At 36.8% G+C, this 144,179-nt stretch overlaps 3 protein-coding genes across 3 annotated transcripts; 1 reads left to right on the forward strand and 2 right to left on the reverse strand.

Moving 5' to 3' along the window:
• Positions 1-15,495: 15,495 nt before the first annotated feature.
• Positions 15,496-20,265, reverse strand: LOC121258244 (glycosyl hydrolase 5 family protein-like). The gene is made up of 4 exons (XM_041159675.1): positions 19,791-20,265; positions 16,969-17,216; positions 16,314-16,834; positions 15,496-16,224 (listed from the first exon to the last, which is right to left on the reverse strand). The coding sequence occupies exons 1-4, from the start codon at positions 20,205-20,207 to the stop codon at positions 15,782-15,784; spliced, it is 1,629 nt and encodes a 542-aa protein (XP_041015609.1). The 5' UTR covers positions 20,208-20,265; the 3' UTR covers positions 15,496-15,781.
• A 5,314-nt stretch (positions 20,266-25,579) lies between these two features.
• Positions 25,580-57,019, forward strand: LOC121258712 (protein GLE1-like). Its single transcript, XM_041160255.1, is given in 16 exon segments — positions 25,580-25,647; positions 29,690-29,749; positions 29,751-29,855; positions 30,000-30,152; positions 30,341-30,455; positions 31,251-31,399; positions 31,971-32,142; positions 33,010-33,229; positions 33,332-33,441; positions 34,575-34,645; positions 35,521-35,602; positions 36,249-36,323; positions 37,031-37,114; positions 56,234-56,365; positions 56,470-56,583; positions 56,653-57,019. Coding segments are annotated over 16 exon segments (1,986 nt in total). The 3' UTR covers positions 56,929-57,019.
• A 70,740-nt stretch (positions 57,020-127,759) lies between these two features.
• On the reverse strand, positions 127,760-130,416 carry LOC121256945 (cytochrome P450 71B9-like). The gene is made up of 2 exons (XM_041157753.1): positions 129,450-130,416; positions 127,760-128,499 (listed from the first exon to the last, which is right to left on the reverse strand). Exons 1-2 carry the CDS (start codon positions 130,356-130,358, stop codon positions 127,888-127,890), a joined length of 1,521 nt encoding a protein of 506 aa, XP_041013687.1. The 5' UTR covers positions 130,359-130,416; the 3' UTR covers positions 127,760-127,887.
• Positions 130,417-144,179: the final 13,763 nt, after the last annotated feature.

Here is a 144,179-nt window from a genome sequence, read left to right on the forward strand (position 1 = left end):
TTTCAATTACCCATTGTCATTGCAAACATGCCAACCAGTAATGTGTATGTGGCCAGGAATAAAATGCCCCCTTTTGCCATTGCTTGCACCCTTTTTTTTTTTCTCTGAAAGACTTGTAAGGCAATCTCTTTTTTTTTTTTTTTTTTAATCAAGCTTGATATATATTAGAGTAAAGGATACAAGATGTTCAAGGCGGATCAAACAAAAAATATCTAAAAGAGCTATGTAAGGGTATACTTCCAAATATCAAATTGGTAGCTATTCATTGCGCCACAGAATGCGCACATCAATTTGCAAATCGATAAATCTTGGTTAATTTCCATTGCCTATGTAAAGCGAAAAGGTCTTGTATGTCTTCAATGATGGGAAAATATGTCAGTTTGGTGCAGATAAAGAGTCTTCCACAGCGGAGATAACTAATTGAGAGTCTCCTTCAAAAATAGCCCGAGAATGCTGAGCGGAGGCAGCCATCTTAGTAGCTAGGAGAGTTGCCCTTGCTTCCGCCACTAGCAGGTTTTGAGAAGAAATTTTTTCAGTCTAAATCTCTAAGATGTTACCAAAGTGGTTCCTATATATTATAGAAATAACAGAGAAATTTTCCCTAACTTCAACATCAAAAGAGTAATTTATAAAGTCAAGAGGCGTAGGTTTCCATTTTTCAATCTTGTTTTTTTGCTTTCCCTTCCAGGCTTCTTTATAATGGTGATAGATACAACTCAGTTGTGCTTTGGCTTCATTCATGGAGAAAATGAGTTGATTGTGCACCATGTCATTCCTTTGCTTCCAGATAAAATCAATAATTATAACTGCAAAGAGCTGAAATGGATGAATCTCTGTGTCTTGAAGACCCAATTCTTCCTTTGGAGAAATAATCATTTTAATCCAATCTAATATTGAATGGATCGGCAAGTTTCCTAAATTCAGAGGCCATGAGCTTTGATTCCACAATATCTTCACTACTGGGCATTTAATAAATAGATGAAGTGAGGATTCTTCAACTTGATTGCGAAGCAGGCATTCTTCTAATGTTGAATTTGAGATGACTTCATTCACTCTTGTTTTTGTAGGGAGAATATTCCAGAGCAGCTTCCATAGTAGCAATTTGTGTCTATCATGAATTTTCAGCTTCCATATTGACTTAAAAAAATTTTGGGTTGCGTTCTGTTGAACTATTTCCTGGCCATTGACTACAACTTGGTAAGCCGATTTTACCGTGAATTCTCCATTATGAGATTGGACCCAAATTATTTTGTCTTGTTCTTGAGAGAAAATAGATAGAGGAATTTTCTGAATTTCATTGATACTCTCTTGCTCAAACAGATTTTACATTTTCCCTATATCCCAAGATCTTGGGCTGCTTGGGATGATGTCCGAGACCTTTAATTCTGGATGAGTCTGATCCATTCTTTGCAATGGTTTTGGTTTGAAATTTTCCTCCATAGGTATCCATGGTGTTGCCCAGATATTTGCCATGAGGCCATTATTGATCCGAAGGCATCTCCCTTTTCTAAGAATTTCTCTTGTGCTTAGAATTCATTTCCAGAAATATGAGTCTGATCCTCTGAGATATATTCCAGAAATCCAAATTTCTAAGATATTTCGCTGCCAGTATGTTGTGCGAAAGTCCATTCTGACTTTCACTCATTTCCCATCCCCTTTTTGCAAGTAGTGCTTGGTTAATGTTTGTCATTTGCCTTATTCCAAGACCCCTTGACATTTTTGGTAGGTATATGGATTTTCATGACTTGAGAGTCAAATTGTGAGTCTTATCCTTTGGGAAACCCGACCAAAAATTTTTAAAACTTGTATCTAAAATCTTGCACACAGTTTTGGGAAGCTAGAATGTTGACATAATATATGTTGGGATAGTACTGGCTACTATCTAATCGGCATTGTTCGGCCCGCTTGTGAAAGTAATTTTAATTTCCAACTTTCTAATTTTTCCTCCACTCTGTTTAGAAGTTCTTGGAAATTTTCTTTTTTGTTTCTACCAAAAGAAGTTGGAAAGCCCATATATTTCATCTTTTTTTAGGAGACTTTATATGGGAGCCATTGATGTATTGCTGACATTGTTACAGTATTGACATTTCTTGTAATAAAGATGGAAGACTTATGCAGGTTGATTTTCTGTCCTGACCACTCTTGGTATTTTGCTAGACTTTCAGAGATTACTTGGGCAATATTTGTGTTTGCTTTTGCAAAGATGATCGTGTCATCTACGAACAACAGATGTGAGACCAGTGGACTATGTCTACTTAGCTTTATTCCTTCCATCTTTCCTCTTTCTTCCTCTTTCAACAAAATTCTTGATAATGCCTCAGTCACTAAAATAAATAGGAATGGAGAGATTGGATCTCCTTGTCTTATTTCCCTTTGAGCATTGAAGAAACCTCGTGGTGATCCATTGATGAGAATAGAAAAAGTTGCAGTGGTGATGCATTCTTTGATCAAATTTATCCAACCTGGACTATATCCCAATAACTTCATTACCATGAATAAGAATTCCCATTCAACCAAATCGAATGCTTTTTCCATGTCCAGCTCCATCAGACCTTTTTTTTCCAATTTTCCTCTTAAGATGATGAAAGAGTTCATGTGCAATTATAGTGTTCTCCTTTATATTGCGTCTTGGGACAAAGGCAGTTTGCAATGGGGATATGATGGTATCTAGTGTTACTTTAAAGCGGTTGGCCATGATTTTGGTAATGATTTTATAAATGACATTTGTAAGGCCAATTGGGCAGTAGTGGCTCGGAGTGTTCGGAGTTTTTGGGATCAGAGCTATGTTGGTATGATTGATTTGCATTAACAATTTACCACTCCTGAAGAAATTTTGTAATGCTTCCATCACCTCCTTTTTTATAATACTCCAATAATGCCGATAGGAAAGTGTTGTCATACCATATGGGCCTGGTGCTTTATGGTTCGGAATTTGTTTTAAAGCACCGTAAATTTCTTCCTCATTGGGCACTGCTTGGAGTTTCTCATTTTCTTGGTCTGTAATTTGCTTCTCAAATAAATACTCCAAATCTTCTGGAAAGCATGGACTTGTTGAAGTGTATATGGATCGAAAGTGATTAATAAAAGTAGATTCAATAAGGATAGGATCCATAGACCAATTACCTGGGCCCAACTTTATGGTGTCGATTGAGTTTCTCCTTCTTTTGATCGTTGTTGGTAAATGAAAGAATTTGGTGTTGAGATCTGTTGAAGTGAGCCATGCTACCCTTGACTTTTGGCGCCACTATGATTCTTCATATTCTCTTTGCTTGTGAAGGCTGTGTTGTAGGTGTTTTTCTCTTTACTGGTTGAATTCACCCATTGGCCTACTCTGAACCTCTAGCAGCCCTGCTTCCAGGTTTTGGATATTGTTTTGAATGCGCCAAAAGTGATTTTTGTTCCACAGCTTAAGAGCTTTTTTTGTTTCTTGAAATTTCCGACAGAGTATATAAGCAGGATTGCCTTGAAAATATTTGCTCAATGCTTCTCGGATGATATTCTGACTAAGTGGTTCATGAATCCAAAACTCTTCAAATTTGAAAGATGAAACAGGTTTCTGGTTGTTGGTCGTGTGTAGCATGAGTGGATGATGATTCGAGACTGACGACGCCAAATGTTGTAATGAGGCATCGGGAAAAAGTAATCTCCAGTCTTGATTTGCTATCACTCTGTGTATTGTGGACCAGAATAACCAATATCTATGAGACCATGTCTATTCATTAGAGCTTTGAGTCCTCGGTTGTGATTATTAAGAATTGGACGCCCCACCATGCTTCTCTTTTTGGCTCAACACATCATTGAAATCTCCCATACATATCCAAGGACCTTGAAAAGCTGGGTGTATTGAGTCCAGATGACTCCAAAAGTTTTCTTTGAGACTTTGTTGTGCTGTTGCATAGACATAAGTAATTAACCATGGATGATGAGAAGGATCTGAATACACCAAAACAAAAATTGCATTCATATTAATATGAACCGGTTCCATATCTATACCCGGTCTCCACATTAGTAGTAGTCCCCCTTTTTTACAGACTGTTGGATAACTTACAAAATGGTGGAAACCTATTCTATTTACAATAGTTACGGTGTGTTCATCCGACACCATGGTTTCCGATAATGATTTCTAATATTAACCCTTATATTTTTGATTGCTTTGGGGTGGGCTATACCCCTGCAATTCCAAGCCATTGTCCTCATTTGAATGAGGGAGGCATCTTGAAGCTTGCCTCTTCAGCTTGTTTGAACTTCCCGGGAGGGGGGGGTGGGGGTGTTGGCCTGCTGTAAGGAGTCTTGCGTGCTTTGCTTTTATTTTTGAACTTTCCCACTTTGCCAGATTGCATTTCCAAGAGAGTAGTAACCATCGAAGATTCATCCACAGTTAATTCAGCAATTTTTTCATCTTCTTTTTCCATCATTTCAATTTTAACTGTAACTGCCTGATTCTTTTTCTTAGGGGGCTGAGAGTATTCCTCAATGGTCAGATCACAACACCTCTTTTTTGAGCAATTTTCTCTCCCAGTTTGAATCAAGGATTTACTGATGCCCATCTGACTATCAGTCTGATTTTCAGGTAGTGGAAGTATTTTCAGTTTTGGATGACTAGTTTCTGACTCAACTGATTCAGCTTGGGAAATGGTAGGAGAGATAGCTTGCAGGATTTGAGTTGAAGTTGTGGTGAAATACTTGGGAGAATTTTCTTGCATGGTTACGGTAAAGCCAGTAGATGGTTCGTGTAAGGTAGAGATGAGTTCACTCTATGGCAAGGTTTGAATTGAAATTTGTGAGGATGAGGATCCTATTGGATGGCTTCTCTGGACTGGATTAGTGAATGAGTCATTTTCTTCATGAAGGAAGAGACCGGTTGTTGTGACTTTGTATTGGTCTGGAAGATTTGAGAATGGGTTTGGGCTAATTACGTGAGGGATGGGATTTGGGGGAGGGGCCCAATTACTTGTAAATCCATGAGAGAAAGGCTGCTGAGATATTAAAGGGGAAAAATTAGAATTGGGCTCACCTAGTTGGGCCACCGAAATTCTGCTGGATTCAGTTATGGTTGAGGGCCCATGTTTGCTGCTTTGGTTCTTAAATCCTTGCATAGCAGTATAGATTTGTCTCCATTGTGCTTTCCATAGAGTGTACTGGCGTGCTACTTGTGAACTAGATGATCTATAGCTTGGAACTGACTATCTGATACTTGCCGGCTGATCAGAGATTTTATTCTCAGATCCAAAAGATGTGAATTTGGAGTTATTGTTGTCGGCTTGTTGTGACACTTCTGATATGGAGGTTGGTTGTACAATGTTTGCATTTAAACGAGTTGGTGTCGAGTGCCATAACTCCTTGGAACTGTAGCTGAACAGTGATGAGGATCAGACCCGCTGAGTTTCTGAAGATTGGCTCACCTGAGTTGGTTTCGATGGTGGAAAAAACTGGTGGAGAGAGGGTGTATTTGCTTCACTGTCATCACTTCCCTTGCAGGTGAAATCACTTGGGTTTGAAAATTTGACTTTGTAGTTTTCCTGTTGAGTGTCGTCGTAGATCATCAGCTCTTTTCCTTTTGAATTTTGCTTTGTGGGTACTGAATTTGTGTTGGGATCTACTCCTTGTTTTCTTACATGTTCATGTTGACCAGCTGTTTGGCTAAAGTTCTGAAAGGGATCCAGGCCAATGTATTCATCCCTTAACCATGGTCCAAAAACTAACTTAGTTGGGGGATAAACTTGAAAGCTATAAAAAATATGGGAATGTCCCAATCTCCCACATGCATAACAGAAGTCAGATAATCGTTCATATTTCAGGGCAATCCAAGTCTCAGTGTTACCCCATCTAGACATCATGAAGCCTTGTTTTAATGGGTATGTAATATCGATTTCTACCATTAATTTGATGAATTTAAGCCAAGCTACCCTAAACATAGGATCTTCTTCTACATGTATCAATTTACCGAGTGCATTTCCTACATTGGTGGCATTTTTAACAGTCATATGATCTAGTGGAAGACCATGAATTTGCACATTGAAAGTGGAATACTTTAAGCTAACTTCTTGTAGTGTAGACCCAAGAGACCATGTTTTGAGAATAAAAAGATAACCTCTAAAATTCCAAGGAGTTTGATGCATAACTCTGAGCTTGACTTGTGGAGTTTGGAATGTGAAGAAGAACGTGTTAACCTTAATATCTTCGATGATGAAAGTTTTAACAAAACTCCATGCTGATTTAATGTTTACGTGAAAGGCCAGCTTGATTAACGGTCTGTCTGCAACCAGTTTTCCTACAAGTACTGTTTCCGAAACTTTCTTGACTGTTTCTGGCTCAGATTTTGTATCCAAGTCTTCCTAGTTTAATGTTTATGTTTGCTTGATTAGAGTTTCCATGTCCATTCTTTTGCTTGAGAATCAGCAAACTTTCTTGGACTTGGCTTGAAGATGAAGCTAGAGATGGTTGATGATGAAGGATGGAGGTTAGAAATGCAGTATGAGACGGAGAGACACTATATCACGTGGAGAGTTTCCAGAACGCAGACTTGTAAGGCAATCCACATAGCATTATTATTACTTTGTCATCGGTTTAATTCTACGTTTGGATATACTTCAAATATTTTATAAATAATAATAAAAAAGTAATAATAGAATATTAAATAATAGTGAATAGTAATAAAAAATAGGTAAAAATTAATAACAAAATAGTGAATAGTTATGAGATATTCTGAGAGTACCTAAAATACTCTCAGTACCCAAACCTAAATAAACTTACTACTCAGATGATCCTCTTGACATGGTGGTAGTGCCACATGGTTTATTAAAAAAATAAAAAAATAATATTCAAAAAGATTAAAATCTTAGGTTCCATCTACCACTTTTGTGTTTGTATTTTTTTTTTATTTTTTTAATAAACCATGTGATACTACATGGTGGTGGCACATCAGATGACTATTTGAACGATAAATTTCAGATGGTCAATAACATTATCCTTATGTCTTATTTCTTCATTCATTTTGTTGATTCCTTTATGGATTATTATAATTTTAAAATGCACTTTATTCGAAAAATTTTATAAATGTGAATGTTGGATGAATAGTATTTTTGTCTAACATTTTCATTTCAAATTTTGCCCTTACTTGTATTCCAAAAGAATAGTGCTACAGAGCAGTCACTGTAGCTATGCACACATTGCACATATGCACACATTGCATACACTACGTGGTTGCTTCTTATCTTTTTTTTTTTTTTGTGCAAAACACACCAAACGACTCTCTCTCTCATCGTCCTCGACTCTCTCTCATCCCTCATCAACTCTCTCTCTCATGATCTCTCTCTCGTCGTCACTCTCTCTCTCATCGTCTCTCTATCACTTTCTCTCTCATCTCATTCTCTCTCTCATCTCCGCTCTCTCTCATTGCCTCTTATCATCTCTCTAATTTCGAATTTAAGAGATGTATAATTTAGATAATATCACAAGAAGTGTGCAAAAATAATAATTACTCCCAACAATAACTGCTTCCAATATTTTTCCATTTCAAAATTACATTCTATTTCCTTTTATTTTTCTTTTGCCGACTACTAGTCTTTTACATTTCTAAACTTTCCGTCTTTTTTACTGATTTGTTTCCAATTTTATCCCCATTTTATAAACCAATTCAACCATTTTTCATTTATGATCTTATCTCTTCCTTCTGACAGACTGAAACCAAGTCAAGAATTTAAATATTTTCCTTCCACTCTGCTCTGCTTTATTCTCACTTTCTTGGTAGAAAAATTTTGGTGTGTTTCAAATTGATCCTCCTCCTGAATCTCGGCATTCCTGGTTATGCTTCTTATTCTTTGTTCTGTAAGTGAATCGTGTGTGAATTTCTTACACTATGCACACATAAGAAGAATTTCTTACACCACATATATATTTATCCAAAAAAATATAAGAAGAATCCAATATAGAAAAAGAGAAATTGGAAAAAAACTATCACTTAGATCTGAAAGTATGCTTTCAGATTTGTAGCAACTTGAAAAAAAAAAACATCTAAGAAAGAATGAAATAAAAGAAGATGCATGTCAAAGCAAACAAAAAATAAGCACAACCCAATATACAACAAGAAGAAACAAAAAACCCAGATTTGAAAAGAAATTTGTTCAGATCTTCCTTTCGAAACTCACGACTTCCACAACTTCTCAAATGACAACCAAAAAAACATGCCTCATCCCGTACAAAGAAAACCGTAGATGAGGATGTATATCCAACAAAAAAAAAAAAAAAAAAAAAACATAACAACCCAGTATACAACAAGTGGAATAACACCAATAAAAATGCAAATCTGGAAAATAAAGATGCTCATTGCAGAAAAATCACCAAAACGAATAGCACAGAACTCGCCAACAAAATATCAGAACCTCACACTGATGGATCCTCAGGTATTAATCATTTTGTATTTGTTATATTTTATACATTTCGTTCTATAAATATTTTATTCTATTGTATTTACTATTGATACATTAATATTTAATTATTTAAATTTAAATGATTAGCTCTTTTGTTTCTTTTCTTTCAGGAAAATTGATTGCATGCAGTAATATTTGATAGAGATATTGATATACGCGATGATAAATTGCATGTTTATCAATCTTATTATATAGGAAATACATATGTGAAAACAATAGATCCAAGACATAAGATAGAAGCACATCAATATCAATGGATAATTAATTTGAGGACAATTATTGAAAATCTTGAAGATGATGAACCATCGCTAAAACCTCCAGAATACAATATCATCTTTTTCAATGAGCTTGATGCTTATAAAAATACTAATTCTAAAATAGGTCCTGTGCAAATTGTAATAAAGCAACTGGATATGATTATAATGAAAAATTCATGTGCTATAATTGCAAAAATATGAGCATCGCACAACCACGGTAAGCATTTTATTTTATCATTTTAAATGATCATTTTTTACATGATAAATATAACACAATAATTGTCAAAATTGGGCAATAATAATATTCTCATTAATTATAGTTGTCGAGTCTATCTGGAAGTAGATGACGATACTGGATGCATAGTAGTTGTTATCTTTGGATTGATGACAGAAGAAATACTAAATTCTACGACTGTTGAACTCTTCAAACACAGAGGCGAGGTAAAATACATATTTATAAATTTATTCAAAAAACGTTATTGCATTATGTTTTTATATTTTTTCATTATTACAGGAGCACCTATCATATTTAGCAAACACTGTAAGTACAATTTTAAAAAATGAATGGATTATACACTTGTGCACAGAAATGAATCAACGTCCAACTCAAACCCAGACAACATAACACTTCACATAACACGTCCAACTGCATAGCTTATCCAACACGTCACACTAATACAACCATATCACACTGCACCACATCCCATCACTTCACACAATTCACAACCTCTTTCCAAACTGCACAGTGATCTCATCACTTCACATGGCATCTGACCACTTCACAACTACACAATCACTCCATCCTTCACATAACACAACTTCACATTTTATCACGTCACTTCATAACATATCGCCACATCACAACTGCACAACAACCCATCACTTCACACTACCCAAAACCACAACACAAACTGCACAATAATGTCCATCACTTCAACTACACAGCCACATAAAACTACTCCATTCACAATCCATAGTTCACAATTCACAATCATTAATAACATGGCACATTTCACAACACCATTCCAATTTATAAACATAATATTTCGCTAGATAAAAAGATAGAGATTTATATCATATATTGAGGGGTTGAGTTGAGCAGTGGTGCAACTAGCTGGGGGCGACAATAATGAGCTTGTGCAGCTTGCTCATTGCTGCCTGCTAGTCCATGATAGTTTAATTTTGGTTGCAGGTGATGCTCTACTCTGTTTGCAGAAATAGAAGGTGTATTTGGGCTGGGTGGAGCCTTACAGTGATGGTGGGGCTACAGTGGAAGTTGGTTATGGACAGTGGTAAAGGATGGTGGCTAATGGTGCAATGGGGCTACGGGTTTGTGGTTGTAGGAAGTGCGTTAGTTTTGGTCTCACAATGCTGGTTGATGGCTGGTGAGTGATGGCTAGGCTTGCCGTGCATGATGGAAAGAGGCAGTGACATAGAGGGTTTCGGTCTAGGCACTGAGGAGTTGGGTTGTGGTCTAGTAGAGGGCTAGGTTGCTCATGGTGGGGTGAATGGAAAGGCGGAGCTAGGTTGAGCTCTAGGCGGAACTGCGGCGACGAGTGGCAGATGGTGCCAGAATAAAGGATTGAGTGAGATCTGAGGGGGAGAGAGATAGGCCGATGGTGAGAGAGTGAAGGGCCGAGGAAGAGGGGGTGGTCGCAGCGAGGCTTGACGGTGTGCTCATGGGGCTACTCACCGTGGTGGTGTGGTACGTTTACTCTCTGTGTGTGAGAGAGAGAGAGAGAGAGAGAGAGAGAGAGAGAGAGAGATCTGCGGGATGAGGGCGAGGCCGCTTGGGAGGAGGGACTAGTCCCTAGCAATGTGTGACGGAGGAGGCGGTGCAGTTGACAGCAGTGTGGCTAGATTGTTGTGGGGGCATTCTGAGGAGTTTCGGCTGGGGGGGGGTGACGGCACCTAAAGGGAGGGGAGAGAGAGAAGAGAGGGAATTAGGATTCTGTGACAAATGTAGGCCTTACATCTTGGTGTCCCTAATTTAAATCCATGGGTGGAAATAAAAAACTTAAAAGAAAGAGAGAAAGACAGAGAAAATGAAAGGAAAGGAAAAAAGACTAAATGTAAAAACATATCTTTGTTGTATAGATCCAAAAATAATACTTTTCATCATAAAATAAAATGATGAGTTTTCATCAATATTTCTTAACAGAAATAAAAGCATCTAAATAAATATAGTATTTGACATACAATAAAATAATGATTTTCTACATAGAGTATTTGACATACAATAGACTAAATGTAAAATGATTTCTAAAATTATATTATTTTCGGGATTCCAAAATATAAAGAGGCTTACTTAAAAATTAGGTTTGGTTCAATAATACTAAAAATATACGATCTAAAATAATTTTTGACTTTTAAACTATTTTGAGGATTTGAAAATACTTGGCGTGCTTTAAAAATCATATGCTAAATTTAAAATAAAAATTCAAGATTTAAAACGTAAAGGCGAGACTCATGACTAATCGAGAGGAAAATGAGTTGTTGGTCACAATCACTCATCTTGGATTTTTTTCTATAGTGTGCCTCCATGTCGTACATCTATTTCAATATGAATCTAGGGTACAATCTTATTTTTCATACTTACAGTTTGTTAGTTTTTACTTCTTGGTGATGATTTTGATATTAGCTAAAATATGACTTTGCCTTTTGCTAGTCTAATGACGATGCTTTAATGAGATTTTCATGTGATCATTATACAAACACAAACAAACATAAATGTAACTTTTTACAAGCTCAAAAGAACTTCTTAAAAAATTAAATTCACATACCTATTTTTCATAAAGTCCAATACAAAGCTTATTTTTTTAAAAAAGATATTTATTCAATTTTTTAAATGAGGAAAAGAAGAAGAGGAAAAGAGAAAAAGAAAGGAAAGAAGAAAAAGAGAAATGGAAAATAGGAGAAAAAGAAAAAAAGGAAAAAGAAAAAGTGAGGAAAATAAATGAGGTCTAGTCCTCACAACTGTCACAAAATTGATCCAACGAAAATAATTTCAAAACGGCGAGTTAAATAAAATAATTTGAATGTAGTGACTAAATAAAAATAAAATAATAAAATAAAATAATAAACTAATTTAAAATAAAGAGCAATTTAAATAATGAACAATAATTAATAATAAGAAAACACATCAAATTAACAGTTAAAAATCTTAAAATAATACCATGTAAATCATCTAAAATTTAAAACAAGAAAGTCAATAATCTTAATTAATTAAATAATTTACTTAATTAAATTACACGTAAATATGGGGTATCACAATCGAAGTGCTTGAACAACTTCAAATTTTGCAGTCAAAATTTGATTCTTTTGTGGATAAGTGGGAAGAAAAAATGGGAAAAATGGATCAAATGCTAGCAGACCAACAGGACAAGTCAGAGAAGGTGAATGATAGGCTGCAGCAAGTTGTTCTGGATGTGGATCAGATTTGGAAGACAGTAAATCCACCTTAAGAAGAAGAAAAATCAGATTCTGACTGATGCTGATAACACATAGGGGGAGATGGGATGAATCTGTCAGTAAAGGAAATAGCAGGGCAGTGCAACTAGAATGTAGACACCACCTCCACCAATTTTTAAAATCTTTTTATTGAAAAGTTTTTTTCAGTTTGGTTTGCATATTGAACAATGATTTGCTTTTCTTATTTTGCTTTCACTTGCTGCATTAAACTAATATGTGTATGGTTACGTTAAGACTCATTGTGATACTTCAAACATTTTGCCTATGATAAATTTTTTGATATGAAGTATAACTTTCTATATGAGATTTTTGTTGGTGGGTTAGTTTTTTTGTAGGTTTAACTCACATTCATTCAATATATGTTTTTGTCATCAATCAGCCAAAATGAGAGATTGTAAATGTAATTTATGTTTGGCTAGGATTAGGTGAGTCTGTATTTAAATTTGAATTATGGATGAATGTAATTTCAAATAGAACTCTAGGATTGCATCCGATAAGGATGAGTATTTGAATAGTAGTTATCTGATAAGGATAAGTGTTTGAATTGTAACTCTTATCAAATCTTGTTTATATTATAAGATAAAAGTCTACAAGAGTCCTATGTATGTTTCGAGTCTAAAATCAGTTGAAGAGATAAAGACGAAAGCTTTATTGAAGAAATTGAAGCTTATTTGAACTCGATACAATTCAGAAGAAGTGATCTAGTACGAGATGTTCGCAAATTGTTAATAACGTATCTGACTGAGATTCTGGATAAACCTGTCAACAGAATTCTTCTCTAAATCAATCACATCATTGACTATTTATAGAGGAGTCGGCTGAGGGTTTTAACTAAAACTTGAACAACACATATTCACAAACATTGAGAGTTTGAAGATCCGGGTAGAACTTCAAGAGATCGTGTAAGAGAAAATTCTTGAGAGAAGAATTTTCAAAAAGCTCAGTCTGTGGGATTGAGTGAGAGCATACTCCAAGGGGGAGTTGCCATATTCAACTTCAACAACTAGAGGGTTCTAGTAGGAAAGACAAAGATTGGAAAGCGTAAGAGGTTCTGACTACTTACTACGGTAGAAGACAAGCGGGTCGCGTGTCTTGGGTAAACATGTTTAGTTACAAAGGTTTTGTAAATATTTTACTTGTAATACTATCAATCAATAAAATTAGTCTTCCTGGGTTTGGTTACCCCGTAAGGTTACCTTTGAGTAGTTCTTCAAAGGGTTTCCTTTCGTAACCAAATCATTGTATTAATACTCTTAATATTTTATATTAGTTACTAATATGTGCTAATAGCTTTTATCCAGCATTAACGTACATAATTAGGAGTACTTGGGTAATTTCACTTTGCTTCTTGTCCCCTTAGTTGCTTTTCTCAGGCTGACAGGCCCACTGAGACAGAGGGGGGAAAAACCCGTTACAGGTTTAATTTCGTTTCCACCTCTTCTTTTGTAAAATAGAAGATAGTTGAATGAGATGCCCCAATACTTTGCAACTATTTTCTTTCTTTGCTTTAGCAATGAAGGAAACACGATATCAATCCATGGTTCCCGTTGTCAACTAGGCCTTTTCAGTTTTCAAAAGGTTATACTTTTTTACACAATACTTTGAAATGTCTGAAATTTATATATATATAAATCGATTTCTATCATTATTCTGAAGTTGTTAACGTGTAAGAAAAATTCCAAAAGTTTTAATTTTAATATTTTTTCAAGAGTAATGCTAGATACAGTCATAGATTGTGCAAGTGTTGTACACTCCTTTAAAAAAAAGTAAGATCTACCATTAATTTTTTTTTCATGTAAGTCTCATATTTACTCACTTTTAAAAATGAGTGTTATTACTGCAAATACCATTTCTTTTTTTAAATTTGATGTTTTAGTTGAATAGAGAGCGTATCACTTGCAAATACAATTTTTCTTACTACTATATACAGATATGGATGAGAATGGTTTGTGACCATGGCAACTGTACCCAATTACTTTAATGATCCACAATTTGTTCCCTAATTCTCTTTACATGGTTTTCATTCCATTTGAAAAATCAGTTTTCTTGTATTTCAAGGCTTGCAGAGATTCTATTGTCAAGGATCACGCCATTGACAAAAAGGGTGGAAGTGATTGAAGGAGATGTAATGAAAGAATGAGATCTATGATGCAGCTCCATTTAACAATTCGATGCAGTTTCTTTTTCTTAAAAACCCATGATTGGAATTCCAAAGGATTGATCCAAGTGGTGAAGGTTTTGATTTTGAGATATCAGTTTCTTTTTCTTAAAAACCCATAATTGGAATCCCAAGGGATTGGCCCAAGTGATGAAGGTTTTGGTTTTGGGATATCACTCCCTTCAAGGTCAAAGATTCAATATCTTATGAGTGCAAACAATCCTTTGGGACCACGCCCTCTGGTAAAAAGTCGACGATTAAATCAGTTTCTTGTAGAAAAATTTTTAAAAGTACAATACACAAGACTATTTTACACTACAAGAGTGGGTCGAAAGAGCCCCTGCCGTGGAGGGTTCCCCAACATCAATTACTTCAGAAGCTCGTTGCGTAGTTTTAAACAAGTGATTTGGGTGAACAGTTCTGAGCTTAATAGTCAATTTCAAACTCTTGTTCTAATATCTTTAGCTGATATGAGCTGGAGAGCAATGAATAGGAGGATACACCGACATTACAAAATTTTATTTGCCAGAGAATTTAATTTAGAATTTTTCTTCCAAATTAAACCCTGCTATGGTAGTGGTGTGGAGAGTTTCCTCTATCTTGACTTGCAAGTAGAGCTCAATCTAGGAATAATATTGTGGACATGCCTCACATGGTATTATTTTTCTCCGCAAAATGCTTCAAATTATTGAGAACAATATTTTAACTTTCAAAAAAAAAAACTTGGAAGGTATGATTATATGAAGATGAAATACTCTTTTGTTTTTCTCTCCTTTTTTTTCTTAGCTTTTAGGGTACTCCGTTATTAACATGGAATGAACTGTCTCGGTTTAGCATAGAAGATCTTAGGAGTTGTGGCATCTTCTAGATTTTGTATTAACAACCAAAGTCAGTTCAGTAGTCAAATTCTAGAAACTTAACATCATTCCCTACTAGGAAAATAAATGTACAACAAAATAAAATTAAATTAAAACTTGATGCACAGGTAATGTAACGATCCGGCAGCCCAATAAATGTACGAATTTTGAAAAATTTTAATAAATGATTCCGTGCACTCATTTATAATCTCAATATTTTATTAAAGAATGATTTTATTTATTATATAAAATCTTTGTATCTGACGTTTCATTAAGAAGACATTTTTTAAGTCACAGTCAATAGTAACACTCCCTCTTGAGAATTTTTAAAAATGACTTTATTATTAACTATGGGGAGCAGGGTGTTATAGATAATCAGCTCAAGTACACTGATCTTTGCTTCTTAAACTAGATTCTAACCGTTTGGGTTTTTTCCTCCTTTTTTTTGTTGTATTGGGACTAATATATATGGGCATATGGAGGAGCTTCACAATTTACATGAGGTATGGTTATCTTTACAGTTGCGAATGGCTTGTCTGGTTACTCTATTGCTGATCATAAAAGCATCCATATAGAATCCTTACCAGGCAAAGCCAAGATTGAGCTTTATCAGAATGATTCTGTAGAGCTTGAACTTCTTGTACTGTCAACAAGCTTGAACCACTGGCTTCCTGGGTCACACACATCATCTCTGCTTATGCATTTGCAAGTATTTGTGACTATGGTATCAGTGGAGTCTACATCTAGGCAAACGGTAGCACCACTGTCAAGCTTGGTTGAGAGATGCATCTTTGAATCCGAGGTGGTTTCCCATTTTGAACCAGAACTGCTGCAGACTATGCCAAGTCTAGCTGGCTTTCCCAAATCTTGTGCTTGTAGGCAGAAATATGTTCCCTTTACGGTTAAAGTTTTCTGTGGTGTGTAGTTCCAGCCATCGGAGTCTGTGCAGGGACCCAACCTTAATGGCTCCTGCAGTCTTTTTCTTAGAACACACAGACCAGTTGATGGATGGAAGATTAATTTGTGTAGTTTAGTTTGCAATAGACCAGGCCCTGCAAGTCACATGAGCACAATCCTGAAATGTCGAAAGGATGATAGCAGTTAAAATGAAGATGAAAGGCATTTATCATCATTAATATACCTCGAAAAGGAGATTGCAGAGCAGAGATCCTTTGCAAGAAGAATGCATTTCGTGTATCACACCAATTCCAATCAAGCACACCAAAGTTCTCATTTGATCCAGTAACTCCCTCTTTCATATAATAACTCCCAGCCAGTGTCCAGAGGGCCCAATCCAGGTCAAGTTCAGCTGCCACACCCGAGAAGCAATTCATATACCTGTTGTCATTCACACTGGTACCTCTTAGGTCTATCCCAAACTCACTCAAGAACAACGGCCATCCTTGTTCCAACAAAAATCCTGACAATCTCATCATGTTATCTACCACTCTCCCGCACACTTGATTCGGGTTGCCAGATTCCCATGCCATCCCATCTGAAAAACCGTACCAGTGCGTCTCATACACTAGCTTTCCCGTGAATGTGAGGTCCACTGGTTGATTGTGGAGGAATGACAAGTCTTTGCCGTAGTTGAGGCCAGAGAGAATGACCAGAACATCTGGGTTTGCTGCATGCACTGCTTCTGCTCCCTTCTGCATGTACCTAGTTTGTTTGAAAACTGAAAATTAGAACTAACACAAAAGAATTGAACACAAAGAACCATTGACATGAATCTATTTGTGGAGAAGCTGAGCATTGTGCACAAGATTAGGCCAGCCCGTTTATGTATGATGTACCTGTACCAATCATACACGTTTTGTCTGGGGCCTCGAAGCTCATTCCTCAAGCTCATGCCGACAACATTGTCCACGCCATTGAAGATGGTTGCCATCTGAGTTAGCCCCTCAATCCAGAGGTCCGGGTTGAAATACTGGTCGCCAAAGAACCCATTCCGATCAGAGTTGCTGCAACACCATCCGGGCTTGCTTATATGATTGTCCAATATCACCATCAAGTTGTTAGCCCCCAAGCTAGACACTACCGCCTTAATTAGACATAAAATTTTGTCAAATACGATACAAGTGATATAAACAATATCTCCATCCAAGTATTAGAGATTAAATGTGTAATTTTCGAATATGGAGTTTTGCTGACACGTCTTATTGGTTTTCTTAGAAAAGTTGAAATTATTAAACCAAAAATAATTTATCTAATTTAGTTAGTAATTTTTATTACTAATTAGTATATTTGTCTTTTAGTTTTCTGAATTCATGCATCTTTTTTTTTTTTTTTGTCACCGATAGATTCATAAAGGTTATTAACTTTAATCTTGTGGCCGTATATATTTTACTTTGATAGGTTGCGTTTGGGTTGTCGGGTGATCTCAGATATTTTGTGAATAATAATGAAAAAGTAATTGATAAAAGATTAAATAATAATGAATAATAGTGAAAAGTAGATTAAAAATAACAATAAATAATAAATAATAGTGGAGTATAGTTCTTAGCCCCTATCTCTGTTACAACAAAGTTTGTAAGATTTCTCGCCTGTCACTGACATGAGAAAGAATAAGGAGAGAGAAGGTTAAGAAATTTAAGATGTTCAACTAAAATTGGAACATCAAAGTACTAACATTGATAGTTTTTTTAAGTTTAAATTTAATATAATAATTAAAAGAATAAAATAAAATATTGTTAAAATATTATTTTTTAATATTATTATTATTTTAAAATTTGAAAAGGTTGAATTGTTTATTGTATTTTATGTAAAAATTTGTGAAAATTGTAATGATGAGATGAAATGAGATAAGATGAATTGAGAGTGTTCCTCAATCTAAACTAAGCCTAAACATCACTCAACTCAAAACCTCTTTACATGTGGGACCCATAACTTTTTTTAACCCAACACTTCTTTACATGCGAGACCCACAACCTTTTTCAACTTTTCATAAATATATAGGGCACTGTTTGGATTCAGAAAGTGTTTCATCTCATCTCATCTTATAATTACAACTTTTTCAAATTCACACACAAAATATAATAAACAATTTAACTTTTTCAAATCTCAATTTAACATTTTCAAATCCCAAAACAATAATAGAATTAAAAAATAATATTTTAACAATAACTTTTTTAACTTCCATCTAAAACCATCTCATCTCATCTCAGAATCTAAATCAGCGCTAAGTTCATCTTAACATCCAAATATATCTAAACTCATTTTATGTAAGTCCCACAACTCACTTCAATATCTCAATTCATTATTATTTATAAAAAACTCAACCCAACATCTAAACGATGCCTAAATAAATAGTTCTTAGCCCCTATCTCCGATGAAACAAAGTTTGTAAGATTTCTCGTCCATCACTAACATGAGAAAGCATAAGGAGAGAGAAGGTTAAGAAATTTAAGATACTTATCAAAAAAAAAAAAAAAGGTTAAGAAATTTAAGATGTTCAACAAAAATAGGAACATCAAAGTACTAACATTGATAGTTTTTTTTTAAGTTTAAATTTAATATAATAATTAAAAAAATCTTAACTAATTATTCATATATAATATTTTTTATTAGATAAATTTAAATATTCATATGATCTATAGCAGTATACTACTAATATTATACTGAGAGAGAAGTGTTGGGAAAATCAAAAGATATTTATTCTTTTTACACAAGTTAAAAAAATATACATTATGAAGAAAATGATTATAAGATTAGAATATACTATTGCTGAGAGAGAGAGAGAGAGAGAGAGATTAACATGATATCATTGTCGTGGCAATCACCATCAGCCTCATTTGCATTGTTATCATACTTATTCGAGTCATTATCGTCCATATTATATATAGCCTATATTCACGCTTAAATATAAAATAAATAGAATATATATTGCATTACCAATATCGTAGTAAATATTGAAAAAGCAGCAGACATAAAATTAAACAACTGTAAGGGGCTCGTTTATTTAAATTCTCGTTAAATCTAATTATTACAATTTTTTTTTTAATTTTTACATAAAATAAAATAAATAATTTAAATTTTTTAAATTTTAAAATAAAAATAATATTAAAAAAATATATTTTAATAATATTTTATTTTATTTTTAATTTTAAATTACATTTAAACATTAAACTGAATTAAGATAATAAAATATTATTAAAATATTATTTTTAATATTATTATTATTTTAAAATTTAAAAAAATTAAATTATTTATTATATTTTATATTAAAATTTAAAAACATTATAACAATAAATTGAAAAAGATGTACCCATCTCAATTCACCTCCCAATTAATTCTACGAATAAGCTAAGACAAAACCGAACTCATGAAGATGAGGATGTCCTCCCCTGACCTTTATAATATAATATAATATATATTTCCTCTCTCTCTATCTCTCTGAATGTTTATGGGTTAACTTAAGCGTCATTTAAAACATAAATTATTCTCAACTCATCTCAATTTATTATTATAATTTTTTTAAATTTTAAAATAATAATAATATTAAAAAATAATATTTTAATAATATTTTATTATCTCAACTCAACTCACTTCAACATTTAAATTCACCATTAACAAGGAAATTTGAGAATTAAGAAGAAGATGGCTATTTTGTTGTTACCTGGAATGCTTGTAAGAGGGGAAGATCAACGATGGAGGGGTTGTTGGCCTGGATTCCGACAACGGATTCAGACAGCCCAAGACTCTGAAAGGACTGTCGGACAGTGAGAGAAGCGAGAGAGTCGTTGGTGGCCAAAAAAAGTGGCCAAGTGAGCCTAACACAATTGAATCCCATGGATTTGATCATCTTGGAGATGGCGTCCATGGGCTGTTTGCTCAGTCCCTCCGCCACCACAGCTTCCATGTGCGACGCCCAGTTCACGCATGCCAGCTTTACCCTTTGCCCTTCATCGTCCACAATCCACCGTGAATCGGTGTACAGCGGTAAAGCTGAGTCAGGCTTGCTTTGGAGTACGATGCTCGGAATCCACAGAATCCAGAGGAAGAAGACGACAAAGAAGAAAAAGCACCTCCCCATATTGACTTTGTTTTGATTTTAGGAGGCCGAGGCGTTTGGGAAATTGGAGAGTTTGTTACCGCTATTTATCGTAGATGATGGGCATACAGAATCACTTTGTTGCTTATTTTAGACGATAATTCAAAGTATTAAATTTAATTGATGATTAAAACATTAAATTATTACCTTCTAGGATATTTGGTGTTTTAATAAAATATAGCCTTTAATTAATTTATTTATTTTTTAATATTTCACTAAATTTCAATCAAATATTTTACATTTTGAACTTACTTACTAATAGAGGAGAAATTCTATTTACTGTTCTCAAACAGGAACTGTATGAGCAGATCTTTTATTAAATAAAAAAACTATCATTATTAAAATAAATAGAGAATATTCTCTACAAGTAATGGAAAATACTAAACTTAAATTAAATACTAAATTTAAAAGGAAAGTTATTCATTATTTTAATTCTTTGAGGTCATTTATACTTTAATGTGAAAATTAATTTTCTAGACCTTATTACCGAACCACCATTCTCCACTTTTTTGAATCAAAACCATCATTCTCCTGATCTTGGAACTAAAATATTTATTTAAAAACATTTTGGATGACATAATAATTAAAAGATAAGAAGGGTGATTTGGGTTCTTTTTTACTTGTTTAAGATTCCGTTGAATCGCATCAACTTAATTTAATCGTCAAATGTTAAAATAGACATGTGGCCAATGAAATTCAAGGAATCATTGACTTATTACCAATGAGAATTTCAATTACCCCATTGTCATTGCAAACACGCCAAGTAATGTGTATGTGGCCAGGAATAAAATGCCCCCCTTTTGCCATTGCTTGCACCCTTTTTTTTTTTTCCCTTTGGAAGACTTGTAAGGCAATCCACATAGCATTATTATTGCTTTTGTCATCGGTTTATTATAGTCTTCTACCTTTGAGTATTGAGAGTATTTTATAAATAATAATAAAATATTAAATAGTAATAAATGGTAATAGAAAATATATAAAAAATAATAATAAAATAATAAATAGTAATGAAATATTTTGAGAGTACTTAAAATACTCTTAGTACTCAAACCTAAATTAAACTTACTACTCAGATGATCTTCTTAACGTGGTGGTGGTGCCACATGATTTAGTAAAAAAATTAAAAAAAAATATTCAAAAAATCTACCACTTTTGTGTTTGTGGTTTTTTTTTTTTAAATAATCCATACGATACTACATGGTGGCGGCACGTCAATGACTATTTGAACGATAAATTTCATATGGTCAATAACATTATCCTTATGTCTTATTTCTTCATTCATTTTGTTGATTCCTTTATGGATTATTATAATTTTAAAATGCAATTCATTCGAAAAGTTATATATATAAGTTAATATGAAGGATATTTTGTTGATAAATTAAATTTTATCAAATAAATAATATAATAAATAATGCCTCGTCCTTCTCATAAACGGTCACTTCACGCTCCATCTTCGCATTTTTCAAACTCTTTCTAGGCTTCTCAGATATGGGGTTGTAATAGCATGAAGGATACATCATAAGTGACGAAATTGATATAATAAAGTCTAATAACTTGAAAAACGGATGTAGTAAAGCAGGCCTACAGATAAAAGAGAACCATTAGGACGATCCCCACCTCAAGTTCAATCTAGAATGAGATGATATAGAGATTCTCTTAGAGCATCTTCACTGGGCATTTATTATTTTTGTATATTATTAAATTAAAAAATTTACCAAATATTACATTAAAACACTTGCATTGAAATAGGTAAGTCCAAATAAAATTGGCTTTGAGTTAAGAGTGTTTCGCATCCTCGATCATACTTGACGTGTCACTGTAGCTCAATCATATCATATTTTATTATTTTATTTTACATTACCAATGGTTAGACCATCTCTCTTCCTTTCAATTTCTTTCTTTTTTCTTTCCTTCCCTCTCGAGCCTTATACTTCTTGCCAATTTCTCTCCGTTTCTCTCTTCCATTTCCTGGTTTTGCCCTCAGTCCCCCTCGCGTGGAGTTTGTGTGAATTCCTCTTTGTTTTTTCTTGGCTCAAGAACATTCGACAGCTTCTTTTTCTCTCTCGATTTCGGTTTCCTTTATAGGGTCAAATACCATCCGACACTTACCTTTTGGGGGAGAGAATTGACACCAATGATCTCTAGATCAACACAGCACCATTGTAACGCTCATTCTTGTTGTGAGACTTTAAAAAATAATTTTAAAAAATAAGACGAGAATTCCTGAACTTTTTAAAACTTTTTTTTCATTTCCTTTTCAAGATATAAAAGATTCTATGTTTAAAATTAAAACCTGCTTATAAATTAAAAGAGAGTTTATAGCGAAAATCATTAAATTAAATTAAAAAGTCATTTTACGGAAATTTACTCTTTCATACATTACATAAACATTGCCTAGGCTTTTGTTACCCTTGTCTTGGGCCATGTATGTCTTGACTCTTTGTCCTTATTTTGTTCCTGGAAGGGAGAGAGACATACATAAAAATAAAATGAGTCAAATACTCAGTAGACATTACTTTATACTGTAAAAATATACTAACATAGGTTTTCATCTATCATTCATCTACATAGTTTACATAAAATATTCACTTCCTTTGAAAACATTAGAATGTGAAGTTTTTCTTTAAAGGGTTTTCATTTCTCGTAAAATATTTATTATGCATTGTATATTCATTTATAAAGAAACTAAATCATTCATGCATTTAATTACTGTTTTTACTTTCCCTCTGACCGGTATACAATGTTACCCCTGTGTGTTGGGGTTAGCGATTTTTTGGACCTAGATTCTGCCTGTAGCCACATGTTAGAAATCTCTTTCAGTCAGAGGCATCACTAGGTGCTCTACCAGTACTACTTACCTAGCATTGCAATCTACCTAGTCCATTGGTACCATCATTCATTCATTTAATCATGGCTGTTACGTAGGTTCACACATTAAAACATTCATTTATTTATTTTTTCCATTCATTCATTCATTTCTTTCAGTTATTTCATTTTCATTTCTTTCATTCATTATTCCATTTCATTTCATAAAGATCATTTTAAAGCATAAGCATAAACATCATCAGTAAACATCACTTCATAGCATCCTTTTATAACATCATTTAAACTTCATTTCGTAGCCTTATTTTGACATCATTTTCTAGCGTCATTTAAATATCATTTCATAGTCTCATTTAAATAATCTTTCATCATATCATTTGAACATCATTTCTTAACTTCAAGCATAGATCTCAGGCAATAAGTACTACATATAATATCTATTCATATGCATACAACTATTATTTAAGGTGCATAAATAGGGACTACCAAAGAAGACCATTACATACATTTACCTTAAAACATTATTACTTAGCATACTTACATGAACATCATTTTATTACCTTAAAAAGAATATTTCTCTTTAAAGCTTTTCATTTTCATATCGTTTATACAACTCTAGAAGAGTGTGAACATAATACTTACTTGGACTCTATACTATTTTTATTTCATATAGTCCATCTATGTACGTGTCAGATGGCAATCTACATACATATATAACTTTAACATTGTTCCCTTTTCAAGTGTATTTGCAACTTAAAATTAGAAATGCATAAAACTACCCTACACTTATACTTCATTCACTTAGAACTATTCAAGTCACATCCAACACTTGACATTCAACTTTATGTCCTTATACCTTAGAGCACTCTCATTAGATTAGCCAAAGTTAAAGGACATTTTTTATGAATGTAAGAGAAATTTAACTTTTGACTATTCCATTCACATAAATCTCTACATTGGAATAGCTATTTTTTCATTATATAACAATAAAATAATATAAGATGAATTTGATTTTGGTTATTTACATCAAATCTCCACATTGGATTATATATTTATTCATTATATAATAATGAATAACTAATAATTTCAAAAATATTTAATTTTTTTAATTATTAATTTTTTTAATTTTATCATATTTTACTATTTTACCTATTATATAGTAATTAATAATCATATTCTTATTAAATTAATATATCACTAACTCAAATTAATATACCAATTGTGATCAAATATGTGATAGAAAGAAAGAGAGAGATAAATAATTAATAAAATATATATTTGATGTATGTATAGTAACATTCAAATTTGAAAAACTTTTAGAATTTAGTTAATCCATTGTGAACATATTTTGCTCTCTAACAGCTAAATACTCAATGGATTTAGCTTTTAGCTAATCCAATGAGATTAAAAAGTGAGTTTCCATAGTTCACTTTAAAGGTTAAGGCACAATCTCATCAACTTCGTCACTTCTTTCCTTCATTCATGTATAATCTAACCGACACTTGATTATAACCCAAACTAAGCATAATATACAATTTTAAGCCAATCTTGAGACGTAATCATTGTATACTCATACTTAGACAGACTATCCATTATATATGATGAATATGTCCGGCACATGTGTCCAACCAATTTACACATGTACCTTACCCTTTTATCACCTAAGATCAATTTATATTTCACTAAAACATCCGCTTGTGTATACAAGTTTCATACACATCGACACTAACATTCAACTAAAATTATATATATCATACTCTTTCATCACCTAAGATCAACATATGGTTCACTAAAATGTTCACTTGTGTATACAAGCTTCATACGCATTGACACTAACATTCAGCTCAAACCCAACCAACATAACGCGTAACATAACTACAACCATATCACACTGCACCACATCCCATCACTTCACACAATTCACAACCTCTTTCCAAACTGTACAGTGATCCCATCACTTCACATGGCATCCGACCACTTCACAACTTTACAATCATCCCATCCTTCACACAACGCAACTTCACATTTAATCCTGTCACTTCATAATATATTGCCACATCACAACTGCACAACCACCCCTCACTTCATACTACCCAAAACCACAACACAAACTGCACAATAATGTAACTTCAACTACACAAATACATAAAACTACTCTATTCACAATCCACAGTTCACAATTCATAGTCATTAATAAGAGGGCATATTTCACAACACCATTTCAATTTATAAACATAATATTTTTATAGATAAAAAGATAGAGATTTATACCATACATTGAGGGGTTAAGCTAAGTAGCAATGCAACCAGCAGGGGCAGTAGTGATGAGCTTGGGCAGCTTACTCATTACTGCCTGCTAGTCCACGACAATTCAATTTTGGTTGCAGGTGGTGCTCTACACTGTTTGCAGAAATAGAAGGTGTATTTGGGCTAGGTGGAGCCCTACAATGATGGTGGTGCAAGGCAGTGATGGTGGGGCTACAGTGGAGGTTGGTTATGGACGGTGATGAAGGACGGTGGCTAATGGTGCAATGGGGCTACGGGTTTGTGGTTGCAAGAAGTGCGTTGGTTTTGGTCTCACAATGGTGGTTGATGGCTGGTGAGTGGCGGCTGAGCTTACTATGCATGATGGAAAGACCTAGTGACATAAAGGGTTTTGGTCTAGGCACTGAGGAGTTGGGTTCTCGGCTAGTAGAGGGTTGGTTACTCATGGTGGGGTGAATGGAAAGGCGGAGCTAGGTTGAGCTCTAGGCGGAGCTGCGGCGTCAGATGGTGCCAGAATAAAGGATTGAGTGAGATATGAGGGAGAGAGAGATAGGCCGATGGTGAGAGAGTGAAAGGCCGAGGAAGAGGGGGTGGTCGCAGCGAGGCTCGATGGTGTGCTCATGGGGTTACTCATGGTGGCGGTGTGCGAGGTTTACTCTGTGTGTGTGTGTGAGAGAGAGAGAGAGAGAGAGAGATTTGCGGGATGAGGGCGAGGCCACTTGGGAGGTGGGGCTAGTCACTGGCAATGTGTGATGGAGGAGGTAGTGTGGTTGACAACAGTGTGGCTAGGTTGTTGTGGGGGCGTTATGGGGAGTTTCGACTGGGGGGAGGGGTTGACGGCGCCTAGAGGGAGGGGAGAGAGAGAAGAGAGGGAATTAGGGAAATTAGGATTCTGGGGCAAATCTAGGTCTTACATCTTGGTGTCCCTAATTTAAATCCAATGATGGAAATAAAATACTTAGAAATAGGAGAAAAAGGAAGAGAAAATAGAAAGGAAAGGAAAATAGACTAAATGTAAAAATACATTTTTGTTGTATAGATCCAAAAATAATACTTTTCATCATAAAATAAAATGATGAGTTTTCATAAATATTTCTTAACAGAAATAAAAACATCTAAATAAATAGAGTATTTGACATACAATAGACTAAATGTAAAATGATTTTTTAAAATTATATTATTTTCGGGGTTCCAAAATATAAAGAGGCTTACTTAAAAATTAGGTTTGGTTCAATAATACTAAAAATATCCCATCTAAAATAATTTTTGACTTTTAAAATATTTTGAAGATTTGAAAATACTTGGTCTGCTTTAAAAATCACATGCTAAATTTAAAATAAAAATTCAAAATTTAAAATGTAAAGACGAGACTCATGACCAATCGAGAGGAAAATGAGTTGTTAGTCACAACCATTCATCTTGGATTTTTTCTATAGTGTGCCTCTATGTCGCACATCTATTTCAATATGAAGCTAGGGTAAAATGGGTCCAATCTTATTTTTCATATTTACACTGTTCTAGTTTTTATTGTTGGTGATGATTTTGATATTAGCTAAAGTTTGGCTTTGTCTTTTGCTAGTCTAATGATGCTCTAATGTATTCAGATTTTCATGTGATCATCATATAAAGACAAATATAAATGTAACTTTTTACAAACTCAAACAAACTTCTTAAAAAATTAAACTCTACATACCTATTTTTCATTAACTCGAATACAAAACTTATTTTTTTTTAAAAAGAAGCTTATTTAATTTTTTACCTCTCATTTTCCAAACCTAATAAACAATATATTTAAAAAACTATTCTTAAATATTTTCAAGACTTTTAATAACTAAACAAACTCTTAGGCCCGATTTGGATATAAGAAATATTTCATCTCATATCATCTCATCATTATAATTTTCTCAAATTTTTATACAAAATATAATAAACAATTTTACTTTTTCAAAATCTCAAAACGATCATAATATTACAAAATAATATTTTAACATTATTTTATTTAACTCTCATATCAATTTATCTCATCTCAACTTATTATTCAAACAACATCTCAGTGTTATACATTAGATTTTCTTTATAATAAAAATATCTTTACAATATGATAAACCACGGAAAACAACAACATTTGTAAATTCTTCTAAAAATTTGTGTGTAAACTAAATATTTTTTTAGAGAAATACAATAACTATAAAGAGATTTTATAAAAGTAAATTAAAAAATTGACTTAGTTTTAAATGGTATATTAAATCTATTATATATTAAAAATAATTTTATAATCTGACTTGTTATATTAAATTATGTCAATTTGTAAGTTTAATTTTATAAGATTTATTTATAGTTATTTTTTTTATATTTTAGAATGCCTCTTCGTCCCTTTGAAAAGGAAAATCGCATACGAGGTTGAAATCTGACCCTTGAATTGTAAGATGCAAACGTGGTTTATCTATCGTAAACTTTGTGTGTAAATTCTTCTAATTTATTTGAAAAGGAAAATTTGTACCACATCAATTCTTCTAAAAACCTGTATATTAAAAGAAAAAAAAATTCTATTAGTTATTTTTACATTAAAAACTGCAAATAAAATTTTATTTATTTATTTATTTTTCTGCAAGGTAAGAATAATAAATTGAAGAATTTAATTAATTTAATAATAAAATAAAAAAATATAATGTGTGCAATGATATACAGTAAAATTATTAAAAAAAAAAAGGTTTTCTTCATGGGCACGTAACTTAAAAAAAAAAAAGAAATAAAAAAGGAGAAAATGCAACGGTCTCTTCGTTCAAAAGGAAAAGCATAATAAAAAACGCACCAGAAGAGAAAAGCATAATCAGAAAGCTTGAAGCCCTTAATTATCAGCTTTTCTCCTAGACGACCCATATCGCTCTTCCGTATCCGAAGCATTCACAGCGAAAGGCTCCTTGGAGTTTTAGACAATGTGAGCTAACCATCTTTTTCCTTCGATCTATTTGATTGTTTAGAATTCTAGCAACGTTGAATGTGTAGAATTTGGCAGCAGAAACTAGTCCAACTCAGTTAGAGATTATGATTTAGATGATTCTCTATGTTCAAATTTCCTAAATCAAAGCAGCAGAAAACATGAAACATTGCTCCTTTTCTTGTTCGAGTTCTGCTACACAGTATCCAGATATTTTAACATAACCGCACATCTGTGGTGGTCGTGAGTGCTTTAAAAAGTAAAAGGGAGACGAACTTGTTTTAAACATTATGGTGGGTTTGGATAGAGAGTTCAGATGAGATGAGATGTTTCGTTAAGTTGAATAAAATATTGTTAAATATAATTTTTTAGTATTATTTTTATTTTGGTATTTGAAAAAATTGAATTATTTATTATATTTTTGTATGAGAATTTAAAAAAATTGTAATGATGAGATGAGATGAGATGAGATGATATATGTTTATGTATCCAATCCCATAGCTTCCGCATACCCTGGTTTTTCTTTACAAAAATTCTCTCTTAGGGATGTTTGGAAACAATTTCCGTCTCATCCTATCTCTCTCTTCTTATCTCATTTCATTTTCTTCTCCAATATCATACAAATACAAATACTTTCAAATTAACCATTATAACTTTTTCAAACTAATCATTACAACTTTTCTAAACTTTCAAATAAAAAACAATTTAAACTTTTTCAAATTTTAAAACAAAAATAATATCAAAAAATTATATTTTAACAATTTTTTAATTTTATAATATTTTTTATTCAACTTTTCTTCATTCCTTTTCCAAAACTCAATAAATATTAAACTCAAACTATCTCATTACTATTCACAAACCATCTTACTGCTATTAACAAAATTTTCATCTCATCCCATTCTCCAAGTATCTCTTAATATTTACATCTTCTAAATTTATGTCCTTACCTGCAATAGGGGGGTTTTGATGCAAGAAACCATGGTTGGGGAAATATTCGTTTTTATCCTGGTTAATTGTTATGGATGAAGACTATTACAACTAAAATTTTCCTGTATTTATATCATGAAAGAAAAATTAGCATTTTAGACTTCTATTGGGAGATTTCGGATTGAAATCTAACCTTATTACTTATGCTTGCTGGAAACGCCACCGCCCTTGAGACCCAAAGTGGCGTTGAACCGAAGGAGAAAAATTATTGAAACCCCAATTGGTGCTTTCTACTGAAGGAGAAAAGGGGGTCAGCAAGGGAGACTTTGAAACCACAAAAGCATCTGTTTGAAACCATATGGGCAAAAACATGAGAATTTGCTCATTGCCAATGTGGAGGGTGTGTGGGTGGGGGCTTCTGTGTAGAATTATTGTTTCTGTTCTTTGTTTCAAATTTGTTACTTGTTTGTTCTGTACGCTCTTTCAATTGATGGTGATTCTTTGTATATAGGGGAGCTGTAAAGTTGGAACTTCATTGTCCCCAAAGTGTTGATGGAATCACCTCGGACCCAGCCGGATTGGAACTTTGATGCTTTATTAGCAGAGCTTAATTCTTTGGAAATGAAGCTCAATACCTCTGCAAAGGTTCCTGCATGTTTCGCCAAATCAAGACCGCGGTATCAGGTTTTTCGTCTATGCCATTTCGTCAATGCTCTCAATGGGGCAGTTTTTTCATTTTTATTTTTATTTTTTTATTTTTATATATAACTAATGACCATTATTGCTAGTCTGAGCCTTTTTCCATCCGCAACTTTGTTTAGAGACTTCTCAAATGAGGAGAGTGATGATAAATGTCCTAGACCTTTTGTAATGCGTGTGTTTGAGGATGAAATGAAGGATTCTGAAAGTGATGGTGAGGACAATCGAAGATCAGTGCCTGCGAAATGGTTCAACTGTGACAAACATTATTTGAGGTGCCAACTTCTCTTCTGTTCATGTGGGCAACTTTATTTGAAAATGGAAAATGTTCTTGTGGGGCTTTACTTGTTTTGCAATCATGCTTTAATTGCCCATGTCCAGGCATTGTAATGTAGGATATCTATGTTTTGTTGCAAGATATTCAATGATGGCGTTTGCACTTACTTTTATGTTTCAATAACAGTGATGATTCTGATGATGAGTTGGCTCTTGAGTTCCAGTCCTCCTTGATGGATGAAGTGGGATTAGTAGAAAGTGCTTTACGTGAACTAACATATGAACATCAAGTTGATACTAAGGTATTTAGTATTGTAGATCTCAATGTAGTTTGCTACATTTTCCACTTGTTGTACTCTTTCTAGTACTAGTAAATTAGATTTAGACAACAAACTTTTTTTTAGATATATTTTTTTATCAGTAAATAAGAGCTTTATTGAAAAATAGGCATAACCAAGTACACGGGACATATACAAGAGCAACACCCATGCAACATTTTTATAGATATATAACCTGATGGTAGTAATCTTTCTGTCCTGTACGTGAATTGCACCTTTTGGGCTTATTAATAAAGTTCTGATACTCATCCAAAAAAGAAATCTTTTTGTCTCTACTAATGTATGATTATGTTGAAAATCTACACCTACTACTGCCATTTCTGCTCCTCATATAGGGGTTTATTTTTGTGTAGAATTATCTGTTAAACCTGGACGCTGAAAATTGTCGTCTTTTTGTCTCTTTGTTCGTATCATAATGCTTAAAATCTACTTCTACTACTGCCATTGCTGCTCTTACTTACTACTGCCATTGCTGCTCTTACTATTATTACCACTTTATGGAGGTAAGGTATATAGGTTTTTCCTTTTATTTATTCATTCATTCATTCATTTTTTTTCCATAGAATTATCTATTAAACCTGGATGCATAAAAATTACCAGTTTATCTCGTGCTCTCCTTGACCTCTTGTCTTGTGCTCTTCCTTGACTTCTTGGTTGTTGTATGTAGTAGAGAGACCCATTCTTTGATTGGTCTTGTTGTATATGTCTCAGTAATCTTTCGTGCTTGGTGCATAAACTAGTGATTGGATCAACTAACAGGAGAAGATTAGGAACAAAATTTCTGCACTAGAGACAGATTCGATGAGTGAAACTGAAAAGTCTGCTGCTGCACTCACTCGAGTTGAGAAATATAGAGAAGCAAGATGGGAAATCGATAGGAAACTTGATACTCAATATCAGTGCAAGATGTAAGACCATTTGTTTTTTGTTACAATGATTTTAATTTTTTCTGGCCGAAGAGATGGTTGAATTTTTGGAATATCCTAGTATCTGTTGTCACAACTTTTTGCTACCTTTGCCTGTTATGCCTAAATTCCTACTATTATTTTCTATAGACCTATAAAGTGAACTTTAAGACATAATAAAATATTTTTAGTTGCTGTTGATTCACCCCATTATTTAGATTTTTTTTCTTATCGATTTAATATATATATTTTTTTTCTCTACCAACAAAAATTACAATTGCATATTCAAGAAAGATATTTGAAAAATTAATGTCATGTAGGTCGATAAGATCTGCAATAAGTGTTGAATATTGAACAAAGTCATTTGTTTTGCTGTTGTCAAACTATGACATTTAAGCCTGTAAACTTTGTTTTGGCATCTGTTGCTGCTTCTCGCTGGAGCATGATATAATATTTTTTACTGTCTAGTCTTAGAAGTCTAAATTGCATTTTGCATTTTCCTTTTATACTCTTCCTTTTTTTGGGGTCTTATATGGATCATATCAATTATTGTATTTTCTTGCACTCATTGTAGAGCAGAAGCACTTGATAATCATTTGACTGCTGTTCAGCAGGACCATGAATTGAGATCACAAATAGAAGAAAGAAAAATAAGAAATGATGCAGCTTATGAAGAGGCCAAAAGAAAGGAAAACGCTCTCCAAGAAGGAAAAATACGCCAAGAAAAAGCTAGAGCAGAATCTGAGGTTTGTTGTGCTTCTGTAGATATCTTTTGGTACCATGTTATCTTGTCAGTTCTTGGAATATGCGCAAACGGGAACTCCATTAGATTACTTAACACTTTTTTTTGGGAGGGGAGGGTGGAGGGTTTCATTTTTATTTTTATTCCAACACTATTCTGTTTAACTGATACAATATCATCAACTTCTCCAACTTAACGTGCATGCCTTTCTAGTTTTTTTTTTGTGTCATCAGGACATTGTCTTAATGGCAAGTTTGGATAATGAGATAAGATGAGAATTCTGTGAATAGTAGGGAAATGGTTTGTGAATGGTAGTAAAGTGGTTTGAGTTAAGATGTAAGATGTTTTATTGGGTTTTGAGAAATGAGAGAGAAAAAAATTGAATAAAAATATTATATAGTTAAAAAAAATTTTGAATATAATTTTTGTTTTGAAATTTGAAAAAATTGTATTGTTTTTTTTATTTTTATTTTGTTTAGAAGTTTGAGAAATTTGTAATGATTATATGAAAAAGTTGAAGATCTGAAGTTGAAAAGTGTTTGTGTTTGAGTGATGTTTGGGAAGGAAATTATGAGAAGTTTTGAGATGAGAATCTTCTCAACTCATCTCACTTCCCAAACATGGCTATATATATTTCTGCATGGAAAACGTTCCTCACTTTTGGTTGTAATTTGTTCTTTATTTGAAATGAATATCCATTTCTTTATCAGATGCATTCCCTTTTTTTGCTACCTTCAACTGGCTTTCTGGTCACATACTTCCCTTTTTCTGGTAAATCTGAAAGTGTCAAATTACTTCTGATATACCTACTAGAGTTGCAGGGAATGCATAAAAATACTTAATTAGTGATAAAAGCATTTTGTAAATGCAGGCAAGACTTAGAGCTGAGGAAGCAAAAAGAGTTGCTTTAGAAGTTGAGAGAAGAGAGGCAAAAGAAGCTGCTGAAAGGGAAGCTAATGAAATAGCAGCAAAGATTGCTGCTGGGGTGGCACAAGAAGCAGCTGCAGGACTCCAACTGGATGCCAATTCAGGAATTTCAAATGAATCCAAAGGATTTCCATCTGATGAATCAAAACACCCACAATCAGAGGGTATTCCTTATTTTTAACATGCTTTGTGTGTTATGTTTATTGACTTGTTTCAGTTAAGGTTTTTCCCTCATCCGAGGTATTTATTAGCATATGTGATGGCAGGTAACGTTCTCAGGGCTGCTGAAAGTGCTCTTCTTTTAGAGCAGGGGAGACTGCAAAAACTTAAGCAGATAGAGGAAAGTAACCAGGCTTTGAGGTTAACTCACAATAAGGTATTGCTAGATCTACAGAAATAAGAGTGGGTTTGGATAGACAGTTCAGATGAGATGAGATAAGATGTTTTGAATAGTAGTGAGATTTTTTGAGTTGAGATGAGATAGTTTGTAAAAGTGTTTGTTTGGATAGTGAGATGAGATGAGATAGTTTTGACTTTTTGGGATTTGATAAAGGGGTGGGTCCCACTGTTTTATAGAGTACCCAAATTGTGCACTGTTCATGTACTGTTCACACACTTGTTCACGTCATTTTTCACTTTTCATATAATGTTCACAAACTGTTCATGTCAATTTTGACACTGTTCACGCCAGTTTTTACTGTTTATTTACTGTTTATTTAAGTGAATGTTTTCAAAACTTAAGAGATGAAATATTGTGTTTAGATAGCCAAACTACTGTACGATATAACTTTAGATGAGATGTTTTCAAATGAACTAACTATCCAAACCCACCCTTAGATTTGAAATATTAGAATGAGTTTTCTTAATTTTCTTTAGACCATTATACTTAAAAAAAATTTTATTTGGACCTTTTATGGAGAACGATAAAGTAACTACTTATAAAAAAATGAGAAAAAGATAAGGTAATTATTCATGCTTGGATACTGTTGGTCATAGATTAGGCCATATCTGGCTTCTCCATTTTTGAGAAAATTGAGAGAATTCTTGAGAAATTTTTGAGATGTAGTGTTTATTGGGTTTTGTGCAAGGTTGAGAAAATTTTGAATAATCTTTTTTGGTGTGTTTTGTATTGGGGTTTGTGAAAGTGGATGGTAGAGTTGAAAAGTTTTATAAATATAATTTTTAAAGAGTAGTTTTTGTTTCTGTTTTTGTAAAAGTTCTTTTGATTTTTGTGTTTGGATGATGATTGGGTAATGATTGGATGAAGATTTGAAAGTGTATTTTTTTGTAAGATTTAAGGATGTTTGGTTTAATTTTAAATTTTGTTGAGAAATTTTTTAAAATGGCCTAACAAAACAAGGTCTTAGAGTTTGCATCACGTTTCTGTTGTCATGGCCGTAGGCTATTGAATTCTGAGCATGCAATATATAGGATCTCGTTACTTTTTTTTAGATATGTTGATTTGCATCCTTTATATCATTGAGTGACATGGTCTCATTTTTTTGTTAGGATTTCAGCAGCTATGAAAGACATATTGCTAGGTTGATAAGACAAATAAGTGGGACAAAAGAGATCGTCAGGTGAGGTGATTTTAGTTTCATTGTAATCTACCCTAATATTTTGTTATTAGACTTTTTGTCAACCTTTATTATCTATACTCTTGTACATAAATATTTTTTATTTTATTTTATTTATTTACTTTTCTTGTGTTTGTGTTCATTAACCCAACTCACCCTGCATCCCATTTTTTTGCCCTTCACACCAGCCAATCAGACTTGTGTGGTGGATCACCCTGACAGTGATATGGACTTCTTTTTTGTTTGTCTTAAGAGTGGATTTTTGCCCTGGACTGTATTGGATAAGACTGCCTGGTTGGCCTGTTTGGTTTTTTAACTGTATCGTTCAAAGCAGTGAACTAATAGAATCATGGTGACTGATCAAGCTGGTTGAGGTTGTGATGCGTCATCCATTCATGGAATATGGAGGTTGTACATCACCTCCATACTCCACTTGTGCCATGTAGCAACCGTGGGCATTAGCACATCTCTTAGCAATAAAGCTTTAACTACCATCCAGTGAAGTAGCATAAAATTCCTTTTTCTGCCTGTCAAGCAGTCCTCCAATGTTTTAGTGAACCAGTCCACCGTGTACACCCCCATGATTATCTCTTTCATTAGCTTCCAACTCCTCTCCGTTGTATGGATGGAACTGCCTTCCGCCCAAATGCAAAAACTTTAGATTCAATCAGTAGTTGTTTTGAGACTCCCATGATTAGTTCAAGACTAATCATGGACCATATATGCAGAATTCAGACAATTGTGAGAAAAAAACAAGCCAATTATTAAAGAACTCAAATTCTAGTTTCCTTCATGTCTTCATTTTGGACAGAATTGTTTAGCAATAACACAATAAACATTTTTTGGCTTTTTTGTTTTTATTAACTTACAACTTGCAGAGAAAAGTCACGTGAAATTGTAAATATTTTCAATGATCCTCTTTGCCCTCAGCCCATCAGCATTGCAGCATTTGCAAAGAAGGTAATTTCAAGTATTTGGTCACAGACATGCATTTTTTCCCATCTTGATTCATTTTTTGCTTGGTTCGTTCAGAGAATGTAGAGGATAGAGGGAAAATTTGGGATCATGCATGTTGAACATGCTTTAAGTTGGAAAATAAGGGATTTCTGCTATTATATGGAAACTGCATTAAAAAACAGCATCAATCTTACATCACTACATAGCAAAACAATGGAGGATGTAGAACTTTGAAATTAGATTTAACCATCGTAGTGTAAAAGTTCAGACACAGAATCAAAATCTAATGACTTCCTTACTTTATCAATAAAAGCAAATCTGGTGTATGTGTATACAACAAACTGCAAGTGCAACTGCCCCTTATATTAACATGTAATGCAAAAAAATGAGATTTTCTGACTATAGGATTTCAATATTCACTTCCTCTTATTGTAAGAAATTAATTACTGATAACAAAATACTGATAAAAAAAATTAAAAGAAAGTAATTGATAGCAGTCTTGCGAAGCTCTTCAGCTCAAAATCATTTGCCATCATATGATCTTAGAATTTATACTTAAGGATATTGAGAATAAAAGTTCTTTTGTTTTGTGTTTTTATATTTAAATAGCGAGCTTAAGAATACAGCATTATTTCCAATTTGGATGCAGGTAGTCTCTCGTTGTGAAAGCCCAGATAATGATGCTTTTGCATGTGGCTATGTCATTGTTCTTGTTATTTCACAGGTATGATGTGTTCAACTGATTTGGCAAGGATGTACGTTGATTAAAGAGGTCCTTCGTGGGCTAATTACTGTTTCCTATGTTTTAGTTTCTTCTACACATTAGGATGCTACTCAAAGGTTGGAATAATTAAAGGATTCATTTTTGAACTTCAAAATATGGCAACATTAAGGACTGCCTTGACTTGTTTTGCATGTGAAAAAAAAAATTGTATGCTCATATGTTGAGTTGGTGCAGATGGTAGCAGGTAATTTGGTTATAATTAAGTTTTCATGTGAAAATCTAGGGATATCTTAATGAAACAACTTCTACAGATCTTCCGTGGAATGCTTTATTTCTTCATGAAATTGGAAGAAAGGTTTTAGAGTTCGTGAATTTGGAAATACACAGATACGTACATGACTAGTATAGTGCACAAGCCCTCACATGATACATTATTGTCACAGCACTACTAATCTCAAGGAAAGCTGCATACATTTCTTCATCTATATGTATATGCATATTCTGTGCAGCTATGATTGTAGGAGGTTATTGCATGATACTTTCCTTGAATTAGTATTTATTTAAGAATAGACTTCCACCAATTTGGTCGCCGAACTGAAGCCATTTCTGGGTCAGGAGACAGTCAGGTGGGAAGAGGACTTAATCAAATCTGCAGCGATTGTACATATTATATTTAGTTGCTTATATTTGGATGATATGTGAATCAGGTTCCCCATGCAATGGATCTCCTTCTAGCCGAGTTACACAGAGCCTGCACTTACACTGTTCCAAAGCACATAATTTACTCGAAGGTGATGTTTATCAACTTGAACTTTGTTTACCATCAATCTATGATTATTTTGTGTTTGGCTTTGACGATTAATCCATCATTGTTTGAGGACAATTTCTCATGTCATGTTAGTAAAGTTGTATTGAGAAGATGAAGCTCAAGATCTATTAGTTATATGTGTACATTTCCAATTAAAAAATCATTTTTTCTTTCCCCAAAGGAACTTGTTTCCCCAATACTCTCATCCTTTTGTCTTGGCCTTCTGCACTCATCACCTAGTGTTCATAGGTTAACCGGTTATCCTTGCCTTTCTCCCCATCCCACATGTAAACATCACCTGTTGCTGCAACTGTAGCAGACCGGTACTTTCCTACAAACTGCAGTCACAAAATCAGAACAAATGAAAGCACATGCATTTGATAATTAATATAAATTTGGAAATCATGTGTCTCCATATATTCTGATATTGTAAATATAAATAAATATCCAAAGTGAAGCGTTTTCTCTCCATACATGGTTCTTTCCTTTCGTTTTCAATGGAGGTTATGGGCACTTGAAGGCGTTCTTTCTGGCAATATTGGAAGGAAAATATCTTCCACAAAACGTGTTATTATCGAATCTAAGTTGTTTGAGGTGATTAGGGATGGACGTTATGTGCACTTAATCGAGAAAGGATGGAAAGTTGTAAAAAATATGAGCTTGGAGCTAGAAACAGTTTGTTGGTTTTCTAAAGCCTTGGAGGAGAGTTTGAAGGTTGCGAGAAAGGGTTTTTACATTGCTCATGGGGATGGGGACGGGTTATTATTTCACAACGTTGCTCCAATTCTAGGTGTGTCTACATGGCTCTGGCGGAGTATGGTGGGGGGGGGGGGGTTGGAGCTTCATCTTCATACCAGGGACAGGGACAGAGTGGGTTGGAGGAAAATAGTGGTGGCATTGAAGGAAGTTGGAAGAGATGGAGGTTTTGAGCAGTTGTTACCACCAGTGACGATGTCGCAAACTTCAAATCTTAAGCTGTTCATTCTCGGCGCTTCTGAGTACGTGTTTGGCCTTTCGTGTGATTCTTGGTGCCGACAGTGTTGTTCTTGGCCTCTCGTGTGACTATCGGTGCTGTCTGAGTTGACGTATGGAGTTCTTTGTGGCTTTCGGCGTCATCTGAGTGTTTCTTGTGGACTATCGGTGCAGTTTGTGTGAGTTTCTTTGGACTGTTGTGGATTTTGGCATTCTTGATGTGAATTTCTTGGGTTACTTCTGGATTTCGGTGCCCACTGCTTTGTTCTTGGTTTGACTTAATTGTTTTCGACACTCTCTATTAGTTTTATTTGGTTTTCGACACTTTCTGTTCTAGTGCATTCTGTTTTGCTGCACAAACTTTTGAGGGATATTTTATGTTTGGTTCCATAATGTCATCAGATAAGTTAAACTCGTTCCCTATTTGTTCTACTAGAAAAAATTATTATGTTTGGGAGTTTCAATTTCAATTATTTGTCTAAGGGCGAGAATTGTGGGGTCATATTGATGGGAGTGATCCCGCACCTAGAGATTGTAACACCCCGCATTTTAGTGTATTTTTACTAAAGGATTATTTTTATTTATTTAAATTTTATTCTCGTATTTTAAAATTGGTTGAATTTTTAATGAGTTTATTTCTATGATTTTAATTGGTGAAAATTAATTTTTATGTGCTTTCTTAATATTTATTTATTATTGTGCATTTAAATTGTTTTTCATATTTAATTAATTACTGTGGGATTTAATTATTTCAATTTGAATTTACCATTACGTTTAAATTATTTTATTTAACTTGTGGTTTTAAAATCGTTTCCGTTGGATAATTTCCGTGACCCAAGTTATGAGGATTGGACCTCATTTCTTTTCCCTCTATTTTTCTTTTCCTTTTCTTTTTCTTTTTTTCTTTTCTTTTTTTTTTTCTTTTCTTTTTCTCCTCCTGGTTTTCCTTCTCGCGCGCGAGTTCTTCTCTCTCTCTCTCTCTCTCGCCGTGCGTTGGTCTCTTCCCCAGCCCGCCGCCGTGCGCCGGCGGTGGTCGACATCGCCCGGCTCCTTCGCTCCCCCTGCCGCCGGCGACCAACCCCATCAATTCCAGCTTCCCTCGAGCCGCTGTGAGCCTCTACGCACGGCTGGAAGCCGCGGCACTCTTTCCGCCGCTGCGCTGCCGTCGCACCACCATTGGCCACCATCTTCCTACCACATCATCCTCGATCTCTTAGCAACCCATTGGACCCAACCCCACCTCCGATATGTCACCGGTGAAACACATCCAACTCCATTTCCGTTTTGGGCTTTTTGGTCTTCTACCGCTGCCCATGCCGCCACCCACGGCCAACCTTCACCACCACTAGCTTCACCGACCTCCCTAGGCCTTACCCTATCAATTTTGGGTCTTCGTTTGCCTCCGTTTGAAAGTTGGTATTGTGACCCACGGCCAGAGTGTATTTTACACTGTGATGTTGCTCAAACGTCGCCTTTTTCAACTTCGTGATCATTCGGAAATTGTTATATTGCACTGTAAGTATTTCTCCAAAGAACTTCCGTAATTTAAATGTATTTTTGCACTAACCCATTTCACTGTATTTTTGGCATGCCGGACTGAGTCCGAGGAGTTCGGGGGTCGGATGGATTTGTGATTGGAGTTGTTTGGTTGGATTTGATTGGATTGGTAATTGTTGGTTTGGATATTGTGTTGGTACATGTGCATTTCATTATTTCATGCATGATCATGTTTGTAAAAGAAAACTGAGTTTTCGTGTATTGCATTCATGTTCATGTGTTTATGAAAACTGGATTTTCATGTGAATGGATTTTTGGTGCGTGTGTATCACGACCCCAAGCCGAGATGGGGTATTAACTCGGTGGAGCTCCTCTGGTTACTCGGGAGCGGAATATACTGAGTAACGTCCCCTGGATTGTCGCCGGGCGACAATGGGATCGGACGAGATGGTCTCGTGCCGACTCCGTGGTCCTTCTGCTGGCGGGGACTAGAGGATGTCTGGCCACGTACGCGCTGGGCGCGGAACTGGGCATCGCTCGTTGCGTAGTGTGGGTGCTTGGCCATGTACGCGCTGGGCGCGGAACTGAGCACCGCTACGAAGCCAGGACGTGCGGATGGTCCATAGGGGAGGCCATGGTGCATATGGAAGTAATGCATGGTGCATTTGGAATTAATGCACTATTTTCTGGGAAAATAGTGCGAGTTGGTTTTTAGGTAAATCATTTTCTGGGAAAATGTTTTACGGATATTTTGGGCCAAAATGGGATTTTGGCGTGTGTTGGAAAATTATCATTTTCGGAGAAAATGATGTTTTGTGGAAAAATGCATATTTCATCATGTGCATGCATGTTAGTTGCATTTAATACATTTTATATTACGTTGTTATTTGAGGTCATACTTACCTGCGATATCATTTTGTGGTAACGCAGATTTTGATGTAGATGAGGAGGAGGAGGGCGAGCCTGAGGAGACGGATCCGCCTGAGGAGTGATCTGGGATCACTCGTTTGTTTATTTCAAAACTATTGTAAAATTATTTTATGGATGACTGTATAATTGCTATTTAAATTTTTATTGATGTTTGATTGTAAATAAATTCTGGTACTTAGTTGACTATCTGCTGCGTTATTTTATTTGTACACTGTTGCATGTACACACACTGGCACTTCGTTGGGATGTGTGACCGTGTTGTCACCATCCTGGCGTCTCGATCCTTGTGTATTTATATAAAAGGGATTAGTGGCGCCACAGGTGGTATCAGAGCAGTTCGGCTCTGGTTAAAACCACATGTCCCTTAGGATAGTACCAGAAAATTATTTTTATTATTTTAAAATAATAAAATTTTTGTTTAAGTGGTGTAAGTTAAGTTATTTATTTTATATTATGAGTTTATTACTATTTTATTTTATGTTAATTGATGTTATTTGATTTATTTGATTTTATTGTTTTAATTAGTGTTTACCTTTGGTTGAGTATGGTTTTATTGGCTTTATTTATTTTATTGTATAATAATTCTGTTGTTTATTTATTTTAATGTATAATAATTTTGGTGTTTATTTATTTTATTGTATAATAATTTTGTTGTTTATTTATTTATTTGTATGTCATTTTAATTTAATTGTTTTATTTTATGGCGGATTATTTTATTGTTATATTTATTTTATGGTGAACTACTTCATTGGTTTTATGCATTTTGTCGTATGTTATTTTATTTATGGAATTTTATTTTATTTTGTTTTGTTCGAAATTGAAAGGCGGGTTAAGGGTTATGTTATGACAGGAAGATGGTACGACTGAGAAGGCCATTGTTAGGCTTAAACATTGGTATAGTAGGCCTGAACTCTTGGTGATTGGTTGTTTTAATATCAAGGCTTGAACATCAGGGTCTGGGTGAACTCTTTGGATTAGGTACTCAAGTTGCTGCTAAGGAGGGGAATAGTTTTTAATTGCTTAGGATAATTGAGGATTTAGGTTCCGTAGAATTTAGGTAATGAGTCTTTGGGGTAGGAGGTTGTAAGTTCAACGAATGTCAATGTTAGATTTATGAGAAGTTCATCTAAGGTTTGTGGCCCCATAGTTTTTTAGAAAATAAGTTAATGGGATTTAAGCTGGTAGGTTCAACAAGCAATTAAGAGATTACTTAGACTAGAAGTTTTTGATTTTGCCAACCTCGATAAGCAATTTGATAATATTTGGGGTTTTAGAATTTACAAGTTTTATAAGGAGAATGTTTTAGATTTGAGTTCATCGATCTTGAGGATTTCAGGAAATGATTTATATCTGGGTTAAGGTTTTAGAATTGCAGAGTTGAATGGCTGAATTAAAATAGGATTGATCTGAGTTAAGTTACTGATATGAGAATTTTTAGGGGAGAATTTCTTTGGAGATGGAAGATATTGATCTAGTTCGGTTAATAATTGTTTTTAGCATGAGGTTACAGTGTCAGGTTGAGGATTTAATTTATATCAATTTTAAGGATAATAGATGGTGACGATTTAAGAAATGATTCTTATTGATTTCGAGGATATAGGTTTAGTGATGGAAATGGTAATGATGATCACTTGCACATTTGGAGCATTTTTGGTTTTGGCTAAGGGTGCATGTGATCGATGCATGGTAGTGGTGAGTATTTATGCATATTATTGTATGGATCTATTGATCATTGGAATTTATTGGATGTTGTATTAAGGTTCTCGAGGAAATGAGATTTTTGGATAGCAGTCACTCTAGGAATACTGGTCGTGATGTGTCATTGGGGGACTAAAACGAGTATATTGGATATTGCCATGTTCATTGAGAAATGTACCACGTGCCGTCTAGTTAAGGTTGAGCATCAAAGTAGACTTCAACCTCTCCCTATTCCAGAGTGGAAGTGGGATGATATTTCTATGGATTTTGTGGTAGGGTTGCCGAGGACTCCTAGTGGGAAGAACTCAATTTGGGTGATTGTGGATCGGCTGACCAAGAATGCCCATTTATTGCCTGTTAATAATACTGACTCTTTGGGTAAGTTGACTCGAATATATGTCAAGGAGATAGTGCGTTTGCCTGGAGTACCCAAGAGTATCGTGTCAGATCAGGACCTGCGGTTCACCTCCCATTTTGGAAGAGCTTGCAAGCAGCTTTAGGCACTAAGTTGAAGTTTAGTACTACATATCACCCTCAAACAGATGGTCAATCAGAGCGTACTATTCAGACTCTGGAGGATATGTTGCGGTCTTGTATTATGGAATTTCAAGGAAGTTGGGAGAATCATCTGCCTCTTATCGAGTTCTCTTATAATAACAATTTTTATTCCTCCATTCAGATGGCCCTGTATGAAGTTTTGTATGGAAGGAAGTGCAGATTGCCTTTATGTTGGGATGAAGTTGGTGAGAACAAATTGCTTGGGCCTGAGATAATTTAAGAAATGAAGGATCAAATTCAGTTATCAGGAAGAAAATGGCTGAAGCGCAAAGTCGCCAGAAAAGTTACGCAGATACAAGAAGAAGAGACTTATCCTTTGAAGAAGGAGATTGGGTTTATCTTAAAGTCTCTCCTATGAAAGGCGTTAAGCGCTTTGGTAAGAAAGGAAAGCTTAGTCCAAGATATGTTGGCCATTTTCAGATCGTAGAGAAGGTTGGGCTTGTTGCTTATAGAGTGGCCTTGCCGGACTATTTTGGCGGTATATTCTTAGTCTGCTCTTAGTTGAATCTTATTCCTGTCTTAGTTTTAATGTTGACCTTGCCAATTTCGAGGACGAAATTTTATTTAAGGGGGGGAGGATGTAACACCCCGCATTTTAGTGTATTTTTACTAAAGGATTATTTTTATTTATTTAAATTTTATTCTCGTATTTTAAAATTGGTTGGATTTTTAATGAGTTTATTTCTATGATTTTAATTGGTGAAAATTAATTTTTATGTGCTTTCTTAATATTTATTTATTATTGTGCATTTAAATTGTTTTTCATATTTAATTAATTACTGTGAGATTTAATTATTTCAATTTGAATTTACCATTACGTTTAAATTATTTTATTTAACTTGTGGTTTTAAAATCGTTTCCGTTGGATCATTTCCGTGACCCAAGTTATGAGGATTGGACCTCATTTCTTTTCCCTCTATTTTTCTTTTCCTTTTCTTTTTCTTTTCTTCTTTTCTTTTTTTTCTTTTCTTTTCTTTTTCTCCTCCTTGTTTTCCTTATCGCGCGCGAGTTCTTCTCTCTCTCTCTCTCGCCGTGCGTTGGTCTCTTCCCCAGCCCGCCGCCGTGAACCGGCGGTGGTCGACACCGCCCGGCTCCTTCGCTCCCCCTGCCGCCGGCGACCAACCCCCATCAATTCCAGCTTCCCTCGAGCCGCCGTGAGCCTCTACGCACGGCTGGAAGTCGCGGCACTCTTTCCGCCGCTGCGCCGCCGTCACACCACCATTGGCCACCATCTTCCTACCACATCATCCTCGACCTCTTAGCAACCCATTGGACCGAACCCCACCTCCGATCTGTCACCGGTGAAGCACATCCAACTCCATTTCCCTTTTGGGCTTTTTGGTCTTCTACCGCCGCCCATGCCGCCACCCACGGCCAACCTTCACCACCACTAGCTTCACCGACCTCCCTAGGCCTTACCCTATCAATCTTGGGTCTTCGTTTGCCTCTGTTTGAAAGTTGGTATTGTGACCCACGGCCACAGTGTATTTTATACTGTGGTGTTGCTCAAACGTCGCCTTTTTCAACTTCGTGATCCTTCGAAAATTGTTATATTGCACTGTAAGTATTTCTCCAAAGAACTTTCGTAATTTAAATGTATTTTTGTACTAACCCATTTCACTGTATTTTTGGCATGTCGGACTGAGTCCGAGGAGTTCGGGGGTCGGATGGATTTGTGATTGGAGTTGTTTGGTTGGATTTGATTGGATTGGTAATTGTTGGTTTGGATATTGTGTTGGTACATATGCATTTCATTATTTCATGCATGATCATGTTTGTAAAAGAAAACTGAGTTTTCGTGTATTGCATTCATGTTCATGTGTTTATGAAAACTGGATTTTCATGTGAGAATGGATTTTTGGTGCGTGTGTATCCCGACCCCAAGCCGAGATGAGGTATTAACTCGGTGGAGCTCATCTGGTTACTCGGGAGCGGAATATACTGAGTAACGTCCCCTGGATTGTCACTGGGCGACAATGGGATCGGACGAGATGGTCTCGTGCCGACTTCGTGGTCCTTCTGATGGCGGGGACTAGAGGATGTCTGGGCACGTACGCGCTGGGCGCGGAACTGGGCATCGCTCGTTGCGTAGTGTGGGTGCTTGGCCATGTACGCGCTGGGCGCGGAACTGAGCACCGTTACGAAGCCAGGACGTGCGGATGGTCCATAGGGGAGGCCATGGTGCATATGGAAGTAATGCATGGTGCATTTGGAATTAATGCATTATTTTCTGGGAAAATAGTGCGAGTTGGTTTTTAGGTAAATCATTTTCTGGGAAAATGTTTTACAGATATTTTGGGCCAAAATAGGATTTTGGCGTGTGTTGAAAAATTATCATTTTCGGGAAAAATGATATTTTGTGGAAAAATGCATATTTCATCATGTGCATGCATGTTAGTTGCATTTAATACATTTTATATTACATTGTTATTTGAAGTCATACTTACCTGCGATACCATTTTGTGGTAACGCAGATTTTGATGTAGATGAGGAGGAGGAGGGCGAGCCTGAGGAGACGGCTCCGCCTGAGGAGTGATCTGGGATCACTCGTTTGTTTATTTCAAAACTATTGTAAAATTATTTTATGGATGACTGTATAACTGCTATTTAAATTTTTATTGATGTTTGATTGTAAATAAATTCTGGTACTTAGTTGACTATCCACTGCGTTATTTTATTTGTACTTTGTTGCATGTACACACACTGGCACTTCGTTGGGATGTGTGACCGTGTTGTCACCATCCTGGCGTCTCGATCCCTGTGTATTTATATAAGGGGGATTGGGGCCGCCACAGAGATGTCGAGGCTTTGTCTAAATGGACTATCAAGGATGCTCAGGTTATGACATGGATCCTTAGTTCAGTTGAGCCTCACCTTGTTCTTAATTTGATGCCTTATAAAATTGCCGCTGACATGTGGAATTATCTAAACAAGGTTTACAATCAAGACAACATGGCTCGGCGTTTTCAATTGGAGTATGAGATGGCTAATTTAACACGGGAAAGTCTCTCAATTGAGGAATATTTTTCTGGTTTTCAAAATTTGTGGGCTGATTATTCAGGCATTGTTTATGCTAATGTTCCTGCTGCAGCTCTCTCTACTATTCCAGCAGTGTATGAAACAAGCAAGAGAGATCAATTCTTGATGAAGTTCCGTTCCGACTTTGAAATTGCACATTCTAATACGATGAATTGTCATCATGTGCCATCTCTAGATGCTTGTTTGAGTGAACTTCTTCATGAGGAGCAGCGTATAGTAACTCATGCTGTCATGGAACATCAGGCTAATGTTAGTGCACCTGTTACTGTGGCTTATGCAGCACAGGGGAGGAATAAGGGTAGAGACATGCGTGCTGTCCAGCGTTTTAGTTGTAAAGCCTTTGGTCATATTACTCGGGATTGCCCCAAGAAATTCTGTAACTACTACAAGAAACAGGGCCATATAATCTCTGCTTGTCCCATTTGACCTGAAAGGAAGCAGGGTATTGCTTATCATGCCTCCGCTGGTGTCTCTAGTTCTACTGCATTGCCTGCTGTCTCGTCGGATGTTCCTATTACTGCTTCTACAGCCTTAGCAAATCCGATCACACTCACTCCTGAAATGGTACAATATATGATCATTTTTATTTTTGTTTTTGCTTTTGGGCTATCAAGTAATAATAAGGTTTTTTCTGAGCCATGATATTTTGACTCCGGAGCCTCTAACTATATGACCAATACTGTTGTTCCTCTTTCCAACGTCAGAAATTATGATGAACATTTAAAAATTAATACCGCGGATGGCATTTCTCTTCCTATCAGTGTTGTTGGTGATCTTTCCTCTTAGCTGATGTCTTTGTGTCTCCTGACCTCTCTACAAATCTTATTTATGTTGGTTTAGTGGTTGATAATAATTGTAATATTCATTTCTCTCATTCTAGTTGTGTTGTGCAGAATCAAGTGTCAGGAAAGATGATCGCGAAGGGGCCTAAAGTGGGATGACTCTTTCCTATGTTCTCTTTCCACCATTATTATCAGTTTTGCTTTCCTTTCCTTTGCACGTAATGTTGTTGGTTCTGGAAATAAGATGTGGCATAGACGTCTAGGTCATCCAAACTCTGATGTACTTCGTACTTTGTTTAATTTTGATTTATTGGAAAATAAAGCAGGTTTTTATCTTGATCTTTCTTTTGATTGTACATCATGCAAACTTGGCAAAAGTAAAGTTCTACTTTTTTCTCATCATGCATCTTGTGCCTTACAATATTTTGATATTATTCATAATGATGTTTGGTGCGCCTGTTGTTTCTTTTGTGCATTACAAGTACTTTGTTACTTTCATTGATGACTTTAGTCACTTTACTTTGGTTTACTTCCTACGGGCTAAAGCCGAAGTTTTTTCAATATTTAAGGGCTTTCTTGCACTTCTTGAGACTCAATTCTCTATCAACATCAAGGTCTTGTACTCTGATTTTGGCGGAGAAGACCTTGATGCTGACAAAGAATACATGTTTAATGAGTTTCAAGACTTTTTTTAAACTAAATGAATCATATCTCAGCGTTCTTGTCTTTCGACACCGCAACAAAATGGTATTGTTGAGAGGAAAAATTGTCATCTTTTTGATGTGATAATAACTCTTTTACTTGAATCATCTGTCCCTCCTCGTTTTTGGTGTGAAGCGTTGTCTATTTCAGTTCATTTGATCAATCGCTTATCCTCTCCTATGTTACATCACGTTTCTTATTTTTTTAAGTTGTTTGACTATTTTCCTTCATATTCTGATCTTCGGGCATTTGGTAGTGTTTGTTTTGTGCATCTCCCTGCTCATGAACGACATAAACTTACTGCTCAATTTGTTAAGTGTGCTTTTCTTGGTTATGCTATACCTCAAAAGTGTTATGTTTGTTATGATTCCCATGCTCGTCGTATACGGGTTTCTAGGAATGTGGTTTTCTTTGAAAATTAATATTTCTTTCCATCTCATGTTGAGTTGTCATTTTCATCTTTATTTCTTATGCCTTGCTTCTCTGATTCTTTAATGATTGTGAAAATGTTCAAATCTAGTTTTGTGTATGAAAGACACAGTTGACATGAGTTTGGTTCTACTTCCTCTGTGCCCCCTCACGATCTTGACCCTGCGCCTGATCCTGTCTCCACCACTTTTCGCCGGTCCACTTGCCCTTCTAGACCTTCTAATTAGTATGGTTTCTCCTCCCGTGTCTCTCTTGTGGCTACCTTATTCTCTATTTCCATTTCCTCTTGTTACAAACAGGTCATGGAACATGAGTGTTGGTATAATGCAATGAAAATAGAACTTCAAGCACTTGAGGAGAATCACACTTGGGATATTGTTCCTTGTCCCCTACAGTCAAGCCTATTGGGAGTAAATGAGTTTTCTTTGTAAAATTTTGTTCTGATGACTCTTTGGACCAGTACAAAGCTCGATTACTAGCTCTGAGTAACAAACAGGAATATGAGGTTGATTATGAGGAGACATTTGCTCATGTTGCCAAAATGACTACGGTTTGAACCATCTTAGCTGTTGCCGCTTCACAGTCGTGGCATCTGCATCAGATGGATGTGAAGAACGCATTTCTTCATGGCGATCTCTAAGAAGAGATCTACATGAAGCTTCCCTCTGGTATAACTACTTTTTCTCATGATGTTTGTAAGCTAAAGCGTTCTCTGTATGGGCTCAAGTAGGTTCCCCCGGCTTGGTTTGAGAAGTTTCGCAGTACACTTCTTACCTTCAGTTTTACACAGAGTCAGTATGATTCTTCTCTCTTCTTCCACAAGTCTGCATTGGCTATAGTCCTTCTCTTGGTTTATGTGGATGATATTATCATTACTGGCACTGACTGTGATTTGATTACTAAGATTCAGCCGCTGTTGTATGCAACTTTTCATATGAAAGATCTTGGTCAGCTCACATACTTTTTAGGACTAGAAGTACATCATCGGGCTAATGGTATTTTCTTGAACCAGCATAAGTATATTCAAGATCTTATTACCTTAGCTGGTTTGGAGGACACTTCTTCTGTTGATACTCTTATGGAGGTAAATGTCAAATACAGAAAAAATGAAGGGGATCTTCTGAATGATCATACTCTCTATCGGCCCCTGGTTGGGAGTCTTATCTACTTGACCACTAGCCTCGATATCTCTTATGCCATTCATCAGGTCAGTCAGGTTATGTCTTCTCCTTGGCATTTCCATCTTGCTGCAGTTCACTGCATCATCCGTTATCTTCGAGGTTCGCCTACTCGTGGGTTATTCTTTCCTAGAGGCTTATCTCTTCAATTGGTTGCCTATAGTGATGCTGATTAGCTTGAATGTCCGGATACACATCGCGCTACTACGGGTTGGTGTATGTTTTTAGGTGATATCTTAATTTCTTGGAGATGTAAGAAATCAGATCGTATTTCTAAATCCTCTACTGCTTGTTTTGAAATTGTATGGCTACGTGGTCTTCTTGAGGAGTTTGGGTTTCCTCAGACTACTTCTACCCCCTCTTCATGCTAATAACACTAGTACTATTTAGATTGCAACCAATCCCATATTCCATGAACGCACTAAGCACATTGAAGTTGATTGTCATTCTATTAGAGATACCTTGGAGAGTCGAGTGATCTCCAAGGTATCTCTGATCTCCAACCAATCCTGTCTTCCTTACATTTCTTTTGATCTCCAAGTAGTCGATGTCTTCACCAAAACAATGACTCGACAACGACATCAATTTATTGTTGGCAAATTGTTGCCGGTTGACTTACCAACATCACTTTGAGGGGGATGTTATTGTATATAATAAATGCTAATTCTTACCATGTATATTTATCTTTTTATACTAGTTGTACAAGTAATATTCTTACCATGTATAGATGCTAATTCTTAGGGAATTTTACATTAGAATTTCCTATGTATGGTAATCCTTTCTTTCTTTGTAAAGCATGGGCTGATGGCCTACTAAATGAGAATTATGCAGCACAAAGCAGACAAGTTTTCCAAAATAATCTCTTTGTATACCTTAGTTCTCTTGATTTTGACATGACGGTGGTTGCCTGCGCATCCATGACGACGACATAGTGGATTAGATCATTGGGGAATGAAGTTTCAGTAGGGGAGGTTACAAATCCACTTATTGGGTCTATTTCCTCGTGTGGGCAGCTTCAAGATGCAGTATCGGTGGCTACACAGACCTCTTCGCTGGCAGTTGGCGACTCCCCTGACATGACTCAGGTAATGGTTCTGACGTCGGAGGTGGTAGAGGGGAATTTGGAGGCTTGGGAGGCTGAAAATGAGGTGTTTTTTCAGAAGGATTTAGAGGAAAGGGAGCTGGAAAAGATTCTAGCAGGGGGTATATCTTAATCAGGAAACGATCTTGAATCGTTTGTATAAAAGAGACATTATGATAGAAATTTCTCTATTGTTAAGTGAGCTGACTTTGCCAGAAGAGGGAATGTGGCTGCTGAAAATGGTTTGGGAGGGGGGGGGGTGTTGATGGAGGTATAGGAGTATCAAAGGAGGTATTGAAGGGCGCTGAGCAGATTGATTGTTATTCAGAGATTGGGGTTAGCAAGGTAGAGGGTGACAAGGAAGGGGTGGGCAGTCCTATCCTGTTATGTACTATCTCTCCAAAGCCAGCTTATAGATTAACGTCGGATTGGGTACTAAAAAAAGTGGAGGAAGTACAAGAGTATGTGGGGGATATCTTGTGTTGGGTTTGAAGAGTAGTTTAAGGCTCTTCTAATTGCAATTGAAGCAGAAAGATCCATGAACCTGAAATCAGCAGTAAAACGGGATAGCGAGTTGAAACGTTTACAAAGTTCTATTAATTAAGATAACGAGGAAAATGTGGGGAAGGATAGGTTGAAGGGGGGGGGGGGTGGTCATCTAATGAAGCCTAAAATAATTTCTCGGAATGTAAGGGGGATCAATAACGTTAACAAATGTCTTCGCATTAGATCCATTCTTCGCAGTTGGAAAATTGACATTGTGTGCTTTCAAAAGACTAAGGCCTCGCTTGTTTTCACATATGAGATGAAATGAGTTGAGATTAATGTTAAAAATAAATAAAATATTATTAGAATATATATTTTTAATATTATTTTTATTTTAGGATTTGAAAAATTTGAAAAATTTATTTTATTGTGTGAAAATTTGAAAAAATTATAATGATTAGATGAAATGAGTTGGAAGGAGTTATAAAAACAAACAAGGCCTAAGTTGAGTTGTATTGATAGAAATATTATTTGTAGTTTGTGTGGTTGCTCTTTTGTAGGGTGGTGTCATCTAGCTTCGTTGGGCGCTTCAGGAGGTGTGTTGTTGATGTGAGATAAGAGAGTGGTGGAGTTGGTATAGGATTGTATTGGGTATTATTCAATGACTGTATCTCTCAAGAACATTGATGATGGGTGGAGGTAGGCTTTTGCGGGTATGTATAGACCTAATGTGGACAGAGATTGAAGTTTTCTGTTTGAGAAATTGTCGGGTTTGTATTCCTTATGGGATTTACCTTGGTGTTTATATGGAGATTTTAATATTGTTCGGTTCTCTAGTGAGAGGGCAGAGACATCTACGTCGATAGGGGCTATGGAAGATTTCTCGGAGCTGATTTTTCATTTGAATCTTGTGGACCTCCCTTTGGTAGCAGGGGCTTATACTTGGTCCAACAGTAGATGGTGGTCAAGATTGAATAGATTTCTAATCTCTTCTTCTTAGGAGACACACTTCCCGGTTTTATGTCAAAAGAGGTTGCCACCCGTATGTTCTGATCACTTCCCAATTTTGCTTGATTGTGGTGGTATTCATGGGGGTTGGCGTTATTTCAAATTTGAGAGTACGTGGCTTTATGCTGAAGGATTTGTAGAGAAGGTAAGGACTTGGTAGGCTAATTATTGTTTTGATGGTACCCTTAACTTTATTGTGGTGGGTAAACTTAAAGACCTTAAGACCGATTTAAAGAAGTGGAATGATGAAGTTTTTAGACATAAGAAAGAGCAGAAAAATCTTCTTTGGGACGAGTTGCATGCATTGGAGGAGGGGGAGGATAATGAGGTGTCTTTGTTAAGAAAGAATGTGGTTGTGGCTGAAATTGAGAAGGTTTTGTTGATGGAAGAAATATTTTGGAGGCAAAAATACATGGCACTTTGGTTGAAGGAGTGACAAATGTACTAATTCTTTTCACAAGGTGGCTAATTCTCATAGGGCCAATAATGCTATTGAGGTTCTCCACTCTGGCTCAAATGTGATTCATTCTCCCGAAGAGATTCAAGATCATATAGTGCAGTACTACGAAGAACTCTTTGTTGAAACAACAGTATGGCATCCCAAACTTGATGATTTGAATTTTGACCAGCTAGATTCGGGTGTAGCAAGCTGGTTGGAGAGACCGTTTGATGAAGAGGAGGTGCATCTAGTGATGAGAGGTATATGCAAAGATAAAACCTCGGGCCTGAATGGTTTTTCTATGGCTTTCTTTCAAGAGTATTGGGATATAGTGAAGGAAGAAGTGATGCAAGTTTTCCATGATTTCCATGCTTTTCATGAATTTGAGAAGTCACTAAATGCTAATTTCATTGTTTTTATCCTAAAGATAGCCGATGCCTATGAATTTAAAGACTTTAGTCCTATTAGTTTGATAGGTGGGATCTATAAAATCTTGTCAAACGTGTTAGCTAACCATATGAGTATGGTGACAGATAAACTCATTTCTAAACCTCAAAATACTTTTGTTCGGGGCCGGCAAATCTTGGATTTAGTTATGATTTCTAATGAGTGTTTGGACAGCCGGATAAAGAAGGCATCTCGGGAGTTCTTTGTAAGCTGGACATGGAAAATGCTTACGACCATGTGTGTTGGGATTCTTTTTTTTATATGCTCAGAAGATGCGGCTTTGGGGATATGTGGTGTGAATGGATTAAATATTGTGTTTTGACTACTTGTTTTACTTTTTAGTCAATGGAAAATCATGTGGATTTTTTCTGACTTTGAGGAGTTTGAGATAAGGAGATCCGTTATCCCATTTTCTTTTTGTCATTATTATGGAGACATTGAGTCGCATGGTGGAGGCTATAGTAAGGGGGGCTTTATTGCCGATTTTCAGTGGGCAACAATTGTAATAGTGTTAGTTCCATTTCTCACTTATTATTCGTGGACTATATTCTTATTTCTTGTGATACAGATAATGGTTAGATTCAAGCTTTAAAGGTTGTTTTCTTGTGTTTTGAAGCAATTTCGGGACTTAAGGTGAATTTGGGAAAGTTGAAATTGGTACTAGTAGGGGACATGAGGAATATCAACTTGCTTGCAGGCTTGTTAGGTTGTAAAGTTGTCTCTCTTCCTATGAAATATCTTGGATTTCCCTTAGGAGCGTCTTTCAAAGCAAATAGTATTTGGGACGGTGTGGTAGAGAAGATTGAGAAAAGATTGTCGGGTTGGTAGCAATTATATCTATCAAAAGGAGGGAGATTAACACTTATCAAAAGCACCATCTCCAATTTTCTTACTTACTATATTTCTTTATTTCCATTATTGGTAGGAGTGACAAACTGGATTTAAAAATTGTTTAGAGCTTTTTTATGGGGAGGCATGGACGAGGAGAACAAATTTCATCTTTTAAGTTGGCAAATGATGAGCTGTTCGCTTGTGAATGGTGGTTTGGGGTGTGAAATTTGAGTATTTTTAATAAGACATTATTAGGAAAGTGGTCATAGAGGTATCAAATGGAAGGAAATTCGTTGTGAAGAGAGGTTATTGATTGGCAGTATGTAAGTGAGTGGGAGGGGATGGTGCTCTAAGGAGGGTAGGGGGCCGTATGGTGTTAGCCTATGGAAATTTATTAGAAATGGGTGGAACATTTTTAAAAAATATCTCAAGTTTGAGGTGGGCGATAGAGCAAGAACCTGTTTTTGGTTTGATGAATTGTATGGCGAGAGACCTTTTAACAATGTTTTTTCGATCGTCTTCAACTTGGATGGAAACCAGCAGGTTGCAGTTTCAGAGGTGTTGTCTCATGCAAATGGGACTGCACTTTGGAATGTTACCTTCACTAGCAATGCTCAGGATTGAGAACTTAATGAGCTTGCAGGTTTTTTCAGCTACTTGTATTTAGTGAAGACAGGAGGTAATAAGAGTGATCGAATGCTGTGGAAACATACGGGGAGCAAGAAGTTTACTATTAAATCGTTTTACAAGGTTTTGACAGTCCAACAATCTAACCTTTTTCTGTGGAAGAATATTTGGAGGGTTTTTGTGCCATCCAAAGTTGTCTTTTTTACATGGACAGCTGCGCTTGAGAAGATTTTGAAAGTTGATAATCTTAGGAAACGTGGTATGGTTGTTTTGGTGTGATGCTTCATGTGTAAGAAGAATGGAGAGTCGATTGATCATCTGTTTTTACATTGTGACGTGATTAGGAAGTTATGGGCTGTTATTCTTAGTAGAGTTGGGCTAAGTTGAGTTATGCTTAAAAGTGTGATGAATCTATTAGCATGTTGGAATATGCATCATAATAACTTTCAACTGGTAGCAGTCTGACGGATGATATATTTGTGCTTAATGTTGTGGTTATGGACGAAATGAATGATAGGTGTTTTAACAATAAGGAGCATGTAGTGGAGGAAATTTGAATTTTATTTATATTCTCTCTTTTACAATAATTTTCTACTATTGTACAAAATGATGAGAATGTTCACGAAATTTTGTCTATTTTCTAACTTTCTAGAATATAATTGAGTATCTTATTTCATATTATTTCTGTGCACGTCAATTTTACGTAGTTTCATCCTATTCAATAAAGTTTCTTACAAAAATAAAATATATATTCCGATGTTGTAAAACCAGTACGTGACTACCACTATTAGGATGTATAGAAAAAACGTGTCACATCAACGATTGTTGTTTGCGTGGTGATAGTAAGGTGGGGTAGGGTGGCATTGATGCATTTGTCAGTACTTTTGAGAACTTTACATATGGTTAATCGATTAAAGTTATGTTTAGATGTTAAATTGAATTGATTTAAATTGAATTGAAATAATAAAATATTATTAAAATATTATTTTTTAATATTATTATTATTTTAAAATTTAAAATATTTGAATTATTTATTATATTTTATATTAAAATTTAAAATAATTGTAATGATGAATTAAAATGAATTAAACTGAGTTTAATAACCAAACGAAATAAGAGTATGATATGATATGAATGTTATTGCTTTAAATAGACGGGATGAGGCTTGACTGACTTATCAAATCTAGATAGGTTAGGAGTTGTTTGGAAAACACATTCCTTCTCATTTAAATTTTTTGTATGATTTTCTTTTTAGATGTCACTTAAATATAAATATTTTTTAACTTTAAATCTTTAATTTTTTCATATAATCGTTACACAATCATTATAATTTTTTTAAACTTTTAAATAAAATATAAAAAATAATTCAACTTTTTTAAATCTCAAAATAAAAATTATATTAAAAAATTATATTATAATAATATTTTCAATTTATAATATTTTTATTCAACTTTATCTCACTCATTTAAAATTTTAATTTAAACTATTTTATTACTATTTACAAATTTTTCATATCTTTTTATTCGCAAGCATCCCCTAAAAAGCATGGGGTAACAATAGAGGAACCAAATATAGATCACATTACCTGTATTGAGCATTGATTGTTATTGTGGAATTTTGTATAGTTAATATGAGCATGAGGGTAACTTGTTAAATATTATAACATGAATATTAATAATTGGATTTTTGATTTTTTATGAACCATAATAATAAAATAATGATAATTAAATACGTACCTTTCTCTATCTGTTTGATGAAAAATTTGATCTGACTATGAGAGAAGGATCACCCTAGCAACTTAGCCTCACAAGTGTCTCCCGATGGCTAGAGGCACTCTAATATTGTAGATGAGAATCCTGTAATCCCTTAATCTATTTATAGACTTCTGACCATTAAGAAATCTAAGACTTCGTGTTTCACTGTGATTAGAGATATAGAGTTAATCTTATCTCTTAAGAGTTTTAATTATCCCATTATAATTCATTTATTAACGGATAAATTTTAAGCTATTTCAAACTCTATTAAGATGAGTGTGTGAGATATAAAGTTTAAATAAAACTCTTACGTAACTATCTAATTCATTTGTTTCTTTCCTGTTCTTTATCTTGTACCCTTTCTTTCAATTGAAGATTTTCAGTTGGGTGACATATTGTAGGTTTTGAGACAAATAACAATGGTGGATTATTATTTAATTATTTAATAGTCAAGTTATGGCTAACTTATGAGAGCTTGAAATATCACTTAATTATACGGATATTCGTTCAAATGATTAACCAATCCAATAAAATAACAAAGGGGAAAGTTTAAATTTCTTGGCCCTACCACTTGTTACTGCTATTATTATTATGGATTCTGCTGCTACCGTATTATGGATTTAGATTATTTTTCTCAACTTCAGTCGGCATTTGAATCCAAAGAAGCTTATTACAAGGCCATCGGATACCGAGAAACAGAAGGAAAGATTGAGAGCATTGAGGACTATTTGAGATGGTTAGAGTCCTACATGAAACTGTATGGGGCCCTCATTCAGGTTTGTAACTATGCTTTTGTGTTTTGACTTTTGAGGTGATGGAAACTTAAATTCACGAAAAGCAGCTTTTACCAAGAATCATTTTATGGCAGACAGAAGTGGAGGAGGATGTCCAGAACATGCATGGCCTGAAAGAAGGTTGGGCATGGATTGCACGGTTCTTAAACACTATGCCTGCCAATAGATATACTGCCGTTGCACTGAATGCATTCCTGCAAGTATGTTAATATACAAACATTATGCTCTTTTGCATAAACTTCATTTCCAAAATCTTATTGTTCTTACAGATGGCAGGGTTTGCTCTCTTCAGAAAATACAAATCTCAGTTCATGAAGGTGCTGAGCATCATCTCTAACAATTTTCTGGAAGCATTGAAAGTTCGTGAGGAGTGGGGGTTAAGAGCGACCATTGTTGAGATTCAAGCTTACATGGAAGATAAGAAGTTCCTCGAGGAGCAAGAGGGAAAGGCGCTGCAGGGTTCATTGCTATCAAGTGTTGTGGTGCCGGAGCCAGATTACTACAACTCCTATTCTCGCCAGCAACCAAATAAATATTTCTACTGATTAAATATTACCAAGACTTCATCTCACTGTTTTTTTTTTTTTTTTTTTTTTTGTACTGCAATTTGTGTATTCTGTCTCCAACGATTTAAATCAGATTCAGTATGCTGAGTACCCTTTGTTATAGTAAAATGACTCTTCCTCATGCCTTATTTCCCCTTTTTCATCAGGGTGTTTTTCTTAGAAGACTATGTCCAAATCTTATGCAATATCTGATTGGGATCATGCTGCATGTTTGGGGCTCTACACACGGCATTTCCCTAAGCTTTAGAGATGATACTATCATTTTAAGGAATTTTATACCTTTCAGCCAAACATTTGTGTTTTGATTTTTGTTATAATTATAATGAGTTCTGCATTATGCGATGTGTTTAAGCACAACTTGTAAGAAGCATAACTCAAATCCGAAAGCTACATGGAATTATCAATCTCAAAGCCAGAAATGTTTGTTGTTAAGTAGCAATATCCATAATCCCAAACTTAAGTTCATGCACATCAAAATTAAATAAAATCATGGCACGGTCCTGCTAGCCCATTGGTTTCTAGTTTGGCATACAACTCAAAAGATGAATGAAAAAAATGACTAGACCAACTATATATCATCAACTTCAAAGAGGAATGCGCCCACCAAGATACAGTCCTACCTGTTGAAGTCCCTGCCCCAAGCAAGCAGTCAACAATGACTGCTTGCTTCTCATCTCCCAACACTCAACGCCCCAACGCCCAGCAAATGAATGCAAAATTAAATGCATTCATACACAATCCTCGCCTATAAATTGAAGCTCCATACGAGAGCTTCAATACACACCCAAGAAGAGAAAAGAGAGAGAGCTTGGAGAGCTCTGAGAGAAAAGAAGAGAGTTGAGTTGAGTGGAGTGTGATCCTCCTCCTCTGTAATATTTTCTTGTGTACCACTATTTAATAGTGAAGCTCTTTTCTGTAGATGTAGGCAGTTGCCGAACCACGTTAAATTCTTGGTGTCACTGAGTGCGTAGAGTGTACTCTTTTGTTACCGCTTTTATCCCTTCCGCTGTGTTGATTTCCCCAACAAGTGGTATCAGAGCGATTGTTGGGAAGAGTTTTTTTTTTCAGAAAACTCGTTTTTAGTGTGTAGCTCAGTTTTCATATTTGAGCATACCACTGTGTTCGTCTCATCCAGACAAGAAAAGCGGTGAAGACCAGAGGCCGGAAGAACGACGCACGCTCTCCCACGCGCCGTCTGAAGATCGGAGAGTGATACCCACTCTCGACACGCGCCACACGCGCCCAGGAGAGGCACGAGCGCGTTACCCCCACCCTCAGCACGTGCCGCACGCGCTGCAGAGAGGCCCTTGCGCGTGAAGTTCACGCGCCTGACGTCTCAATTGACTCCAGAACGCGCTTGAGTTACACGCGCCCACGCATTCCACGCGCACCAGTGAGGTTCTGGCGAGTGAAGAACACGCGCCTACGCGCTGTTAGTCGCGCCACGTGCTGCACGCGTGATAGTGTTCCTGTTTTGGTTCTTTTGCTCATTCCTTGTGCTATCTGAGTCTGATTTTGACAAAACAAGACTCGTTTCCAATAAAATCAAGCGTTCCGGTCACAATGGTGCTGTCCGTTTTGTGATATTCCACTTCAAAGATCATGTACTTGCATTTTGTATTTAGAATCAGTCTAAATCCATGGAGGATTCAGCATTAGGCGCCATGATAAAGCTGATTGCCTCAAACTACAGTATTTGGAGGCCTCGGATGGAGGATCTATAGAACTGTAAAGATCTGTCTGACCCTTTGGAAGATTAAGGAAAGAAGCCAGATGAAGTTATGGATCAAGTGTGGAGAAAGATGCACAAGAAGACTATCAGTCAGATCAGACAATGGATTGACCATAATGTTTTTCACCACGTGGCCCAGGAGACAGATGCATATAGCCTCTGAAAAAAGTTGGAGGATATGTATCAAGCTAAGACTGCTCGAAACAAGGCCCTCTTGATGAGACGGCTTGTTAACTTGAAGTTGAAGAGCGACACCTCTGTTGCTGAGCACACTAGCGAGTTTCAAAACCTAGTTAACCAGCTCGGATCCGTCAACTTGAATCTTGGCGATGAAGAACAAGCCCTGTTACTTCTCAGTTCGTTACCAGATAGTTGGGAGACGCTGGTGGTCTCCCTCAGTAACTCTACTCCAGATGGTAAATTTACCATGACGATGGTTAAGGATGCCCTGTTTAATGAGGAGGTCAGACGAAAAGAGACAAGCATGAATCAAACTCATGTCCTTGTCACCGAGAGTAGAGAAAGGCCTCGAGGTGATGATAGAGGGAGAAGTGGAGGCAGAAACAGAGGGAAGTCTCAACCACGTGGAAGGTCCAGCAGTAGCAGGAACCAGCAGACGGGTAACATGAAATATTACCATTGTGGCAAAGAAGGCCACATAAGGAAAAACTGCCGCAAGTTTTTAAGGGAGCAAGGTCAAATCCGTAAGCTGAAGAAAGAAGATGGTGAAACCCTTGTCACTCTTTCGGGAGATGTGGCAATACTCTCCACCAGTGATGAGACGTGTCTGCACGTTGCAAGCCATGATGTTGAGTGGGTGGTAGACACAGCAGCATCATACCATGCCACTTCCCATAGTGAATTTTTCACTACGTACAAAGCAGGAGACTTTGGTACGGTAAGGATGGGGAATGCCAGTTCCTCGAAGATCGTGGGAGTTGGCAAAGTGCAGATAAAAACCAACGTTGGTTGTACCATGGTGTTGAAAAATGTTCGACACATTCCTGACCTTCGGCTCAACCTGATTTCGGGAATAGTCCTTGATCGACAGGGCTATGACAGCTACATCAGCAATGGCACTTGGAAGCTGTCACAAGGTGCCATGGTTGTCGCCTGAGGATATATTTGCGGTACGTTATACAAGACCCATGTGAAGAGTGATACTGATAGCCTTAATGCAGCTAAAGACGAGGCATCACCGAATCTGTGGCACAAGATACTCGGACACATGGGTGAGAAAGGGTTGGATATGCTTGCGAAAAAGGCACTCATCAAGGTTGCCAAAGGAATAGCGTTAAACCCTTGTGAGTACTGTTTGTTTGGCAAACAACGCAGAGTCTCGTTCAATTCCTCTATGAAGAGAAGATTAGAGTTGTTGAGTCTGGTACACTCTGATGTATGTGGTCCCATGGAAGTAAAGTCATTTGGAGGTAACAGATATTTCGTGACATTCATTGATGATGCTTCACGAAAGGTCTGGGTATATATTTTGAAGTCAAAGGATCAGGTCTTCGAGCACTTCAAGAATTTCCACACCCTAGTGGAAAGAGAGACGGGAAAGAAGTTGAAGTGCCTGCGAACGGACAATGGAGGAGAATATGTTTCCAAAAGGTTCGCTGCATACTGCGCTGATCGCGGTATTCGACATGAGAAGACGGTCCCATATACCCCTCAGCACAATGGTGTAGCCGAAAGAAAGAATCGGACTATCATTGAAAGAGCAAGATGCATGCTCAGTATGGCTAAGTTACCAAAGCCATTCTGGGGTGAAGCTGTTCGTGTTGCCTGTTACCTGATCAACAGATCACCTTCCGCACCACTGGAATTTGAAGTTCTTGAGAAGGTTTGGTTTGGAAAAGATGTCTCTTACTCTCACCTGAGAGTGTTTGGGTGCAAAGCCTTTGCACACGTATCCGAGGAGCTGAGACAGAAGCTCGATGTCAAGTCAACTCCATGTATCTTTGTTGGATATGGAGATGAAGAATTCGGATACAAATTATGGGATCCAGTGACAAAGAGAATTGTCAGAAGTAGGGATGTTGTGTTCCATGAAAACCAGCATATAGGAACTGAAGCTTCCTCGATGTCAGTAGAGCTTAGTTCCTATACACATCCTGCACCACTACAGTTCACCACAGATAATGAGGATATGCAGGATCGAGATCCAGAAGCAGACGAAGAAGCTCAGGGTGTTGAGCAGGGGGAGCAAGAACCCTCTCCACCAGCAGCTGGTGTACCACCACAAGGGTTAGATGGTGATGAACCTCCTTTAGTTGATGAAACTCAACCAAGAAGATCGGCAAGAGGCCGCCTACTGATTCCGTCAATGAGATATCCAGAATCAGACTATATTCTGCTTACTGATGAGGGGGAGCCGGAGAGCTTCCAGGAAGTTCAAACTCATGCTGATAGAAGCCTATGGGTGCAGGCAATGCAAGAAGAGATGAGTTCTTTGCAGAAAAATCAGACCTATGAGTTGGTAAAACTTCCTAAAGGAAAGAAAGCCCTAAAGAGCAAATGGGTGTTCAAGCTGAAGAAAGATGGCCAAGGAAAGCTGATAAAGCACAAGGCCAGATTAGTTGTCAAAGGATTCCAACAGAAGAAGGGAATCGACTTTGACAAGATAATTTTCCTGGTGGTGAAAATGATGTCAATCCGAGTCATACTCGGATTGGTAGCCAGCTTGAATTTGGAACTCGAACAGGTGGATGTGAAGACAGCCTTTCTCCATGGAGATTTGGAGGAGGAAATCTATATGGAGCAACTAGAAGGGTTTGAAGCTCCAGGGAAAGATCACATAGTCTGCAAGCTAAAGAAGAGTCTCTATGGCCTCAAGCAAGTGCCGAGGCAATGGTACAAGAAGTTCGACTCATTCATGATGAGTCATGGTTACAAGAGACTTGTTGCAGATCAGTGTGTCTATGTTCGAAGGTTCCAGGATGACAAGTTTGTCATACTCATTCTTTATGTTGATGATATGTTAATCGTTGGTGAGGATAGGTCCAAGATTAACAAACTAAAGAAGGAACTATCCAAGTCCTTTGACATAAAGGACTTAGGCCCAGCACAGCAACTTTTGGGCATGAAGATTGTTCGTGATAGGAATGTCAAAAGGGTGTGGCTATCACAACAAAAATATGTTGAACGGGTCTTCAGACGTTTCAACATGGGAGATGCTAAGCCAGTCAATACTCCACTTGCTAACCACTTCAAGTTGAGCAAAAGCTCGTGTCCTTCTTCAAAGAAAGAGATTGAAGAAATGGAAGTAATCCCCTACTTTTCAGCAGTAGGAAGCCTAATGTATGCAATGGTTTGTACCAGACCAGATATTGCTCATGCTGTAGGCATGGTGAGCAGATTCCTTTCAAATCTAGGAAAGGATCATTGGGAAGCAGTCAAGTGGATTCTCAGGTACTTAAAAGGTACATCGAAGATGTGCTTGTATTTTGGGGGAGCTAAACCAATTTTGGAAGGCTATACAGATTCAGATATGGCAGGAGATCTGGATAGCAGGAAATCTACTTCGGGATTTCTCTTCACTTTTGCAGGAGGAGCTGTCTCTTGGCAGTCCAAATTGTAGAAGTGTGTTGCTTTATCTACAACTGAGGCAGAGTACATTGCCGCAGTAGAAGCTGGGAAAGAAATGTTGTGGATGAAGCGTTTTCTCCAAGAACTAGGGGTTAGTCAAGAAGACTACATGGTACATTGTGATAGTCAAAGTGCTCTAGATTTGAGCAAGAATTTAATGTACCACTCCCGCACCAAGCATATTGATATCCGCTATCATTGGATATGCAAAGCGATGGAACAATAGCTATTGAAGCTTGTGAAGATCCATACGAAAGAGAATCCAGCGGACATGCTGACGAAGGTGGTTACAAGTGAGAAGCTTGAGCTATGTAGAGACATAGCTGGGATGGATAGCATCTAGGTAAGTGGGCATGGAGGGGGAGAATTGTTGAAGTCCCTGCCAGTCATCTCCCAACACTCAACGCCCCAACGCCCAGCAAATGAATGCAAAATTAAATGCATTCATACACAATCCTCGCCTATAAATTGAAGCTCCATACGAGAGCTTCAATACACACCCAAGAAGAGAAAAGAGAGAGAGCCTGGAGAGCTCTGAGAGAAAAGAAGAAAGTTGAGTTGATTGGAGTGTGATCCTCCTCCTCTGTAATATTTTCTTGTGTACCACTATTTAATAGTGAAGCTCTTTTCTGTGGATGTAGGCAGTTGCCGAACCATGTTAAATTCTTGGTGTCACTGAGTGCGTAGAGTGTACTCTTTTATTACCTCTTTTATCCCTTCCGCTGTGTTGATTTCCCCAACACTACCACCCCTGCACATTCAAATACTTCCCAGCCTCTAGAATAGCTTATCTAAACCACTTTCAATTTTTAATATCTAGAAGTGGAAAACAAAAAATGTATGAGGGTGATAAAGATTGTCTTCGACAACTAATCCTTGTTGCCACCAATCTCAGAGTTATGCTAGTCTTAGTTGCACGCCGACAAATGGGGCAAAGAAATACAGAGTAGTATTCTTGATACCCACAACCGAAGGCAGTGTCCTTTGGATGTGTAAGAAAAATGGGGCAAACCTATACAAGTTCTTTACAAATAGATTAATTAATGATCAAGGTGTTGTTGGTGATGATGAAAACTGATTCCATTGCAAATATGATAGAAAGGAATCAAATAAGAACAATGCATCTATTGTTGGAGAACAATCAAGATACCTGATTATCATAAAGAGAACTTGATGAGGGAGCTGCGCCATTTCTTGTACTGGTTGGTGCATCATATCTCTTCTTGACTACCGCAAAATATCCACCATAAGGGTGATCATATCCACTATAAAGACGTTGCAAGCTGCTGAAGGCTACTTGAGCGAGAAGGTTTAAACTGTACCATAAAGGGGTGGGGGAAGAGGAACCCTCTAGAGCATTTTGGGGATGCACGAGTTTATTACACAATAACATTGTGTTAATGTTTTGATAAAAATTCTTTCCGGCATCATCCTTGGAGATCAGAATGGACCCTCATATAGAGTGGGCTGAGACCATGACCAAGAAAGGCCCAAAGCCTGCTACCCACGAGGAAGGGGTTCCCGTCCACAACGTGCCAATACGGAATTCAATTTTTAGTAGCATTAATTATTAATTGATAACATAATAGGCAAGATCCCGCTTAGTGTGATCTCCGGCCACGATACTCACCTAGGGCATTAATCTTCTACGACGTAATGGCGGATTCAAAGCTCTAGCAAACTGCATTCCAGCAAGGATAAGAGGAACCCCCCTTACTCCAATACCATCACATATAAATAAAGGTCAAATGATAGACTTGAGGTAACTTCTAAATTCTATACACTCGAAATATTCTCTAGAAATACATACTAACTTAGGCATAAAAGATCACCCACGAAACCCCTTTAATTTCTAATTGCAGATTATTGGGAGCCATTGTTAGAGCTACGACAACAATCCCATTTCGAGGACTCACATAAATACCTCATATGGCTACCACCCTATTGCATTACATTAGGGAGTTTTCATCCTTTAGTTTTTGACATCATATCGCCGATTATCTTTTTCTTATAGTTTGATCAAGAGCTTGGTCATGCCAATAGAGGAATTTTTTTTTCTTTTTTTTTTTTTTTTTTTTTTTTTTGTATAGAAAAGACTAGACAAGTGCTTAGTTTGGCGACCACACATATTACAACCATTTTAGGAGACTCTTGGACCCTACACAAAAGTTGTTTCAAATAATTGTAGACATACTTGAATACATTGGGAATTGCAAAACCTTGAGGCCCAGTTCTACTTTGAAGAAAGGTACTAGACTAGAGAATCTTCACCCCTAGAGAATGACATGTTGTTAAAGACCCAACAATCGATCCAAAAGATCTAGAACTGTTGGATACTAATTTGGTTAAACCTTTAACCCTCAGGATCATAATATTCCACCACACTTCCGAATCCAATAGCCATGGCAGCCCACTCTATCAACACTCACCCGGTGGTAGCCCTTTCCCTTTTGGCAGCTTCACTCATCTATTAGTATTTAATGACTTAACATTATACTCATACATAATACCAAGGCATTTTAATGCAACCTATAGGTCGCCCCTCTGTGACTTGAACATATTGATCCAAAAGCTCTAGGACTATTGGATAATAATTTGGTTAAAGTTTTAACCCTCATGATCATAACACATGCAATGACCGAAATAGAGGAAAATTTGAAAGAATACTTTTTGGTTAGTCACTGAAAAATAAGACTACCGCTAGGGTTTGAGGAAGTTGGTGATTCATTACAACTATCAAAGTTGCTAAAGGAGGGTGAAGAATCCAAAATTCTGACTTTGGATGATAATATATGGAGGTTGAAGATGACACTGTTGGTCAAAACAGTGTACTTTTGACCAAAGAATTAGGTCATGGCACTATATGACCAAGACAAATTTCTTTATATTCTTCTTAGTTAAAATGTAATTAAAAGATTGCTCGGCAGTCACTTCAAACAAAAATATAAGGATTGTGAAAACCAAAGTTAAAGTGGCCCCTTATTAGAAGAGTATTGCTACATCCACAAAGGATACACAAAATAATTCTACAAATTGACTTGGCTTCATCTGATCTATTAGATCTATTTTACAATAAAAATAACTTTACAATATGATGAATCACATCAAACCACATTAGTTTGTGGTATTATTTTTATATAATCTATTTGTGGTTAGAATATTTATCTTATTAGAAACCCAAGCTCATCGAAATCAAATTGAAAAGCAAGCAAATATTTTTTAGCCCATTAAACCTTTGATAATAATTATAAAATACAAGTGTCTATAGAAGGTGCCTTATGCATAATAGCACGTAGGTGAAATCTTCGCCCTTTCTTTTCCCTTTTATGTTTTTCTCTTCCAGTCACCGCTCAATTTTTGTCCCCATAAATCCTCATAAATTGCACTAAACTTGTTCAAAAGAACATCAAGTTGGTCAGACGTTTGCAGCTGCATGCATCAAAATTGTTATAGACGTGTTTAACCGCCACCGACTCATGATCACCTGCAACCAAAGAGTGAGATGGCTTGGGGGTTCGAGGGAATGCCTCTGATGCCTAAGTTAGTGATCGAATAAAAACTCTTTAGTACCTGTGAATGAGATGCCTTTTACATACCTGGATTCTTATTTTATATAGAGCCTTTGAAATGTTTTGTTATTAAGTGATAACGGACACATTTGTTATTTGAAAATCAAACCTGGAGATGAGGGGTTCATCTCATATTAAATTTAAACAATAACTGTTTTGATCCCATGCCACTTTCAGATGTTATCCAATCAGTATTGGCGTTGGGCTGGACCCTCCTAATACCGAGCTGGGCTTCAAGTAGTGAGGTAGGCTACGGGCTTGACTAATGGCCCAGGCTCATCTGGGATTAACCGGTTATAATATCCTCTCTAGTTACCCCTCGAAGTCTCATCACGTGTGGCATGATGGGACTTAAAACCATGCCATTTTTCATCTTCCCGCATCTGACTATCAGGGCATCATTTCATTGATCGATTATTACTTATCAGTGCGTCGTTTCACATTTGGGCCTTTTTGTACCTCAACTGTCAATCCTTTTTAAGGCTCCTAGTCCCATTCTTTCTTTTTCTCTCTTGAGTATTTTTCCTTTTCAAATTTCTTGCCATTCTTGGGTTATTGCCTTCCTTCTAGATAGTCTCATCCTCTCTTGTGAACTCTCACTTCCTTTCCATGGTGCCTTTTTCCAAGGGCAAAGCCACGACCTCTATGTGTGGTCCTTCACCACCCCGCGATTCCTCCACTTGTGTCGTTGTTGCTTCTGCAAACCCTAGTGGAGAGGGGAGGCATGAGAGGCATACTCCGGCATCCATATTCGTGGGCCATCGATGGTCCTCAAATGTTTCTTCTCGCGAACTTGAGAATGCCCAAAACAACTTCAACATTCTTGATTCTGTTCATCTAAGGATTCCCACCCCAAACCAAAGGGTTGATGATGCAAGAGGTATGGCTATTTTCATTGTCCTTTATCTTACGATGTTCAGTATGGGGCTTCAATTGCCTTTTGTGTGGCTAGTCTGTGATGTGTTGGATGTCCTAGGGCTTGCTCCAGCCCAACTGGTGCCTAAGCATGGAGAATCTTAATGGCCTGCTGCGTTTTGTGGCGAAGAGTACTGGAACCCATGGGCGATGAGTATTCTAACTTAACAGCTCGTGAATTCTTGTCGCTTCATGGGTTCAGGCGTTTGGAGGGGAACATTTGCAGTTTTAGGTCCCGTAGTAAATTGGTTGAATTAGAACGCAGATATTCTCATGCTAAAGATTGGGAAAATAAGTTTTTCTTCATTTTTGGCAAGGGTTGGGAATTTCCAGAAGATGAAGTTTCTAGTTGGGAGTTTCCCCTTAAGGCTTGTTGGTCCCCCATTCCAGATGAGGATGATTTCGAGGTCCTTCTTTCCCTTCGTGAGGAGGTTCATGTGCAGTTGGTAAAGGCTTGGGTTTAGAATAATCCCAAGTCATGATTTTTAGAAGTTATTTTAACCCCTAGTAATATTGAAAGGTTTCTAATGGTGCCTAGTTGGGCTCACATACTGGGTCGTGAGTTTTTGGGTGCCTCCTCACCGACGGGTGATTTGAAGAGGAAGTCCCGACCTGGTATTGGTGGGAACAAGAAGAGAAAAAGCAACCAAACTCGAATTTCGCCTAGTTTGGATGAGTCTATTTCGTTGAGACGCAATTTCTCGCCTCCTCCTCGAGTGAGTGATAAGATTAAGTTAGTTGCTCCTTAGGAGCAACTAAACAAACCGACCGCCTTTGTGGCTCCACCAATGTTTTCTCTTGATGATGTGATGGCTTTGGCCGATGAAGATCTTGAAGCTATGATTGCCGCAGAAGCTGTGATCGTCATCGAGGGTAATGGTGGAAAGGTTGCTTAGTCCTCAGTTGCATTGACTAGTATTTTGCATCAGGAAGGTGGCGACATCCACTTGGGGGAGCATGATGAGGTTGTCCTTTTGAATCTTGACTTGCTTACAATGCCTTCATTCACACCTGCAACTTTTCAATCCTTTGATGTTCCCGTGGGGTCTCCTCCAGTTGAACATGTTGAGGAAACATCAGCAGTATCTGGTTCGCCTCTTGCTTCCATAATTTCTGGTGGAGTTACTCTTGATTTGCCCTGAATTTTTCCAACGTTCTCTCTTGCCAGTGGGAGCAGGGTTTCGATTTCTTCTCCGCCATTTAGTATTTCTACTACAGGCGATGACGAACCATCCTTCATTTTTCTTGAGGAGGATCTTCTAATTAATCGGGTGTCTCCTTCCCAGGATGCTAATGCTGAAGTGTGTTCGAGTCTGCATGCTGGCGTACCTACCAACATTCATTCTTTTGTTTCTCCCAGACTGATTGAAGGGGCTTCTATTTGAGGGGTTTTTGCTAATGTCTCTTTCCGAATTCCTAATCCAAGGGTAATTCTAGCTCTAGCCCATCAAGCTCCTTGCCATCCCCAATTGCTCGCTGCGAAGAGGCTTTCAACGCCTCTGTTCAACATCTCAGAAAATTGTTTTCACCGGTAATCTCTTTGTGCTTATTCTTCCCTTTTCTGTGTATGGTTATTATTCTAAATCTTTTTTTTTTAATTTTTTTGTTAAGGAGTTGATCGCCTTGCTGCTGACTTGGTGGAGGATCGGTTACAACTAAAAGGAGAAAATCAATCCATGCGCTCTTTTATTGGTCAGGCTTACAGTGTCATGTGCCGAGAAAGATCAAATGACCAGCGAGTTGTCTCATCTTGAAGCTCGTTCCCGCATGCCTAATGGAGATTTGGCTAATCTCCACACCCAAGTTGATTCGCTTCGGGAAGATTTGGCAAGTTCTGTGGTGAACACCGATCATTACAATCAAGAAGTGGCGGTGATTGGAAGGGAGTGAGATGATCTTGCTGTTCTCCTAAACTAGGCAAAGGCGGTTGAGTAGGAGCAAGATGACTTGGCTGCTTGCCTTAGCTAGATAGAAGTGGCTGTGAAAGAGCGGGAAGATTTGGCTGCCCAGATGGAAGCCTTCATCAAAGAAAGAGATGACCTGGCTACTCGGGCGGAAATTGCCTTAAAAGAGAGAGACCACTTGGCCACTCATCTTGATCAGGGGAAGTCAAAGCTTGAGGAGTGAACTAAAACCAAGTCTGATTATGCCTCTCACTTGGTTTCTCTTGAAGATGGGCGACGAGAGTTAAGCATGAAGCTGAGCATAGCGGAAGGGGAAAAAGTTGAGGCTGAAAAGAAACCGACCGAGGTGAAGAACCATTTTAAAGATAGTGACCGTCAGTACCTTCAACTTAATGAGGTTGTTGAGTCTGCCAAGAAGAAATTGGCCCTTTCAAAGAAGAAAGTGACAGAGATGAACGTTGCTATGGAGAACTCCTAGCGCGACCTTACTCGGGTTCTTCCTCAACTGGCGGCGGCTCCCAAGGTCTGGTCGCAAGCTTGAGGTATAGGTTTCAAGCTCGGTTTAAAGTAGCTTTGTGAGCTACTACTCCACAAACCAAAGACAAACCTGCATACCTTGGATTTGAAATCCATTCGTGCCAGCGAGGTTGCTTTCCATGTTTGTGACTCATTTGGTTGGGCTGAGATGCCGGATGCTTTTTCTCCTCCTCGCCCATCATGAGAATTATGTTTATATGCTTTTGGTATTTATATGCTTTTGGTATTTTGAAACCTGTGAGGGAACAATTTAGTCTTTATAACATTTTGTAGCCCATGAGGGAACAATTTTCTTTTTTTGTGATACGTTTGGTTGATATAATGTTACTTCTCTTCTTTCCTTCTTCTTGCTAGTAGTCTATTCATGCCTCACAGTTATGCGATGGTCATGTTTTCATGTTGAGGTACACGGTGATTTATTTGTCTCTATTTGCTTCTTTCCTCTGATTAGGTTTCCAAGAAGACTCCAAAGGTGGGTCAAGGAGAATTTCACAACCACATCGCCTTGGCGAGCAGGGAAACCTTCAACCACTTTAGTCTTAGATTTCGGGTTAATGGGAGAGTTCCTTGACCACGTCACCTTACCGAGTAGAGCCTAGCGAGAGAGTCCCTCGACCGTGCTGCACTCTTGGCAATAAGGTGTAACAAGAGATCTCACAACCATTTTACCTTTAAGTTTTAGGTTAATGGGAGAGTTCCTTGACCACGTCACATTTGGCGAGAAGAGCCAGGCGGGAGAGTCCCTTAAGCGCGCTGCTTTCTTGGCGAGAAGGTGTAACGAGAGATCCATCGACTGTTTTACATTGTTTTAGGTTAGTGGGAGAGTTTTTAGACCACGTCACCTTCGGCGAGAAGAGCCTAGTGGGAGAGTCCCTCAACCGCACTGCTCTCTTGGCAAGAAGGTGTAATGGGAGATCCTTCGACCGTTTTACCTTTAAGTTTTAGGTTAGTGGGAGAGTTCCTCAACCATGTCACCTGGGTGCGAAGAGTTTGGTGGGAGAATCCCTAGACCGCACTACGCTTTTGGCGAGAATGTGTAACGGGAGATCTCTCGACCGTTTTACCTTTAAGTTTTAGGTTAGTGGGAGAGTTCCTCGACCACGTCACCTTTGGCAAGAAGATCCTGGTGGGAGAGTCCCTCAATTGCGCTGCTCTTTTGGCGAGAAGGTGTAATGGGAGATCTCTTGACCGTTTTACCTCCAAGTTTTAGGTTAGTGGGAGAGTTCCTCAACTACATCACCTAGGCACAAAGAATCTGGCGGGAGAGTCACTCGACCGCGCTGCTCTTTTGGAAAGAAGGTGTAACGGGAGATTCCTCGACCATTTTACCTTTAAGTTTTAAGTTAGTGGGAGATTTCCTTGACCACGTTACCTCGGCACAAAGAGTGTGGTGGGAGAGTCCATTGACCAAAATTGCTCTTTTGGCGAGAAGTTGCAATGGAAGAGTCACTCGACCGCACTGCTCTTTTGGTGAGAAGGTATAAGGGAAGACCCTCGATCGTTTTACCTTTAAGTTTTAGGTTAGTGGGAGAGTTCCTCAACCACGTCACTTAGGCGCGAAGAGACTGACGGGAGAATCCCTCAACCGCGCTGCTGTTTTGGCAAGAAGGTGTAACGAGAGATCCCTCGATTGCTTTACCTTTAAGTTATAGGCTAATGGGAGAATTCCTCGACCATGTCACTTGGGCGCGTAGAGCCTGGTGGGAGAGTCCCTCAACCGTTTTGCTCTTTTGGCGAGAAGGTGTAATGGGAGATCTCTCGATCATTTTACCTTTACGTTTTGGGTTAGTGGGAGAGTTCTTCGACCACGTTAAATAAAGTTCAACAAAAAGTCAAGAAAAAGAAGGGGAAGCATGGGTAGGTATTTATTATTGAAGAAACAAATCGACAAAATGTAAACATTTACATATCTTGTCTTTAAATGTAGTATTTCCTTAAATGCTCTGCATTCCAAGGATGAGGTAGCTCACGCCCTATGGTGTCCTTGAGATGGTAAGCTCTCGGTTTGTAACTTCCTACTACCACGTAAGGGCCTTCTCATCGTGGGCCCAATTTCACTTCTTCTCCTGTGGTGACACCTGTTTCCTTGAAAACCAGGTCGCCAATCTTGAAAGATCTGGGCCTTACTCTTTTACTGAAATATTGTTTCGCTTTCCTTTTAGAAGTTCTACTCTGGCTTCTGCATCCATCCTTGTTTCCTGTAGCAAGTCCAAGTTTTCTTCTAACCTTACCCCATTTGTTTCTGGGTCAAAACTTTCTCTCTTGTGGCTTGGCAATCCCACTTCTACTAGTACCATGGTTTTGCTTCTGTACGCCAAAGCGAAAGGTGTTTTGCCTGTTGAGGTTTTTGGTGTCATTCTATAAGTCCACAAAAGCTTCGGGAGTTCGTCTGCCCACAATCCCTTCTTCTTGTCTATCTTCTTTTTTAATATCTCGAAGATGGTTTTGTTAGTTGCCTCAACCTGTTCGTTGACCTGGGGGTGTCCTGGAGAAGAGTATTTGACTTTGATTCCTAGCTCTGCACACCACTGACGATAGTATTCTAAATCAAATTGCCTCCCGTTATTAGAGATGATGCACTAAGGTATTCCAAATATGCATACTACGACCTTCCACAGAAATTTTGTTCCACTTTGGGCCGTTATTGTCGCCATCATCTCAGCCTTCGCCAACTTCTTAAAATAGTTGACATCTACATGATGAATTTGGTTCCCCCTTGCTTGGAGGCATAGGACCCACCAGATCTATTCCCCATCCCCATTAGGCGAAAGACCATGGTGAAGTTATAGATCTCAACTCCTCAGGAGGTGCACTTGGAATTGATGCGTGCAACTGGAATTGGACACATTTCCTTACAAACTCATTTGCATCTTTAAGTGCATTTGACCAATAATATCCTGGCCTCACAATTTTCATGACGACCGACCATCCTCCTGAATGATTCCCACATAATCCCTCGTCTATTTCCCTCATCACATATTCTGCCTCCTCTCTTGCTACACATCTCAATAATGGGTTTGAAGAACCTTGTCTATGCAGTATCCCGTCTATTATAGTAAACCTAGTCACCTTTTTTTTTTTTTTTTTTTAATCTTCCTTGCCTCCTCCCGAGATGGGGGAAGGTTGCCAGTTTCCAAATATTTGCTACTATCAGCCCATCCTGGCGTACTTCCTCCAATTTGCAAAGTCTCCTATCCTATGGCTGGACTGTCTACCGTTTGAAGGTTAACATTCCACAACAAGGCGTCTTCTTGCTTTGCTGATTCTATTCATGCTAACCGATCAGCTTTAAAATTATCTCCCTGAGGTATTCGCTTGATTAGAAAGTATTTGAGGAGTTTGCAATGTTCTTGAACTTGGTGTAGATATTTTATTAATTTAACTCCCCTCGGAAATAATTCCTTGTGATTTGCCCGACTACTACCTGCGAATCGGCTTTCATTTCTATCTCCTCGCCTCTAAATATCTTTGCTATTGCCAATCCTGCGAGCACTCCTTCGTATTCGACTTCATTGTTTGTGACTTTGAAATTTAATCATACGATGTGGTACGATCATTGTTCGACACCATATACACACCAACGCCCCCTGCTTGGTAGGATGACCCATCCATATATACTAGTTGTGGCTTCTTCTCAGGTGACTTAGGGATTTCTTATTGGAATTTTGAAAATTTTGCTACGAAGTCGGCCAGGATCTGCTCTTTCACAACACTTTTAGGCACATAACTGATGTCATACTCGCTTAGCTCAATAGACCACTTGACCAATTGTCTTGAGGTGCCGAGCTTCTGCAGTACCTTCTATAGAGGAGACGAGGTAACCACCTTTATCGGGTAGGCTTGGAAATAAGGCCATAATCGCCTTGCTGCTATCACCACGGCAAAGTCAACTAACTAGATCTTCGGATACCTAACCTCAGCTCCTCTCATAGCCTTACTTACATAGTACACCAGCTTCTATTCCTTCCCCTCTTCTCTTACTAATGTCTCTGATATTCCAGTCGAGGTTACTGCCAGATACAATGACAGAGGTCCCACTTGTTTGGTTTGGCTGAGTAATGGCAGGTTAGTCAGGTACTCTTTCAGCTGTGCAAATGCCTCTTCGCACTTGGTATCCAATCCTGAGCGTTCTTAAACACCTGAAAGAAAGGGAGTCATTTATCTGTTGATCGAGACACAAACTTGTTGAGGGAGTCATTTTTCTGTACATCGTTTAAATTTATGGGTGACTTCATCTCTATTATTGCTCTTAGCTTTTCGGGATTGGCCTCAATGCCTCTTTTGGACACCATAAACCCGATGAACTTTCCTGATTGTACTCCAAAAGCACACTTGGTCAGGTTGAGCTTCATCCTGTATCGTCGTAAAATATGGAAGGCTTCCCTGAGGTCTTCTATATGCTGAGCAAACTCCATGCTCTTCACCAGCAGATCATCAATGTACACTTCCATGTTCCTCCCGATCTGATTCCTGAACATCTTGTTTACTAACCTCTGATATGTTGCCCCAGAATTCTTCAAGCCAAAAGGCATCACTTTGTAGTAGTACAATCCTCAGTCCATTATGAAAGCGATCTCCTCCTGGTCTACTTCATTCATCTTGATATGGTTGTATCTTGAATAGGCATCCATAAAACTCAGCATTTTATGCCTTGCTGTCGCATCCACTATCAAATCTATCTGTGAGAGTGGAAAATTGTCCCTCGGGCAATCTTTGTTGAGATTTGTAAAATCTACGTACATTCGCCATTTTCTGTAGGATTTCTTCACCAACACTACATTTGACAACCATTCCAGATATTGTGCTTCTTTGATGAATCCAGCTGCTAACAACCCATCTACCTCCTCTGTGATTGCTTCGTACTTCTCGGTACTAAAGTTTCTTTTTTTTTTGTTTAACTGGGTGCACCTTCGGGTCTACACTCAATCTATGCTCGATGACCTCTTCGCCTATTTCGGGCATATCCTGTGACTCCATGCGAACACATCTTTATGGTCTAGGAGGAGGTTGGTCAATTGGTGCCTTTCCTCGTTCATCAGTCTGGTTCCTATCTTCACATCATTATCTGGGTGAACCGATTCAAGAGTGACTAGCTCCAGAGGTTCATCTGCTTCTCCCTATTTTAAGGCATCTTCATCCATTGTTTTTGCTTCGGTCATCAATATTTGGGTTGACGTTGGAAAGATCACATCCGCCTCTTCTCCTGATTCTGCTATGCTCACTTCTCTTTGCCCTTGCATGAGTTCTTGTACATAGCATTCTCTGGCCAAGATTTGCTCACCACACACCTACCCACCCCAGCCTTTGTTGGGAACTTCATTTTCAGATGGTGTGTTAAAGTAATTGCCTTTAATGCATTCAATGTAGGCCGACTGATAATTGCATTGTATGCTGACCGATTTTTACCACTAAGAACTAAGTCATAGTAGTGGCGATATGGGGATCCATGCCCACGGATACTGGCAATGCGATGGACCTCATGGGTTGTATCGTGTCCCCAATAAACCCTTTTAATGTAGTCAGTGCTGGTCTTAGTTGATTTGCACCAATTCCTATCTTGCTGAAAGCATCCCAAAATAGGATGTCTGCTGAACTTCCATTATCAATTAGTATCCTCCTTGTGGTGTAATTTTCCACCAACATTGTTACCACCAAAGCATCGTCGTGTGGGTAAACTCCTTGGCAATCCTCATCGCTAAAAGATATTGTGGGAGATATCTGTACCCGAGGCTATTTGACAGGACTCTCTACATTGTAAACTTCTTCATACCTTGCCACCTTGCATATGCCTTTCTCCTTGAGAAGGTTGGACCACCTCCAACATATCCACCGGCGATTGTGTGTATCTCGCCTAAGGGTGAGTTCCTCCTGTTCATATCCGCCCTCGGTCTCCGATCACAAGGATCTTGCAACCTCTTTCTTCTTCTTGGGGATTCTTGTCAGCTACGGCTCTCACTTCACTGAGTTTTGTGTTCAGGTTTTTGGTTGCTTGCACGCTGTGGGGGGGTAGCATTCTAGGTGACCAGGTGCTCTAACTCGCTGTTGTCTCTCATATCTTGAATTTTTTGCTTCAAGTTATGGCAGTCCTCAGTTCTATGCCCACTTATTTTATGATAGGTACAATACTTCCCAGTTTGTCGCCCCTTACCATCACCTTGCCCTTTCTCTTTTGCCTTATCTTGGTTATGCACATTGGAGTAGTGCATATAACTGCCATTATGTCTTCTTAAATTACTATCGCGCCTCGCATTCTGTTGGTTCCTCCTCGCCTTTTGTCCTCTCTCTCAGTCTTTCTTCTGACTTCCTCTTGGTTTGTGTTCTCTCTTTTCTTATGATCGGGCAGTTAGGGCGATAAGTGTATCCTCGACATTGACGAAGTCGTCAACCCTCTTCATAAATTCTCATAACGTGGAAGGGGTCTTTCTAGCCCATTCGGCCATGAAAGGAATCCTTGGCCAAATACCCCTGAACAATGCTGCTGGCCTAATCTTTTCGTCTTGATCATCGCCTGTCATTCTTTCTTTATTAAAATGCGTCAGATATGCTTTCAGACTTTCATCTTCTTTCTGCTTGACGGTTAACAAGTACGCGGCTGGTCTCTTACGCCTTCTACTCGCCATGAACCGGGTTAAGAATTGCCAGCCTAGTTCATCGAAACCGTCTATGGAACATGGCTGTTATGTCCCAAACCAACCTCTCGCCACTCCCTTCAAGTTCAAGGGGAAAGCTCTGCATGCAATTTCTCTTGAAAATCCGTGGAGCGTCATATGGGTTTTAAAAGTCTCGAGATGCTCCACAGGGTCTTTAGAGCTGTCATATAGATCTACCGAGGGACTTTGAATTTCAGAGGCAAAGGTACTGCCATGATTTCTATAGAGAATGGCAGATTTGTGCTAGATAGCAATTGATCAACCGACGAAGACGTCCCTATCTTCTTGGCCATTTCCTTGTATTTGTCCATCAAGCTTCGTAAATCGTGATGTATTTTCTTCGTCTCCTCATCCTCCTGGGGGGTCTTTCCTGCGCCAGCACTGTGTGCCTCCGTCTCCACTCTTTCTCCTTGGTCCTCTCCCCACAGACCGTTTTTCGCCTTCAAGGCTTCATTTTCCTTTCGCAATGCCTTCAATTTAGCATTGAGTTTTCTCACTACTTCTTCAATTTCTGCGAGTCTTCCTTCCATGTTTCTCGACGACACTTCTTGATCTCTAGTTGCCTGTGATCGAGTTGTGGTAGGCATGTGAAAAGCACATTTGGTTGCAGGACAAAACAAGTATCCCACAGACGGCGCCAACTGTTATGGACGTGTTTCACCGCCACCAACTCACAATCACCTGCAACCAAAGAGTGAGACAATTTGGAGTGTTCGAGGATAGGCTTCAGGTAGTGAGGTGTGCTATGGGCTTGACTAACGACCCAGCTCATATGGGATTAACCAGTTATAATATCCTCACCAAAAATAATAGATGCAAAGATAAGAGAAGAATGCAGTGGGAGGAGTTTCTTGGAGAGAGACAATAAGATAAACTAAAGAATGGCTAAGTTAATGTTGATAGCTATGTTTGTTGAAGCACCGTAGCTCTTCATCAAAATTAAATGACTATGCCTAATTTAATGCAGGGAAATTTTTAAGTCCAAGTAGCTAAATTTTAGCTAACACTACCATTTAAAATAATTTGAAAGATGGTTTGAAAAATATGCAAGATGTTAGAGCATTCTGGTTGGATTAGCCAAATGGTACTTGAGTTCTTAATTTAGCTAATGTCATCATAAATTGGACTATATTGGATTAGCCAAGTCAAAGCCATCTAGCCCATGAGCTACAGTAAAGACAAAGCCAAAGATAAATATGACTTACCATTGTAGCAAGGTCATATAATTTTGTATCAATTTCCTCGTAATCCCTACTCTTGCTAATTGTATAGATTGTCGGATTGTAAAAGTGAAAATGAAAATGATTGTTGAAAATTATGAAAATGAAAATAATAAAGTATTTAAAAAATAAAAAATGTATTAAACATAACAAAATATTTTATTATTATATACAATGAGATGGCTAATCTAGAGTTCAAGTTTTGAATGATTAGTCAAATAAAAAAAAAAAAAAAAGAAGTGACGTATTAGCCAAACTTTGATTTTTGAAATTGCTAATCCAGTGAAGATGGTCGTGAGGTCTATTGTCCTGAGAATTTGTTTAAAAGAATGTGTTTAGTCAGGTGGTTTGGGTGTTTGATTTGTTTAAAGAACAAGTGAATTTATGTTGAATGTTTGATCAAAAGGACAGCGGATGCTTAAAACTTGGGGTTGGTCGAAGTTAGTGTTTGCAATGAGAAATGATCACTAGGTTAATTTGAGAAAGAGAACTGATTGTTGTAGTCGTGAGTGTGCAAGCGATGTGTAATCATTTTGAAAAAAATGAATAAATACGGAACTCACATGAAAAAAATTAATTTTTTAATAGTAAATCTCACTCTTTTTCAAAGCGACTGCATGGCATTTGCACACTCTACGACTGTATGTAGCATTGCTCTTTGAGAAATTGATCTGTAGTTTAAGATCATGTACGTGGGTTGACTAGTTGTATAGCATGTTTACATTTTAAGAGATTTATGACTCTTTTGGATACTAAGAATATTTGTAAATAATAGTAAAATAATTTGTAAATAATAATAAAACAGTAGCGTGAATAATAGTGAATAGTTTATGACAAGGTGTATGTATTTAAAATGACAAATGAAGCTGGTTAAGCATGAATGAACTGGGAGGCATTACATAGATTTTCCATAAAAAGCACCTCCAGATGGCATTTTTGGCATAATGATTGGCACAAGGATAAAGTCTTATTTAGCTCTAATTTTGTGGTACGTAAAGGTTGTGTAATCACTTTGAAAAGGAGTAGGGTTCACTATTAAAAATTAATTTTTTTTCATGTGGATCCATGTTTTATTCACTTTTTTAAAATGATTACGCGAGGGTTGCACAATTCATAGTTGCAAATATATATTTTTTTAATTAATATTTTTATTTTTTTGGATACAAGGGTAGAGGGTTCGAATTTAATTCGTTTTTACGCCATCTTATTCAAAGGACCTGGGCAATTAGTTATAGACTTAAAGGAAATATATAAAACAAAAACTTTTATATAAGATGATTCTATGCACTAATAAAGTCTGATGACCAAATTCCATATGACTCCTAATTAATTTAAGAAAAATGCTAGTGGAAGCCTTTTTAAAGTTATTGCTCAAATATTTTTAATTTTTTACTTAATAATTAAGGAAGTAATTATTAGTAGAGTTGTGTATTTTTTTCTTAATAATTAAGGATGTTAAAAAAAGATTAAAAAAATATTTACTTTTTTTTTTTTTAAAAATACACTAATGATACGCCCAGCTATAAGCATTCTTATTTTAATTATAAGACTTATAAATTTTTTTAAAGCCTATAAGAATGGTGAAAGGCCGAAGCCATTTAAATCATGTCTAGCCTTTAATAGAAACCCAAGCTAATAGAAGTCAAACTCAAAAGCCCGCCCATGTTTTCTTTAAGCCCCATTAAACTGGATCCATCCACATTCTTTAAGCTGATTTCTTGATATTAATGAATTAGTACAAAACAAAAGCATTCCTTCTCAATTTTGTAAATAACTAAATATTCAGTGTATGACACTTATAAAATTTCTCTTTAATTTTTTGAGCACAACATCTAAATATGTTTTTTGAATTTTTTTTAATATAATTATACCTTTTGGAATTCTTTTTCTTTGCCTTTACGTGTTTCTTTATTGTGATCTTTAAAGTTAAAAAAGGCCAAGAAATGGAAGCTTATAGCAACTTCATTCTTCGAGGTTATCCGATTCCTTGTCCGTAATTGGATGTTGTTGGTTCATGATTTTTTCACTGAAACAGCTTAAATCGGGCCGAGGTGAATATTTGTCGATAGAGAAATATTATTTATCGTTTTTACATTATATATCAATATGTGATTTGTCATTTTTATCTTTTTTATTTAAACATACATATTTATATATCAATATGTGTTTGTTTAAATAGAATGATAGAAATGAAAAATTACATATTGATATATAGATAGAAGGATAGAAATAAAAAATCACATGTTGATGTGTGGTGTAAAGGATGATAAATATAATTTTTCTTATTGATAATGTGATGTTTGGAGAATAAGATAAGATGAGATGAGATAAGATATCTGTAATAATAGTGAAATTATTTGAGTAAAGATGTTTTATTGGACTTTGAAAAAAGAGAGAAAAGTTGAATAAAAGTATTATAGAATTAAAATATTTCGAGAATATAATTTTTTAATATAATTTTTATTTTGAGACTTAAAAAGGTTGATTTGTATTTTTTTTAAGTTTGGAAAAGTTATAATGATGAGGTAATGATTAGATGAAAAAGTTAAAAATTTAAAATTGAAAAATATTTGTGTTTGTGTGATTTTTGGGAGGGAAGTTTTGAGAAATTTTGAGATATGATAAGATGATACATGTTTTCCAAAAAAATCCCTTAGTGTGTTTGGTACGGACAAACATGTAGGAATGGTGCCCGCACCCCCTAGGGCGAGGGACCCCATCCCGCACCTCGCCCTCGCATAGGTGGGGGTTGGGGGTTTTGCCCCTAGAATGCACTGTCGCACGTCGGGGGCAGGGGTGACCCCCTTATCTGTCATCCCTCCCGCCCTGCCTGTGATACTCCATATTTTAGTGTATTTTTTTTAATTGAAAGGTTTTTTTTAATTAATTTAAATATTGTTTCTCTTGTTTTAAATTTATCGGATTTCTCGTTGGATTTATTTTATAATTTTTAAGTTGTGAAATTTACTTTGATGTACTTTCTTGGTATTAATTATCGTTTTGCATTTAAATTACTCTTTATTTTAAATCAGTTTAATATTGGACTTTAAAATTTTTGTATTGTTGGATTTTTTTTATTATTTTATTTTAACTAGTCACTGCGTTTAAGTTATTTTATTTAAATTTAGTGTTTCGAAATCATTTTCGTTGGATCAATTTTGTGACCCAAGTTATGAGGAATGGACTTCATTTTTTTCCCTCACTTTTTCTTTTTTCCTTTTTCTTTTTCTCCTCTTTTTATTTTCCTTCTCTTTCTTTTTTTTTTCCCCTTTTTTCTCCTCTGTTTCTCCCAGCCCGCACGAATCCCTCTCCTCTCCCCCGTTCGTTTGCTTCGTCAGCCCCAAGTGCCGCCATGCGCCGTCTGTGTCCACCACCGCCTCTCCCAACCTCTTCCTCATCGGCCAGCGACCACCCCCTATGTTTTCAGCTCCTCTCGCGCCACTGTTAACCCCCCACGCGCGGCCTCAAGCAGCGACATTCCTTGCATCCTTGCACCGCCGTCGCGCCACCTCCGGCCACCATCTCTTCGCCACATCATTCTTGATCTCCCAGCAACCTAAACCACCCATCCTTAGCTCCGATCCGTCACTGGTGAAGGTCCACCATTTACTTTTCCGATTTAAGCATTTTGGCCTCCAAACACCTCCCACGCCCAACCACTGCCACCATTAGCTTCACCAACATCCCTAAGCCCTTCTCTAGTAATCTTAAGTCTTCGTTTGTCCCCGTTCAAAAGTTAGATTTTTGAGACCTAAGGCCTTTGTCCATTTTTCCACTGTTACATTGCTATGTCGCCACTTCTAGCACCTCCGTGATCATTCGAAAATTATACTATAGTGTTGTAAATATTTTTTCAAAGAACTTTTGAGATTTAAATATATTTTTACTCTAACTCATATTTATTAAGAACTGGTTGGTTGTGCCCGACTGAGTCCGAGTGATAAAGGGGGTCAGTTGGATTAGATGATGGAGTTGTTTGTGTGATTAGTTTATACTGTGGGATTCGTTGGCTGTTTCAAGTTTAAATATGTGTGTTTTGAGTTTGACGTTGGTTATGGTAGATATTGATGATTTTAGAAAGTGATGATATATTTTGAGATTATGAAGGTTTTAAGTTTAGAGGAATTAAAATAGGCTATTTTAGAAGTTTAGGCTTAAATATTGAAATACGTGATTGATTGAAAACTTATGAAAATTACGTGATTATTTTTATAGGTGACGACTTATAGTCGACTCGACATTTTTTGAGGAAAATTCTGAAAAGCTAAGTCGTCCAGGTAAGCGGGATTCCTATGCTAGACTTTGCATAAAAATAAATAAAATGAGCTGAGGTTGATTTTTGAAAAAATATGCATGTTTTGTGATAGAAAGAAATTTGGAATGACCTCAGTTATTTGTTCTGCATGACTCATGAAATTCTGTTTAAGAATAAAGTATTTTCTGTCATGACTGGTGTAGACATGAGCAAAGTTTTGACATTTTGTTTCTGAACTATGCAAAAGAGAGCGAATATGAAAAATGTTGCATAATTATATTTTTGTGATCTGATTTTGTTCTGTTCTTTCTGAAAATATTTTGTACGCTGATGTGATATGATGTGATTTCTGAAATCTCTGACATGACATTCTGTTTCTGTTCTGTTCTGACCTTAACATGGTGTAAAACTGTGGCATCTATATGGGTTGGTACCAACTTTTCTGTTTCTAGTGCACCTATTTTAGAAACAAAGTGATTTTCTGCGTGGGCTTTCCTATGTGCACACTCGGGGCTCCGAGAATGATAAAGAAAAGATTCACATTCCGTTTTTGCTCGGTTGGTTGCTAGGGTTTGCACAACCCTACCACGGGGGTTAAACCTGAAGTTTTGTTCTAATATGATGTTTCAGTTATGTTGTGCCAAGGAAAGTTTGAATAAGAATATTTTTGAACTTTCACTCTGATATTTTTGATAACATGTTCTGACTCTACATTCTGAAAATAAAAAGTGTTTTGTTTTGCATTCTGAAATCTGTAAATGCTCATGTTCGCATACTAGTATATGTTCTCTGCTTACTGAGTTGTTGATAACTCAACCTTTTATCTTCACAATATTTTCATACGATTTTAGATTTTTCAGCTGAGGATCAAGACTATGAAGCATTGGGTGAGATAACTTAAGAATAGTGGAGTAAGAATAGAAAGTTTTCGATGAGTATTGGTATCTTTGTTAATTATATTGTTGAAATGTGAGTTTAAGTGACATGTAGCGAAGTTGATATTTTTGGAGTTACTGTATTGAGGATTTGATATATGAGTATGTATGGTTAATTAAATTTAAAGTGTTTACATTTGATTTGGAGCTTTCGGAAGTGTATTAGCAATGTTGGAATTGATTATCAGGTAATATGAGTTAACTCTCTGGACCATCGGGGACGGGGTGTTACAGGTGGTATCAGAGCTAAGTTTTGAGGTTCTGCAGACTATAATCATTTGAGTTTTGGATATCCGTGGGCTTAGGAAGAAACTTCAAATTTGAGGTGTAGATTTGTAAAGAATAAGAGCTGATTTTGTGGATATTTAACGTTTTAAATTTTGCAGACTTTATGATTGAGTTTTGAGATTTTGAGGTTTAGGGATTTTAGATCCGACAAGCTTACTTTATGGACTATAAGAGATAATCTTTATAAGATTTAGGGTTTAGATTTTTGTGGTTTAGATTCTAAAGATGTACGGGAGTTTAAAGCGATGTCCGGTTTACAATTGTAGATGGTAGGAAGGACTATATGAGTTGGTTAAAGATATGGCTAAGAATGGAAAAAACCATATGTCCAGTAGGTGTAGTACCAGAAAAGTTTAAAGGTTTAATTTGAAATTATTTTTTTATTTAAATTGAATTTATTTCCTTTTATTTGATTTGATTTTATTTGAATTAAAATTATGTTATTTTATTTATTAAGTTTATTTTATTTTATTTTATTTTGTTTTATTTTATTTTGTTCGTTTAGCTCGAAGTTGAAAAGTGGGATAAGGGTTAAGTTATGGCAGGAAGATGGTATGACTAAGAATGCCATTGTTAGGTATAAATATTTAGTGTAGTAGGCTTGAACTTTTATCAACTTGGTTTTCTTTTATAATATCGAGGTTTGAAAGGAATGACATGGTCTGGTTGATCTATTTGGGGGGTAGGATATTTGAGGTTTTCGAATGTATCTCATCTCATCCCACTCGGTCTCTCATCATTTCAACACTATTTGGAGAGGGTAGATTCGTTCCAGACCAGGCTGGGACAGGCCCACCTCGAGATGGCTTGGGATTAGAATATAACTAGTCTAGCAAACAGTAAAGGAGAAAAGGCCCAAGGTTAGGATGGGAAGAGGGTCGACGTGGGAAGATGGGACAACATACATAATGCGTTTCTGTTAGAATAATCCATAGAAAAATCACGCCGCATTAAATGACCAAATATGATCATAGATAAGAGATCACGTTGGGAGGCTCCGTCCCTAATAGGGTGCCCAGACAAAGGCCGCACTTCACCACCTATCACAGGAGACAAGACCAGGGAAGCCAAGCTGCATTTAATGTGACGACATGTGCGACACCCCAACTCAAGCTTGGTCTTTAAGATTTATAGTTCTATTGGGGCCTAAGTATAGGCCCAAGGGCCATAGAGATTAAAACCTTGTGAGGAGAAATTTAATCCTATCCTTTGTTAATTAGTGAGTAGGTGCCCAAGGGCCAAGGGAAGGCCCTAGGCCCAATGATTTTCAACTAGCATGAGGAAGAGGGCTTGAGAAAGCCCAATAGGTTTTCAGAAACCTAGTGGAGGCGCCGCTTGGTGCAAAGTAAGAGGGAAACATTTGGGTTTCGAAGAGGCAATCATTAGGCATATTGGGAAATGAGGATTTTGGTTTTTCCAAGAGGTACACACAACTTGGCAAGCATGCAAAGGTATTAGAATTTCATATTTTAGGAGGCACAAGCCACCTCCTATACTTTTGCCATATGGAATTCATGCATAGGAGCCTTAGGACTTCTAGAAGGTGCAATCATGAAGAGATTTTTGGTTTCCTAAGGGTACGCGCTAGTTGAAAAGCATGTAAGATGGGTTTTGAAGTTTCTAGAAGAAGAATGATGAGGGGGAACGGAGTGTCATTTCGGCAAAGGCAAGGGAAGCCACTTGTCATCCATGCACTTGTATATTTGAGTTTCAAGAAAAGCAATAATAAAAAGAAGAAGGGAGTGGTCGGTTTAGGCAAGGAATACGCCACCCATGCATGAAGATTTAGGGTTTCAAACATGCAACCATGAGGGAGACAAAATGGGGTTTCAGTTTTTTAAAAAGAAAATGCCATATGCCCCTCATGTAAGCTTGAGCAAGGGTTCTAGAGGAATTTGAAAAAGGGAAGAGAAGCTAGGATTTCGGCCAACAAGGAATAGGCACCAGTTGTCCTCCATGCAATGCAACTTGTGAGTTCTGAGAGAGGTGATGATTAAGGTGGGCAGTTGGAGAGATTTTCGGGCATAGCACAAAGGGCCACATGGTGCCCTTGCAAGTATGTTTCTTGAGGCTTTTCAATTTCTAGAAGTGAGTGATGATAGGGGAGAGAATAAGTAGGAGAAAGGAGGGTATAAATAAGGCCATTTATGGCTGGCGCCCATACACATACAAGAGGGAAGATCAAATGTCATTTTGCATTTTCAGACTTTCTCTTCTCTCCTCTCCTCTCTTTCTCCCCTATGCTAAGAAGAACCAAACACCTTTTTTCTGTTCACCCAAATACCAATTTCGTGCACCAAAAATGGAAGAAAGGATTCAAGAAATCTCAAGAGAAGGATAGCATGCTAAGAAAGCTTAATCCTAGTGCACATCACGAAAAATACTAGAGGAAGGAAGTCTTGAAGTTTTGGGTATGGAAAGAAGTGAGGTTGTGTTCGACCATGAGAAGGTTGCCATACTTAAAATCCTATTGAGTATGCTTTTGCCTAGGGTTTTCTTTTCTAAAATCCTAAATCCTTGATGGAAAAATGGAAAAGAATGGATCGTTAATTGAGCTAAGTCATATTTGGCCATATCTAGGGTTTCCATAAGAGTTTTTCGTTCTAGTTGTCCCATGAGGAAATCACAAGCTAGAATGCCTTGTACATCTCAAGAAACTTTTGGCCATGAGGTTCTTACACACACAAAAGTATGTCTTTCGTACTTTGAGCACACATGGCTATTAGGGCTTTCGATCTTACAAGGATGACTTGTCACTTAACCACTAGGGTTTCGACCAAGTGAAATGAGTGTTAATACCGTTCAGTCCTAGGGTTTTCTAATATCATGTGTGTATGTGAATTGGGCATAAACTAATAGAGAGGTCATTGAGTGGAAGGAAGGACCTAAAACCGATTAGGGTTAGAGGATTTTAAGCCTAGTACACGAACCACATTTTTGGATTTTAGTATTTTGTTTTCAAGAGTATAATAGTCTAAATCATACACTTTCAGCTTGTTTCAACTTGCTTGATCGTTGAAAATATTTTTTAGAGTTTTGTAAGTTAGCCATTAACTTACCCTTGGATAATATACTTATGTCTCTATGTAAACTTTGCATCTTGTTGTTTGTATTGAATAGTGAAAGATTATGCTCAAATGTTGCATACTATGATTGGTTTACATCGTTGTATATTCATGCTATGCTCAAATGATACTTGCTTGAAATTTTGGTTTAAACGATGTTTGGAAAATAATATATGCCATGTTGAGTCTTCATATGTTATATTCATGTATATGCTCTAATTATTTCAAGCCATGTGATACGTTCTTGGCATATTGAGTACAAGTACATGACACTGTTACATGAAAAGCTGCATGATTTCATCACAAGTACATGTCACATGTTTTTGGGTTTTGGATTGAAAGAAAATGATTTTGTCATGACTCTAATACTAGGATGGGGGAATATCCTAGTGGAACTCCCTTGTCCACTCTAGAGTGCCTAAATTGAAGTGGTAACTCCTAGGTTGGCGAAGTACAATCAACGGATTTTGAATGGATTCTTTTTAAAGGATTTTGAGTGAAGTAGTCACACCTAACGATAGTGGGTGCAACATATTGGATGTGATGCTGTACTCACACCCAGTCAAAGGGCCGACAAAGTGATGCGGTGACTAGCATGGAGCCCACGGTTCCTAGGAGTAGCCATGTGACAACCCAAACTTAGCCAAGTCCTCACCTATTACTTCTAATATTTTAACCTTAGTCCAATTAGAATTTAGCCCAAGAATTTGGTGAGATGAGAACTTAGGAAGTGGCAAGGGCCCCACCTTTTTGTTAATGAGTTAGGCACCTAAGCCCATAAGGAGGCCCAAAGGACTAGTGTTACTTGGCCACTAGAAGGTTTAAGATTTCAAAAATCCAATTAGGGTTTTGAATATGGAGGGAGGAGCCATTTGGGAGAAATTGCACTTTAGGTTCCCTAAGCTTCAATCATTTAGAACCTTGGGAAGGGGCATCTTGGTTGGCAAACATCTTGCCAATTGGCAAACATGCAAGATAGCTTTTAGAAGAAGCTAAAATAATGCAAGGAATACAAATAGTTCGGCTCACTTAGGGCAAACGCCCACTCCACCAACCACCATGCCACTTGGCCAACATGCAACCTCATTTCTAGGATTCATTCTATTTGGACTTAAAAATGGAAGAAGGGAAGAGAGAAGTGAATTTCAGATGACCAAGGGCACACACCACCCACTCTTTTAGCATTTATGAATGGGGAATCTCTAGGAGATGCAATCATGAAGGAGTGCAAAAGGCACATGGGGAATCAGAAGATTAGGACACAAGCCTCTAGGAAATCTCTAAGTTTTCCACTAAGGGAGTGAACACACCTAATCCCATGAGAGCCAATCTTCTTTTGGCCACTTGTCAAGCATGCACAAGACTTTAGAGTTTCTAAAAGGGGCAATGATGAGGAAGGTGAAGTGGATCTTTGGGAACGAGCCACATGCCACCCATGATGGCTTCTAGAAAAATCTTTAGGTAAGAAGAGGCAAGAAGGTTTTGGCTGGGGCAAAACACACACACACACACACACACACACACACACATCACATGCCAATGACATCCATGCATAAGCCTAGGATCCAAAAAGGTTCTAGTCATGAAGAGGAACATTTACGCTTTCAGCCATAAGGACTTACAAGCCCATTGTCCATAACTTGGGTTCATTGAACCTAGACCACAAAATGGGATGCAAGAGACACTTCGGGTTTTGGTCATGGGAAGAAACCACCAATTGTCATCCATGCTGCAGGTGCCCTTAGGCATTTTCAAGGGAGGCAATGATGGAAGGGAAATAAACATGGCGCCTATGCACAAGGACCTTTCGATTCTCACAATCAGAAGTAATGATGTGAGAAAGAGTATGTGGAAAATTGTGGAAGGTATTTAATGGTTTCATTAAAGGGCTCGGCGCTCTACACGCCGCCAAGGACATCCAAAGGTCATTTGTTTCAATTTTCAGATTTCACCTCTCCTTTTCTCTTTATCTCATCCACCTTAGGAAGAACAAGCCAAACGCCATATTTTTCCTACCTTCCAAACACCTCCAACTCACAAGCATAGGAAGGAGATTCAAACATCACATTGGGCAGATTTGCATAGTGAGAGATCTTCAAACTTCTACTTCACTCACTTCTCTTGAGCACACACGCACCTGCACAGAGTTTCTTTGGTTGAAGAGGGTTCTACTTGGGAGAGTAAAGGATGTAGGGCACCACCTTGTCTCGAGTTGTGGGGATGATGGGAATATTTGGTTCAACCATGATTGATCTTGTCAAGTATGAGTGTCTAAGGTTTTCTACTTAAAGAGTCCGAACCACCAGTGGCAAAAATGGAAGTAAAAGAACCTTTGGAGAGCTAGGTGACACACGACCACCACTAGGGTTTTCATGAAAAGTCTTCCTTGCTCTTCAGCCCTAACACTGATGAACAAACACAAACATCATCCTTACGCACCCAATGCACGCCAATGGCCACTAGTGTTGTGGGAATCAACTAGCACCCAACCAATATGAGTTTTACCTAGTAAGGTGAAAGTTATGTCCATTCGGCCTAGGGCATTTTCTCAAGACCCGAGTTCATGAAAGGTCACAAAGTAAGGAAAGACATCCTAGAACCGAATAGGGTGAACCCTAGAACACAACACACACACTTCGATTGAAGTATCGTTGATTTTGCTTAGTCTAAGGATTTAAACCCATGCTTGATCATTGGAATTTCTTTATATTGAATATTCATAAGTTAGCCTCTAACTTACTCTTGGATAATGTACTTATGTAATGTGTAAACTTTGTATTTTGTCATTCAAATTGGATTATGGAATTGTTGCTTGTCACATGTTGTGGTTTCAACCTTATACATACTTGCTATACTCAAATGTTATTGATTTAAATGACATGTTTTTAATTAATGTTGTATGCTTGGTTAAGCTTCCACATGTTGATTTCTGGTACAAGTTTTTGCATGCTCTTATTATTTCAAGCTATAGATGTGATGCACTCTTGATATATGGCATAAGAACATAATTTTATTGCATGAAGTCTCACATGGTCACATGTTACATGTTCTCGGGTTATGCATCAAAGTCTTTGTCACAAGTACATGTTACATGCATTTTGGATTGCGCATTAAAAGAAAAGAAAGAATAATGACTTTTATCATGACCCCAAATGTTAGGATGGTGAAAGATTCTAGTGGAACTCCTGTCCACTCTGGAGTGCTTAAATTGGAGTAGTAACCCCTTGGTTGATGAAGTATAGTCAATGAACTTCGAATGGATTCTTTTTAAAGGATTCCAGAGCAAAGTAGCACCTAACGCTTGTGATGCCCCCAACCTTTGCTTGGGATGAAATGGAGACTTAGAATGTCAGGATAGGCAACACAAGGTTATATACCCCCATTCATGATAGTTAATATGCAATGCATCCTAAAATGTAACTAGTAGTATGAAATAATCGCGAAGGAATAAGGGTGACTAAAAATAACTCATGGCAGAATGAACTAAAACATCCCAATAACATTAATAACCATCATAAGTTCAAACGATAACATAGCATATCCTCAATACAAAATACTTCAAATAAGATCCTTCAAATAAGGTAGCATTAATACTCCTTCATACGCTCTAAGGTACGAAGGGTTAGAGCTATGAACATCAAAATAAGATCTAATATTCGATATAGGTCCCGTTTCTCTTCAATCAATCGGATCCACTTGTCCTTCCAATTCGTCCTCGTCTGGTCCTTATACACCTTCTATCATCTTGAGTGGAATGATAGTGGATTCACAAGGGGTAAGATTTACTTAAAATCTCAGTAAGTTAAATAACCAACGCGCACAAAGATAAATTATACATGACAAATGATAAATATGAAATGCATGTTATGAAGAAAATCAATATTTGTCTCCCTTCCATATTCCTCAATTTTTTCAGAAAAAATTTGATGTACATTTTCTTGTAGAGATTATTTTTCAATTTAACTTTAAAAAAATAACATTTCATCATTGTTAAGCGTCATTAACAATTTATATTAACATTAAGATCATAACATATGGTATTATCACAGTTCTCTATATGCACTGTAAGTACCTGCTGTGACCGTAGTACAACTCATGTTGAAACTATGTTGTCTACAGACTCGTTCTCAATGCATTGGTAACATAACATAACATTATTATCATAATATCATAACATATACACCCACCATCCTTTGGTGGCATAACTTTTGACTTCACTCCGGCGTTCCTTAAAAAGAACTCATACGAAGCCCTTTGACGGCTCTTCGTCAACTCAGGGATTACCACTCCATTTGTAATCACTCCAAAGTGGACATAGAGTTCCACTAGAATAATTTTCCATCCTAGCCTTTGGGGTCATGAAAAAAATTATGCTTCATGCTATGCTTGAAAAATGTTTTTCATGACGTGTTTGCGAAGTATGAAAATAATAGCTTCACATGATGTTCAAATGATAAAGAAAATTTCACGTCATGTGAACAATTTAATCAAATGAAAAATGCTATGTTTCATGCTCAAAATGACAATTACAACATGAATGTGGTATTTATCAATAAATCATAAATAACTTATCAAAGTGTAAGTTAGAGGCCAACTTACAAACTTCCAGAGTTTTAGAAAATTGAAGCAGTTGTAATCAAAGTTATACTAAGTTAGGATTTGAACTACCAATGAAGATGTTCATAATTAGAAGGGTTAAAAAATTGGTATTTATAAAACTACCCCTAAACTTTTCAAAATTGCCTTTAAGGTGCTAAATTTTCACTATTTGCATTTTGGCCCCAAAATTTACCAAACTTCACAAACCACATATTTCTATGTTCTAAAACCATCTATGCCCTTAGATGTTTAAGAATCAAAGTGCAACTATGCCAATCGCACCTAACCCGTGGCATCCATTTCATTAAGGCCTAGGTGTGATTTCAACTATTAAACCTTTATGGATTCATGTGTACTCAAATACATCAAGTACCACTAGTAATTATAACCTTAGAGACAAATTAAAAACTTAGGCTCATGTCATACAAGTTCATCCCAACACTTAAACATGGCTTTTAGGACGTTAATCCTTACTAAATCATCCATTAAGCATGCATGACGTTTCTAGCTTCCTTACCCAAAGATGGTTCAAAACTTAATCAAATCATGCATTTTCATGCTTAGGTAAATTAATCAAAACTTCCATAAGTTAAGCACAAATTAATCAAAATCGATGCATGCTAGATGATCAAAACAATATAGAATTAAAGCCTATTATGACATGTTTCCAATTTCGAACTTAAACCTTCAAAATTAATTCTAAGAAATTTTTGAATCATATAAAATTATACCATAGCTAAAAATTCAACTTAAACAATTAATGCATTCCATATTCCCAATTTACCCGGTTTTGAACTTAGCATGGTAACCTTAACTAAACTTCATTAAAAAAAAAAAAAAAAATACTCCCATGGCATAAATTAAAGCCTAAAATGCTATGATAATACTAAAAAAAGATTAGGGCAAGGTTACTTACAAAAATTCGTGGCCCTTAGAGCTCCCAACACAACTTTTCTCAAGAACTCACTCGGTTTCACTCTATTGTACACTAAGGGGGAGAAATGCTCTCAAGACTCAAGAAAAGGATTGATGGAGATGTGTGGAGGAATGAAAAAGTGAGGGAGGTATTTATAGGCTTCAAGAAGTGAGGTAGACGTTGGCCTTGGATGAAGAAGGGCTTGGGGATTCAATGGAGTGGGCAGTGGAGTGTGGTGATGCAAGTTTCAACGTGTGTCATCACTTGTGTAGGTGAATAATGTTCAAACCTTTCGTGAATTTTGTTTTCTAGGTGATGCAATGTGTGATGTGGTTTCAGGTGCTGGTGCATATATTAAAAAAAAAAAAAAGGAAGAAAAAAATGTAATGAGATCATGCATTGATGCATTTGGGTAAGGGGTATCAAAATTTGGCCAGTTTTTCATCTCATGCTCGCCTCACCTCTTGTCTTTTCTTCATGGATGTTTTGCACATGAAAGGTGGAGGGATTGGATGCCAAGTGCTCAAGTGTGTGCAACTCATGGAAGGGGGTGAAGTGAGGTTGCCGAGTGGTTCAAGTGTGGATGCCCATCAGTTTATGGTTTTTGTTTGGGGATGGCTTAGGTCAAAACTTCCATGATGACTTGTGGGGCTCTTGGGGACTAGAGGGAAGGGGTGGTTTCTTGTGGTGTTGTCTCAACCAGGGGAAAAAAAAATCAGTGGAAACCCAAGGCCACTCGGTTTGGTTTCAACTGGACTTGTAATGGAATTAATTGGGTTTCTTGGAGCCAATTCATCCAATGCTAGAATTAAACTAGGAGGATTAAGGTGAGGTGTAAATGATGAGTTTTCCTTGAGAAAATCGTGTAAATGGCATGGGCTAGGGCTGATTTGGTTTAATGAATATGAGGGTGCACCTATGTGCCGATTGGTGGTGACTTGGTCATTAACGTGGCTTTGCTTCTATTGAGATGTATTGGATCAAGATTAAACTTCTAAATTAGTCTAAGAATAATGAAAATAAATAATAAAATCAATAAGTTTCAGATAAAAAAAATGTGGGAAATAATTTGAAGAAACATTAAGCTTAAAATATGGTTTAGAGGTCACTAATTATGTGTAAGTTGATTAATGCCTTTAACTCAAGTTAGAAGCTTAACCATAGTTAGGTGGAAACCCTATTTGTGGCACTTCTTGGGCTTGGAGGAAACCAATGGTATGGTATATGTGGGTTTCAATTAGAAGTGTAAAAGTGGAGGATAAGGCTGTTGAGCCTTGATGGGCTTGCAGGGCCATTTGTGTAAGTCTCATGGATGTGGGTTTTTGGTGTGGGTTATTGGGTGGCCCTTATGTCTAGATTTGAGGCTTATCATCTAAGGCCTCAAAGGCTTACTAAGATTGGGTTAAAATAACTTGTCTTTCTAAGGGTGGGCCAAGTGACTTTACTATCACCGAGTTAGATCCAAACGCTTCATGCCTTCTACGCATTTGGGCGTAATTTCTAAGGCTCTCCAAGAAAGGCCTACAACATCATACATCCTATTGGGTCTAGGCTTATGGCACTTATTCTTAACCCATCACATCTTTAGTGATTGAGGGGTTTTAATTAAACAATCTTGGGATTACACCTAAATCCCTCCATACTTAGCCATTTGCTTAGAATAATAATGCCAAGTGTCATTTTACTGTTGGCTTCTAGGCAATTAATCTAAAATAAAATATAATACTAGAACCCTTCCAATAATTCTAACTAAAATAAAAAATGTGATTCTCATGCTAAAAACAATTCAGAAAAAAATTTCCCCAACAATAATAACAACCTCTCGCTAACTAAGATTAGGGAGTTAATGGTTAAGTCTTAACAGACTCTTTAGGCGGGGTGTTACAACTAAAGTTTTAAATACCGAGCCGTACCGACTGGTACAACTCATATTTGCTGTTCTGGACTAATATCTGCATGGGAGTGAGATAGTTGTTTCGTATCGGGTCAAATACTGGCCATTTCATGCATTTCGATCAATACGGGCTGGTTTTCGGTGTATTGGCCGGTTTTCAGTGTATTGACCGAAATTTTGTATTTTTAGTTTATTTTCATAATTTTTACTCCAATTCTTATATCTGAAGACTATTTTCTTAACTTTTTTTAATCCATTTTTCTCGAGAATTGAAAATCAAATTCTGTAACACCCCGCTCCCCAATAAAGACATTTTTAGAATTTTTGGGGATTTGGGGAGCTAGTGTGGTACTAAACTTGACTAAAAAACTTTTCCTTTAATGACGCACAAGATGCAAAAGATTCCATAAATAAAGCAAACTTTATTAGATACCTAAAATCCAAAATAGAGTTTGCGGAAACAGTTATTCAATAAAATATGAAAGTCTCTTGTGTTTATTGAAATAATTTATTTAAATCTTAAACCATAAGACTAATCATAGCATAAACTGTCTAGGCCTCTGCCTCGCCTTCCGGGGTCAAGTCTTGTCCTGCAGCCTCATCTTCATAAATGTCATCACCTGAGCTGGTTTAAAAATATAAAAATATATAAAAATGAGTTGAATACTCAATAAGTAACACATCATATAGTAAAAATAATAAACATAAGGTTTCTTGAAAAAACGTGCATACTCATAATTACATGCATAAATAACATGAACATGAACATGAACATGAACTTATCTTTTACTTGTCATAAGCCGATACCCACTGTTGACTCATGTGAGTTAGGGTTAGTGAATCTAAGTAGATTTCGATTTTACCTATGGCCACGGGTTTTGGAATCCATACATAAGGAAGACATACTGGATACACTACCAGCATGTACGACTGACAATGCAATATGCCCATAACATGGGTACATATCATGACATAGGCCGTTACATATCTTATCATTCATATTTCATCATAATCATACTTGCATACTTGTCATATCATAGATTTCAAAAGAAATCACATGCATACTTGTCTTATCATATCATAGATTTCAAATGAAATCTCATTTTTTCATAAATGTTGTGATACATAGTTCCTCACATAAAATCATAATTTTTTATAAATATTTTGATACATAATTATTCACATAAAATTGTGCATGACTTTTCATAAATATTTTGATGCATAAGTCCTTTCATAAAATCATGAATTTTCATAAATAATTTAATGCATAATTCTTCACGAAAAATCATGGATTTTCATATTTTATCATGTTTTGGGTACACGGGGCTTCCAATGGACGACATATATGTATAATATGTTTATAAAAGACAAACAATTTATCGTACATACGTGTAAGGGAATGATCATGCTACTTACCATGCAACGCTAATCTACTATTTTCGGCACGTAATCGGTTGCTTATAAAAATAAACACGTAATTTGCATAAATTTCTAATTAAATATGTGATTTTACTTAAAACCTAAACTACTAAAATACCTTATATTTCCTAAACCTAAAATCTTTCTAACACTAAATTATTCTCAACTGTAAATCCTAAAAAGACAAGGACATTTTTGTAATTTAACTAGCCCATCTACACTTAATATTTCATGCTATTCATGTATTAGGAGGCTTAGGAGACAATGGCCGTGGCTTTCGAGCTTGGTGGTGCTTTACGGCGGAGCTGGGTGGTTCCTCGGTGGTTCAAGGCTGGAGTGGTAGAGAGAAACCGAAAGCTTGAGAGAGAAAGAAAGAGAGAGAGAGAGAGATGAGAAGGAGTGAACACAGTGAGAGAAAGGGATGGATAAGTAGAGGGAACGTTCAGTGATGACTCACCGTGAGGGACAAGGCAGATCTGAGGCGATGGTGGCGTTCGGGTAGCATGACTAAATTGTGGCCGTGACGTGTGGCCGTTTCTGGCTAGAAGTGGTGGCTGACGAAGGAGAATGAGGCTCTACAGGGGACTCCAAAAGTGCTCTATTTTTTAGAAGCAAAACAGAGGTGCCATGCATGGTTGCTGTGTGTGGAGCTTGTGCAATGGCTATCACACGGTGGCTGAGCAACTGGAAGGGGTTGCGGCGTGGTGGCACACGTGAAGGCTTGGCTGGCGGGGTGGTTATTTTTTTTATTTTTTTATTTTCTCTGTTTAAGTGTAGTTGAAATAGGGCGCTACCATTGGTGGTCTTCGGTGGCTGGGCAACGGTGGTGGAGGGCAGCGTTATGGAGGGTTTCGACACGTTGGGTGGCTTCCATTCGGGATTTTTGTGTTGTGTTAAAGGGGCTGAGTGTGGGTTGGGCAGTGCTAAGCAAAAGTATTACGATGCATTTTATGGTGGAGGGAGAGGAGAGGGGCAGCGGTTGGTGGTTCATGAGTTGGTTGTTGCTTGAACGTGGGGCTTAGGTTTTGGGATACTCTGAACGTAGAGGGAGGTTGTGGCTTGAGGCGGTTTCTCTAGAGTGTGGCTCTCAGTTGTTTTATAGGCAGGGGGAAGGGAGGTATCGTGGATCATAGGAAGTTGGATAGAGTTTGGAGTTCTAAGTTTGTTTCCAATTGAGAAAACTATGCAACTAGGAAACTAAATGGATGACAAAAAGGAAACGTACATGAGAGGATTGAGGCGTGAAGGGTGAAATGAACCAACCCCACGAGATTATGAATATTGAAAAGGATAATAGTTTTGATCTACGGGATGTGGGAAGAAATTAAAAAAAAAAAAAAACACTATCTAAAAACCTATCTTAAAATAAAAAAATAAAAAAATAATCTTACTTCATCCATAAAATATTAACTGAAAAAATAACATAATTATCAAACCTAATAAAATATCCGTAATTATCCCTAATTATATTGAATCAAGTCGTTACAAATTCCTACTCCCACTTTCATGATGAATATGAGTGATTATTTTTTTTAAATAGTTGAATTGGTAACTTAGAAGTATTAGTGAGTTTTATAAATGTGTTTTAACTTTTTTAAACTATTTTATTTTTATTTTTTAAAAAAGGAGGCCTGCACCACAATCATTTCTTGAAAATCATCCCTCACTTATAACGGAGGAAAATCATAACAATTAAAACCTAATCCAAACTCAACAAACTACAAAAGGAAACAACAAAACATCCACAAACAAAACATTAAGGCCTTATACTTGGCAAACCAAGAAGATCCAAACGTAGCAAACCTCTCACACGCAGGGGCAACTCATTAGAAGCCTTGTATGTACAATTTAACCCCTCCTCCCTCTGCCTTGCTAAAAAATATGCCACTTTATTCCCCTCTCTAAACTGATGAGACGCTGTGTAATTAAAATCAATTATTGCATGCAATAGTTCATCCCAAAAATTCCAAAAATACCATACAGTACAAGACTTATTTCTAAGCCATTGAACCACCAAAGCTGAATCACATTCAATAGCAATATTCTGAAAGCCCAATTGCTTACATAGCAATAAACCACAAGTAAGAGCCTTGAGTTCTGCTTCATTATTACTCCAAAGCCAAACTTAGTTGAAAAGCTGCCAAAACTTTTCCTCTATCATCCCTCAAAACCCCACCTCCTCCACAACTACCAAGATTACCTCTATAAGATCCATCCACATTTAATTTCACCCATCCTTCCCTCGGCCTAGTCCACAAAATTAACTTCGGTCTCCTCATTGAATTCTCCTGCACAGGAACTTCCAATTCCGAGAGCACACAATGATCCACATTTGACAAAGATCCAACCTTCGACATCTTACTCAAAATTTGCTGCAACCAGAATTTAATTGAAAGCTATATCGTTTCCACAGTATCATACCTCTCCGTCATTCTAGCCGTACATCACCACTGCCATAGTCTCTAGGAAATGATACAAGATCGTGCCCACCAACTACTAAACTCCATACACTGGACTCCAAGAGCTAGAGCTGTCTTTCGCCAAACTACACTTGCCACCTCTCCCGAACATAACACATGATCGAGGTCCTCCATCTTACCCCTTGCGCAACAAACATAGCAAGACGCTAAGGGTATTCCCTCCGACTGAACTCGTTCATCAACTGGGAGGCAATTAAATCTGGCCTTCCACATGCAAACATAAATTTTTTTAGGAAGCACCTTACACCATATCCAGTTGATGATGCCAAATCAAAATGTCCTTACCCCGTGTTCTTCCCAGAACCTCCAATATTATATCATCCGCAACTTAGAATCTACCAAATTACACAGCAGCTCCCTATCCCACTACTGATCATCCACCCAACAACCCTTAACTTCTAATCGAGGTTGTACCACGCTAGGCACACAAGCAGCAAGAGGCCCCCGCGCTAACCATATATCAAACCAAAAAGAAACAGCTCCCTCTCGCACCCTTATTGACATATTTTCCATCACTGTGGGCATCACCAAAGAAATGGACTTCCAAAAAGTTGAATATGAGCTTCTAACTTTAGCTTCTAGAAAATGCTTGCCTTTCAAATACTTGGCTTTAAAAAACCGAGTCCAGAAATTATCAATAGAAAGCAACCATCAAGCAAAGTTCATATGTAATGCCCTTTGAACCTCAACAAAATCTCTAACACCAATCCCCCCTTCCAAAGTTGGCATACACAGCTTCGACCATGCCCGCCATTTCCCTTATTCCTGCCATGATCCTCCCCCAAAGAAAGGAAGCCAAGGTAGAATTCAATTTTCTCAAAACAAGTTTCGAAATATTTAAAACCGCTAGCAAGTGTGTTGCCGTATTATCTAGGACATGTTTAAGAAGAATCAACCTCCCACCTTGTGATAACAATTTAAATTTCCAGCTAGCAACTTCGTTATGAAATTTATTGACTAACGGCTCCAACACCCTCGCAATCAACCTCCCAGCAACAAGTGGCGCACCCAAATAGCAAGTGGGAAGCTTCCCTTTTACAAAACAAGTGAGCCGAAGTAAAGACATCCTTCTTTCCAAAGGAATTTTCTTGGAAAAAAAAAATAAAGCTGACTTCTCTTTGTTGATTATTTGCCCCGACCATAGAGCATATTTGTCTAAAGTAATCAGGAGCTCCTTCAAGGACTTTCTCTCGCCATTGGTAAAAATCAATAAATCATCTGTGTATAACAAATGTTAAATTAAAGGAGCCCCACAAGGATGGACAAATATCCCAATTCTCCCTTGCTCAAAAGCCACTTCAATAACCTGGAAAGCACCTCCTCCATAATAATAAACAAATACGACGATAAAGGATCACCCTGTCTCAACTCTCGCAAAAGTTGAAAAAAACCTTTATACATCCCATTCATCATAATAGAAAATCACGGAGACTTAATGCATACCTTTATCAATGTATACCTTTATCAATGTACAAAATTTTTCTGAGAATCCAAAACCTACTAAAACAGCCAATAAAAAATCCCAATCCACCGGGTCATATGTTTTGGTCATATCAATCTTCATCAGCACATTACCACCACTAGTCTTCTTATTAATTGACTTCACCATCTCTTGAGCCAGATAGATATTTTCAAAAATACTGCCTCCCAGAACAAATGCACTTTGCTCATGATAAATAATCTGAGAGAGAAATGATGTCATCCACCTAACTAAAATTTTTGAAAAAATCTTATAGGCCACCGAGCACAAACTAATTGGTCAGAACTTGTCAAAAATTTTAGGCTCCTGCACTTTAGGAATAAGAATAATAAAAGAAGATGAGTAAAACCTCGACAAATCATTGAGATAAAATGCCGAACCAAAACCATCTGGTCCTGGACTACTTAGCTTTGGAATAGAAACAAGTGCCTCTCTAACCGCATATTGTTAAGGCACTCGACAAAGAGCCTCATTTTTTGCCACCAAAATCACCTTCTCTACCACCTGCGACACATCAACCTGCGATGAAGCACTTCCACCATAAAGGAAATCTTGAAAATGCCGAACAACTCCCACATGCACCTCTTTTGGAGATTGCAATTCCACCCCATCCACTATTGTCATAGACGAGATAATATCCCTCTGTCTCCTCATGTTGGCAACAATATGGAAAAACTCTGAATTTTGATCTCCTCCCTCAAGCCAAATTTTTTTTCGCCATTTGTGCCGAACAGATTTCCTCCTTTTGTTCCCAGTAGTTCAGTTCTGCCTTTGATACCAACAACTCCATTTCCAAATCTTTTCGATAACCTTCTTGAAGTTTCTCCTCCATCTTCTCAACTCACTCCTCAATCTCCTTGATAGTGTTACTAACATGGCCAAAAACATTTTTGTTCCACGCTCACAAAACCACATTCATCTTTTTAAGCTTTGCCACAAGCTTAAACAGAACCCTCTCCATCGTAGGTTCTCTCCAAACTGCAGCCACAAAATCCTGAAAAGAAGGGTGATGAATCCACATATTCTGAAAATGGAAGGATGCAGGACCATATTTTTCATCTACCATTGAACCTTGAATAAGCATAGGGCTGTGGTCAGACATCTTCTAAGATAAATACTCCATGAATGCTGAAGGAAAATAGCGCATGAAGCTCATTCATAATAGCTCTATCCAACCGAGCCCAACTACGTCCACAACCCGCTTGGCCATTACACCAGGATAGTTTTCCCCTTTATAGGAAGCTACAACAGGCCACAAGAATTAAAGCATCAGTTAAAATCCTCCATAGCCACAAGGGGTCTCAGATTACCACCTACTCTCTCTCCATCGCTCGGATAATGTTGAAGTTGCCCACAACCATCAACGTACCATCCCCATTATGACCTTCCAATGCTTGCCATAGCTTCTGTCTCTCTAGATAATTGCATTTAGCATTTACAAAGGTTAAGCACAACTTTTGATTCACATATTCAAAGCATCCAGTCAAAAATTGGTCAATCATATCTACAATATCAACTACAAAATCATCCTGCCACAAGAGCCACACTTTGCCCCTACCACCTCACTAGAACATAAATATTGAAAACCAAGAAAACTTGCTAGCTTGGGTAATTTATTCTCACTTGCAAATGGTTCTGTAATAGCCACAATCGACACATTCCATTTCTTTATTAAACCTTTTAATCTCTTATGCGAAGTGCCTAAACTTTTCATGTTTCACACTAGTACATTTCCAATCATAAATTAAAATTTGAGGGCAGGGCAACACCCACTGTGATTGTCGCAGCACCATAGCATTTTTATTTTTTAATCAGCCCTAAGACGATTTTCCATCACCATTTTCCATATTAGACTTGTATCATTTCTCCTTAGCAAGCTATTGCAGGGATCCGTCTTCCTCACAATCAGACAGATGACCATTCCTTTCCAGAACATCATGATCCACACCCCCGCCCTCTATTTCAAGAACATCATCAATTATTCTCGAAGACCCTCCACCATCCCAGGCCTATCTGTTTCCCCCATCCACTAATAAAAAATCCACCACATGAGAAAAATGCACATTGATAGGGGTCCCTCCCTTCCTAGACGTCTCTTCCTCTACCTATTTACCTTTGTCCCCTGCATCCTCCACCAAGGTCCCCTTCAAAGGAACTACATCATTAGACCGTGAGTCATCATTCTCATGCAAATCATTCAACGACGCTCCACTAGGATTTCTCACGTCATTCATATTGGTCTCATTCACCATCTCCACATCTGTCCGTTTATCCCCCAACTGATTCTCTAGAACCACAATGGCCCCAAATTGGACCACCATTGGATGAGACACATCTACGACCTGCTCATCTTGTGCCTTTGAAGCCTTCAGAATTCATTTCTCATGCCTCACTTCCTTATTGGATCCCTATTTTCTACCCTCCTTCTTGTCTTCAAACCGTCGAGCCCCTATCTGCCTTAACTTGCACACCACTTCAGTATGGCCTTGACGCTGACATTTAGAGCAATAGAAACCCATCTTCTCATATCGAACAAGCTCATGCCACACGTACTTATTGGATCCTTATTTTCTACCCTCATTCTTGTCTTTAAATTGTTGAGCCCTTGTCTGCACTAACCTGCACACCACTTCAGTATGGCCTTGATGCTGACATTTAGAGCAATAGAAACCCATCTTCTCATATCGAACAGGCTGCCATAGTTTCTTATTTGCCACCATGATCAGGAGTTTTGTTCAAAGTTGCATTATCAGTGCCCAGATATCTACCAAACTTTCTAGCCAAAATTTGAAGGCAATCCCTTTGATACAAATGCATCGGCAATCCTGGTAAAAAAATCCATTGAGCATCCAAGGGGGGTTCTTCATATAGAGAAACTCTTTAGTCCAACAGAAAATTCTGAAATTGTACCCCTCAATCACACGCCCCTCCCGAGCCCAACCATGAACAAAATCCGTCTCACTCGCCATCTACACCAGGACATGATAATCATCCATGAAACTCATAGTAGGAATATCCATAAGGCCCCATGTTTTGACAATTGCCAATTGAACTGCATCAATAGTAGGCCTCACACGTAGAAACGTCAAAACCAGTGCAAACTGAAATTCCTCTGCCGCCTTGTTCATCTTTACCTCCGTAAAAATGAAACCCAACTCTCCATCGACTTAAACCAGATACCTCATAGGAATCTTGAAGTCCGATAGATTGCTGTTACGTGCCAGCGCTTGCATGTAGGACTTTTGAGGAACCCCACCATCCTTACCACCAAGCTCTCCTCCTGAACCACTTGGATCACCATCCGAACGAGACCCTCCTAGCACCGATGACACCAGAGGGCCTAGGGGTGCTGCCATGGGCGAAACCCTAGAAGAAAACACCTAAGCAACAACACAGAGGAGAGCTCCAAGAATTATGGAGCAAAAACACAAAAAGATAGTTAGGTCATAACTTTTTAATACTTGCATTGATGTCATTTTGAAATATAATTTATACATATATAATTAATTTATATATATATATAGACTATCCCGAAACGGTACCAATATCGATATATTTCATTCCAGTGCCTTAACTGAAACGGTATTCAAAACTTTGGTTACAACGCTAGTGAGTGCAACACATTGAAAATGTGGTGAAGGCGAATTGTGAATTGTCGTATTATATGAATTCTGACATACTCACACCCGGTCAAGAGGGTCGGTTATGTGATGTGGTAACTAGCAGGGAGCCCACGGTGTGTAGGGGAGTCATGAGGTGTTCACCCACATTGTTATTAGATTAAATGGCTATAAGTGATTAATATGAATTGAGAATGGTACTTTAACATGACTATTTTTGTTATTTTGTTACATGAATACATGGTCAATGATTTTGAAACGAATACAAGAATGAAAGAAGCTTTTGGTCAAGTTCATGTCCATGCATTCATACTCCTGGTTTGCCTCTGCATGCTTATGTTATCTTATTGTATATTATTTGTTTAACTTGCTGAGGTTTATCACAATCTCATTGTGGTAGTTTCCACTACCATTCCCTCAGAATGGTAAAAGTTGTGACAGGTTTAAGCGATAGTTATGAGGAAATGCAAGCGGGAGAATCTCCCACCAATTAAGGAGGCCCCTAACAGGCCCGAGAACTTTGCGGAGCCAGCAATAGAGGAAATACTAGAGGCAGCCGATAGGTTCATTAGTGAAGTACTAAAGCTTTTTAAGGACTTGCAGAAGATCATACCGAAAGACAAGCCCAAATAGGATTTTTTTGGGGTTCCATATAAACAGTGTTTTGAGATTTGTAGTGGAACTAAGTACTAGGGGTTGTGGTTTAAAACCCTCATTTTGTATTTTGTAAGTCTCTGAATAAGCACTTCAGAATTTTATTTGTTACTTTATTTGGTACCTTACTTTAATTGCTCTATCTTTACTTAGACTTGAACCTTTTTCTGTTGTGATAATTGCATACTACTAGTAACATGTTAGGTGCATTGCATCTTAACTATCATGAATGAGAGGTATGTAGCCTTGAGTTACATATACTAACGCTTCAGTCTCCATCCAATCCCAAGTGGGGTCTAGGGGCATCACAAGCCGTAAGGTGTCCACCCACTTTGTTATGTGAAATAAGATCACAAGAGATTAATTAGAAATGGAACTTTGTTATATTGTCACTTTGTTATATGGTTACAATACAGTGTTTTTGTAAAATGAATCTATATGGGACAAAAATGTGTTTTGTCAAAATTTGCTCATGCACTCGTACTCATGGTTTATCTTATACATGCTTATGTTATCTTTGTATTTGTTTTTTGTTTAACTTGCTAAGATTTATTGAAATCTCACTGTAGTAGTTTCTACTAACATTTCCTCCGGAATGGTAGAAGTTGTGACAGGAATAGAAGATAGCGATTGGGAAGTGCAAGTATGAGGATCTCCTGAAGAGTCCTAAGAGAACTGCGGACCCTTCACTAGTAGAGCAGCTCAAGGCAGTCAAGAAGTTTATTTACAAAGCTTTAGAGCTTTTGGCAGACATCCAGGAAATTATGGGAAAGAAGTATTTCTAGCTGTAGTAGTGATGATACAATGAAAACAACATTTGATGCTTTTTGGAAAGAGGGGTTGTGGTTAGACCCTTGACTTTTTAATTGAAGATTTCAGACAAGCACTTTTGTGATTAATAGTATTTTATTTGGTATCATATTGAATTGCTCCACCTTTATAGTTTTGAATTTTTTTGCTGTGATTATTGCATACTGTTAGTAACACGCTAGGTGCATTACATGTTAATTCTTATGAGGGAGGAGTATTTGAACTTGTGTTGCATGTCTTGTGACGCTTCAGTTTTCGTCAAATCCGGAGCAGGGTCTAGAGGCATCACGTTATGGTCCCTAGTATTGTGGGTGAACACCCGCCGACATAGAGGAAGCAGAGGTCCCACGTGAGGAAGGAGGTATAGCTAGCCACAGGTAAAATTTAGGGGATTCTGAAAGCCTAACTCTCTCTTAAGAGATGGAACTAACTTAGGCATCAGAGGTGTCACCCACCCACCGAGCCTTCACATCTCTTGTATTGCAGGTTCATTGAGCTAGTGAGCTGGAGTGCGAAACACACCCTCAATAGTTGGCATCGTCTGTGCGATTGAATGTCCCTTTCTGTCTAAATAGCATCAATGTGCCTTTCGCATGCCCACCAAGATGCATTCTTAAGTGACCCGCGACCAGGAAGCTACTTCAACCAACATGGAGGGAGGTTTACAGAGATGGAGGAATGGATGAAGAGTAGACACTCCAACAAGAAAATGACATCCTGAGGCAAAGAAATTTCGGATATGAGGAATGTAACACCCCGTATTTTAGTGTATTTTCACTGAAGGATTATTTTTAATAATTCAAAAAATTATTCTCTTATTTTATAATTATCGGATATTTTAAATGGGTTATTTTATGATCTTTAAATTGTAAAAATTAAATTGTTACATTTTTCTTAATATTTATTTACTGTTGTACATTTAAATTGTTCTCCTTTTAAATTAATTGATTGTGTGATTTAATTATTTTATTTTCATTGTATCATTACGTTTAATTTAATTTAATCGATTTGCTGTTTTAAAATCATTTTCGTTGGATTATTTTCTGTGACCCAAGATGTAATGATTGGACCTCATTTCTTTCCCTTCATTTTTTCTTTTTCTCCTTTTCTTTTCTTTCTTTTCTTTTTCTCCTAGTTTTCTTCTCTCCCGCGCGACTCACTCTCTCTCTCTCTCCGTCCAATTTTGCCTTCCGCCCAGCACGCCGCCATGAGCTGCCGGTGACCGACACCGCCCCCACCGTCCAACTCCCCACCGGCCGGCGACCCTCCCCCTTAAATCTCAGCTCCTCCATCGCCGGCGTTCTCCTCCACGCATGGCTTGAAGCCGCGGCCTTCTCTTCCTTCGCGGGCCGTCGTCGCGCCACCTCCAGCCACCAACTCTTCACCACTTCATCCCCGACCTCTTGACAACCCAATGGACCCAACCCCGGCTCCGATCCGTCACCGGTGAAGCACAACCAAGCTCATCTCCGATTTCGACTTTTTGGCCTTAAAACCACCCTTTGCGCCGCCACCCACGGCAAACCACCACCACTATTGGCTTCACCGACCTCTCTAGGCCCTACCCTATCAATTTCGGGTCTTAGTTTGTCCCCATTCAAAAGTGGGTATTTGAGACCCACGGCCACAGTGTATTTTACACTGTTACGTTGCTGAGTCACCACTTCTTGCACCTCCGTGATCCTTCGAAAATCATATTATAGCGTTGTAAGTATTTTTCCAAAAAACTATTGTGATTTAAATATATTTTTGCACTAACTCATATTATTGTGATCTGGTTGGTTGGACATGCCGGACTGAGTCCGAGGAGTTCGGGGGTCGGATGGACTATCGACGGAGTTGTATGATTGTTTGGTATTGTGAATTGTTGGTTGTTGGTTTTGGTGTTCATGTACATAACATATTGCACGCATGATCATGTTTGTAAAGGATACTGGGTTTTCGTGTACATGCATCATGTTCATGTATTTCATAAAAACTGAGTTTTCATGTGTTAAAGGATTTTGGGTGCGTGTGTATCACGACCCCAAGTCAAGATTGAGTATTATCTCGGTGGAGCTCCTCTGGTCACTCCGGAACGGAATATACTGAGTGACGTCCCCTGGATTGTCGCTGGGCGACGATGGGATCGGACGAGATGGTCTCGTGCCGACTCCGTGGCCCCTTTGCTGGTGGGGGCTAGAGGATGCTTGGCCACGTATGCGCTGGGCGCGGAACTGGGCATCGCTCGTTGTGTAGTGGGTGCCTGGCCACGAACGCGCTGGGCGTGGAACTGAGCATCGCTACGAAGCCAAGAAGTGCAGATGATCCCTAGGGGAGATCATGGTGCATTGGTTAATGGAATATTGAGTTATTTTCTGGGATAATGACAGAGTATTGTTTTTTGGCCAAAATGGGATTTTGGCGTGTGTTAGAAAATACCTATTTTCGGAGAAAATAGTATTTTTGGATTTAATGCATATCTCATCGTATGCATGCATGTTAGTAGCATTAATGTATTTTTATCTTGTGGTTATTTGGGTTATACTTACCTGCAGTACCATTTTCTGGTAACGCAGATTTTGATGTAGAGGAGGATGAGGGTGAGCCTGAGGAGTCGGCTCCACCCGAGGAGTGATTGGATCACTCGTATTTTGGTTGGGACTTGTAAACTTTCATTATGGATGACTGTATAATTTTTTAACTTTTTAACTGGTTGTTTAAATTGTATTAACAATTATGGTACTTAGTTGTATTAATTATCCGCTGCGTTGTTTTTGTACACCGTTGCATGTACACACACTTGGCACTAACGTTGGGATGTGTGACCCTGTTGTCATCATCCCGGTATCTCGATTCCCGTGTCTCCTTACATGGGGGTCGTGGGCACCACAAGGAAGGTGCCAGATCAGATTGGAACTATTGAAATAAGGGCAAATCTTAAAGTGCAAGAATGGTGGCTGCTGATGAAAAGGAAAGAAAAAGGTTGCACAAACAGATTACCTACCTCCTTACAGTTAAACAATGGGAGGATGATAGTTTAAAGGCTTATCTCTCCCGATTTAACATGGAGTGTATGACTACGGATGACCAAGATTAGATGATCATCCTGGTAGCACTCTTGGGCATCATCTGAACCTGGAGTCCCTTAAGGAGAAACTGGTAGGGAAGACCCCTTCCACTCTATGAGAAATCATGGATTGGGCCAATGAATTTGTTAACACGAAGGACACCTTCTCAGCCTTAACCACCCTGAGAGAGTCTAAGTTGGAGCAGGAGAAGAATAAGTCCAAGGAAACCATTGGAAGTAGAAGTTAGGAGAAGGAGACCAAAGTGAGAAAGGGACAATATGACAAAAAAGAACCAAGGAACACTACACAGGAAACCACACTCAAGCATGAACGTGAAAAAAGGATATGTAAATATTGCACGTATCACAACTCAGAAGAATACACCATCTGAAATGTCGGTTAGAAGAATTGCAAGAAAGTGGAGATCTCTAGCTTCTGATTGCACCAAAATCCTCACCGCCCCGATGGACAGGGGAGAGAAAGGCTGAAAGGGAGCAAAGGCCCTTCAAGAACGGGAGCCCAAGAAGAAGAAGGGTGACGAGGAGAAGCATGGAGAACACCCCTCGCAAGGGGAGGCACGTCCACCTCCAACTGGAATGCATATGCCATGAGAGAAAGGAATGAGGAAGTTTTTAGCATTCGTAGATCGACCAAGCAACCGCGGACCCGAAAGACCACGACAATATCCCTAAATGAGAATGACTTCGAAGAAGTGATATATCCTCAAGATGATGCTCTAGTGGTAACAATGTTAGTGGCCAACTACACCACCCGGAGGATACTAATAGGCAATGGAAGTTCGATCGACATACTCTTTTGGGGAGCATTTGCAAAGACGAGGATCGGCCAAAGCTTGTTACGTCCATCGTCAACGCCCTTAAAAGGGTTCACATGGGAGACTATACAACCCATGGGTTCCATATTCCTACCGGTGACGGTTGGGTCAGGCACATGCAAGGTTACCACCCTGACGGACTTTTGGTGGTCGAAACTCACTTGAGAGAAGCCTTTCCAGTTCTTCAGAAATACAAAATGAAGCTCAACCTGGCAAAGTGAGCCTTCAGAGTATGGTAGGAGAAATTTCTTAAATTCATGGTCTGATAGGGAGGTATTGAGGCCAATGAAGAGAAGATCCAAGCCATACTCAACATGAAGTCCCCTAGGACCCTTAACGAAATGCATAGGTTGGCAGGAATGATTGCGACACTTAACAGATTTGTTTCCAAATGGATAAAAAAAAGACCACTTTTTCAAGTGTTGCTGAAAGTCCATGAATGGAACAAAGAGGGCTAGGAAGTGCTCACTCGGCACAAGGAGTACTTATCTAACTCTCCCCTACTAAGCCAAGCCGTGTAGGGAGAAGTCTTATACCTATATCTATTTGTCACAATGGTGGTCATGTCGACGACATTGAAACAAACACAGAGGTCAGTTTACTATACCAGCTGGGCTTTGAAGGGTGCAAAAATTTGTTAGCCACTGATGGAACTGCTAGTGTTCACATTAGTAGTGGCCGCCTGCCAACTGAGGCCCTATTTCCAAGCACATCTGTTAAGTGTCTTGACAGAAACCCCACTCAAGAAGGTCCAGCAATGCCTGGACACGTTCGGGCACAACTTGTCAATCGAACTCAGCGAATTCGACATCGACTATGTCCCCCAAACTACCATTAAGGGGCAAACACTGGCTGACTTCGTCTTTAAGTTGACAGATCCACCCAAAGATGTGACCTCGCCTGCCAATAGTAATTTGCGTATCTACGTTGACAGCTCATCTTGCGATGAGTAAATTTATTATTCGATAAGGCTCGCGTTCAAAACCCCTAATGAAGCAGAATATGAGGCTTTACTGACAGGACTCTTCATGGTGAAAGCACTAGGCACGATGGATGTAGAGATGAAGGCAGACTCCCAAGTGGTAGTGAATCAAGGCAAGGGGGAGTATATGGTGAAAAGCGAGAAACTCCAATCCTATCTACCACAAGTGTGGGAAGAACGTGATAATTTTAGGAGCTTCACCACTGAGTAGATTCCCTGGAAGGACAACTGGAAGGAAGACCGGTTAGCACGCGCCGCATCAGGTATGGACGACACGACACTGCCATTGCCCATGGTCACCAAGGTAGCAGAGACTCCCACCCCGTTGGGCTCGAGATCTTAGAAGTAGGGGATGGTATAGCCGAATGGGCACATGAAATAACCCGATTTTTAACTACAAAAGAGTACTCAATGCCAAGCTTTGAGCACTCTCCCTAGCCCCCTAGTGCGGTCGAGCCTATTTCCAACCTAGCATTCAAAGCCGAGCTCCATGCTTGCCTAACAACAAATGAGGAAACAACTTCCTTAAACATTTCCCTCATCGCACCCTAGCATGGTCGAGCCCATCACCTACCTAGCACTTAAAGCCGAGCTCCGTGCTTGCCCAACGACAAAGGAGGAAACATCTTCTTTAAGCGTTTCCCTCCTGGTCCACTAGCGCGATCAAGCCCATCTCCCGCTTAGCACTCAAAGCAGAGTGATAAGTGTGATTTTTATTACTCTTTTATTTATGAAAAAGTGTCATTTTTCCTTCAATACTATTGATTTTATTTTATTTCTATATATGTTTCTTTATTTTTTTGGATTTGAAGGAATGATAAGATTTAGTGCAAAAAGACCAACCTAAACGACATCGTGGACAATAATGAGACAATAGGTGAGCAGCTTTACCACTTGGTAGGTTGGCGAGAGGGTTCTATCATCTCAGTCGGCAGTCTTTCCTCTCTGTAGGCAAGGAGACCTGTTATATTCAGTGCACACGACATCTACCTGGTGAGATAATTCCTCCCGACTGGGATCAATCTGCTGCTGACCACCAAATCCGAGTTCTCAGTTACTTTACCGACTGAGATCAATCTGCTGCTGACCACCAAATCCTCCTGAACTCCGTAAATCAAGCCGCTTATTACTAATTCTTCCATTTTAGATAATTCCATTATTTTTGGGATAATTTTCTCTTATGTTAACATCTATCTTTAGAAACTATTTTTCAGATCTTTAGGTTAGATTGTAGCTGCATTTATCTTGATTACAGATTTGAATTTCGATATCTATTTAATTTCGATTTGTGGGATGAATAGAGGGGGGGGGGGAGTCGGTGTTTTAGAGATTTTGAATTTTAGGTTTCAATAGTTCAGAGTTTATTATTTAAATTTCTTTCAAGGAGGCAGATCTGGGGGAGCAGAGGCGAAAACCGCATGCTTCATCAACCGACTCTAACGAAAAACACTAGTTTTATGATTTTTCTTTGCAATTTATTATGAACTAATTTTATTTTTTAGAGATTTGATGTAGTCTAGCATTGAACACATAATTTATATTCTAAATTATTTTATTTTTAATATTTCCATGGTTGAATGTTTATTCCTTATACTTAATGCTTGTAATTTTCTAACTATCTATTGTTCGATCTATTGAATCAAAATGAGACTGAGAGGTGATTTGTGATTAAAGCTCTAGGATTAAGCATCGTTAGTTGAGCGAAAGTAGAGATACTTTACCACAATTAGTGTGATTTTCAAGAAAAATCCAAAGAACTTAATGAGTCTCCAATTAGTTAAATTTACATAAAGATATAGAGTTATTAGTAGGAGATATTTTTGGTATTGTTTGAGAGATAATAAGGAAGAATAAATTGTGTGGGACTTGCTAGGTGAAATCATGTGACCTCCCGACTTCCATGTACTAAAATACGGGAATCGTGACATCAGGATGATGACAACACGGGTCACGCATCCCAATGAAAAGTGCTCAAGTGTGTGCAACATGCAAAAGTGCACAATAAAAATCACAGCGGATAATATAAATAAGTCATCTAAGTACCAGAAGTTTAAATACAAATATTCAAAACAAATCATCTTTAAAAAGTTATACAGTCATCCCAAAATATATTACAAAGGCAAATACATAAATAATTGATAAAACAAATCTCGATATACGGGAGCAATCCTAGATCACTCCTCCAACGGAGCCAAGCTAAGGCTCGTCATCCTCATCTACATCAAAACCTGCGATACCATAAAATGGTACCACAGGTAAGTAATAATCCAAATAACTCTCGGGATAAAAACGCATTAATGCAACCAATAAACAGATCCCAAAACCTCATTTTTTCTGAAAATAATTATTTTCCAACACACGCCAAAATCCCAATTTGGCCTAAAAATATAATCGGTCATTTTCTCAGAAAATGATTCACACAAAAATCAACCATTTATCGGACACTGTAGGCGGGAATCGCAGGTGGGACTATACCACCATCCCTACCGCGTGAACCGTAGGTGGGAATCACATGTGGGACACAACCACTATCCCTGCTTACCACCATCCCTACCGCGTGCACCGTAGGCGGGAATCGCAGGCGGGACTCTACCGCCATCCCTACAGTTCCTTTCCACACAATGAATACTTATCAGAGCATTGTAGGTAAGAATCACAGGCGGGACTATACCACCATCCCTACTTACCACCATCCCTATCGCGTGCACCGTAGGCGAGAATCACAGGCGGGACACAACCACCATCCCTACTTACCACCATCCCTACCGCATGCACCGTAGGCGGGAATCGCAGGCGGGACTCTACCACCATCCCTGCTTACCACCATCTCTACAATCTCTTTTTCTTTTTCTCAGACCAGTCAATCCAGTCGTTTCAAACACACTCAGAATCATTTCACATGAAAATCTAATTTTCAAATAAACACATGAAAACCCAGTTTTCAATAAACACATGAATATGAATGTATATACACGAAAATCCAGTTTCATTCACAAACATGATCATGCGTGCAATATGCCATGTACATGAACAACGCCATAACAACAACCAACAATGCAAACCAAACACACATCAACTCCGTCCACAATCCATCCGACCCCCGAACTCCTTGGACTCAGTCCAGCATAACCAACCAGTTCGCAGATAAAATGAGTTAGTGCAAAAATACATTTAAATCACGAAAGTTCTTTGGAAAAATACTTACAGTGATATATTATAATTTCTAAAAGATCACGGAGGTGCAAAAGGTGGTGACACAGCAACCTAATAGTGTAAAATACACTGTGCCCGTGGGTCTCAAAAACCCACTTTTGAAAGGGGACAAACCAAGACCCGAAATTGATAGGGTAGGGCTTAGGGATGTCGGTGAAGCTAATGGTGGTGGTGGTTTGCCGTGGGTGGCAGCGTAGGAGGTGGTTTTAGGCCAAAAATACCCATAACGGAAATGGAGTTAGATGTACTTCATCGGTGATGGATCGGGGCTAAGGATGGGTACTTTACGTTGCTAGGAGGTCGATGATGATGTGGTGAAGAAATGGTGGCCAGAGGTGGCGCGATGGCTGTGCAATGACGCAAGGAATGCTGCGGCTTTGCGTCGGGCTTGGAGGAGAACGACGAAACGGGAGGAGCTGGAATTTGGGAGGTGGGGTCGCCAGCCAATGGGGAAGCGACGGTAGGGGCGATGACGGACAAGAGCGGCGCACGGCGGCGCTATGGGTGGAAGAGAAAACGGACGGGGGAGAGAAGAGAGCAGGTCGCGCGCGCGTGGGGAGAGAGAAAGAAGAAAAAGAAATGAAGAGAAAGAAAAGAAAAAGAAAAGAAAAAGGGGAAAAAGAAAAGTGCAGGGAAAGAAATGAGGTTCAATCCTCACATCTTAGGTCACAAAAATGATCCAACGAAAATAATTTAAAAACAGTAAATTAAATAAAATAATTTAAATGTAATGATAAAATAAAGATAAAATAATTAAATCCAACAATCAATTAATTTAAAATAAAGAATAATTTAAATGCATCACAATAATAAATATTAAGAAAACATAACAAATTAATTTTCACAATTTAAAGATCATAAAATAAACCATTTAAAATATCCGATAATTTTAAAACAAGAGAATAAATTTTTGAATTAATAAAAATAATCCTTTAATAAAAATACACTAAAATACGGGGTGTTACAAATCAAACGTTCTAGATCTATTATTATTATCTTTAAAATCTTTATTTTAATGCTATTTTCTTCAATTTAATTTAGATAATTCATTCTTCAAATTTTGGTTTTTCAAATAGTAATTAATTTAGTCAATTTCAATACTCATTAGCATAATTATTCCCTTTGGGTTTGATATCCGTTTTCTTTAAAACAATTTACTACTTGCTACGATTTTGTGCATTTGCAGATATTTTCAGCATAACAAGTTTTTGGCACTGTTGTCGAGGAATAGTTATTTTTTATTGATATTGATACTAGCTAGATTTTTACTACTTTGGATTTTATTTTAGTTTAAATATATATATATATATATATGGTTTTAATTAGATCTCATTTTGGTTTTTATTTTTAGGAATCAGAAGTGCATGCCCCGATCGAAAACTGTATGCCCCAATCTAAATCATTAGAACATACAGTTTTCGATCCTGAGATTGAAAGAACCTTACGTCGGATCAATAAAAAGAAGAAGAAAGAGGTTGCCGCATCTAAATTTAATATGGCCGACCAAAAGCACAAGGCATTAAGAGACTATGCTATTACCACATTGGCGGTGCAGATGACAAATCTATCACAACAACTAAGTAAGATAAACGTTAATGCTATTCAAACTAATATTGTTTGTGATTATTGAGCATTAAATCATTCAAGTGTAGATTGCCAAGTGGGGAAGCCTTTTGCCTAACCGAGTTATGAACAAGCCCATTACGTGTCAAATTTCCAACATCAAAACAATCTTTATTCAAACACGTTCAATCCTAGATGGAGAAATCACCCTAACTTTTCATGGAGCAATAACTAAGTGCCAGCTAGACCACCTCAATAGTTTCCACAGCAAGAGAAGAAGCCGACACTTGAAAATATGATTATGCAGTACATGCAAAAGACTGTTATAGGGATCCAAAATAACTTGGCTTCAATCTGCAATCTTGAGGCACAAATCGGTCAGCTCTCAAACATACTTACCGAGAGGACAAGAAAGACTTTACCGAGCAACACTATGACCAATGCGAAGAAACATTTCAAAGCCATAACATTTTGAAATGGGCCGACATATGACTAGTCGATAAATATCAAGCGAGATGCAGAAGCTACCAAAAACATGGAATCTGAGATGAAGGAAGATGAGTACAAGGTGAAAGAAGTAGAGCGGTAGGTGACCGACCAAAAAGCTAAGAAGACTAAAGAGAATAAAGGGGCTGCAAAACCTAAGAACTTTAGGGAGTTTATATATGAAACTTATTCTTTTTCAATTAATGATTCACCAATTTCTTTTCCGCAGAGATTAAGAATCAAACAAGTGGAAGTTGGAGGAGCATGAGACTATAATACTGACCGAGGAGAGCAGTGCAATTTTACAAAAAAAGTTACTGCCTAAGTTGAAAGATCCGAGGAGTTTCATGATCCCTTGCACGATAGGAAATTCATATTTTGATAAAGCTTTATGTAACTTAGGGAAAACTATTAATCTAATGCCTCTCTCTGTTTTTAGGAAATAGGTCTTGGAGAAGCAAAGTCGACCACCATCTCTTTGTACTCGATATGAAGGAGGGAGAGGAGAAGGTCACTTTTGACATATTTAAATCTATGGATTTCCTTCCGAGGTATATTCTTATTTTCAAATAAGAGACCGAGACGTGGTCATGGCCGACGAGACTTATGGAGTTGAATTTTCAAAGCTACCACTTAAGGAACCAATCAAGCTTGAACTTAAACCGCTTCCATCAAATTTAAGGAATGAAGAGGTTGGGGAAATCTCCAAGGGGTACACGGCGGCACCTTCAAGGAAAATATTCAATTGGAAGACCGTAGAAAAAAAAAATCAGGGGAGCATCTCTTACGTTCTCTCATTTTTTGCTTTAGTTCTTCTTCTTTTTTCCATTGAGGATAATGTGATATTTAAATTTGGGGGGAAAGGATATTATTTTATTTTTATATATAATAATAATAATAATAATAATAATAATAATGATGAAAATAGTATGGTTTGATGAATAAAAAGCATATGATAAGAATATGATTGAAATTGATTATGATTTTTAGGAAAAATTCTCTTTGTTTAAGTCTAGTTGTTAATTATTTACTTGATCTTACTTAATTTGATATCTTCTATGTTCAATGAATGCCTCTTATGATCATTAATCGTTTTTGAGTACCTAGAGCAATTTTATGTGAATCTTGTGAAAACACACAATTTATTTTGCAATTTCATTATAAACTAATTTTATTTTCTAGAGCTTTGATACAGTCTAACATTGAACACACAATTTATATTCTAACTTAATTTATTTTCAATATTTTCATGATTGAGTGTTTATTCCTTATTCTTAATGATTGCAATTTTCTAGCTAACTATTATTCAATCTATTGAATCATAATGAGACTGAGAGACAATTTGTGATTAAAGCTCTAGGATATTTAAGCACCGTTAGTTGAGCGAAAATAAAGATATTTTACCACGATTAGTGTGATTTTCAAAACAAATCCAAAGAACTTAATAAGTCTACAATTAGTTAAATTAACATAGAGATATAGAGCTATTAGTTGGAGATATTTTTGGTATTGTTCGAGAGAAAATATTGAATAGTTAAGATATTTTTATCATCAACTTGGGATAATTGAAATTCTATAACAATAAAGAATAAATTGTGTGGAATTTGCTGGGTGAAATCAAACGCTCTAAATATATTCTTATTATCTTTAAAATCTTTATTTTAATGCAATTTTCTTTAGTTTAATTTAGATAATCTATTCTTCAAATTTTAGTTTTCCAAATAGTAATTAATTTAGTAAATTTCAAAACTCAATAGCATAATTATTCCCTTTGGGTTCGATATTCATTTCCTTTAAAACACTTTACTATTTATTACGATTCTGTGCATTTGCAGATATTTTCAGCATAACACGAAGCTTCGAGCTTGCCCTGTAACACCCCGTATTTTAGTGTATTTTTATTTTAGGATTATTTTTATTAATTCAAAAATTTATTCTCTTGTTTTAAAATTGTCGGATTTTTAGTAGGTTTATTTTTATGATTTTTAAATTGTTAAAATTAAATTTGATATGTTTCCTTAATATTAATTATTGTTATGCATTTAAATTGTTCTTCATTTTAAATTAATTGATTATTGGATTTAATAATTTTATTTTCATTGTATCATTACGTTTAAATTTTTTAATTGAGATGCTGTTTTGAAATCTTTTTCGTTGGATCATTTTTGTGACTCAAGATGTGAGGATTGGACCTCATTTCTTTCCCTCCATGTTTCTTTTTTTTTTCCTTTTTCTTTCTTTAAGGTTTTAAATTTTACAGACTTTATGATTGAGTTTTGAGATTTTACGGTTTAGGAATTTTAGATCCGAGAAGTTTACTTTGTGGACTATAAGAGATAATCTTTATAAGATTTAGGGTTTATATTCTAAAGATGTACGGGAGTTTAGAGTGATGTCGGGTCGATGGTAGGAAGTACTATATGAGTTGGTTAAAGACATGGCTAAGAATGGGTAAAACTATATGCGCAGTTCTAGAAAAGTTTAAAATTTTAATTTGAAATTATTATTATTTTTATTTAAGTTGAATTTATTTCAGTTTATTTGATTTGATTTGATTTGAATTGAAATTATGTTATGTTATTTTATTTTATAACTTATAAAAAAAAAGGTTTAGTTTATTTTATTTTGTTTGTTTAGTTCGAAGTTCAAAAATGGGTTAAAGGTTAAGTTATGACAGGAAGATGGTACGACTGAGAATGCCATTGTTTGGTATAAATATTTAGTGTAGTAGGCTTGAACTTTTATCGACTTGGGTTGTTTTATAATATCGAGGCCTGAAGGGAATGATATGGTCTGGGTGATCTCTTTGGGGAATATGATATTTGAGGTTTTAGATTTCGTGGAAATAGGACAAGAGGCTTTAGAATAGGAGGTTGTAAGTTCAACGAACTTCAAGATTAGATTTATGCGAAGGTCATCTAAGGTTGAGGCCCTATAGTTTTTTGAAAATAAGTTTATTGGAGTTAAGGTGGTAGGTTCAACAAGCATTTGAAGGATTACTTAGATTAGAAGCCTTTGATCTTGCTGACTTCGATAAACAGTTTGATAACATTTGAGACTTTAGAATTTACAAGCTTTATAAAGTGAATGTTTTAGATTTAGGGCCATTGATCTTGAGGATTTCGGGAAATGATTCTCATCTGGTAAGGTTTTAGAATTGTAGAGTTGAAGGGCTGAATTATAATTGAATTTGAGTTCTTAGTTTTGTTGACTTGGTATGCTAGTTTGATCTATTCGGGAGATTGATTAGTTTGTAACCATATTAAAATATGATTGATCAGAGTTGAGTTATTGATATGAGATATTTTTCAGGAGAGAATTTCTTTGGGGATGGAAGGTAGTGATCTAGTTCGAAAAATGATTGTTTTTAGCTCGAGGTTACAGTGACAGGTTAAGGATTTAATCCATATCAATTTTAAGGATAATAAATGGTGCAAATTTAGGAAATGATTCTTGTTGATTTCGAGGATATACGTCTAGATGATGGAAATGGTAGCGATGAATTACTTGCATGTTTGGAGGCTTTTGGTTTTGACTAAGGGTGCATGAGATCGATGCGTAGTAGTAGTGAGTGTGTATGCATTTCGGAGAATACAGGTCCTAGTCTCATTTTGGCTTAGAAGAAGTGTCTTCGGTAGGTGTTGAAGAGGAGTAAATACAATAGTATTAAATTCAAGAGATTTTGGCTTGGAGGTTATACTTTCTTTTGAAGATTGAATATCCAATTGGTTGAATTAAGGACATTGTTATTTAACTTGAATAGAGATTGATGGGTCGTCATGTATGGTGTAGGATATGATCTTGGAAGTTGAAGCTTAGGCATCAGCGGTGGATGATATGATCAAGTATGTGAGTTAATAAAGCATTAGGATCCATAGGTGCTTTGCAATGGCTTTTGGTGGATTGAAGATTTGTGCAGTATGGCTTGTCCTGAGGTTTAATAGTGATATGCTATTATAGGAACTAGTCGTGCCAATACTAGCTGATAGGAGTAGAAGTAGGTGGGCGAGTTACTGAGAATGTTTTGATAATGTTTTGGTGAAGTCAATGATGGTTCGTAGAGAGTTTAGTCATCGCTAGATTAGATGTTATTTAGAATGTACGTGGCAAGTTTTCGGGTTTAGGTTGTCGGGTAGAAGTTTTTAGGCGCTCTTATTGGTTGGCCGAGTTGGAATCGAGCCTTCCTTATCTTAAATGAGATGGGCGTATTTTGGAGTGATGTTACTTGTTTGTAATTTGGGATGTTGAGGTTGATTGATATTGGTTTTCTGTCTATGATAATGGATGTATTTGTGGAATATTGATTTTGAATAAGGCAGCAGAGTTATTTGAGGAATATGAGTGATAACTCCTGGTTTGGAAAATACAATATTTTCTACCCAAAGGTGGTAAGAGTTTTCTGGTTAGTAAATATGGAGTCACCTTATATTCGATGGTGTTAGTTTTATGAGGATATAAATTTTATACATGTGGCAAATTATCAAAGTTCGCAACAGAAGCGTGATATTTGTGGTTGTAGTTAGGAGTTTGGATTTTGTGCTGATCTTGAGGAATTAGTGGTGACTTGAATTTTTGAGACGATACTTGTAGTTGGACATTAATCATTTAGTTGTGCAAAATTTTGTAATTGATGGTTAACTTTGGAAGTGGCCATTAGGTTACCAAAGGTAGAATTCTATCGAGGTTTAGAAGTTGTAGTATAGGAGCCGATTGAGGTTAGCACATATTATTGTATGGAGCTATTAATCATTAGAATTTATTGGATGTGGTATAAAGGTTCTTGAGGAAAGGAGATTTTGGATAACATAGCCATCCTAGGAATACTGGACGTGAGATGCCATTGGGAGACTAATGCGAGTATGATGGAATTGCCTATGGGAGTAGACTTGAGAGAACATTACTCATGCCTGTTTGGACGTTAGTGATGGTATGTTGGCTCAAGCGTGTTCTGGTCATATCTTGTTTCCTGCTTTAGAGTGATGTATGGCCTTTCAAATTTCGAGGACGAAATTTTTTTAAGGAGTGAGGATGTAACACCCCGTATTTTAGTGTATTTCTATTTTAGGATTATTTTTATTAATTCAAAAATTTATCTCTTGTTTTAAAATTGTCGGATTTTTAGTGGATTTATTTTTATGATTTTAAATTGTGAAAATTAAATTTGATATGTTTCCTTAATATGAATTATTGTTATGCATTTAAATTGTTCTTCATTTTAAATTAATTGGTTATAGGATTTAATTATTTTATTTTTATTGTATCATTACGTTTAAATTATTTTAATTGAGGTGCTGTTTTGAAATCTTTTTCGTTGGATCATTTTTGTGACCCAACATGTGAAGATTGGATCTCATTTCTTTCTCTCAATTTTTCTTTTTTTTTTTCCTTTTTCTTCGCCCCACCCAGCCCACCGCCGCCGCACTGTCGTGACCGGCACCGCCCAGCCCATCTTCTTCCTCTCCATTCAACGACCACCTCCCTCCATTTTCAGCCTCCTTCGCGCCGCCGTTAGCCTCCACGAGCTCTTCAAAGTTGCAACACCCTTTGAGCTCCAGCGCCGCCGTCGTGCCACCTCCGGCTACCATCTCTTCACCACTTCATCTAGCAACCTAACCCACCCATCCCAGCTCTGATTCGTCACCGGTAAAGCTCCACCATCCACATTTCCGTTTTGGGCATTTTTGGCCTAAAACCGCCTCCTACGCCACTGCCCATGGTAAACCACAACCACCACTAGCTTTATCTACATCTCTAAGCCCTATCCTATCAATTTCGGGTCTTGGTTTGTCCCCGTTCAAAAGTGAGTTTTTGAGACCCACGGCCACAGTGCATTTTGCACTGTTCTGTTGCTGTGCCGCCACTTATAGCACCTCCATGATCTTTCGAAAATTATATTATAGTATTGTAAGTATTTTCTCAAAGAACTTTTGAGATTTAAATGTATTTTGCGCTAACTCATATTTACTGTGAATTGGTTGGTTGTGCCGAATTGAGTCCGAAGAGTAAGGGGGTCGGTTGGATTGAATTATGGAGTTGTTTGTGTGATTGGTTTATGATGTGAGATTTATTGGCGGTTTCGGGTTTAAATATTGGTGTTTTGAGTTTGATATTGGTTACGGTGGATATTGATGATTTTAGAAAGTGGTGATGTATTTTGGAATTATGAGGGTTTTAAGTTTTGAGGAATTAAAATAGGTTATTTTAGAAGTTTAGACTTAAATATCGAAATATGTGATTGATTGGAAACTTACGGAAATTATGTGATTATTTTTATAGGTGACGATTTATAGTCGACTCGATATTTTTGAGGAAAATTATGAAAAAGCTAAGAATTTCAGGTAAGCGGGGTTCCTATGCTAGGCTTTATACGAGTTATTTAGACTGGGGTTGACTTTCTGAAAATTTTGCATATTTTGTGATGAAATGTGAACTTGGGAAAACAAAACCAACCTCAGTCGTTTATTTGCATACTCATGAAATCTGTGTGGAAAAGAAAAAAAATATTTTCTGACATGCATTGTGTAGATATTAGTTAAATTTTATCATGTTGTCTCTGAAATCTGAAAAAAAGAGCGATATTGAGAATCTGAAAAATTGTGCATTTATTTAGAAAGATGCTCCGACTTTTATTTTCAGTATGTGAGAATGATCTGATTATGTTTTGGTACTCTGTTTTATTTTGATATGGCATCTGAAAACCTTTGGCATGGTGTACTGATTTTGTATCTGACTCTGTCTCTGCTCTGCTCTGTTTGGGTTGATACCAACTTCTCTGTCTATGAGTGCACCCACTTTGGAAACAAAGTGGTTTTATTGTGGTCTTTCATGTGTTCACACTCGAGGCTCCGAGAAGAATAAAGGAAAGATTTCAGCTCTGTCTCTGTCCGGTTTGGCCACCGGGGATAGCATAACCCTACCATAGGGGTGAAACATGGTCTTTGCTCTGTAAGATGCTCTATTTCAATATGATGAAGATGCTCAGGTTATGTTATGCCAAAGTGTTTTTTTTAATATGAAATGGATCTTTAAATATGAACATTTGACTCTTTTGGAGTATGAAAAGATTGAAAAGTCGCTTTGATTTTCTGATAACATGTTTCTGAGATCTGCATATAAAAGTATAATGTTTTGTTTCTGCATACTGAACTTTTTGAAATGGCTCATGCTTGCATGCTAATATATGTTCTCTGCTTACTGAATTGTTGATAACTCACCCCCTCTTATCTCCAATATTTTCAGATGATTTGAATATTCCAGTTGAGGATCAAGAAAATGGAGCATAGGTAAGAGGAGTTAAGAATAGTGGTTTAAGCATAGGAGGTTTACATGAGTATTGAGGATTTTGTTATTCAGTAAGTTTGTTGCATTCTGATGATATGAATTGTTGGGAGGTTGATGTTTTTATTAAGACTTTGTATTGTCTTGGATTAATTATACTGGAGTATTTGATGTGAATTAATGAGTAGTTTGTGAGATAGAGAAAAATTTGATTATGTACTATGTGGATGGAAAATGATTTTTAGCGACATGAGTTAACTCTCCGGACCCTCGGGGATGGGGCGTTACATGCCCGACGACAAAGGAGGAAATAACTTCCTTAAGCGTTTCCCTCCTAGTCCCCAAGCAAGGTTGAGCACATCTCCCGCCTAGCATTCAAGGCCACACGCTCAACCAACTGATAAGTAGGGAACTTCTTCCTCAAACATTCCCTTCCTCGCCACCTAAAGTGACCAAACTCATACAAGTCAAACAAGAAACTAAAGCTAAGCAAAGATCATGGAGGCCCAAGACCTACCAGGGTGCTCATGTTCAAACAAAACATAAGTAAATATGCGAACTAGGGCACAAGGAGGAAGAGGCAAAAAGAAATGACAAAAGCGCTATGTCACATACATCATTATATTGTTCATGGAATTAATACATCTTTAAATAAGAAAGAAGAATTTTACAAGTCAAGGACTGGAAGCAAAATCTAGGAAGGCATCAGGCTTCCTCAAACATCATAACTGGTTTGGAGGAATTCCTTAGAGCAGGTCTGAGGAAGGCTAAGAAAAAAGCCATCTCAGACTCTTTTTCATCCGAGTAAAGGGCCTGGTCTGCCCTTGATCACTTGGCGGGTAGGGGACAGAACTAGCAAGGGCAACAGGGTAGAGCGAGGACTAGGTAAAGTACTGTCTAAACCCATTTTTGTCGAAGAGTTAAACTCTGCTTGCCTCAGGATGGTGTCTATGCTATCCAAGATAGACGATTCACGCCAAGTCAATTCACCAGCCCTCGAGGACATCGAAACTTGTGAAGACTGATTGGGGCCCCTAAATGGAAGGGGTACTCCTTTTACTCGGCTTCAGAGCTGTTGCTAGCTCCCGATGACTCCCAAACCACTTCACCCTGGGTGCAAGATTTTTGCTCTTTCCCTTCTGTTGATGGGCTAGAAGGCCTTTTCCAACCCCGAGAAGCGAACGACTCCCTCAAGAAGTGGCAGCCATTGAAATGCTATCGTTTCGGCATCACCAGAAACCAATCAATATTGATTTTGGTCAATAGAGTGTTAGTCCAGACCTCTTCTTGATGACCCTCAACCCAAGAATAAACCGCTGTCAAGTGAGCCTTTCCCAGTCAGATAAATTCAGGGAAAACTTTTTGTCGTCCGAAACGACTCGCCACAGAGCTCGAATGGGGAATTCTTGAAGGATGGCTTCACCGCTAGGGAATCCCAACCATAGCCTGACACGAAAGCTGCATAGGTTGCCTTTGTGGCACTCACCTCGTGTGTGAAAAAAAAAAACTCTCTAGCTGTCAAGTTGGGGCAATCTTCTTCCTTGACCCCCAGGACTATGTGTCAGAATATGTAACACGACATCAGAATCCTCGACCCATTGGGATGAAGCTGCGATGGAGCCAACATGAGGTAGTCCAAGATTCTCGAACGAGGTAGTAGAAAGGAAGTCGCAGACCGTTCTAAAAGATGGAGGGGTACAATGCGACCTTCTCGGTAAACCTCTCCGAGTCGACGTCAACTGGACTTCCAAAACAACGGAATCAGTCACTCCATAGGAGTTCCTCACCAAGTTTATATCCGACAAGGAAGTGGCCACAGACCAATGGTGCCCCTCGAAATACTAAAGGTTGTCCCAAGCCCCAAGGTAATCAGAGGCCCCAGCGCTCCTAGAAAACCCATTATGGCATGACGAGCGTAAGCCTTGAGATGAGGAATGAGAAGGTATTTTTGGGTGCCATCGAAGTTGAAAGAAAAGAACGAAGAAAGAATGGTTAGGGTTTCTCGAAAAGAAAGAAGGCACAGAGAAAGAGAAGCTGAGGATTTTCAAAGAAAAAGCTAGAATGATAAAAGCATATTAGAAAGGAAGAAATGAAGGTTGGGAGTTGGAGTTTGAATAAATGGCTAGTGTCAACTGGACTACTCTGAGTAGAAAGATGACAGGTGTAACTGGAGAGAGAACATTAGGAATAGATCATGTGATCCTCGTAGCACGATGAAACATGAAAAACGAGTCATCACACGTTACCCTATGAGATCAAATCTAGTATCTAAAATATGGTCGGTATTACACCAGATTATTTTTGAGTCGGCTTTGAACCCTTTTCTTGATGCTTGAAGATGTTTTTGAGTCGGCTTTGTCATTTTAAGATGTGTAAGTTCCACACATTTCTTTTAAAAAAAGTTAATAAATTTAGAACTTGCATGCTTTTTTTTTTTTGGGTTGGGTTTTGAAAAATGAGAGAAAAAAAATTGAATAAAATATTAGAAAGTCATAGTAAATTTTGAATATAATCTTTTAATACTAGTTTTCTTTTTAATTTAAAAAAGTCATATTATTTTTTGTGTTTTGTTTAAGAGTTTGAGAAAGTTGTAATGATTATATATAAAAGTTAAAGATTTAAAATTAAAAAATATTTTACATTTAAATGATGTTTGAGAAAAAAATATATGAGAATGTCTAAAAATATCTTATAATACTTGATAACAGTTATATTTCCAAACAAAAACTAAAATTCAAAGCCAAAGTTTCCTTAAACCCCCCGAGAATAGCCAAAGCCCAAAACCATTTAAATCACGTCTAAGCCTTTATTAGAAACCCAAGCTAATAGAAGTCAAACTCAAAAGCCAGCCCATGTTTTCTTTAAGCCCCATTAAACTGAATCCATCGTGTCTTTTTTTATGGATCCACCTTAAGCAGTCCTTCTCAAATTAGTAAAGCACCAAAAATTTTCTCTTTAATTTTTAACGTTGAATTAATATTTTTCTGAACTTTTATTTTTTATTTTTTTTTGTAATTCTACATTTCCGCGTTCTATTTATGTCCCTTTATGTGTTTCTTTGTGTATTTATTGTGATCTTTCAAGTTAAAAAAAGTCAAGAAATGATAGCTAGCATATAGAAACTAATTCATTCTACTTTTCATGATTTTTTTTCGTTCAAATAGCTTTAGATCCGGCCAAAGTGAATATTTATTGATAACGTGGCGCTTAATTCTCTATTATTTTTTTAGGAAGAGGTCAGACAGTAATCCATAATCTTACTAATAACTCTCATTTATACTAGAGTATATATATATATATTATAGAAAAACTCAAAAGGCACGTGCAATACATAATCTTTGAAGATAATAATGGAGATATATGTAAAGGGCATAGGGTAATGATAAAACAGACTTCAAAAAAATAATAATTAAAACTTAAAAAAGAAAAGAAAAAGAAAAGATTCTGGCGTGCACGTTTAATTATAAAATAATAAAAATAATAAAAACCACATTCAAGGATCGAGGCAACTCTCTCTTCCCCAAAGCGAGAGAGTTGGTATATATTTATATATATTATAATAATAATAATAATAATAATAATATGTTTTGTTTTGTTTATATGATGTTCTCTTTGCTAACCAATTAAGACAGTAAGTGCTGATGATGTTAGCTGACAATCTTAATTAAGCATTTAATTAGCGCATATTAATTAATGGATACCTATAAACATGTCAAAACGTGCATGATCTTAAATTAAAGTTGGTTGGTTGATAAAAGTCTTGAACGTTGATGCTGTCGGAGATAGAGATCAAGTTGCGAAGAGAGAGAAAGGGAAGGGGGGGTCTCCTCTCTCTCTCTCTCAATTGGATTATTGAAGTCAATAATAAGCCTTAAAAAGCCAGATGGAAAGGTCAAATAGAAGAGATGTATTCCTGTGCAACACCCTCTCCCCAAGTTCCACAAGAAGAGAGAGTTGCCTCGATCCTTGAGGGTGCAAATTCAAATCCCATGATCCATCATGACAGTAAAGATCCATCATCTGTCTTAACTTAACATCCAAACCAACCCAATTTAATCTTATAAACAACTCTCATTATAAAAAATATGAATATATACCTTGATGCCATACAAGATATTATAAAAAATAACCTAGAATAGTAAACGGAAACTACTTATTTCTGCCATGTTAAGGACACGATGAAACACAATAAATTAGTTACAAAATTTTATGATCTCTCATTGAAAACCGTGAAAATTTTGACTTTTGGTTTAATTTCTCTTTATGTTAATTGAACTTTGAAGTCCCCATTCACAAACGTCCATAATTAAAAGGTCCAACAATGCAAACAAGATAGAATCTCTAGCTATGAGATCGGATCTGGCAAAATATGGCCGGTATTACGCCAGATTATTTTGGAGTCGGCTTTGAACCCTTTTGATCTTGATGCTTGAAGATTTTTTTATTTTTTGAATCTCAACATATTCTTTTTAATAAATACATAATATATTAGTATATTAATTATATTTCACTTTAATTAATTAGTATACATTAGTATAACTATCATTGATATGGTTATATTGATAGCAGATTTTTTTTACATAATAGAATTTTTTATAAAAAAGATTTTTGTAAATAATAATAGATTTTTAATAAAATAATTTTTTTAAAGCAGTTTTTTTTTTATAAAAAAATTTGTCATGACAAATTTGCATTTTATTAAAATCCAAAAATCGGGCCGGAACCGGTAAAATCAGATGTACAGGTTTAAAAGAGTAACCGGTGCGTAATCGGATTTCGAAAATACAAAATCAGTACATACCGGTTCAGTCCTAAATGTTGTATAAAATCGGACCGGACCCGTTACACCCCTATTTAATATGGATAATAAAGTTTTAATACTTTAACTATAATTTGTAATTAAAATGGTGTTGTTCACTAGCTCTCTCAAGAGATAGGATTAACTTTGACGTCAGAGGTATCACCCACCCACCTAGGCTTCACGTCTCTTGTATTGCAGGTTCATTAAGCTAGTGAGCCGGGGTTCGAAACTCATGCACAATACTATTATTTACAAATTATTTTATTATTAATCATAAAATAGTCATCTTATTTTTCAAACATCCACAAAATATTTAATAGGACGAGGATTAAAGACGAAGATCCCCATAAACATGAAAACATGAAAAAGAGAAAGGAGATTAATCTATGTGATTTTGGCACGTTGTAGAGCAACATAGGGCACTAGCTAGCGTGCAATGCCTGCAACAACCCAACAGCAGTTTGGAACTTGCGTTGATCATCAACCTCACCATCCTAGCTGCATTCGAGTGACTCAACTTCACCTAGGGTAAAACTGGGTTATCATATATTTTTATAATTTTTTTTATAATTTTAAAAATAAATAGACTCCGTTATATTTAATATGGAGGTACTATACATTATTTATGGATAATAAATTTTTAATATTTTAACTATAATTGGTAATTAAAATGGTGTTGTTTATATTGATAACTGATATTTTTGCAAATTTTTGAATTATATAAATTTTGAAAGAAATAAATATTATAATTTTCCATTTTAATATGTAATGGACTTTCATTTAATAATTGATTTTAGTTAATAGAAAGTATATTCATAAATAATATTCAATCGTTAAAAACTATTTCCAATAATTGATGGAACCTACGACTTTATCAAATCACTTTCACATCCAAATAAATTTTATAATGGGACCCACACACTGTTACATAACCATCTCATTACTATTAACAAATTTCTCACCTCGATCTCATTTCAATTCAACATCCAAACGAAGCCTATATAATCTTATTAATAATACTCATTTGTACAAGTTGAGAAATACTTTGATTACATAAGAATATATACCTTGACGCGAGACAAGATATTATAAAAAATAAAGTAGAATAGTAATAAACGTAAACTACTTATTTCAGGCGTAACTTGGGTCGGCTAGCACTCTCCGCCATGAGCATTAATCCTCTGTTAAGGACATGAAACACAATTTTAAAGTTACAAAGTTTTATGATCTCTCATTTAATGAAAATTACTTGGGAATTTCATTTGGATGTTGTAATTAGCAGGATAGCTAGCTAGTTACGGCTCTTATCTTTTGGTTTCTCCGTATGTTTGAAATTTGAAGTCCCCATTCATCACTAACGTCGTGGCGCATACGGAGTCGACCCAAGTTCATGTAATTAGTCTCATTGCACTTTTGAACCTGATCGAATCTGACATCTCTAGCTATGTATTATGCCAGATTATTTTGGACTAGTCGGCTTGGAACCTTTTCTTGATGCTTGAAGTAGTTTTTTCTTTTTATAGCTTTCATGAGATAATTGATATTTGCAGTATGAGTATGCAAGTTTCGTGTATTTCTTTTGAAAAAAATAAAAAAATGTGAGACTAACTTGAAAAAAATACATTTTAATGATAAATTTGAGTACCCGAAAGTTAAACATTTTAAGTCTATATCTATCATTATTACTCCTTTCATATTGAAAATGACGGCTTTATCTTTTGCGATTAAAATTCCGAGCTAGAAAAAGTGTATTTATAAATCGATGTTAAAGCCAAACACTAAAGACTTTAGTTTAAACATTTCTTATAATAAAATTATGTGGTGTCAATAGAACGCAAGAATACAGTCTAAAACAACGTAAGATTGAAATCTCCTTAAAAACCTCATCTGGGAAACCAAATCAATATAATATAAAAGAAAAATTCTAATTATAAGCGATTTTGTGCATTCGTTCAATATGATTGATCAGAAAATAGATAAACCAAATCATGAAGGGGTTTTGTGCTCAATTACAATATCATTTATTAGCTAGTATGAGAAATTAACAATGATCATCAGAAACAAATTAAGGCAAACACGCCATTTATTAGCTGCCACTAATCTCACATGAAGTACTGTAGCAGCATATGTATGTATCGACAAAAGAGGGCTATTCCAGAGGGGATGCACTTCGGCTAACGCTATTTTGATCTGACTCCCACTAAAAAAGTTTGACCGGAACTAGTTTCAGTGGTGTTCTTTTCTGGGTAAGGCCGGGACCAGTCGATTCTTCCATGTTAATGTCCTCCTCTTTCATCCCACTGGGTAATTTCCAATTGAAACAGTACAAAAGATTGGCGAGTGCAAGCTCAACTGTGGTCGTTCCCATATGCATCCCAGGACAACCTCTTCGACCAGATCCAAATGGCAATAACTCAAAGTTTTGCCCTTTATAATCAATAGAGCTATCATCGAACCTTTCTGGGTTGAATTCTTCTGGGTTTTTCCAGTATTCAGGGTCTCTTGCTATTGCCCAGTTGTTTACTTGGAGCAATGATTTTGGGCAAATGTCGTAACCACTGATCTTAAAAGGTGCCATAGTTTCTCTTGGAAGAAGCATTGCGGCCGGAGGGTGCAATCTAAGAGTTTCTTTCATTACCATCTTGAGGTAAGGAAGATGAGGAGTGTCGCTTTCTGCGACTTTTCCTTTGTTTCCAACGAGATTTCTGACTTCATCTTGCGCTTTCTTCATCACTCGTGGGTTCCTTGCAAGCTCTGCCATTGCCCATACCGTGGTAACTGCAGCAGTGTTGCTTCCACCTAAAAATATATCCTGATACGGACCCAAATATGAGGGTTAATTGCAGAAGGTGATCAGAACCGTACGTAGGTTCATAACTATAACAGCAAAACGAAAGTCTATTATGCTGCTCCATTTTGACCGGTCTATTTGATTTTTAGTCAATTTTTATTTTTATTTTTTTTATTTAATGGTTAAAAAAGTGATTTTAAATGTATTAGTATATTTTTTATTTTTTAAAAATATTTAAATATATTAAAAAAATATATAAAAAAAAAACCACAGAACGAAACGCCAACGGTAAGAGTGGGCAGCATAGTAACTCCACTCTAACAGCAAATACAATCGTAATCCCTAAGAGTACCGGGATGTAGCCCGAGAACCCACCAAAAAGGCAAACATAGTTTTTTTCATTTTTCTTCTCTTTTCTTCATGTTATTTTTTATTCATGATAAAAATTTTTGAAAAAAATAAAAAAATCATAACATCGTTAACAAACACTTTTTAATCACTAAAAAAAAAACCAATTCCAGACCAAATTCGAATCCCATTGCTGAATCCGTAAAGTTTCAAATGAAAAGAATAGAAAGGTGTCGGCCATTGACATTTATTAGTGTCCTTATAAATCTTTGAAGTGTTGAGATAGTCTATATATATATATATATATATATATATATATATATATATTATCATAACCATATAGATCAAGGTCTCTTCAAGTTTTTTGTCTGGCATAAAGATTTCAAGTGGAAGAGAGACATGAGATTTATAGTTTTACATTATCTATTGCTCATTTATTACTGACTCAAAATTTTTATTTTGTATATATATTTTTCTTCTAGTTGAAATATTAAGTTGGGACCATAAAAAGTTGAGAGATTATGTATTTATATTTTGTGTATAGCTAAAGAAAACTTGAAGCAAAAACAAATTAGGAACCCGTAATAAATAACAATGCATGGGAGGAAAGATTGTGTTCTTACGAAGAGGATCGCCTTAATGTTATCTCTAGTGAACGGAGCTCCACCAGACTTGGCTTGCTCCCTTTCTATTCTGAGCAGCACATCGACGAGGTCTTCGTGTTCCTCTTTTGTCTTGTCGGGATTAAGATGAAAATCAATTGCCAGTTGTAGAAAGTTATCCAACTCATGGAAAATCTTGTCAAGTCTTTGAAATCTACCAGAGAACCTGTCCACAATCCATCCCACGTATGGAAAGAACTCAGATGCACTGAAGCTTGCAAGCATGGCTTCAGCCTCATGAAGAACTTCTTGAAACTTCTCATTATCCAAATCACTTCCCCGGAAGCTCTTTCCTAAAGCAATCCTACAGAGAATACTTGCAGTAGGAGGCAACATCTTCTCCAAGAGATTCACAGGGGTTGCAGAAGATGAAGACTGAGATATTGAATTCACAAGCAAAGCCACTTCTTCTTCCCTGATGGAACGATATGACTGCACCCTTGCCGCGCTAAAAAGCTCAAGAACGCAGACTTTCCTTATCTCTCGCCAATACTCGCCATAAGGTGCAAAGACTATATCCTGATAATTGTACGTCAGTTTTCCAGCGCTGGCTGAGAGAGGTCGACTGCAACAGTCGAGATCATGAACTTTCAAGACCTCTTTTGCAGCCTTAGCAGAAGAGATAACAACAATCGGTTTAGCACCGAATTTGAGGAGCATCACGGGGCCATATCTCTGGGCGAGTCGCGACAGAGATTGATGAGGTAAATTACCAATCTGGTGCAAGTTGCCTATAATGGGAAGGTATGGAGGGCTTGGCGGAAGGTTTTTGTTTTGCCTCCGACCATGAATTTTGTTTTTCATGAGTAGCAGAATGCAGGGGAGAAGAAGGAGAAGTGGAAGCCATATGGGTACAGCGAAAACAGACATTATCGATGGAAAGCTAGATTTTATCTTCTTCTATTAAGTAAGTACGTGCACTGATCGATCAGATTGTCTCCTTTGATAATTTGTGGCCTCGTTATATAGACACGTCAACAGTGTCTTTTTTTGACGTTTTGGTCCCTAGCTATACCTGACTTTCGTGTCTTGAGATCAATTGATCTTAAAAGATGTCGGCTGGTTCCGTCCGCTGAAACGGAAATTGTAATATGACTTTCGTGACATGTATATTAATTAATCACGTGCCGCTGAACCTATTATTTTATTACGTAAATGATTTTTCTTCCTGTAGAAAGATATTTATTGGTTATATATTTATAATTATAATCTATATAGTATAATTATTAATTATTAATTATATTTAATAATTATTGATTATTAATTATATTTACTATTTAATAATTGAAAAATAACGAAACTACAAGTATTAGCTGTTAATTATTATTATTAGCTACGATCATGGATGCATGACCTACTCATGTAGAAAACAATTTCGGCAATGGCAATACATTTCTTATGGCATTAGTAGTGAGTTTATCAAGGTTAAATTTTAACCAAAAAAATAGCTAAAGTGCAAACTAAAGTGTAATAATGGGTTCAAAAAATGTACAATAATTTTAACTTCAGATTATATCACTAGCCAAATTTGTTGAGTCAGAGGAGCTGGCCAAATCTTATTTTTGGTCTAAAATATTATGTTTCCGCTGCTTGCTTCTCTCCCGTACAAATAGAAATGCAGTATTTTCCGCTACTTGCTTCTCCCACCAGACTACCGTGATAACTTTTGAATATGAACCAAGATAATTTATCTCTATATATATGTGTGTATATATATATATATACACATTAAAATCTTAACTACGATTTTCAGTTTCATAACACTTGGTAGCTCAATGAATATAATAGAATATACGCTAGAAGTAAAATTCTTATTAGTTTTCTAAGTAAAAAAATTTATAAGTAAAATAAATATAGAATATTCACTAGAATTAAAATAAAAAATTTATAAGAATAGATTACAATTAGAGTTATAATCAATAAATAGTTCAAAATTAATATTTTATTAGAATAGTGAAAGATTTGTTAAGTCTGTTATATCAACTTATACGTACGGACCAGTGGATATATTATTAATATGGTTAATGCATGTTCATAAGTCGAAAGCTTCCTCGTATAAATTATATGAAAATAACTGCTCTACAAAAAAATTATTTATTTGTAACCAGTTATTTTTAGTAAAAATAATTATTTCCTGTCAAAATAAGTCTGTTTTTATTATAAATAGTCATTATCGTAGCAAATATTCTGTCACAAATAATCCGTCACAAATAATCAATTTGTTTAAAACATATTATTAATCATCTTCAGCGAATACTATTATTTCAATCAATACATTACAACAAAAACGCTCTTTAGGGACAAAATTTTTTGTCCCAAAATATATTTTGAAACGAAAAAAAATTGTCCACATCTCATTCCCACAACACTGTTCCAAAAGATATTTTGGGACAAAAATTACTATTTCATCCCAAAATATATATTTTGGGACGAATTTGAAGGAAACTAAACGGGAAAATTTTTTCTGTCACAGTTGAAATTTGTCCCAGAATATCGTTTGAACAGTTACAATTTTACGTTTGAACTGGATTAATTTGATTGAACGATTGCAAAATATGTTCAAACAAAAATACATTATCTACCCGTTCAAACATTAAAGGGACAGATGAAATGGTATAAGTGTTCGAACGGGGGAAAAGTTATGTTTGAACGCTACGAAAATAAATGGCGTTCGAACATTATGTGATCGTTCGAATGATTTAATAAATGGCATTCGAACATTATGTGATCGTTCTAACGATAACTATTTTATCTAAACTCAATAATAAAAAACCAAACAGACATTCATAATATTTGAAAAAATACATTATCAACTGTTTAATACTCACAAAAGTTTTATAATAAGTGCAAACTAAATAAATAACTGTGAGATTAGCATTGTTCATACATAAATAAATAATCCCAAAACCTGTATGTAAAAAACCATTAGTCGCTTGGAGGCCTGTACTTTTACATAAGCTGCTGCATTTGGAGTTGCATCTGTCTCTTGAACTCTTATTGTTATTCTTCGTGTTGTTTGATGTACATCTTCATGTCTACTTATTTCACCAATTGAGTCTCTAACTGATGTTGTCTTGCAGTCAATTCTTCTATTATGTAATTCGCATTCTCTAGCACTATAGAAGTCGTAGAGGCAAACCCGGAAGAAGAGCAAGATGGAGAAAGCTTTATACAGCGTCCCAAACCCCTCAAATATCATGAACGTTGACCAAGGACTTATGTAAAAATATCAATATTACTTGTTGATAAATTTTGATCTAACGCAGATTCAGCACGTTAGGCAACCATTTTATCCTAGACATATGTAAGATAAAGAATTAATATCGTCATAAATATTCTAATATATTTAGTTAAAACAGGTTATAGTACTTACATAATTTACATAGGCATCAGAATGAGTCCACTCTCCATTACGACCAATGTGCGATGCAGCATATAATTTTTTCAAATCATAATTGATATATGAATCTTGCTACAATAAATATGTGTTAAGATATAAAGTCATTATGATTCATCCAAATAATTAACTATATCCAATAAAAAAAAGTAGCAATACCAATTTCTTAGAGAGACGGTGGAAAAATCTTAAGCTTGCATGATGATTAATCTTCAATTTTAATCTATTTGTTTTGTTTATAGAACTTCGCTCCTACAAAGAAATTGAAAATATTATGAATTGAAATGACAAATAGGACAAGTAAAATAATTAATTTAATTATACCTGATATGATGGGTCGTCAAACATGTCACAAAATTTTTGCCACTCAGAAGGTCGGACATCTTGAAAACGATGTTGGCGTGCATCTTCCTTGTTCTCAAATTTATTATAATGCTCATGACACATCGCCTTATATTTGCGGAATGCATTACCCATGAGCTCTTCTACAGTCTTACGCTTCTCTCTCCAACCAAAATTTAATTCTAAATCATCATTGAAAAAAATAGTTACAAACATATTATCATTTGTAATATTCTAAATTTAAGTAAAATATAGAAATTTATTCTATTAGAATCAATGTTTTAAACATTACCAAACAATACTTCTTGATAAGCTCTTTAACATTTTGGAGACTTTCTTCCAATGTCGTTGCCAAATGTGTATAAACTCGTGTAAGAGCACCCACATGCGATGCAAGCCAAGCTGCTGGTTATCTTTCGCCTCCGGTATGTTTGTTAGGAATGTTAACCTTGATCTTATCCATCTTATGATATTTTTCTAACGTCACGCCTCTAGTTGTTCCTCGACCTTGACAAGATTGTACTGTGGACTCTATAAAATATAACATTGTAATCAATCTCTATTATATGTCTATTATATGACCTTAATTAATAACTTTTATGAGTATTAGAATTTTACCTTATTCTGTAGAGTCAATCTCTAATGGTGAGTCTGAAGGAGAGCTCGGAACATGTGGAGATAAGTTGCGAACTTCCTTCCTCTTCGGTGGCATAATTTCAAACCACTGATACATTCAATAAGTAAAATATTTGTCATCAAGTGTAATGTTAACACATAATTGGTCAATCACAATCTGCATCAGTTTCATTTGACAATTCGCTCTCATCATCTGTAGATATTTTAGATGATTCAACATTTTCCTTAATTGTTGTATCAACAATTTCAGCCTCAATATCTTCTCTATTTAATGGAATCATCTCATACTGACTCAAATCCACAAACAAATTTAAGGCGGGTTGACTCTCTTGATATACTTCTTGAGTAGAGGGGTCATCTTCTTCTTCATCTTGTCATTTCGCCTGAGGAAAAAACATCATATATATTTCTTGGAGAATATTTTTGTACTACTCCCTATTAATTTTCTAACTTCGGGTCATCTAATTAGAATACTTGAGATGCTTGAGAAACCAAAATAAAAGAATCATCTTCTTACTATTTTTTTTATGTATCAATACTCAAAAAATATTCATCATCATGGACTCTTGTTTGAGAATTGCTTAAATCTCACCAATCACACTTAAACAGATACACTGCAAGCTCCCCCAAATATTTCATTCTAATTATATCGATAATAACCCCATAGAAATCAATGTTTTCTCCATCATGACTTCTTTCGACTAGGACACCACTTGTAATGCCACGTCCCCAAGGGTCGGGAGATTTAACTCATGTCACCTAAAAATCATTTCCATCCCCATAATACATACTCTTATTTTTCTCTATCACACAAAATACTCATTAATTCACGTCAAATACTCCAGTATAATTATTCTAAGACAATATAAAGTCCTAATATAAATATCAACCTCTCAACAAATCACATCATCAGAGCACAACAAACTTACTGAAAAAAAATCCTTAATACTCAGATAAACCTTCTATGCTTAAACCATCATTCGTAACTCCTCTCACCCATGCTTCATATTCTTGATCCTCAATTGGAACATTCAAATCATCTGAAAAATATTGTGGAGATAAAGGGTGAGTTATCAACAATTCAGTAAGTAGAGAACATATACTAGTATGTAAACATGAGCCTTTTTCAGAAATTTCAGTATGCAGATACAAAACATTTTATTTTTATATACAAGTTTCAGAAAAACGTGTTATCAGAAAATCAGAGCGACTTTTAAATATTTTCATACTTAAAATCAGCTATTCATATTTATAGATCCGTTTCATATTCAAAAACACTTTGGCATAACATAACTGAACATCTTCATCTTATCATATCATATCATATCATATCATATCATATACCATATTTAACCCCCGTGGTAGAGTTATGCTATCCTCGGTGGCCAAACCAGGCAGTCCTAAGTGTGCACACAGGAAAGAACACGTAAAAAGACCACTTTGTTTCCAAAGTGGGTGTACTCATATCATATCATATCATAGTGGTACCAACCATATCACATGAACTAGTATCATATCAGAACCATATTCAAAATCAGAATCAAATTAGATAAGAATGCCAAAGGTTTTTCATATCCATATCATATCAAACCACGTGCTGAACACATTCATATCATTTTCAGATGATCAATAACAGATCCAAAGAAATTCCATATCACATGTATAAAAATCTCAATTTTCATATTCACTCTTATGTACATTTCAGAAACATGTCAAATATTGCTCATGTCTACACAATGCATGTCAGAAAATATTTTTCCTTTATCGTACAGATTTCATGAGTGATGCCAATAAACGACCGAGGTTGGTTTTTCTCAAGTTTTCATTTCATCACAAAATATGCAAAGTTTTCAGAAAGTCAACCCCAGTCTCAATAATTCGAATAAAATCTAGCATAGGAACCCCGCTTACCTGGAATTCTTAGCTTTTCAAAAATTTTCTCAACAATGCCTAAAAAATTTAATCGTCTCCTATAAGATAATCACGTAAATTTCCATAAATTCCCAATCAATCTCGTATTTCGATATTCAGGACTAAACTTCTAAAAGAACCTATTTTAAATTCCTCAAAACCCCAAAATTTTCATTAATCCTAAAATACCAACATCAGTTTCTAAACTCATCAATATCCAATTTAATAACTTCGACTAAAACATTTAATTCTAACTTATTTACAATAGAGATCTTACTATAATTTATAATACTAAATAATATAACTATATTGAAATCATTATAAGCAGAAACTTGTACTTTTGTTTAAATAATAAAACAAAAATTTCTTTTAAAAGGATTCAAAAATAATATTTTGCACTTACTAATCATTCCAAAAATTTATCAGTATTTATTTAATAACCAATCCAATAAAAATATCAGTCTCTTGAAAATACCAACTTAGCAAAATAAATCCACATGTGCCTAAGTGTAAACATAAAAAAAATCACATGCAGCCCACGTTTCCGTTAAAAAAAAAATACCAACTTAGCTGATGTTTTAAACAAAAAGGGCAAAAGGGTAAAAACACCCTTCACACCTACCAGTTACCGAAGACAACCACAATTCCCTTTTTAAGTAACTGTTATTAACAACAAAAACCAAAACCAGAAGAGACAAAACGCGAGAGACGGCAGGGACATACCCACGAAAAAAAATCAAGGCAGCAGCACCGTGGGAGCATGACGGACGTTGGACAGAGGTGGTGATGACTTTCCAATGGCGTCGCACAGAGAGAGAGAGAGAGAGAGAGGGCTGAAAATGAGGGAGAGGGAGATACTGTGAGAGAAGAAACGGAGGGAGAGCAATGGGTTGCCGAGAGACTTGCCGAGGGGATGATAGTGGCTTGTCGAGAGACTGAGGTGGCTTGCGGTGGAATGGGGCTGACGGAACGACAGCTTGCAGCGTGGGTTGGCAGGTTGATGGCACACGGTGGAGGTCTGTAGGTGCTCTGTTTTTTTTTTTTTTTTGTGCGGGAAACATAGGTGCTGGTTTTTACCGATAGCTGAGGGCGGTGGCGCACGGCTGGGGTGATGGACTCAGAGTGGCTGAGGTACCGGCGGGACTGTGTTTGGTGGAGTTGCGGCACGCGAAACGGCTTTTTGGGTGACGGTTTACTGGTTGCGGATTGAGCCCTTTGGTTTGGTGTTTTGCAGAGAAACTATGGCCTTCTGTGAAGATGGGAAAAAGCGGCACATCATCTAGGGTTGAGGATGTTTAATATATATATAAGATAAAAATAGTAAAGAGATAAAACCTAGAGGAAAATGATAAACGTACATGCATGAAAATGGAAAAATGAACGTGAACAAGTGACAAAGGCGTGAACCCCGTGAACCACGTGCATGGATGGCAGTGAGCTGCGTCTTACACCACTATTTTAGGTTTTCCTATAACAATCTCGATCCATTGTGTAATACCTACTTTCCCTTGAAATACATATAAAATATCGAGCACCGCGTCTCGATGGGTCACGTGCCAATGCATATAGTTCATCCGATATATCATTTGAATTATTCGTATACATTCGTACAACCTACATATAGAGTAAAGCATATATTATATTAAAATTTAAATCAATATTTTTTTATTGGTTATTGAGTAAAGTATATGTAATGTCATTACCCGTTCTTCAAACCATCTCCGGAACTCCTCTTCATGTTTCTGGTTTATATCATTTACTCATAGTTCCTTGAGTACATTAATATCATCACTGAAATTGATGATTACCACAAATATTTTATATTCTTATAATTTTTTTAAAGTAAATGAGCGAATTTAAATTAAGAAAAGTAATAATTTATTTCAAGTGGCTCTCTATCTTAAGGCAATTGTTCAGCATGTACAACTAATTTTTCTCAAACTCTCTTCCACACAAGTCATAACCACGCACTACACCAATTGGACATACTTGTTGGGAAAACACAGAAAACACATTTCATTGTCTTGCTAGGTCAACATCAAGGTTTCTTTTCGGCCGATCAAACCTAAACTTAACTCCGTGGAATTATTTGGAAAAAAATGTATGCCACTCATCGTCAATTATGCTACTGCAATTGATCCTTCTGGGCGGGCCTTGTTACCCACTGTACATTTCAACTTTCTAAGGAATCGTTCAATGGGATACATTCATCAATATTGAACTAGTCCTACAAGTCGAGCCTCACGTGGCAAATGAACGGTTGGGTAAACCATGACGTCGAAGAATGATGGTGGGTAAATACTTTCTAGCTTACACAATATTATGATAATTTCCCGTTCCATCTAATTCAAAATTTCTACATTCAACGTCCTAGCACATAAGTCTTTAAAAAATACACCCAACTCAGTCAAAACCACACGCACGTCTCTCGTCAAGTACCCACGGGTTCAATAGGCAAGAGACGCTGTAAGAAGACATGACAATTATGACTTTTTAGTCTAGTTATTTTCCGATCATTTGTTCTCACACACTTTATTAGATTCGAGGCTGGTAATTTAATCTTCATTAGCCACTCACAAAATGTAACTCTTTCGTTCATTGAAAATGTATACCACCCAATTGACATGTAGACAAACGAACCATTTTCTTGCAATTGCATTTTTTTTCCTATTCCCAACCGCTTCAAATCCTTTCTTGAGTTTAATGTATGCTTTATTTTTTCTTCAATTGACATCAATGTTCGCAATACGGATTCGGTGATCTTTTTTTCAATATGCATAACATCAAAACTGTGCCGCAATTTTAACTTCAACCATTATGAGAGTTTAAAAAATATACTCTTCTTTGTCTAATTCAACTCATTCGTAGCTCGTTTTCTCTTTCGTTATTTTGTACCAAATTCATTACAACCAACATCTATAAATTGTGCAAGTATATCTTCACCAGACAAATATGGTGGAGGTTGGCCCCATTTAACACTTCCATCAAACATTTTAGAATTTCCACGTTATCTATAGTCACCAGGTAAAAATCGATGATGACGCATGAAACATAATTTCCTCCTGTACGTAAGCCGTTCAGATTTGGTATATTTGTTACAAGTTGGACATGTCATTTTTCCCATAGTACTCCAACCTAACAAGTTTCCATAAGTGAAAAAATTATATATTGTCCATAACACCTCAGCATGCATCTTGAACGACATGCCTGTTGATGAATCAAATGTGACAATCCTGTTCTCCCACAAATCTTTCAATTTTTGCAATCAATGGTTGTAAGTGTATGTCTATATCATTTTTCGATGATCTCGAACTTGGATTGAGCAAATTCATCATGAAATATGGATCTTTCATACACTTCCATGGTGGTAGATTATATTGCATACGTACAACTGGCAAGTACTATGACTAGTACTCATGTTCCCAAATGGATTAAATCTATCTGTTGCTAATTTAAGTAGCACATTACGTAGTTCTTCAGCAAACCATGGGTGTTCTTGATCAAATTCCTTCCACACCTAAGAGTCAGCAAGATGTGACAAAATATCATCATTTCATACTCTGTCTGATGAGTGCTATGTCATGTCTACAGCCATTGCGCGTGACATAAGTAATCGTTGTAATCTAGGTATCAATGGAAATTGGCATACAACCTTTTGCGGCACATTTTGCTTATCCGATGTCCATCTTGATTCATGGCATATAAAACACATGTTCAACTGCTCATTTTCTAGCCAAAATGATATGCAGTCATTCTTACATGCATACATTACGTTGTAATCAAATCCAAGTCCTCGTTTTAACTTTTTTGCTTCATAGAAGTTACGAGGTTGTGATATCCAGTATTTTAGTGTATTTTTTTTAATTGAAAGATTTTTTTTATTATTATTATTGGTTCTCTTGTTTTAAATTTATCGTGTTTCTCATTGGTTTAATTTTTTATTTTTAAGTTATGAAATTTATTTTGACGTTCATTCTTGATATTAATTATTGTTTGCATGTAAATTGCTCTTTACTTTAATTTATTTTATTGTTGGACTTTAATTATTTTATTTTATTAATATTGAGTTGTAATGTTTTTATTTGGCTCTTATTTATTTTTATTATATCTCTTTTTCTTTTGTTAGACTTTTCATTTTTGGGACTGGCCTGTTTGAGTATGACTTATTTTTCTTTTGAGCCCAGCCTCTGAAAACCCACACCCAAAACCACGTCATTTTGGGCCATGGAGTATGAAACCCTATTATTCTTTTTTCCTTCCTTTGTTGCGCCACACCACCTTCTTTACTTTATTTTTCTTTTGCTTTTTCTTCCTTCTTCGCCCGTGATTCTCCCTTCCTTGTTTTTACCTTTCTCTTCTCTGCTACTTGCCAACATCCGTAGGCCTCCACATCCAGCTTTCACACACAGGCTACTAAGCAAAAATTTCCACCACCGTTTCACGCCACATCACAGCCTCGGATGCACTGCTACCAAACCCGTCCACCAAGCAAATTCGAGCAGTTCATCCTCCACAGCACGACCCATTTCTACTGTGCACCACCATGCCCATCTCATCGAAAAGTTGTAGTGAAAACACCCCTATTTTTGCTCTCCAAAACAAAGCATGTTTCACTAAACCAACTCACTGCCCGTAAGCCATCGCCCCAGCCACCCCGTGATCTGCCGCTGCCCAACTACCTTGGCACCGCCGCATTGTTGTTCTCTCGGTGAGTATCCCAAGCGGTCTCTCTCTCACTCTCACGGCTTACTCTCGCTCTCCCTCCCGCTCATCTCTCTCTGCCTCTCTCACTTTCGCCGCCTAGTGTAGGCAACTTCGTCGCCTTACGCCCTCCCCAGCTCGACAGTTGCGCCACCATAGTCTTTCCAGCCCAGCAGTAGCACGCGGCCCCTAACTTCTCCTGGTGTAAGTCCCTGCTATCGCTACTTTGGTTATTTATGTGTTTTTATTTCTGTTCACTGCTAGCTTTTCTCTTAAGGAGTATATATATATATATATGTGTGTGTGTGTGTGTGTGTGTGTGTGTGAATTGTTTTGTTTTTGATAAGTGTATATATATATATATATGTAAATTGTTAACCTAATATTTGAGTACTATTACCAGTGTATGTTCCAAATTTATGTTTTCAGATGAGTGGTCTTTTTGGATTTATGTTTAAATGGGTTTTGTCTTAAGACTCATAAAAGATTATTTTTGTGTAGATAATATTTTAATAATATTGTTAACTAAAAGAAGTAAACTTATTTTTAAGAGATGATTTTTTTATGACGTATTTTATAAGATTTTTAAAGTAGTCAAAGTATTCTATTAATTTATAATATGTTGGTATTTTAGATATTTTAAATATTATTTTTTTATTGAGTTCCATAATTATCTTAATACTTGTTCGATTAAATTTCTTATTCGGTATGAATTCGATTAAGTGGATATTGATGGTTTTAGAAAATGATTGTATTTTAGGAATTATGAGAATTTTAGGCTTTGAGGATTTAAAATAGGTTTTTTTAGCATTTTAGGTTTAAATATTGAAATACGTTGTTGATTGAAAATTTACAGGAATTATATGATTTTTATAGGTGACGATTAGTATTTGTTCGGTATTGTTGAGGAATTGTTTTTAAAAGACTAAGAAATCCAGATAAGCGGGGTTCCTATGCTAAATTTTGTATAAAAATAAATCAAATGGGCTGAGGTTGGTTTTGGAAACTATGCATGTTTTGTTATGAAAAGAAATTTTGGAAAACGACCTCAATTATTTGTTCTGCATTACTCATGAAATTCTGTATAAGAATAAAGTATTTTCTATCCTAACTGGTGTAGACATGAGCTTATTTTGACATTTTGTTTCTAAACTGTGCAATAGAAAGTGAATATGAAATTTTGTGCATGAATTATATTTTTGTGATCTGATTCTGTTATGTTCTGAAAATGTTCTGTATTCTTATATGATATGATGTGAAAGTCGTTTTCTGCGTGGTCTTTCCTATGTGCACACTCGGGGCTCCAAGAATGATAAGGGGAAGATTCACATTCTGTTTCTATTCGGTTGGTCACCAGGGTTTGCACAACCTTACCACGGGGGTTAAACAAGAAATTCTGTTATGATATGATGTTTCAGTTATGCTGTGCCAAGGAAATTTTGATTAAGAATATTTTTGAATTTTCACTTTGATATTTTTGATAAGATGTTCCGACTCTACATTTTGAAATAAAAAGTATTGTATTCTGCATTCTTAACTCTGTAAATGCTTATGTTTGCTTACCAGTATATGTTCTTTGTTTACTGAGTTGTTGATAACTCACCCCTTTATCTTCACAATATTTTCAGATGATTTTAGATTTTTCAGTTGAGGATCAAAACTATGAAGTATTGGGTGAGATGACTTAAGAATAGTGGATTACGAATAGAAAGTTTTGGATGAATATTAGTGATTTTTGTTAATTATATTGTTGAAATGTGAGTTTAAGTGACATGTAGAGAAGTTGATATTTTTGGGGTTACCATATTGAGAAATTGATATATGAGTATGTGTGGTTAATTAAATTTGAAGTGTTTACGTTTGGTTTGGAGCTTTTGGAAGTATATTGGCAATGTTAGAGCTGATTATTAAATAACATAGGTTAACTCTCCGGACCCTCAGGGAATGGGAGTTATAGAGGTAAAATATTGTCTATTGGCAATGCCTATTTAAATAGCTCAAGTAACATATTGACAGCCTTAATAGATAATCAACACATTGATTTTATATGAATGTCTTATGGTAAATGACAACTTACTATGTCTTCTGCATTCTAGATATAGCTCACGTTGTGAATCATTTCACAATCGTACAAAAGTGTTATGGCCCCCATCATTTAAACTTGATGTGTCTATGTCACCTTCATCCATAAACATTCATGCACCAATGTCACCTAACATTTGCTCCATATCTTGATCGTATTTATTTCCAACAATCTCTGGTTGTACATCTTCATTGATTTCTTCTTCTTCATGTGGAGCCTCAAATGAAGTTGGATATGGTTTGCCGTGTAAGACCCAATCAGTGTAACTCTTGTCAATACCTTTGACAAACAGATGCTCTCTCACTAAGTCTATCTTACGAGAACGAAATTCATGCATTCTCTGCATGGGCATCTAATATGTCCATCGCTATCACATGTACCCAATGCAAACTCTAAGAATTTCTTAACACCTTCAACATATACATTGTAATTCTTACTCAATCGATTGCTAACTTGCATCCAACTCTTATCCATGCCGACTATCTTTATTACAAACAATCACACGTGCATCAACAAAGAAGCATATGTCATGTATCAATCAAGGAGTATGCTACCTTTCACTGGGTAGTTGGTCCTATCTCGTTCAGGATTGTAAGATCATAGTCGCCAACCTATGATCTATTATCTGTCACGTCCAAGATTTCGGTAGCATCTCCCTATAGTTTTCCAAATATGCTCGTTTGGTTGTGTGCACTGATGATTAACACGTCGTTGCACCATTATCGAAACTGCATATCCGGAGAACAAGGGATGAATCTACCAACATCATAATGTTGGACGATAACAAATATAGTTTGATAGTTTGAGAGAATGATCTTACATTCTCAAACTGTCCACTATGGACAATTTAAGAGTTATCAATCAAGCATTCATCCAGATTTATAACTCACGAATGAGTTTAAGGTTTATTTTGATGAATAAACAATGCAATATATGCTAATATATGTTAAATAATAACAACATGTTATTTATATAACAATACAACAAAAACATGATTATTAGGTATTATTTAAAGTTTTAGTAGTATTTTTATTAAAATACTTCATTTTATTAATTTAGAATTAATTATTTAAGTATTATTAAATCTTAACTATTTGTATTTTAATTTAAAGAGTTAGTATTAAATATTGTATTTTTATTTAATTTAAATATTTTTAAACTATTATTGAATAATCATGACGGAGGGGCATACAATATCTCTGTCCGATGAGTTCTAGTTGTATTTTCAGGGGATAGACTCGCTGAGCATCTCACTATTCCTAGGCTGCCAGATGCATATCCGAACGTGGTGCCTAGAGAGTCTGATCCTTCAGTTGAGGCGGAGACAATTGAGGAGGAGGCACTAGTTTATACCGATGAGGTCGATGCCCTTGCTGATCATGAGGTGAGGGATTTGGTTGTTGGTCCAAATGCTCCCCCATATGAGGGGATAAAGAGCATCAAGCACGCAAATCTATCTTTTTTCTTCAAGATCCTAAATTTGATAATCGCCAACAATATTGACCCTCGACAACACAAGACAGAGGTTGGCATTGATCAAATGAAATTTATGATACGGGTCGCTCGTGGCATTCCTATCAACCTGGTGGGGTATATATTCGTTAGGATTCGATTAAAGTCC

This window comes from Juglans microcarpa x Juglans regia, chromosome 3S, assembly GCF_004785595.1.
Source record: "Juglans microcarpa x Juglans regia isolate MS1-56 chromosome 3S, Jm3101_v1.0, whole genome shotgun sequence".
In the NCBI taxonomy this organism is placed as follows: domain Eukaryota; kingdom Viridiplantae; phylum Streptophyta; class Magnoliopsida; order Fagales; family Juglandaceae; genus Juglans; species Juglans microcarpa x Juglans regia.

Bases quoted from the DNA above. Each gene is read 5' to 3' on its own strand.
- LOC121258244 (XM_041159675.1), bottom strand. From the start codon at position 20,207: ATGGGGAGGTGCTTTTTCTTCTTTGTCGTCTTCTTCCTCTGGATTCTG. The intron at 17,217-19,790 runs GTAACAACAAAA...TGTCTAATTAAG, and splicing joins CCCTCTTACAAGCATTCCAG to GCGGTAGTGTCTAGCTTGGG. The intron at 16,835-16,968 runs GTACATCATACA...CAAACAAACTAG, and splicing joins AACGTGTATGATTGGTACAG to GTACATGCAGAAGGGAGCAG.
- LOC121256945 (XM_041157753.1), bottom strand. From the start codon at position 130,358: ATGTCTGTTTTCGCTGTACCCATATGGCTTCCACTTCTCCTTCTTCTC. The intron at 128,500-129,449 runs GTAAGAACACAA...GGTCCGTATCAG, and splicing joins ACATTAAGGCGATCCTCTTC to GATATATTTTTAGGTGGAAG.